Here is a 144,179-nt window from a genome sequence, read left to right as displayed (position 1 = left end):
ATGAAAATGAGAACTTACATCAAGGTTCAACATAAGTAAATGTTTTAAAAATTGCAACCATTCATATAATAGGTTATTACACAGTTGTTAGAAATAAGATGTAGAAGAATAGTTAATAACAAAATGTGTTTATGATGTGACTAATATGACAAAATTAGGTATTACAGAAAATCAATTTGTAATATATTAACTTTTAAGTTCTTGGTAGTTAATTGGTTTTTACTTCTCCTGTTTCCACATTTCAGCAAAATTAAATAAAATAATGAGAAAAAAGATAGAATTCTGGAAATTGTCCTTGAATTCACTATTTATTGAGCAAGTCTTTTATGTCTTTCATTTTATTTTCTTACAATAAATGATAAACAAGCCAATAAATAAGAATGGCAAAATTCCCTTGCTCCATCTCTTACTTGATATGCCTTTTTAAAAAAATAGCTTATTATTATTTATGTGACAGCATTAAAGTATTGCTCTATCACTGTTATCATGAACTATGTAAAGAATCTTGAATGATCCTGAGTTCATGACTTCATCTTGATTGGCAGACCTCAGTTTCCATATACAAAAATAGAGATTAAAAATAAATTGGTGCTTGTTACTACGTTAATACTGCATGTATAAGTAGGAAACTGAGTATGAGTATAGTTGAGAAAGGAAGGCTAGGGTCATGTATGTCACCAGAAGAAAAGCCAGAGGATAAAAACAAGGACTGTATAACTTAGTGAAACTTAGAATAGATGATAATGGTTGTTTACTGTACAAATATAAGAAAGTTCTTGCATGAACTAGAACAAATGCACCTCACTATTACAAGGTGTTAATAATAGGGTGGTATACAGCAAAATACAATTAATGCAAACTAAGAGCTGTAGTTAACAGTAGCATTATCATATTCTTTCATTAATTGTAAAAAGGCAATATACAAAAGCTAAATGTCAATAATAGGGGGATAAATGCAGTATGGGATTTTTTGTTTGTTTGTTTTTCAAAAGGAATGGGAGTGTTCTCATATTGACTGTGGTGGTGAATGCATAACTGTGATTATACCAAACGTTATTGATTTTACACTTAGAATGGATTGTATAGTGTGGGAATAAAACTGTTTAAATAAAAAATAAAATAAAATAAAATAAAATAAAATAAGGTACTTGAAAGACTAAATAAAATTGTTTCTAGGAGTCTCTGAAAATTTGATATTAGATTTCTCTGTCTTTTCCTTAGAAAATATTCTTCTCAATAGCAACAAAAGAATGAATAACTTTAGCAAAACTGTTGTTATCCACTTAAGAGGCCAAAAATGTTTTCTAAGTGGTTTCCTCATCAAATAAGCAATTAAAAAATAAGTAATAATTTCTGTGATAATACTAGGAGTATAACTGCATTTACTTATTAGTTGTTATTTTATATCCTAATGTATTCATACATATCTAGAAATAATTATATAAATTAAAATTAGAGTTATAGCAAATTGCTAATTACTTACAGGAAAATAACCCTCTCTTTGGAATGGGAGACCAATGCTGCCATGTATAGTGGTACAGATTGGGCACTGCACAAACAGGAATACTGTATGCAGCAGATTTGTGGACAGAATACAGATAAAGAATGAGTACATAGAATGGCATGGATAAAGAAGAACATTAAAGATATAGTTGGCAATAAAATAAAGCATTTACACTTTTGTTTAATCATCTAGGTATTGCAGACATAAAAGTCTAGGGTTATGCTACTTACTCATGTCTTACTATTCCATTTCATTTTTGGCTGCTATATGTGAGCTGTAAATTTAACACTTGAAAATAGATTGAAAATATACAACAAAATTTTTAAATGCTGTGGTATTAGAGATCATCAATTTTCCTCCTTGAATATACATATGAAATCCTTCTTATGACTTTCTGACTGGTAGTCTTCTTGCTAACCCATATTTTTTTTCTTTCAGCATTACATTTTGAAAATATGTATGTGTGTGTGTGTGTAAAGGCATGTATATCTGTGTTTGTGTAAAGTGTGTAACCTGGAGATTTGAAATAAGTTATATTGGGGGTATTACGTAAAACAAAATGTGCAGAACACATAGATAATATAAGGCCTGAGACAGTTTAATTGGAAAAAGTTTAAGAATCAGCTAGAACAGTGTCCTTTTCTCAGGAATGATCTTCTAATGAGATTTCTCTAATATGATCCTATGTTTTCCTGGTAGGATAGGTTATCACTTAATAACCAAGAATACCGGCACTAACATTTTAGGTGAACACTGAAGAGGTGCCTTTTTTTTTCCAGCTGTGTAACTGAATTAAATTCTTAACAAGCTCAGTTGTTCTTTCTGAAAATTGCTGTTGCCATTGCTTTTTACTTTACATATACAGTAGAGAACATGGGGATATCTACAAACAAATGCCTCGGAGAGGGTATAATTTAAAAAACCAAAGAAAACTCCACATATTACAATATGAGTACAATATCAAGTAAACCTGGGTTCTTTTCCACTGAGTACACATAAAAGAGTTGCTGCTTCATCACATTCCAAAAGAAAAAGAGAAAGTCAAACAGTTGTTCAATATTACTAATTACATATGTTAGTTACATGGACTGTGTAGTTTATTGTTGAGTATCTTTTAAAAATATATTATTATTATAAGGATAAAAGCAGCAGTCCTATAAAGTGATGGCACAGCAAGACAGAGAAAATGTATTTATATATACATGACTACCACTCCCATGGAGAAGAATATCCAGCAGACTGCAAAATTTTCAGTTTCAACCTCTATAGTATGAAAATTATTTTTCAGAAGGAAATAAAATTATTTTAAAGCAACTAATTTATGAAAACATTACTAAAAATTACAAATAAACACAAATTTGTTAATAATTTAGTTTACATGTTTCCACAAAAAATTCAGAGGAACTGATTGAGATATTCTGATATAATTACAATAATGAAATCAAAGAACTAAATAATATCCACCTTTTATATAAATGAATTATTATTGAATATAAAGTTTCTTTTATCACTTTTTTAAGTAAAAGAACCATGCAATTTTCTTCATAAACAAAATAAGACTCATTTAGGATAAAGCTTCCCTAAGACTGGGGAAACAGCTATTTTGAAAAGTGATTTCGGATTTTATCTCAAAACAAGAAGCAGCAAGAGTCCAATTCAAGATTACAAAATAATTACTGAGGCGGGGCAAGATGGCTGCATAGAGAGGAGTGGAAGCTAAGTAGTCCCAATAGAACAACTACAAAAAACCAGAAACAACTAGTAAATAATCCAGAATAACTGCGGGGGGACAAATGAGACCATTCACTCATCATACACCAACCTGAATTGGGAGGAATGCCAGAGAACACAGCATAAAATCTGTAAGTAAAACCTGTGGAACCAAGTCATGAGACCCCCTCCCCCATAGCCCGAGCTGCAAAGCCTCGTGGTACCAGAGAGAAGCTCTCTCCCAGTAAGCGAATACAGCTCAGCTGAGCTCCAACTGGGGTTTTAAGTAGTGAGTGTGAACTGCTCACTACAGGTACGCATCCCCAAAAAACACAGAGGCTTTGGGTGATGACTGACCTTGGAGAGCCGGAGGGTTGCCTTCGATTGGGTCTGAAGGGGACTATCTGTTTCTTTTTTGGCTCAGTGGAGAAAGCCCCAGTCATATTCAGTTTCCAGGGCTGTGACTTGGGGAAGGGTGGAGACAGCACAAGCAGAGAGCGAGACCATTGAAATGCTAATGACCTCCACCTGGGGGCTCTGTCTTCTCTAGGAGGAAAGGGGTGGGTCCCTTTCCATTCAGAACCAGACCCCAGAGCCTGGGGGAACATACCTCCTCATACCAGTCAAGAATTATAGGCTAACAGGCATCACCTGCTGGGCAGAAAAGCACAGTGACCTGAGGCATCAAAGGGTGGAGCAATTTTCTAAGACAACCCTCAGGGAAACCAATACTGACTATTTCTTCCCTCTGGGACCTGAGCTTGTTCTGGTCTGGGAAAACCTGATTTGGATAACCAAGGAAACCATGCCTAGACAACAGAAAATTACAACCTACACTAAGAAAAACAAAGTTATGGCCCAGTCAAAGGAACAAACACACACTTCAACTGAGATACAGGAATTTAAACTAATGCTAAATCAAATCAAAAAGTTTAGAGAAGATATTGCAAAAGAGATAGAGGCTGTAAAGGAAACACTGGGCATATATAGGGCAGAAATCAAAAGTTCAAAAAAACAGCTAGTAGAATCTATGGAAATGAAAGGCACAACACAAGAGATGAAAGACACAATAGGAACATACAACAGCAGATCTCAAGAGGCAGAAGAAAACACTCAGGAACTGGAGAACAAAACACCTGAAAGCCTACACGCAAAGGAGCAGATGGAGAAAAGAATGAAAAAATAAGAAGCAACATCTCCGGGAACTCAAGGATGAAACAAAGTACAATAATGTACGTATCATTGGTGTCCCAGAAGGAGAAGAGAAGGGAAAGGGGACAGAAGCAATAACAGAGGAAATAATTAATGAAAATTTCCCATCTCTTATGAAAGACATAAAATTACAGATCCAAGAAGCGCAGCGTACTCCAAACAGAAGAGATATCGATAGGCCTACGCCAAGACACTTAATAATCAGATTATCAAATGTCAAAGACAAAGAGAGAATCCTGAAAGCAGCAAGAGAAAAGCGATCCATTACATACAAAGGAAGCTTAATAAGACTATGTGCGGATCTCTCAGCAGAAACCATGGAGGCAAGAAGGAAGTGGTGTGATATATTTAAGATACTGAAAGAGAAAAACCGCCAACCAAGAATCCTATATCCAGCAAAGCTGTCCTTCAGATATGAGGGAGAGCTCAAAATATTTTCTGACAAACAGACAATGAGAGACTTTGTGAACAATACACCCGCCCTAAAGGAAATACTAAAGGGAGCACTACAGAGTGATAGAAGACAGGAGTGCGTGGTTTGGAATACAATTTTGGGAGATGGTGGCACAACAATGTAAGTACACTGAACAAAGATAACTATGAATATGGTTGAGAGAGGAAGGTGGGGAGCATGTGACACACCACAAGAAAGGAAGAAAGATAAAGACTGGGGCTGTGTAACTTGGTGAAATCTAGAGTATTCAACAATTGTGATAAAATGTACAAATATGTTGTTTTATGAGGGAAAACAAGCAAATGTCAACCTTGCAAGGTGTTAAAAATGGGGAGGCATTGGGGGAGGGATGCAATAAGCATAAACTAGAGACTGTAACTAATAGAATCATTGTATCATGCTTCCTTTAATGTAACAAAGGTGATATACCAAGGTAAATGCAGATAAGAGGGGGGATAGGGGAGGCATGTTAGACACTTGACATTGGTGGTATTGTCTGATTCTTTAGTCTACTTTGATTTAAGGTTATTTTTCCTTTTGCTGCTTCCTAGCTGTCATTTTTTTTCCTCTTTCTTTTGCCTCTCTACCTTCTTCAACTCTCCCTCCTGCCTTGTGGAAGAAATGTAGATGCTCTTACATAGATAGTGGTGAAGGTGGTGAAGACATAAATGTATGACCATGCAGAGAACCATCGATTATTTAATTGGGATGGAATGTATGGTGAGTGAACAAAACCATATTAAAAAAAAAAAATGGGTTGATGACAAAACCTCAAGGGCAATATACTGAGTGAAATAAGCCAGACACATAAGGACAATTATGGCAGGATCTCACTGATAGGAATTAATTATAATATGTAAACTCATAGACATGAAATATAAGGTACCAAGATATAGGACGAGGTTTAAGAATGGGGAGTGGTTGCTTAGTATCAGCAGAATGTTCAACTAGGATGAACTTAAATGTTTGGAAATGAACAGGGATGTTGGTAGCAAGATGTGAGAATAACTAACAGTGCTGAATGGTGTGTGAATGAGGTGGAAAGGGGAAGCTCGGAGTGATATATGTCACCAGAAGGAAAGTTGGAGGTCAAAAGATGGGAATGTATAAAACTGAATCCTATGGTGGGCAATGTCCATGATCAACGGTACAAATACTAGAAATCGCTTCCATGAACCGGAACAAATGTATGACAATACAATTAGAAGTTAATAATAGAGGGGCATATAGGGAAGAACTATATACCTGTTACAAACTATATACTACAGTTAGTAGTATTTCAACATTTTTCATAAACAGTAACAAATGTACTTACCAACACTATTAGTCAACAATTGAGGGGGGTTGGTTAGGGATAGGGGAGGATTAGAGTTTCCTTTTCTTTTTTTCTTTTTTCATCTTTCACTTTATTTCTTGTCTGGAGTAATGAAAAGTTTCTAAAAATTGAACAAAAATTAAGTGTGATGGATGCACAGCTGTATGAGGGTACCCAGGGGCAAGTGATTTTACACTTTGGATCTTTGGATAATTGTATGGTATCTGAACAATCTCAATAAAAATGAAAAAAAAAATAAAAATAAAAAAAAGTAATTACCGAATGACTGGGTTTTCCTATTACGAAATATGTTCCAGGTTTCCAATACCAAACTCTTCTATGTGAAACTCAATTCCTCCCAGTAGTATTTACTGAGTTGTGAAAATCTGTTGATAAAAGCAACATAGTGTTAAGTGGAAGAAATGCAAATTTAACGCAAATGATTAATATCATAACTTCCTGTTTGCTATATTAAAACATTTGTTCTTTTGTTAGAGGGAATTGGGTTCCATTGAAAAGTTTTAAACAGAGGAATGGAATGCTTAGAAATGTGCTTTAGTATAGAACAGAAGTCCACAAGCTTTCCAGTAAACCAGATAGTAAATACTTTAGGCTTTGCTTACCATACCATCTCTGCTAAAACTATCCAGCTCTAACACTTTATCTCAAAAGCAGCCATAGACAATATGTAAGGGCATGGCTGTTCTCCAGTAAATCTTTATTTATAAAGCTGTGGCTTGCTAACTGCTAATTTAGGAAAATCATGCTGTTTTCAATGAAGACAATGGCTGCAAGTGGGGACAGAAACCAAACAACTGTAGCTTGGAGTAATTCCAGAGAAAGATGAGGGCTTCAGTACTTGGAAATGAAAAAGAATATTCTAAAGTTTTTTAGGATGTAAAATACAAAGCACCCAGTGATGGATTAAGATGAGAGATTTAAGGGAGAGGAGAAATGTGTGATGATTCCTAATTGCTGGTGTAGACAAACAGTTGCATGGTGAACATGCTGTTCCATGAAAGGAAGAACATATTCAGGAGTATAAGAAGAAAGAGAAGTTAATTTTACACATGTTAAGCCTGGGATACCTTCCAGGGAAAGCTTTCCAATAAGGAGTGTTTAAAGGTGCCTCTTTCTAGGGAAAAAAGGTCTATTTGGGGCTTTATAAATATGAGTCTTTAGGACCTAAAGGCTATTTGAAGTCATAGAAGTAAATAAAATTACTTAGTGATAATATATAGTGTGGGATAATAATGGAGCTGTCCTGGTTTGCTAAAGTTGCCAGAATGAAATATACAGGAAATAGATCAGCTTTTATAAAGAGGATTTATTAGGTTATAAATTTACAGTTTTAAGGCCCTACAAGTGTCCAGACTAAGGCATCAATAAGAGGATACCTTCACTGAAAAACTGCCGATGGCATCTGGAACACCTTTGTCAGCTGGGAAGGCACATGACTGGTATCTCTCGTTCCTTTGCTCCTGGGTTGCATTGCTTTCAGCTTCTGATTCCAGCGGCTTTCTAAGTGTCTGGGGGTTCTCATTTAGCTTCTTCAGGGCAAACTCTGGACGTCATCTATTAGCTTAGGATCTTCAAATGTCTTTCTGTCTGCATTTCTGAGAGTCTGGGTCTGTTTTGGCCCTGAGCTCTCTCTCTCTCTCAATCTGCGCTGTCTTAAGGATTTCATTAAACTAATTAAGACCCACCTTGAATGGGCAGGGTCACATCTCCATGGAAACAGCATAATCAAAAGAGCCCACCCACAACAGATCTGCCTCCACAACAATGAATTATAACAACACAGTCTTTTATGGGGTGCATAACAGATTCAAACCAGCACAGGACTTAGGAAAAACATCCTAGAAATATCTATATTAAAGGTACAGGCATAGAAAATTGAATATGTAAAGGAAATTTAGGGGGAATAGCTGAAGAAATAAGGCCAGGGAAATAATGGTGCATTTAAGGTTAAAGAGAAAGCTTCCAGCTTCCACCCCAGGATGCAGAGGGCTGGAAGAAGCATTGTTCCACTTTCAAACACAATAAAAAAGCTCAAATAACTTCTAATTCATGTATTTTTTCAAACGCATTGGAGAGCAAATACCACAGATGGATCCAGCGACCTAAATTCTGATGAAATGTGGGACATAGGATCCCCGCAAGGAGAGAGATGACAGCAGGCACTTACCTCAGCTGGATCTGGGTTAAAAGAGTTCAGCTTGAAAAGTTGGCAAATAAGTGAACAGTGAGTACAGCTGTCAGGATAGTGTGAAACCCCTGGGAAGCACAGAAATTAGGGGGTTTTGCAGCTCTTTCTCCATGAACTTATAGAAAATATTGAAAAGAGTCCTATGAAGTGCACATTGTGGGTCAGAAACACCTTCTTTTCAATTAAAAAAAATTGAAGAGTATGAAAATGCAAGAATCACGGTCTGAAGAACCAAAACATTCATCAGAACTACACTCCCATTTCACAGATATTGGATCTGTCAGGGTTTTAAAATAGCTATGATTAATGTGTATAAAAGGTCTCAACAAAGGGAAGTCAACATGCAAAAACAGATGGGTAATTTCAGCTTTGAAATGGAAACTGAGAACACAGTTACCGGGATGTAGCATGCCTTAGACAGACACCTATATATACAACATAGACAAGGAAAGAGTCAATGAACTAGAATTTCAGTGGAAATTATACCAACTCAAAACACAAAAAGAAAAATAATTTTTACAAACTACAGAATATTCTGTAAGACAATATCCAATATTCTAAAACTGCATGTAATTGGAATTCCAGAAGAAAGTAAGGATGGAAAAAATAATTGCAGAAAGTTTTCCAAAAATAATGAGAGAGACCAAACAATAGAGATAAGAAGCTCAGATAACACCTAAGAGAATTTTTAAAAAACTAAAAATAAAAAACACTAGTCCTATCATATTCAGACAGCTGGTAACAAAATACAAATGATAAAATCTTTAAGGAAGCCTGAAGAAGAAAAAGTACTACATAGAGAGGAGGCAAGATAAGAATTATAACAGATTTCTCATCACAAATTATGCAAGCAAAAAGATAGTGGAGTGATATCGGTAAAGTCCTGAAAGAAAAAATGTCAGCCCACTTTTTCTTACCCAGTGAAAATATACATCAAAAGTAAAGGTGAAATGGAGTCTTTCTCACACAAACAAAATATGAGGAATTCATGGCAAGCAGATACAGTCTTTAAGAAATATTAAAGACAGTTCTTCAAATAGACAGAATAGGGTATTAGACCAAACCTTAAATCAACAAAAAGAAATAAAGGGTTGTGGATATGAAATAAAGATAAAATTAAATTCATTTTTAATTGCTGTAAACATTACATACTATTTAAAGTAAAAATAGAAGCAACCTAGTGTGTAGTTACACCAATTTTTAAAAAGGGTATAAATAATACATCTACAGAGGAGATAAAATGTAATCATGCAATATACTCAGTTAACAGAGGAGGAGCCAGAACTGGAGGGAAAAAGAAACAAAAAGCTGCTGTAATAAATAGAAAACAGCCAGCAAATGGGTAGATGTTAATCCACCAAATCACCTTCAATGTGAGTTTTTAACATATCAGTTAAAGGAGATTGTTAAATTGAATAAAGTAGCAAGAATCAAATATATGCTTTCTATAAGAAACTCACTTTAAGTATGAAGAAAAATCACATTTCTGACATAAGGAGTATTCATATTTTATAAAAACCATTTAAAACAAATCAATAAGTGAACAAACAAAACTGTTAAAAAGTGAGCAAAAATGTTAAGTAACTGAACTTTTACACATTGCTGGTGGGAATAAAAAAATGCTAGACCCATTTTGGATATCAGTTTGCCATTTTTTAAATCCATTCATTGTATTCTTACCATAAAACTAAACAATCTATTTGCTATCCTAATACTAGCAAATATCTCTATTTGACATGCAAATATCTGCATGTCAATTTTCATAGTTACTTTATTCATAGTCACCAAAATTTGGAAACAAACTCAAATGTCCTTCACCTGGTAAACTAATAAAAATCATGATGTATTCATAAAGTAGAATACTACTTAGCAACTAAAAGAAACAAATCATTGATTCATGGAAAAACATTTTTGATCATTAAGTCTAATTTTCTAAGTGAAAGAAACCATTCCCCAAAAGCTGCACATATGTCATGATTCCATTCATGTCACATTCAAAAAATAAATAAGATTTTTGGTTGCTGTGGTTTGAGGGTAGGATATGGGATTATCCATAAAGCTGTGGCATGGAGAAAACTTTTGTTGTGATGGAATTGTTCTGTATGTAATAGGGGACAAATGATGCTACGTGCTTGTCAAAAATCATAAAACTGTACACAACAAAAAGTGAATTTTGCTTTATGTAAATTAGGTAAATTGATCATTATGTGGAAGGAAAAGATGGGATGCAGACTGTGACAAATTAATTTAACTATAACACAAATGTATCATGTAACCACACTAAAAAGAGTGGGGAAGCAAGGAAGTGACCTAATAACTTTGAATAGCAGTATTTGACTGGATTCTGTAAGACTAAATACACAAAGAACTATACATAAATACTGTAATCTATTTAGTAAGTTTGTTTCTTACATGGCATGGCTCAATAATTCTGAAACTACTTTATTTGCATATGAGGTTTGTACATATAAGCAAATATTTTGTAGATAATAAGAGCTTGGTCATACTGTATAGAAGTGAAATATAACAATATAGGTTCTTGGTTTTTGATGTTTATATATAGTTTAAATATGTACATAGATGGATAGCTAAATAGATGGTATACAGATAAATAAATATATACCTATGTGTGCATACACAATTTACCATACATACATATATTTCCTATATCTATCAACTGAAAGAAACCAAAGGAGCAATGGTTCGGGAGCAATCAGCACATCCAGCACCTAGATCTTGGCTTCTAAATTCTCTGATAAGATGAAGTGGGCACCTTGAGATGTGATTGAGTCCAGGGCTGGGGAAGGTAAAATACAAAGAGGACTATGAAGCATCTTGTGGTGTCAGAAAACAATGTACTCATACTTCTTTGTTTTTATAGTCACTATTATAAATAACTTTTTTAAAAAAGAGAGTATGTTGTTGAGTATGAGTCAACAGCTCAAAGGGTAAAATTTTAAGGACTAAAGTAACCCAGTGGATTTTTTAATGAACTTTGATATCTTCTTGCCAGTATACATTATTCATCAAAATCTCTGGCTCACTAGAATGCAGAATGAGAGATTATTATTCTCCACAGGTTTAATGTGATACCCCATTGCACCCCAGAATATTTTGGGCAGAAAATTAAAAAAAAAAAAAGTATCTGTAAAGTCTCCTTGAGGGACTGAGGGAAAGTGTGGAAATATTAAACTTCATCACCTGGGGAATTCCTGATATTCTTGCAAGAATTAGGACTCCTAATTCAATAAATCAAGCCCTCGATCTTGAGGTTTGACCTTGAAATATATTTCTGAAAGGAGAAGCTAAGCCTACTTATAATTAGGCCTAAGAGACACCCCCAGAAAACCTCTTTTGTTGATCAAATGTGAACTTTCTCTCTCTAAGCCCAACTCTGCAAATAAATTCATCACCCTCCCCCTGACATAGGACAGGAACCCTGATAGGAATGAGGCTCCCTGGCCACATGGGACACCGATTCTGGGAATGAGCCTGACCCTAGCATCGAGGGGTTGAAAATGCCTTTTTGACCAAAAGGGGAGAAAGAAAGGCAACAAAATAAGGTTTCAGTGGCTAAGAGAATTCAAATAGAGTCAAGAGGCTGCACTGGAGGTTACTCCTATGCAAACTTCAGCTAGAAAGATAGATAGCTAGATAGGTAGATAGATAGATAGATGGATAGATAGATAAAACAATTATTTTTTGAGCTTCTACCAAATCCCCATATCTATTCTACATGATCACGTAGGAATAAACCAGCCAGGGAAAATCCTTTGCATCATAGAATTTACATTCTAGAAGGGGGAGAGAGAACTTAACATTAAACAAATAAATAGATAAAATATTTTATGGAGAGTGATTAAAGCTTTGATGGAAATACATTAGGGTGATATTATGGAGCAATTAAAGGCTAGGAGATGGTCAGGAAAAACCCCTCTAAAGAGGTGATGTTTGAACTTAGACCCAAATGAAGAGGAAAAAGCCATTAAAGACCTAGAGGAAGAGGGCTACAGGCAAAAAATAACTGAAAACATGCAGTTGCATTGTAGGAACAACCGTGACATATTCAAATAAAAGCAAAAAAGAATAATATAAAAATTAAGAGCACTGAATGGAAATTCTCCAGGAATACCATGGGAAATAAGGAAAATTTAAGTGATCAAGCCCTCGGATTTAAAGTAACCAGAGCATTACCAAGAACAGTTATAGCAAATCCTCCGTAAGTTTCCTGATTTGTTGAAGCTTCATATCATATTTCATAACTTACAAATTTTCTATCTTTCTATATCAAACGTAAATACTGCAGATTTAAAATTATATAATAAATAAAATATTAAAGGCCAATCCAAACAATATGTTAGATAAACTTTTTGAACAAACTTAGGAATAAAGCAGAATGTTTGGCAGCAAATTGTTTCATGTCATGTGCAGGCATTATTTAACAAGTCTACCCAAGGATAATTTAGGGGAATCTACATTGTTCCATGCACTGTTTCTGTTGATTAAAGCTTGAGATTTGACGAATTTGCAAAATTATTCCCAGTAGAGAAGATGGCACTAAAAGTTATAGTTCTTTTTCCTGAAGGATATTAACCAGTTTTATATGTAACATAGCATTCTTTTATTACTGCTCATAAATACCTAGCTCCTTGAATGCTCTTACAACAAGTCTTATTCTCTTTCTGGTCTCCTCATGAATTAGTAGGTTGAATGAAATTATTGATGCATGTTCATTCTCTATTTGTATAAGTCATATGTTTAACTTCTTGAAAATTATATTTTAACAGAAGTATGAACAGTTTTTCCAATCAATATATTAATGCAATACACAAAATGTAAAGATCCTGTAATAGTTTTTTGTTCAGAATTTTGGTTTTCCTTCCTGCCAAGAATTGCTGTATAAAAATATGTTTAGGCTTGCCTGTGTCAAATTGTGATATATTGCTTAGAATAATGTAAACCCTCTTGCAAGGCCAAGATTATGTGTGTGACATATTTGTATGAGTATATAATTTTAAAGAAGAAAAACCACTTGATTTTTAAGTATTTCTTTCATTCTAGTTTATTTGCTATTTGTTATATCTTGCTCATAAATCTATTTTTATGAATATTTTCTTACAAATAAAAGCATTCTTTTCCTTTTTTGAGTAAAGAACTCAGGATACAACACTGCCTCTCAAAAAATGTATTCCTTTATGAGAAAGCATAACATAAACAAATTTACTCATGTGTACTATACAGCAAATTTGGAAGTTTGGGTATATAAATTGAGAGACACTCCAATGGGTGAATTTCATTAACATGGCTTTTATATTTTCTTTAAGACCTGCATGTAAGAAGAAATAGGATAGATCAATCATCAGCCACATCTCAGTACCTATCAATTATACATAATTTTTTAATGTGTGAATATAATCTAAGACCTTTGCACATCCCTATAGCACCTTTCCAGAATTTGTTTTGAGTTATATAGGGCTGAATAGAAAAGAGAACAACTGGTTAGAACAAGGTTCATAATTGTATTTGGAAAAGGATTTATGTAAATATATGAAGACAGGGATATTCAATTTCATGTGAAACATACACATTTGAAAAGCAATTCAAATATAAATTTTGAAACAAGCAAAGATCAGAGTAAACAACGTGAAGTAAAATGTACAATATATCTGAAAGGAAATTTAGGCATATATTTGGAAAGATAGGTGAGTCTAAATATTTTTTTAGACTAACGTATGGGAAAATAAAATTGAAAACAGCCGAATTTTTACATTTTAGAATATGTGGCACATGGTTCAGTTGATTTGGAAAGGAATGATTTTCCTCACAAGGAATTAATTAGAAAACATTGGAATTGGGCAGTAATTATAATAGATGGAGAATAAACATGCAAAAAAAAAGTGAATTAAATAATTTTGCAAAAAATTTAGGAAATATAAGGGAGGAAAACTTGATGTAACTTCCGACACCTCTATACACTTCTACCATACAGATGGGACATATGTTTAGGAACTATGTTGAAACACATGTGAAATGCAACATTCTGATCATACGTCACCATGGGTAGACTAATACCATAATTCTGGGTGTTTGGGCTGGTTAGGGGAGAAAGACATTTTTTTTTTTTACCCACTACCCCAATTACGTTGCAGCTCTGAGACTATAGATGGAAGCAGGATTCAGGAGGAGAAATTAATGGCCTCCAGCCAGGTAATTAAAAAAAAAAAGTAATAATAAACATTTCAAAGGAGAATTAAAGATAGAAAAAGAAAGTTGTTTGTACCTAGTTTATATGAAACAAATTTTAAATCACCATTATCTCCTTGTATGCAAATAGGAGTCTTAAAAATTTTCCAGTAAGTCAAGGAAAGTGGTAGGTAAATGAGTGCAACAATGATTATGCAAATTTAAGCTGTATAAATTGTCATTGTGTTGCAGGATGACTTCGCTGAGTTCTCCAGTCCATCATCATGGTTGAAATGAATTGTGTGCTTTTTGACACCAGGAATTAAGAAAGGAAAGATAGTAGTTGATGTATACATGGATATATTTGAAAAGATAAATATGGAGCTAACCAAGCCTACCTCTCTCCATTTCCTTGTTTATTCTGTAAGACAGAAGCCTTTTCCTCTTCTGGTCACAGAGAGAAAGAGGTGGCTTTGGGCCAACAGACCATTAATAGCTTTACGGAATATTGACTTAGATGTGTGAGTAGCTTCCCTGCTTTTCCAATTCTAGAGAGAGCTAGAAGAGAAGGTAGGATCTCATGTTATCCTAACAGGGTGAATAAAACTCCAACAAAAAGAGCTCCGTTCTGTGACCCAGACTTAGATCCTTTATACTGCTGCTACATCTGACATATGTACAGACATAAGCCCACTCAGGCACATCGGAGTTTATTCAATTTCTTACCCATCTTTCTAGAATCATGAAGGCATTTGAGAGGGGAGGGTGGCTTCTTACTTATAGATTGATTTTAAAAAAAAATCAAAACAAAATAAAAACACACTAAGGAGAATTACATCTATTATTGCATCTATAATTTCTGTTATCTATGGACACATTTTAAATAAAATACATCATATGGCTGGGTCACATTAATTAACGAAATGCTATCTTTTCTTTCAGCATATGTTTTAAGCACAAAAAGTACTCATTATTAAACTCTAAACATTACTTGGGTATGGATTCTCTCTTTTTCTAAGGGAAGAAAAATAATCTCTAGGAAACCATTCTAACAAACAGCCTAAACATGCTTTACATTTTTAAAATCCAAGAACACAAGGTTGCTAATCAACAAAATAACTTGGAGAAGTTTTCCCAATAAAAATACATTTGCTGCTTATTTAATGTGTTTAAAAATCATTTTAAAGGCTTTCAAGCATATTTACCAAATCCAATCTTTCCATTTCCCTTTTATTTTGCAAAACCTAACTGCCCACACTCAAGGAAAGACTATAATATGAAATTCTTATTGAAGATTATAGGAAGAATTCATTATCTGAAAATTATAACATACAAAATTGTTATAAAAATACAAGTTAACAAAATGTTCTGCTTTATCCTGAATGTAATAGAATTTTATATGCAATTCAGGTATAAAAATAATTTCTAAAATATCACGTCTAAGATAGTTACGTATTTAATTACATGAGGGGCCTTGCCACAGTTATATTTCCTCTAAGCTTTACTGTTGTATATAGACTAATGTGGAACTGTAGCAATCAAAATGGTTTCCTCTCTTGTTTTCAACCACTGTGCTTTTTAGTTCAAATAACAGAACTGGTGCCTGACAGCTTGAAATTGTGTGGTCTCTTTTTAACTGGATTAATTGATTCATGCTAATAGAAGGAAGTTGCCCCCTGATACAAATAAATTCTTCCTAGTTTCACATAGGACTGACTACATTGTAGCTACCAAAAATTGACAACTTTGCCCACTGCCATATTTTTTAATAGTAGCCATGGGGTCTTGGGGTCAAGAGAGAGAGACCTCGTGACTGGCAGAATCCTATAATATTTTATGATTCTCAAATCATTCAGTATTCATGATGCCATGCTCAGTTTATATCCTGGCTCCAAGAAGAACTTCATAAAAAATTTATGGGCTATAATATTACAACATTTCCTATTTTTTTTTCCAAATAACAACAGGGGCTCTAGGAATCATTTCTGCTACAATATTATCTTTGGGTTTTGTTCTCATTCTTTCATATCGCAAGACTTACAGCAACATCAATATGTTCAGCATTAATCATACAAATATCCTCACTGATATTTTATGTATCAGCGAAGATTCTGAGTTCCCTTAAGAGAAACTTGAAAATAAGAGGGTTTTCAAATTCAGTGAATTGTGTAAAAATAAACAACCAAAAGTAAGAACAATAGGAAAAAACTTTGGGCAAAAGTATCTCCATTCAAAAGTATTATTTCTTGAAGAGGTATCAGATTTAGAGCAGGAAATGAGAAAAGTGGGAGATTATAATTTGTTTGAATAGCAAGCCTGTACCTGGTTAGTATTCATGTTGATGTAAATATCCTTCAACAGCTACCAGGTGGGAAAGTTAGGCTGGAATATAAAACCATTTTCTAGCTCTGCTTCTGCTTCTCTTCACCTCCTTCCATTCTCACCTAATGCATTTGCCTAAAGCCTTTCTGTTTTGAATCTTTCTTCTGTAACTCCACTGTGCTGCCCCTTGTCTATGACCAGTTTGCTAACCCAATAAGCTAATGTCTTTCTCAGGAATCACAGAACACCAGATCCTACTCCAGTATCATACTTTAGGCTGTCCTCCCCAATGCTAGCTATGTTGGATTCTTCAATTCTCTGCTTTCACTACTTTTATAAACTATGTTCAGACTTACAGAACAATTTTGGGATTTCATCTACTCAGAATCTAGCCATTTCAAACTTCTTTTTCAATAGTGGGGTGCAGCCCACCACGAGATATTCTCTTCTCAGATTTTCCGTAACTCTAAGAAGACATGAAAGCTGAACTCCTAGAAAAGGGAAGAGCTGGTTGTTAAGACAGGTGGATGAGACAACAAATAATGGGGCAAAGAAAGTGTTATGGAAATGTCTAAGTGACAATTCCTTTAATTAGCAAATAAGGGGCCCACATATGCTCCCTTTGGTTTCTGCATAAGCAAAACCTCTGTACAATTAGAAGTTTGCTAGGAAAGCAACAAAAAGCAATTTACTCCACAAAAATTGCCTTTTATGAATATTGATATTTTGGATCAAGGTACCAAAATTGTCATTTCTTTCATCTACTTTTAATGAAAGTGAGTAAAGAACTACAGTGAGAGAGACTTTAAAAATAAAACATATTGCGAATAACAAATGCAATGTTTATGCACCTGAATTGTAGTCACTGTGTATGATGGTAGCTTGTATACATTAATCTAAATGTAACTTTTTATGTCACAATAACTATTAAAGTCACCTTATTTCATTAAATTCAAATAGTTTTGTATTTTAATTTTGGTTGTAAATACTTCTTGTTTCAATATTCAGCATCTTTCTGCTGTCAGTATTCATTAAATAATGAAATGACAAGTTTTACAGATACAAACTCACCTTCATCCAATGTGTGCTGATAAGGCAAAAAAAAAAAAAAAATGAAAGGATGCCAGAAATAGTGCAGATGTGTCTTGACTAGTATGTTAATGTGTTAGTGCTTCCAAATGTTACTTCATCATAAAGAGGAAAATGGTACTAGCCGTTTCAAGAGGTTGAAACAAAATATGCCACGTACAGCTGGCTGAAGGGAGAAAGTGACTGAAGAATTATGATTAGGAGAGTTTATACTCAAATACAAATTGCCTGCAATAGAGAGAGATTGCATTATTTCTAGTATTTGATTTTAGGCTGGGATACTTTAGGAATGAACATTAAAGATTGTTTTAAATTTTCTTCAGAATGTCATCACAGTAACAAAACCATCTAACGTTTATCATCAACTGCTAGTTTCTGTTAGCAATTGAATGCTACACATTATTCTTTCTACAAGACCAAAATATTAGAAGGCAAAGCCAAAAGCAGAATAGTTTATTCTCCGAGAGGAAGGCAAGAGAAAGCTTTACCATATCCAAATTGAACTGACTGTTCTCCTGATGTATCTTTCTGTAGCTGTGATCTTAATGATCACATTTCAAAACTAGATATGACAGAAGAAATCTTGACTTTTTTCATTTATAATTGATACTTACTGATTTAACAAGTACACTTTACACTATCTCCTAAATAATTATTGAAAGGAGCTTCCATTTTTTTATTGCTACTACCTTTGTTCAGGTCTATTTCTTATGTTTTTTTCTCATTTTGTTAACACCTAGTCACACCACATTTGTCTGTTTCACATAATCTCCCCTCTTTATCTCATGTTGTCTCACAATCACACACACGCTTATTAAAATTTGAATAAATGATAAGTAGTCAAACATTGTTTTCCAGGTACAAACCACTTCCTCACACCTTCCTAAATATTTAACTTTAATTTTAATTTATTTTATAAATGCAGATATTACTTTCATAGAATAAAGTTTATCACAGTTAGGTTTACCATTCGATGAGGTTCACAAAAGTATAAAGCTTTTTAATCACAGCCACAATAAAAATATAGGACATTTTCATCACCCCAACACTTCTGGCAACTAGTGATATGATTTCAGGCCCAAAAGATTTTTCCTTTTCCAAAATAATATGTAAATTGAATCATTTCATTCTCTCAGCATGAATCTTTTGACATTTAACCATGTTGTTCCTTGGTATAGTGTGTCATCCTTTTTTGTTTTAAGTATATTTTAGTGTATGAATATACCACAAATTATTCATCCATACACTAGCTGATGTAATCGTGTGTCGTTTCCACTTCTGGACAATTATGAATAGCATTTGCTATAAACACTTTTGTACATGTTGTTTCGAGGACAAGCATTTGATTTCTATTAGGTACTTAAAAGTGGGGTTACTGGGTCACATTATGAGTAAATGCTTAACATAAGAACCTGCCAAACTGTTTTACAAAGTAGCTGTATCATCTTGCATTCTCACCAGTAACTCATGAGAGTTCCAGTTGCTCTACATTTTCATCACCAGCATTTTGTGATACCTTTTTATTATAAATATTTTTATAGCCACTTTAGAAGGTGTATAGCAGAATCTCATTATGATCTTATTTGCATTTCAGTGATGTCTAATAATGTTGAACATCTTTTCATGCTCTTATTTTTCCATCCATATCTCTTCTTTCGTAAATTGTTTTCCAAATAATTTGCCATTGTTTTGATAGGTTGTTTGTCTTATTACTGTGTTTTAAGAATGCTTTATATGTTTTAGACAGAAAACTTTTATCAGATATTTGTTTTTCCATTTTTTTCCTCCCAGCCAGTAGTTTACCTTTTTAATTTATTTAAAAATATCATTTGAACAGTGGTTTTTAAATTTTATAAATTAAAATTTATCAATTCTTTTTGTTTTATAATTTGTGCTTGTGCTTTTTGTTTTGTAAGAATCTTTGCCTAACCCAAGTAAATTAAGACATTCCATGCTTTTTTTTTTTTTTTACAGTTCTATGCTTTACATTTATGTCTAGAGTTGATTTTTGTATGGATATTCAAACAAGCCAGGTGCATTTTCTAAGGCTATTCTTTTTCCCTTGCAGTACCTTGGCCCCTTTGTTGAAAATAAATTGACCATATTTGCATAGGTCTGTTTCTAGATTCCATGGTATTTCAACTGATTTATATGTCTATCATTATGTTAAGATGGCTTTGACTAGCGTGACTTAATTATAATTTTGAAATTAGATAACGAGGGTATTACAACTTAAAGAAATTGGAGGACACGAGCTGATTCTGGAAATAGGGATGTAAAGAATAAACAAAGGTGTCCATGATTGGGTCCTGCAAAATAAAGATACTGACCTGCTAGACTGTATTCTCCAAAAGGGCTTGGGATCTCTCTGTGTTGTTCACCACTGAGTGTTCATTATGTAGCAAGATGTCTTATATAAAGTATTTTCTCTCCTCAAATTTTTATCTGAAATAGTAAAAAACAAAACAAAACAAAAAAAAAAAAAAAACACACAACTTGGAAACTGTTTTGAACTGTTCCGAAGTTTCTCAATACCTTCATATTTTAGCATTTTGAAAGAGATTTTCTAAGATAATGATTAAGTCAAGTATGCTACCTAATCACAAAACGCAGATCCCAAGCCAGTTCTGCCCTTTGCTAGCTTGTGACCATAGAAATTTTGCAAACCTCTTCATGCTTACTATTTTTAGTCCAAAAAAAGAAGGGAATAGATACAACTACTTCGTTAATTTGGTTTAAGGATTAGATGGCTTAATATCTGTGAAAATTGAGAAGACTGAGTGTCACATGGTAAATATTTTATAAATAATAGCAAGTATCATCAATATCACTATCACCTTTACCACAACTTTAACATCAGCAAGTCCTCATTTAAGGAAAGACTGCTTCTGTTTATTGTGATATATGAGGTTTAGGGTGAGGAGGAGAGATGCAGAATAATAGTAATGAGTAGAGATAGTGTTTTATTTTTGTTTAGATAACCAATAATTTTATATTGATACACTTTTAAATGGTCACATTTGGATATATTGGGTTAAATTGACTGTATTATTAAAACTGATTTCACTTATTTCTTTTCAGTCCTTTCAATGTAGCTGTGGAACATTTTAAATTACAGTTGTAGCCCACATTATATATTTTTTGGATAGCAATGGTACTCAGAATATATTCTCCACAAGGGCAACAACTCAAGGCCAGTTTCAGAAGCATGCAAACTATGCAATTAGAAGAGTCTTTCTTGTTACTGTCTTAAAATTCTTAATACTTTTGTAAAACAGGTCCTGCATTTTCATTTTGTTCTGAGCTCTGCAAATTATGTAACTGTTTTTTCAGAGACCTTATCTGTTTGTTTGTTTGTTTACTATTTTTTAATTGATATGAAATTCACACAGCATAAAATTAAACCATTTAAAGTGTACAATTCACTGGCATTTAGTACATTCAAAATGTTGTGCAACGACTACCTCTATCAAGTCCCAAAATATTTTGACCACTGCAAAAGAAATCCCTATACCTATTAAGCAGCCAATTCCCATTCCCTCATTTTCCCAGCCTCTGGTAAACACCAATCTACTTTCTGTAGCTTATTCATTTACCTATTCTGCATATTTCATATAAATGGAATCATACAATATGCAACCTTTTGTGTTTTGCTTGTTTCACTTAGCATAATGCTTTTTATCTCCTTGCCTATTTTTTTCAGCAAGACAAACACTATATTTTAACAGTAAAGATGCTTATTACCCAATGAGTTAAGAGATTGGTTTACTTTAGATACTTTTTCTTTCAGGGATAAGACACAACACTTCTATACTAGAGAAAACCAAAGACCTAGAATAGTTTTCTTACATATTCTTTATAATTTTCTAAATATAGGATCATGTTATCTAAAAACTGAGAAAATTTATGCAAGGAAAAATAAATTAAAGAAGTCCAAATTGGACAAAGAAGTGAATGTGTGGTGGAATTCACCAATGAAACCACCTGGTCCTAGATATTTCTTTGTTGGGAGCTTACTGATAATTGACCCAACATTTTTACTTGCTATAGGTCTGTTCAGAGTTAACATTTATTCTTAAGTCATTTTGGGAGTTTGAGATTTTCTAGGGATTTATCCGTATCATTTAGGTTATTTCATTTGTTGGCATACAGTTTTTTCATAGCATTCTCTTACAATCATTTTCATTTTTTTAAGATTAGTAGTAATGTTCCCAGTTCCACTTCAGATTTTGGTAATTTAAGATGTTTCTCTTTTTTTCCTAGTGAATTTAGCTAAAAGCTCATCCATTTTCTCAGTCTTTTTAAATAACCAAGTTTTTTTATTGGTTCTTTATTTTTGTATTCTCTATTTTCTTCACTTCTTATCTAACCTTTATTTTCCCTTCCTTCTGCTGTTTCAGGTTCAGTTTGTTCTTATTTTCTAGTTCTTCAAGGTGTAAAATTAGGTTATTGTCTGGAGAACTTTTTTTTTTTTTTAATGTAGGCATTTATAACTATAATGTGCCACTGAGCACTGCTATTACTGCATCCTATAAGTTTTGATATATTGTGTTTTCATTCACCTGAAAGGGTCTTCTAATTTTCCTTTTGATTTCTTCTTTAATTGGTTGTTTAAGAATGTGTTGTTTTAGAGGGTTGTTCAAGTCTTCTATTTACTAGTTGATCTGTCAAGTTCTTCTATCCATTATTGAAAGAGGAGTATTGAGGTGTCCAACTATTATGAGTGAATTGTCTATTTCTTCCTTCATTTCTAAAGAAAAGAAATCAAAAGTGTTCCCCTATTCTGCAGATTCTCACTGTGTTGGGAGATTCCTCTAATACTTAATTAAGTTGCCTGCAACTCTGCTCTAGCTATCGCTTTTTGCTTCTGTTGAGCTTAAAAATCCATTTAAGGTCAAAATCTAGTTTTCTTCAGTCTTTTATGAACATGTGTCCTGTCCTGTTTTATGAACATGATTGACTTTCTAAATCCCCCAGTATACATGGGAGTTTTCAATGCTGTATTTCCCCCAAAGAATCTCTCCCCTCAGCTTTGCCTCCAGGCTTTTTGTGTGTCTATTGTTTGCCTCAACTGTAACCTTTTGCTCCATGTGGCAGCAGGTTGTTCATATGCCTTTCAGTGTTTTCAAGGAATGCCATCCAGATAGCCGCTTTTCTGCTCTAAGAGAGTTTCTGAGTTTGGGAAAAACAAAGGCAACCAACTTGTGTCAGTCTTCTAAGCAGTCACCAGACAGGTCCAAACATACAAACACAATTCTTTGAGAACAGATCTCCTCTGCTCCCTCTTAAACCAGGAACCAGGGTTATATGCTGGGAATGAGAACATCTTCAAACCTCCATCAGATTGGAGGGGCAGGTGGGGCAAGCAAAAGCACAATAGCAAAGCTCTCCTACTGTTTTTAGTTGCTTTTTTCTTGATTCCGAGTTTACTTGGTTGCTGCAAACCACTGACTATTTTCTGGAGTTACAACAAAGTTGACTGTGACAGTTTTTGCTCCTTTTTTCATTGTTTCTGTGGAGGAGCAGAGTCTTGGAGCTACCTACTCTGCCATTTGTATTGATATCATAGTGATAGCGCTTTAGTGCATAAGCATTTTCTTTTCTTGTGTTGAGCTGCTGCCTATTTTCTGGTCTCTTTGTTTAAAGAATATTAGGTCTTCAATATACTTTGTTTCCCTTTCTCTTCAAAAGCGCTACCACCCTGTTTAACACTTGTATTTTCCTACCACAAAGAAGACAGTGAAGTAGAGGTAGACTCCCCCACCCCCATCTTTTGCATCCCCGAATTAGAAGCAAATGAAACCCACTTCCTTTAGTGATTTTTGGGTTAATTGGAAAAGGAAAACTAATGGGTCTAGACCAAACATGAGTAAGTTACAAAACTAAGACCTATTAAAAATTTTATTAAGTCATGGTGCTAATTTATAACCCTGTTTTCCCTATTGATAGAATAAATAAAAAATATTGAAAAATTTTGTAAGTCACATGTTTTCTTATGTAGGAATTCACTATATTCCCTATACCATAGCCAGTATTGCCCTTTTCACAGACACATATCACCTTCCCGTCAGATAGCCTATGATTCTCTTTTCTTTTTACAAAATGTAGACCAAAAAGCTGTGCAAAATACTGGGTCCAATGCTTAAATGCGGCAGTCTACATGTCTGAAGTATTCCAGATTAAGGATGCATGTCCTAGTGGTGACTGTTACTCATAGTTAACTGATACCTTTCTATAAGCCTTACAAAGGCAAATCAACACACTCTCAGGCACCAACAGCCTAGATTAAAAGACATCTGGCAAAAGTAATGAGAATAGGAGCAGCTCTGGGAGAAGAGGACAGAGTTCTGACTTTACAGTGTACCTAGTTGATATTTCTTCTATCTAACTCTTTGTCAAACTATTGGAGGATAAAATTTATTCAGTCTTATACAAAATGTCTTTTTAACAGAATACTTATTTTACAGAAAAGGAAATCAGTTGAAGTGTTATTGCCCTGCTCTTATCTAGATCATTCTACAAATACCTCTCAAATGCATTTATGTTCTTAAAGGCCCAGGGCATCCTCTCTGGCAACTGCTGATGAATTTTCAAGTCAGACAAAAATAAGAGGTGAAGGAGTTTTCAGGTATATGGTTTTGTTTTGAACGTCTCATAGTATTTGAACAAAAAGATGTGTACAGAGGAGGGAAATGGATAGGAACAGGCAAATAAATGTCAGGAAATTAACATAAATCAGATTAAAGGCAACATATGGAGGAAGCTGCTAATGATACTTTTAAGCTTAAAGAGCATTTTTGCATAGAAAATGATATCTATAATATATTTTATATAATATTTTGTTCATAATTTATTTTTGAGAAAACTGAGTGTTTATATTTTACAGTTAAGCATTAATCATTTATTTATTTCCAAATATAAATACACAAATTTTTCATGTGAAATATAATTTCACAGATAAATATATTTTTAATATATTTTCTTAAAGTACTCATTGCTAAATTTTATCATTTCCATAGCAAAGTTGGGAGCCAATAATGTATATTTTCCTTTTCTTCTAAATAGAGGCAAGCAAGCTTTTGGGCTTATTTCCTTTTCTTTCAAGTTGATGGGCATCTTTATACGAAAAAATGGATCTTAGTTACCAGTGAACCTGGTTCCCACCTGCATTACATTTAATACATTTTCCAACTTTTAGATCAGTAATTCAGAAAGAGAAAATCATATTTTTAGCATAGCTCTAAGGATTATTTGGAAATATTTACCTAATACCCACCTATTCACAAAGTACATTAAAAGAGAATGCTTTAAGTCTTAGAACAGAAGTGCTGAATAATGATTGCTAAAATCAAATAAAGCTATGCATGATCATTCTTCTCTTTTATCCTCAAAGAACACCTGAAAAGTAATGTATTAGCTATTGGAGCTCAGTTGCTCTTCTACCTAATGTTAAGTGAGAGCTACATTTTAATTTCTTTTCTTCAACCTCTTGTACTTTTTACCAATAATTTGAGTGCTGCTTTTAAAACAAAAGAGGGTGCATGAGTTAGTCATAATGGAAAAAATAATGTATTGAATATTTTCAGCATTTTTAGGCAGTACACACTTGAAGTTGGCATTAAAATCCTACATTAAGAAACTTTAAACTGTTTCAGAATATTTATGATGGGCCTACAATATAAGTTTAAAAGTACTCACAAAAAACATGTCTTTTAGTTCACATAACTAAAAGAATCTGCATTCTGCATAAATAGACAGTCTCTCTTTCATTGTTACTCTCTTACCTTATTACATCCTTGGCTTAGGTTTTCTTTTGTTTAAGAATTATTTTGAGATACTGGGAAGTATATAATTCAGAGTAAATTCAGATATGAGGGTCAAAGAGGGCATTAATTACAGTGACAACATTTCTTTATTTATTTAAGTTGAAGTAAATAATTTGAGTACACAAAAATTTAAAATGTAAAAATGTATAGAAATATAAATATAAACACCAAAATCTATAGAACTCATTTTTCATGTTACCTTCAGAAAATGTATATAAATCATATTGCCATGAGGAAAATTAAATAAAACCAAGTAATATTTTTGTATAATCAGGAAAAGCGTCTATATATTTTGTCTAGTAAAAATGATACCTAAGCACAGATCATGTAATATAGCAATCTAATGCATTATTATATATATATATAACAGAAATTATATCTGATTAAACATGCATAAAAACACCTCCTTAAATTTTTATTAATTGGATGAAACTGTGTTGTAAAAATCATAGTTGTAAACAATCTATAAATTTTCAGATCAAATATCTAATAAATAATGCAAGTGGCATAAAATGTGTGACATACCTAAAATACTATGATTTAAAATTGGATAGAAAATTATTTATCATACTCATTTCTAAAGTAGATGGTCTGTGCTTTTGACCATATTTTATCATGAATGAAATTGTGTTCCTCTATCATTGAAGACATTTTTGTAAGAAGAAAACAAAAAGTGCCCTCAGTGTATGTGATAATCAAATACTGCCATCTCCATTTGAAATGTTAAATTATTTCTAAAATATGGAGAAAGTTATTCTAAAAAAACTTTTATATTCATTATCTCATTTAATTTTCTAATTTTCCCATTCTCCTGTTACTGGACCAAGGTGGTGGAGTCTTTGCCCGATGCGCTCAAATGACCAATGCCTGAGACATGGGGTTTCAAAAAGAGAGAGAGTTTTATTGCTAGACATGAAGCGGGAGAGCAGATGGCCTGTTGATCCAAAATCTGTCTCCCTGAATTGCAGTTATTCTGATAGCTTTATAGTATCAAAAGTTAGACAGGTTTTACAATAATGAGCACAATGGCCCCAGATGATGTCTTTAGAGATGATCTAATTATTGAGCATGTGCAGATTGATTGCGTGCTTACTCACAGAATGTATGTAAGAAAATGGTGGCCTTAATATAATGATGGGTGTGATTTTTAGTATCATAATGAGGGATAGGTCATTTACAGGTTAAAGTCTAAGCTACTGTGCATGTCAGGCAGGCCCCAGCTTCAGTTATCAAGATAACTTTGGACTTGGGGTGTGTTAGTTCTGGGCTGACCCCAAGCCCTTCAGTAACAGACATTAGGGGTATCTTTAGTGATCTTAAGACTTTAAGTAAAAAAATTGGATAAATGGGTACAAGTAAAGGTTAATCACAAAGTTTTACAATCACAAGGGCACAAGGTAAAGGCTATACAATCATTATTAGAGATAAAAACAGCTGAAGTTACAGTTCAGAGATTTCGGTTATTTCTCTCTGTCCACTCTAATATACCATAAAGTAAAAAGGAATTTCTATATAATGATTCGGTAATCATAATCATCCCTTAAATCCTAACTTTTCAGTTACACTCCCTTCTCTCTCTCTCTTTTGCACTCTCTCTCCCCAACTCCTTCTCCCTCTTTTGCAGAAAACACATGATGTTTACAAAAATTCCGTATATGCCATGTAGTTACAAACTGGCAAAGAAACTGCTGAATCTAGTACCCTGTATCTCTCCTGGAACAGAAGGCTATCATCTGAATGAATATCCACATTCCCCTAAGTGAACTTTCAAACCTGTATACCAAGGCCTCAGCATTGTTTTTTCCTGTCACCAACAGAATCTGAACTCTGAGGTTATACACTCTCACCTGGGATATTATTGTATACAATTCTGTAGCTCTCTTCATCCCATCCAACATTCTAACCTCTCCAACTTCTCAAATCTTTCTGCTCAACCCTCTGGAACTCATAGTGTGATACCAGCAAACCACCCTCACATTTTACTTTGAAGTCTCCCTTTGCTTTTTTCATTGAATGGAACCTAAGTCTCTATATCTTTCATTAGTTTATTTGTTGTCCTTACAAGGATAGGCTTTTGCATGGCTTGGTTTTCTTCCTCATTCATGCGTAGCCTGTACAGCATACATTTGTGCGTACGATGGTTATTATCTATCTTATTCATTATTTCTGCCTCCAAATTATTTCCTATAACTCTTCCTTCAAAAACTCTTTACTGTAGACATCTAGGAGATCTTTAGCTTAATTCCATCCATTCCAAAGTTTTCAGAATCAAGGCTCGGTATCTTTCCCCATGATTACTCATATTCATCATTAGTGACAAATTGAACACCCATGCAAACAGTCCATCAATACACTTGTCTCTCAGTTATTTGACCTATTCATTTTAATCATTTCCTCCATCCTACCTTATCCCTTAATGTTCATAATTATATCCTAGAACCTGACATCATCCATAACTTCACCAACTCCATCAATTTAAGTTCAAGCATCTTCCTCCCATCAGATTTATGTCCTTTGTTCCAGTTTACTTTATATAGCAAATTTTATCAAATATTTATATCAAATATTTTACCCATTTGAGTCTTCCTTTTACTAAAAATAATTTTTTCTAATATCTCCCAATTTTTATAGATTTAGCAATTCTCCCTTCCCTAACAATTTATTTAAATATTGTGTTTCCCATATTCACTCAATACTGAATACAGTTGCCCTTTGCTATTCTATTTATAATATCCTTTATTAGTTAAAAATATTTCACTTATTTGGTTGCTTCTTCAATGCCTGCCGATGTTACTAGAATGCAAGATCTCTGAAGACAGGAAATTTTTCTCTCCTTTCTCATTGTATACTCAGGGTTTAGCAAAGCGTAAGCAATAAGTAAATATTTGTTTAATAAATAAGTGAACAAATGAACCAATTTTACTTTAGACTCTACATATTAAAGTATTGATATGTATTATATATTATATTTTAGTTTTTCTTTTAGTCAAACTATGCATTACTGTTAAATTGTGGGGTTATAGCATTATGAATACTTATTTTGGAAAAAATAGAGAAAATCTTTACAATTTACTGTGTTCTTACACTTGATATTATAATGATGATTTTCTTAATTATGATTTAGAAAAATAGAATGTATTTAAGCTTAAACATATTAGAAATACAAAATCTAATATGATGAATACACACTATTTGAACTTGTTTTATATTCTGTTTTCTTTCTTTATTAGAGAAGTTACGGGTTTACAAAACAATCATGCATAAAATACAGATATCCCCCATATACCACCCACCACCAACAGCTTCATTGTTATGGAACATTTGGTACATTTGATGATAGCACTATTTTATAATTATCCAATTAATTAAAGTCCATGTTCCCTGTTTGTGTAGTATACAGTTCCATGGATTTTCAAAAATATATTTATTCTGTTACCAAATATACAATCTAACATTTCCCTTTTTAAATTATATTCAGATATAAATTCCAGTTTGTTAATTATGTGCACAATGTTGTGTTACCCTCACCACCATCCATTACCAAAACATTTCTATCATTCCGGATAGGAACCCTTTACATTTTAAGCCTTAATTCCCTATTCTGTGGCCCCACCACACTCCCTGGTAAATTATATTCTAAAATCAGACTCTATGAATTTTCTTTTTCTAATTGTTTCAAATCTGTAAGATGATACAATATCCTTTTGTGCCTGGTTTATTTCACTCAACACGATGTCTTCAAGCTTCATCCATGCTATCATATGTTTCAGGACTTCATTCCTTTTCTGGCTGAATAGTATTCCATTATACACACACACACACACACACACACACATATACACACGCATGCATATACATATATATATGCATCCATTCATTGGTTAGTCAACACATGGGTTGCTTCCATCTTTTGCCAGTTGCGAAAAAATGTCACTATGAAGATCAGTATGAAAATATTTGTTCAATCCTTGCTTTCAATACTTTTGGGTATATACAAAGTAGTGAGATTGCTGGGTCTTATGGCAGTTCTATGCTTTCTGACAAACTGCTGAACTATCTTCCACAGTGACTACAGCATCTTCCATTGCCACCAGAAATGGACAAGTGTTCCTATTTACCTGCATCCTCTCCAAACTTGGTAGTTTCCATTTTTTTATAGCAGTCATTGTATGGGTGTGAAATAGTATCTCATTGTGGTTTTGATTTGCATTTCCTGATGGATAATGATGTTGGGCCTCTCTTTCTGTCCATTTGTGTATCTTCTTTGGAGAGGTCTATTCTAGGCTTTTGTCCTTTTTTAAAATTGAGTTGTTTGTCTTATTGTTGTTAAACTGAAAGATTTCTTTATGTATTCTGGATATTAGACTTTCATCTGATATTTTCCAAATTTTTTTCTCCCCCATTTTATAGGTTGTCATTTTACTTTCATGATGAAGACATTCTAGGCACAAAAACTTTTAATTTTGGTGAGGTCTCATTTATCTATTTTTCCATTTGTTGCTTGTGCTGTAGGTGTAATGTCTAAGAAACCATTGCCTAATAAAAGATTCTAAAGATGCTTCCCTACATTTTCTTTGTGGAGTTTGATAATTCTACCTCTTATATTTAGTTATTTTTATCCATTTTTCATTGATTTTTGTATGTGGTGTGAGATAAGGTACTATTTATTTATTTATGTATTTATTTATTGCAAAAGGAGATCCAGTTTATGGATTACCCTTTGTTGAATTGACTGTTCTTTCCCAATTGAGTGATCTTTGCCCCTTGTCAAAAATCAGTTGGCCATAAATGTAAGGATTGATTTCTGAGCTATGAGTTCAATTACACTGGTCTATCTGTCTGTCCTTGTGCCAATACCATGTTGTTTTGATTACTGTGGGAAATGGCGAGCCCTCCAAATGCATTCCTTCTCTTTCAAGATGGCTTTAGCTATTTGGGACCCCTTAGTTTTCCACATACATTTGATGATTGGCTTTTCCCTTTTTGCAAAGAAGGTTGTTGGAACTTTGATTGGGATTGCATTGAATCTGCAAATTGCTTTTGCTTGTCTCATGGTTTAAGCTGTATGAAACCAAACGATCATGTTCTTAAAGCTAATCCATTCCTGTGGGTGTAGACCTATTATGGTTGGGTCATCTTGATTAGGTTATTTCAGTTGAGGCCTGCCCCAGATGAATCTTAATCCTCTTATTGGAGTCCTTTATAAGAGTATGAAAGACAGAAAGAAAATAAAGAAAAAAGCCTCAGAGAAACTAAGAGGGAAAAGCCAGAGAGACAGAAGCTGAGAGAGAAACACAAAGAGGCTAACAAAGAAAGCCACAGATGGAGCCAGAAGCTGAAAGCAAGGAAACTTGGGAGAGAAGGACCAGCAGATGCTGCCATGTGCCTTCCCATGTGACAGAGAAGTCCTGGATTACAAGCAGACTATCTTTCAGAGAGAAAGCATCACCTGTTGATGCCTTGATTTGGGCATTTTTACAACCTAAGAACTGTAAACTTGTACGTTAATAAATCCCCATTGTAAAAGCCAACACATTTCTGGTATATTGCATTTTGTTAGCTTTAGTAAACTAAAACAACTAGCTTGACATCTTAATAATTTCAGTCCTGTAATCCATGAACACAGAATGTCCTTCCATTTATTTAGGTCTTCTTTGATTTCTTTTAGCAATGTTTTGTAGTTTTCTGTATATAAGACCTTTATATCCTTGGTTAGATTTACTCCAGGTATTTGATTCTTTTAGCAACTATTGAGAATGGAATTTTTTCTTGATTTCTTCTTTCAACTGTTCATTGCTTTTGGATAAAGATGTTACTGATTTTGGGTGTTGATCTTAAACCCCACCATCTTGCTGAATCCATTTATTAGCTCTTGGAGCTTTGTTGTGGATTTTTCAGTATTTCATGTATATAGGATCATATCATCTGCAAGTAAGGACAATTTTACTTCTTCCTTTCTGTTCTAGTTTGCTAATTCTGCCAGGATGCAAAACACCAGAAATGGACTGGCTTTTATAACAGGGGGTTTATTTGGTTACAAAGTTACAGCCTTAAGGCCATGAAGTGTCCACCAACAGTAGGGTACCTTCACTGGAGAAAGGCCATTGGCATCTGTAAAACCTCCATTAGCTGGGAAGTCACATGGCTGGCGTCTGCTCTGGAGTCCTGGTTTCAAAATGGCTTTCTCCCAGGACATTTCTCTCTAGGCTGCAGTTCCTCAAAATGTCACTCTTAGTTGCTTTTGGGGTGTTTGTCCTCTCTTCTCCAGAGCAGAAGTCTGCTTTTAACAGACATCTTCAAACTGTCTCTGATCTGCAGCTCCTCTCTCAGATCCTGTGCTTTCTTCAAAGTGTCCATCTTGGCTGTAGCAAGCTTGCTCCTTATGTCTGAGCTTATATAGTGCTCTAGTAAACTAATCAAGGCCCATGATGAATGACCGGGGCCACACCTCCATGGAAATTATCCAGAGTTATCACCCACAGTTGGGTGGGGTGCATTTCCATGGAAACAACCTAATCCAAATGTTCCAACTTAATCCCCACTGATATGTCTGTCTCCAAAAAATTGCATCAAAGAACATGGCTTTTTCTAGGGGACATAATATATACAAACCAGTACACTTTCCAATGTGGATGACCTTTTATTTCTTTTTTGTTCCTAATTGTTCTGGAAGGATTTCCTGTATAATGTTGAATAACAGTGGTGACAGTGGGCACCTCCTCTTGTCCCTAATCTTAGAAGAAAAGCTTTCAGTCATTCATCATTAAGTAGAATGATAGCTGTGGCTTTTCATATATGTCCTTTATTATATGTCCTTCTATTCCTACTGTTCTAAGAGTTTTTACCATGAAGCAGTGCTGGATTTTGTCAAATGCCTTTTCTGCATCAACTAAAATGATCTTTTTTTTTTCCTTCATTCTGTTAATGTGGGTGTTACATTAATTGATTTTCTTATATTGAATCAACCTTGCATAACCGGGATAACTCCCACTTGATTTTGCTGAATAAGTCTTTTAATATGCTGTTGGATTTGCTGTGTTAGTATTTTGTTGAGGATTTTTGCATCTATATTCATAAGTATTCTGTAGTTTTATTTTTCTTGCATATCGTTCTCTGGTTTGCTATAAGGGTGATGTTGACCTTGTAAAGTGAATTAGGGAGTGTTTTCTCCTCTTTGTTTTTCTGGAAGAGTTTGAACAGAATTGGAGTTGAGTCTTTTGGGAATGTTTGGTAGAATTCCCCTGTGAAGCTATCTGGTTCTGGGCTTTTCTTTGTTAGGAAGTTTTCAATTACTGATTCAATCTCATTACCATGGATTGGTTTGTTGAGCTCTTCTATTTTCTCTTGAGTCAATGTAGATAGTTTGTGCATTGATAAGAATTTGTTCATTTCATCTAGTTTATCTAATGTATTGGTGTGCATTGATCATAGTATCTTCCTGTAGTCCTTTTTATTTAGCAGGTTCAGTAATAATGTCTCACCTCTCTTTTCATTTATGATGTTATTTATTTGTATTTTCTCTCTTTTGTACTTTGTTAGTCTGGTTAAAAGGTTTGTCGGTTTTATTGATTTTTTCAAAGAACCAGCTTTTGGTTTTGTTGATTCTGTTTTTTTTTCCTATTTCATTTACTTCCACTCTTTGTTATTTCCTTCCTTCTACTCATTTCAGCTTTAGTTTGCTCTTTCTTTTTCTAATTCTTCAAGTGTTGAGGTTAGGTCTCTCATTTGAATTCTTTCTTCATTAATGTAAGCATTTAGAACTATAAATTTTGCTTTCAGCACTGCAATTGCTTCATCTCATAAGTTTTGGTGTGTTGAATTTTCACTTTCATTTGCCTCAAGATATTTCCTACTTTCACTTCTGATTTCCTCCTTAACCCATTGATTGTTTAAGAGTATGTTGCTTAATTTCCATATATTTATGAATTATCCCCTTCTCCCTCTGTTATTGATTTCTTTTTAATTCCATTGCGGTTGGAGAATATACATCATATGATTTCAATAATTTTTTAATTTATTATGACTTGTTTTGATCCAACATATGGTCTATCCTGGAGAAAGTTTCATGTGCAATCAAGAGAAGTGTGTATTCTGTTTTTGTTGAATGCAGTGTTCTATATATATCTGTTAGGTGTAGTTGGTTTAGTGCATAATTCAAGTCCTGTACTTCCTTATTGATCTTCTGATTTGATGTTCTATCCCTTACTGAGAGTGGTGAATTAAACTCTTCTACTATTGATATAGAACTGTCAAGTTTTCCCTTCAGATCTTTCAGTATTTACTCCATCTATTTTGGAGCTCTGCTGTTAGATACATACATATTTATAATCTTTACATCATCTTGTTGGATTGCTCCCTCCTTCAGTATATAATGACCATCTTTGTCCCTCATAATGTTCTTGACTTAAAGTCTACTACATCTGCACTCTTCCAAAATGGTGGCCACTAAGGATGCTTATGACTTTGGAGAAGTGGCCACAGGGAATGGGTGGTGGCTCTACCTGGGGAATCCTGAAGCCAAGCTGCTGGAAGATGGAGATTCCTTCATGAAACAACCTAGGAATGATACTGCAGATAGAGTACTAAAGAAGCTAGATAAACAGTACCATAAGTATAAGTTTATGGAACTCAAACTTGCTTAAAAGAAAAGGTGGCTAAGAGGTCAGATTCCTGAAATTAAACAGACTCTAGAAATTCTGAAATACATACAGAAGGAAAAAGAATCCACCAATTCATTTGAGACCAGATTCTTACTGGCAGATAACCTATACTGCAAAGCTTCAATTCCTCCTACTGATAAGGTGTGTCAGTGGTTGTAATGCTTGAATATGATATTGGTGAAACACAGGCATTGTTGGAATAGAATTTATCAACTGTCATAAAGAATCTTGATTCTCTTGAGATATATTTTGATGTTCTTTGAGATCAATTTACTGAAACTGTAGTCAGTATGGCTGGGATTTATAAGTGGCACATGAAAAGAAGAAACTAAGATGATTCCACCAAAAACAAAGCATAGTGTTGGCAATTAAAAACGTGGTTCAGTTTTGCAAACATATATCTCAAAATTTATCCTTAAAGATTGACAGAACTTAAAGATTTCCAAACATATACCTCAAAATTTATCCTTAAAGATTGGCACAACTTAAAGATTTCCAAACATATAACTCAAAATTTATCCTTAAAGATTGACATAACTGACTTTTAACAGCAAGAATAACATTTTATTTATTTATAAAAACAAAATTACTTTAAAATCACTTATGAAATAAGAATGTTTAAATTTATTTTCACATTTCCTAAAAACTTAAATGCTGCTCTCATCGTTTTTTTTTTTTTTTTTCCTGTGCTAAGAAAACTCTTAGCTGATATGGCCAAGAACTGTGAGTTATGCTGTGGAAGCTGAATGCTGGACATGTTAGCACAGTTTACTTTTTCTTTATTGGCTAATGTTGCTGTCATTCAATGTGGTTAGGTCAGTTTAGAGGTAGGAAAGATGGACAACTTGAATAGTTGCATTCTCTTTAGTACATGTGGGGCTTTATGGTCCTTTGTTGAAGTGAATTTGTATTACAGAAATTGGGGTTTCATGAATTACTGGTTAACCAATAACTGTTTATTGCAATATCGTGGACTTTTCAGGAAATAGTAATTTGCCAAAACAGTAAGAGGGCTATTGAGACTATAATTTTTCTATTCCCAAATGAGTTCTGTGTCTTTGCAATGCCAGTATAAGGGTGATCTCAGCCAGCATGAACCCACTCAAAACTCTTGACTCAGGCGATTTTGAATTTCTTAACAGTTATTCAAAGCAGCTTAATAGGAATATTAAGATATATGTAAATCTTCAGTGGAAAAAGTTATGAGCTTTTTTATTCATGATAAAATCTCATGAGATTAGTAAGAAATCCCTGAGGAAAGCCATTGGTAGTGGCTAGGATTGGGTGACACAGATTCTTATAAAAACACAAATATATTATTTCATCTCCAGGTTGTCAAAAATTTACTTGTACAGTGTTTTGTAATTTTTGTAATTGTATTTCATGATATTAAAACAATGAAGTTAAAAAAATCTATTTTATCTGATATTAGTATAGCGACCACAGCTCTTTTTTGGTTACTACTTGCATGTAATGTATTTTTTTCCATCCTTTCACCTTCAGCCTACTTTTATCTTTGACTTTAAGGTGAGTCTCTTAAACAGCATATAGTTGAGTCGTGCTTTTTTTTTTTTTCCATTTTTATTCAGATTGTTCAGATACCATACAATTATCCAAAGAGCCAAAGTGTACAATCACTTGCCCCTGGGTACCCTCATACAGCTGTGCATCCATCACCACACTTAATTTTTGTTCAATTTTTAGAGACTTTTCATTACTCCAGACAAGAAATAAAGTGAAAAATGAAAAAAGAAAAAAAAGAAAAGGAAACTCTAATCCTCCCTATCCCTAACCAACCCCCCTCAATTGTTGACTCATAGTATTGGTATAGTACATTTGTAACTGTTTATGAAAAAATGTTGAAATACTACTAACTGTAGTATATAGTTTGCAATAGGTATATATTTCTTCCCTATATGCCCCTCTATTATTAACTTCTAATTGTATTGTCATACATTCGTTCTGGTTCATGGAAGCGATTTTTATTATTTGTACAGTTGATCATGGACATTGCCCACCATAGGATTCAGTTTTATACATTCCCATCTTTTGACCTCCAACTTTCCTTCTGGTGACATATATGACTCTGAGCTTCCCATTTCCACCTCATTCATGCACCATTCAGCACTGTTAGTTATTCTCACATCTTGCTACCGACAACCCTGTTCATTTCCAAACATTTAAGTTCATCCTAGTTGAACATTCTGCTCATACTAAGCAACCGCTCCCCATTCTTAAGCCTCATCCTATATCTTGGTACCTTATATTTCATGTCTATGAGTTTACATATTATAATTCCTATCAGTGAGACCCTGCAATAATTGTCCTTATGTGTCTGGCTTATTTCACTCAGTATATTGCCCTCGAGGTTTTGTCATCAACACATTTTTTTTTTTAATATGGTTTTGTTCACTCACCAAACATTCCATCCTAAGTAAATAATTGATGGTTCTCTGTATGGTCATATATTTATGTATTCACCACCTTCATCACTGTCTATATAAGGGCATCTACATTTCTTCCACAAGGCAGGAGGGAGAGTCAAAGAAGGTGGAGAGGCAAAAGAAAGAGGAAAAAATATGACAGCTAGGAAGCAGTAAAAGGAAAAATAATCTTAAATCAAAGTAGAATAAAGAATCAGACAATATCACCAATGTCAACTGTCTAACATGCCTCCCCTATCCCCCCCACTTATCTGCGTTTATCTTGTTATATCACCTTTGATACATTAAAAGAAGCATGATACAATGATTCTATTAGTTACAGTCTCTAGTTTATGTTGATTGCATCCCTCCCCCAATGCTCCCCCATCTTTAACACCTTGCAAGGTTGACATTTGCTTGTTCTCCCACGTAAAAGAACATATTTGTACATTTTATCACAATTGTTGAATGCTCTAGATTTCACCAAGTTACACAGTCCCAGTCTTTATCTTTCTTCCTTTCTTGTGGTGTGTCACATGCTCCCCACCTTCCTCTCTCAACCATATTCATAGTTACCTTTGTTCAGTGTACTTACATTGTTGTGCTACCATCTCCAAAAATTGTGTTCCAAACCATGCACTCCTGTCTTCTATCACTCTGTGATAGAACTTTCAATTTCTGCCTTATATATGCCCAATGTTTCCTTTACAGCCTCTATCTCTTTTGCAATATCTTCTCTAAACTTTTTGAATTGATTTAGCATTAGTTGTTTAAATACCTGTATCTCAGTTGTAACGTGCGTTTATTACTTTGACTGGGCCATAACTTTGTTTTTCTTAGTGTAGGTTGTAATTTTCTGTTGTCTAGACATGGTTTCCTTGGTTATCCAAATCAGGTTTTCCCAGACAAGAACAGGCTCAGGTCCCAGAGGGAAGAAATATTCAGTATCTGGTTTCCCTGAGGGTATGTCTTAGTAAATTGCTCCACCCTGTGAAGTCACTGTGCTTTTCTGCCCAGCAGGGGATGCCTGTTAGCCTATAATTCTTGACTAGTGTGAGGAGGTATGGCCGTGTTCCCCCAGGCTCTGGGGTCTGGTTCTGAATGGAAAGGGACCCACCCCTTTCCTCTTAGAGAAGACAGACCCCCTAGGGGGAGGTCATTAGCATTTCAATGGTCTCTCTCTCTGCTTGTGGTATCTCCACCCTTCCCAGAGTCACAGCCCTGGAAACTGAAAATGACTGGGGCTTTCTCCACTGAGCCAAAAAAGAAACAGATAGTCCCCTTCAGACCTAGTCCAAGGTGACCCTCTGGCTCTCCAAGGTCAGTCATCACCCAAAGCCTCTGTCTGTTTTTGGGGATGCGTACCTGTAGTGAGCAGTTCACACTCACTACTTAAAACCCCAGTTGGAGCTCAGCTGAGCTATATTCACTTGCTGGGAGAGAGCTTCTCTCTGGCACCACAAGGCTCCGCAGCTCGGGCTATGGGGGAGGGGGTCTCGTGACTTGGTTCCGCAGGTTTTACTTACAGATTTTATGCTGTGTTCTCTGGCATTCCTCCCAATTCAGGTTGGTGTATGATGAGTAGATGGTCTCGTTTGTCTCCCCGCAGTTATTCTGGATTATTTACTAGTTGTTTCTGGTTTTTTGTAGTTGTTCCAGGGGGACTACTTAGTTTCCACTTCTCTCTATGCCACCATCTTGCCAGGGAATCGAGTCATGCTTTTTAATCCATCCTGCTGTTCTCGGCCTTTTGACTGGAGAGTTTACTCCATTTACATTTAAAGTCACTATATTAATACAAGACTCTCTTCTGCTATTTTTCTATATAGCCCTTGTAAATCTTATACCTTCCTCCCTCACTTCCATTAATTCCTGTTTTAATATTTATTTAATTTTCCATTTTTTACCTTATTAAGTGCCTTCTCATTTATACCTGGATACATTTTCATCTATTTTCCTTGTAGTTACCATGGTGTTAAAATTTAACATCCTCAATATATAAAATCAAATTTGGTTTGATACTAACTTAACTTCAATAGCATGCATATCTGCATTTTCTATACTGCCCTTCCCATCCACTCTTTTTTGTACTTTACCACTTATAACTTTGTGCATTGTATATTAAAACGCATAGATTTGTCGCTTCCTTTTGTGCATTTTATCACCTGGAGGAAGTATGGAGTGAAGTTACATAACAAACAGTAGACAAAAAAGATACCATCATTTAGAATTACCCAAATAGTTACCTCTAGTGTAGGTCTTTATTTCTTTATTCCAGTATGAAACACTGTCTAGTGTCTTTTCCTTTCAGTTTGAAAAGTTCCCTTTAGCATTACTTGTAGGGCACATCTAGTGGTGATGAACTCCCTTAGCTTTTGATTATCTGAGTATGCCTTAATCTCCCCCTCATTTGTGAAACAAAGTCTTGCCAGATATAAAATTCTCAGCTGACAGTTATTTCTTTCAGCACTTCAGTAAATTAATCCACTGCCTTCTTCCCTCCTTGGTTTCTTATGAGAAATCAGCAATCAATCTAATTGGGAATCATTCATACATAAGACATTGCTTTTCTCTTACAGCTTTCAGAACTCTTTCCTTGTCCTTTTTAATCAACAGTGTGATCAATATATGTATTTTTCTTCATGTTTATCCTGTCTGGTGTCCTCTGGGCTTCTTGAATATGCATATTCATATCTTTTTTTAAATTTGAGAAGTTCTCTGCCATTATTTATTTGAATATTCCTTCTGCCACTTCCTTTCTTCTCCTATGTCTCCTATAGTGTGTATATAGGTGCACTTGTGGTGTCTCAGAGGTGCCTTAGCATATTTTTGCTTTTAATATTCCTTTATTCTTTCTGCTCCTCAGCTTGACTCATTTCAAGGGTTTTCAAGTTCACTGATTGTTTCTTCTACCAGCTTCAATCTGCTCATGAAACCCTCCTGGACATTTTTCATTTTGATTATTGTGGTCTTTAATGGCAGTATTTCTGTTCGGTGCTATTTTAAATTTTCTGTCTCTTTACTAAGACAATCATTGTTTATTCATTGTTTAACTGATATCCTTTAGTTCTTCTTCTGTATTTTCCTTCATCTCCTTGAGCATTTTTAAGAAATTTTTAAAAGGCTTTGTTTGGTTTGTCTACATTCTATTCTTCTTTGTTTTGTTTTGTTTTGTTTTGGTATTTTTATTCCCTTCCTTTGGATGGCCATCATTTCTTGTTATTTATTTTTCATGTTTGCTTGTACTCTTTGGTTTCATACATTTCAATATTTTAAAATGTTAACTCTGGGATTTATTCCCTGAGGTGTAAATTTCTTGATTTTTTAACCAGCTGATGATAAGGTAAAGATTGCTTTAGCCTTGCCATTAAGAAGGTCTGTCCAATGTGAGTGCAATGTGCAGGGTTTGCCCTGTCTTTCTGGTCCTCTGTCTTGTCCTGGACTTCTGCTTGTTAGTTGTTTTGGAGTTCCCCTGTTTACAGGAATTTGGTTGTCCCTTCTGTTTCCTTGGAGACAGAACACCTCCTTCTCCCAGGTGTTTGAAGTTGTCAAACCTTGGCCCCAGACTTTCTGCCTCTGTAGGTTTTTATCTTCCTTTCAATATGTCAAACTGCTTTTGCCTGGCAGGCAAATTCTGGGCTGAGGGCACACCAGGGAGGACTTTGCCAAGTCAGTCTTTCCCAGCTAAAACAAAGCAGGGTATCCATGAATGGGGCAGAGACTGGCTTCAAATTTTCCTAGGGAGGGACACAGGAAAGGCACCAAGAGCTTCTCCGGTGGTTCCACACAGCTGAGCTTTCCTGGCCTGTCCAGAAAATGTCATATTAAATTTAATTGTGCAAATGCAAATTAAGTGCCCTGAAAATTAAATAAAAATTAATCTTGTCAGGTGAAATAAAAGATTAATAAACATACTTTGAAGAATCTATTTTCATCTTCCTTCTTATTATACATTTATGTATATTTTATATATAGTACATATCTTTATATATGTGCGAAACCATGTCAGGTGAACTTATTGGATAATTCAAGTGATTTTTCAAGGCATTTTCTTAAATTGTAAGTGAATTTCACTTAATGCACTAGGATTCCTGTAGAATTTAACCCTATATAACCTCTATTTATTTATTTATTTATTTATTTATTTTTGTATTTGTGACAATCACAAAACCAAAGATTAGCCAAATCTGAAAGGCTACTATGCATTTGCCTAAACAAATCCAAATTTCCTTAAAATAAATTTTGTTTATTTTAGATGAAATATAAATGCCTGCATGAGAAATTTGGAAAAATAATGTTGTACCAATGCAAGGTATTCTAAACTGGTAACACACTGACTTACATATATATTAATATTGTACCTTAATCAAACTCCTGTATCAGCGTTATGTCTATAGAGAACATTAATTCCAATTTACATTCCTATTAAGTTGTACAAAATCAATGAAAATAAATGTATAGATGACACTATCCATGGGGTCATCATCCATAGCTCCCGTCCTCTTGCCACATTTTTTGGGTCTGTCCCTTCTCTCTTTATTGTCACATCCTTTGTCCTCTACCCCATTCTGCAATGCTTTATTTGCTTTCTGCAGCCAGAAAACAGCTCATATTTCCTCTAATTTTATATTCAGATCAAGTTATTGGTCTATTCCTTTCTCTAGTTCTAATACATGTTCTATGACATATCACATTTCATAACCAGGAAATTAATTTAATTAAGAAAAAAATGTTTAATTTCTAAATAATTTTTGCCAACATCCTATACTTATTTAGTAATCCTCTTCCATTATTCCAAAACTATAGCAATAGATTGTCATGTTAAATGGTAGGAGTAGAAAATATAATAGTAGTAACAATTATAATAAAGTTCATTGAAAGTTCTTGAGAAACTGGATCAATTACATGTATGTTATTCTAATTAATTTACTTAATCCTCACGAACATTATTGTTTAAAATGTAATTCCAATTCCACAGAAAAAAAATCAGTCACAGAGAGAGTTTAGCTCCATACCTCTATGCTTAATGTTTATGTTGTACTTGCCTCTTTTGATATAGTTTTAGTGGTGAATTGGTGGTGAGAGTTGGAAGATGGTAAAATATGATAATATCCACAAAGGGGATGAGAAACAAGAGAAGAGTAAAAACTTTCTAGAGAAAAAGAGACATTCTGCAAACAGGGAATTCAGTGCAATATGTACATATGAAATTTTCCAAATTTAATGTTTCTCTTAATATTTGACTTAAACATTTGTTATCTATTTATAAAATATTTGAAATGACTATATGTTTCATAATTCAAATTGCATCAGCTTTCTAAAAATGCACAATATATTAGTTTTTAAATAAAATGTACATTTAGTAGAATTACATTAACCAAAAAATAATCTCCATTAACACATTAATTATTTTATAGGAATTAGACTATGAAAAAATACCCTATCAGAAGTGATTTCATTTCCTGTCCAGGTGTCTTTTCTTCAGCCAGGAACCAAAAACAGATTTCCATTCCATGCTGGTAGTTTCCAGTCCTATAACACTTGCAGCTTCCCTACTGGCAGCTTCTCTCTTTCCTCCCTATGTAAACATACTCAGGTACACAAACACACACACACAGTTAAAGCACAAGGTGCAGTTTATTAGGGGCTCTTTGTCTCTCTCCATCCTGAAACAATTCCAGCCTCACTCAAGTTTTCAGTTACTTCAATTACTGAATCATGTCAAACTTGTCTTTGTACTCTATGGAATGCCTTTATAGAAACAGCACCACTTTGGGTTTGAAAGAAGCAAAAACCTTATGACTGTCTCTTCAGAAATATGGTAAGACTTTGTAACATTGTATTATAACAGATCTGTTGGAATGAAAGAATCAATTAGCAAATAATCGAATTAATGTTATGCACGGAATAAAAACAGATAGTACATTTTACTTTGTTCTACAACTTATTAGATCATCTAATTTTAGCTTTACACAGAACCAATTCTCCTAGGCTAGTTATAGCCAATATACCACATTACAGTCTTCTTTCAAAAATATGTCTAGGATTTTTCTTTCTAATATGACCTCAACTGAGATCTACATGTGAAATATTCTGATCCCAAAGAAGCCTGTACTGTGAATCTCTTGGGAGGTAGAGATTTCCATATTAAAATGTTCAGATATGTTCATAGATATCCTGTCAGCGTGATCTGTCATCTGTTGTCTATTGTTGCTAGTTAGTACCTTAGAACCACTCAATATCTGGACATTGCTCGACTGAAGAAACATCTCAGATGAGCCTAACAAACACAGATATTCTCAAATATTCTCTTCTCATTTTTTTTAACTTGGTAAATAGCAGCACTACACTCCCAAAGAATATCAATTGTTTTAGTGATGGCATTTATTTTGTTTGATCAGTTAAAATCAAGTATTTGATTATTTACTATGGTGGACTTTGCCCTCCACTCCTCCAACACATGCAAAATGTTATATTTTTGTTTGTTGGCTATTTCATAGCTTATGAAGTAAAATTGCCCAGAACTTCAATTTTCTTGTTCAATATATATATTGGTTTAATGTTTGCTTGCTATGAAATTAAGCACAACCAGAGAAAAGATAATGTTCTTAAGAAGCCTTCAGACTGAGGCATTATAATTTTAAATAAAGTGACTTTTTAATTTGCAAATGTTCATAAAATATTATTTTACACATTATGCACCTTCAGATGCACAAAGGATCAAAAAAACAAACTTTGTTTGCATTGTTCACTCCCAAAAGAACTAAATGAATCATAAATGTAGTTAATACTGAAGCTTTTCCTATCCAAACAGATTTTTAAAGAACTCAGAACATATGTGAAATCCTACCTCCCAATTTTCCTGCTGTATATTTAAAATGTCTGTAAATTGAAACAATTATCTATGAAATGTTTTCATCAATATTACAGAATGGTATTTTATTTAAGGTAATAGTTATTGAGGTAAAAAAAGTTAATGTTAATGTACATTAATAGGATAAAGAGTTTACAGTCCATTAATTTAAATTTTAAAAGTACCACATATGATAAATAACAAATTGTAGCTATATCAAGATGCTTTACAAGCTTAAAGAATTAAAATTTAAATGGGAAGAAACAATACAAACCTCAACATTAATTTCTGTATCCATAAATTAAAAATAAAAGATGAATACAGTGAAATATTCATCTTGAATGAGGTATATTATTTGATTTTCACAAAATAAGTTTGCTCTCTTTAAAAATATTATTGATTATACATTTTTATAATTCAGCATTATTATTTATTTACTATGTATATTTCTACAATTCAGGGTGCTTTTGAAAATTATTTTTTCTTTGCTTTCTCTTTCAGAACCATAAGAAATATATGTGAAAAACAATTCAATGCTAATGTAGTAATAAGGTTACAAATCCAGACATATATGTCAGAACAGAAAAGTTACAGTTCTCATGGTAACATTTTATCATCAGCATTATACAGCCTGTACAATAAAATTCATATTTAGAAACTTAACTGGTAATTTAAAACACTACATGTTATATATATTAAATGAGGATAAATTAACATCCCTAGGAGAACCTTAACTTATCTAATATTGTATTAGTATGTTTTAAATTGATAGCATTTTACTGTTAGAAGGTTCCAACACACTGCTGTAGTCACCCTATGCTTGAATTATTTTACCTTTTTTCTCTGTGCATGGATTCACTATAAAACCGAGCACAAAGGGTTGGAAATGTGTTGAGATGATTGGTTTTATACATTATAATATTAGCATCAGCATTTTTCCTAGGATAATGCTCTACTATTACCATATTTTATGATAATACGCTAATGCTACATCTGATAGAATAACAAATTAATGGGAAGCCATTCCATTACACTGTCCAGATGCAAAGCTTCCATTCTTGAATTCTAAGTAAAATATTTATGAGTGTATTTAAATAATAATGAGATGGAATCTACACAGTGCCATCGCTTAAGAATTATGCCACATATGTAATACTAGAGGGACTCCTCATAATAAGTGACATAGGTTTCCAGCTGAGAACCAACTTCCGTGTATCACAGCTCCATCCTCGTTATTCAACTGTAAGAACATAGTAAAATAGACCCTTCTAGCTTCTGCATTATAAAAGCATTTATCACATAAATCCTTGTGATATGCCAACTTACATGCAAATGTATACAGATAAACATATTTGCCATTAATATTTTAAATAATCAGGTGACTTCTACAAACATGATGATATTAGAATTAATTTGCAATGCCATTTCTAACATGCAGGTAGTATGCTCCCAAACTCTCTTCCACATAAATCTGAAAATGTAAACTAAAATAAATTTATAGAAAAATATGAGCTGCTTTGATTTTGAAATGTTTTCATTTTTAGGTTCTAAATATATTTTGAGGTGGATGAAGATGTAGATAATAAATGTCACATTTTATTTTCCAAAGGAATTAGGATAGAAGCTCTCAGCTATCTTATTTTCTGGACAACTCCAGATGAATTAGACATAAATATGCCTACAAATTTTGAGTCCTCTTTTTTTATTCTCTATACTAAATGATAAGGGGCATAAAAGATTATAGTATTCACTTTTCTGGTACAGTGCATAACTATATGAATGAAGAAAGCCATCAGGTAAGATACTTCTTTTATATATCTCAGCTCCATTTACTGGAAATACTCAAATATGCAAGAGCATTTATGAAATATCATTGCTGTCTTTGTATCATAGTCATGATCCTGAGTGAGGACAGAAACACACAAGAATCAGTCCAATACTTAGCTTACATTTTATTTGGAAATTAAATTGGATAATCTACTGACACAAACTTAAGCACATAGGCAAAAATAAATAAATAAATAAATAAATAAATAAACCCTGGCCCCTATACATGGGAAAAAAAAAAATTGAAGTCAGGAATGTAAACATCCCAATATCTATGAGATCTCAGTATATAAACATCTGAAAAGATGATTTACATCTTATGGAAAACAATTAGCTTTAATAAAGTATTCACGGGTAATCAGTAAATAAGTTTGTATGAAATTATTTGTCACAAAGGTAATCAAGTGTTTTCAAGACACTTGATACACTGCCATGTAAATTGTGAAGTTATATAATAGATTGACCCTGAAAATTCTCTTAAAAACCTAATAAAGGTGTTTAAGTATAATTCTTGTATATCACTGAACTTCTTGGAAAATAAAGCACTAATGCAACCATTGCAAATATTAGTGTACAAGAGGTTTCAATGGCAATGACACACAAACTCATTTTAGGTGTTAAATTAAGTTCTTAATACTAATGTAACAAAATACCACACGTAGTGGTTCAAAACAATACACATTTATTCTCTTATAGTTCAAGATGTCAGAAAGCTAAAATGGAAGGGTAGCACTGTGTTCCTTATGGAAGCTCTAGGGGACAATCTGTTTCCTTGACTTTTTCACCTTCTAGAGACTGCTTGGCTTCCTTGGCCTCCTCCATCTCCAAAGCCAGCAGTGTTGCTTCTTCAAATCTCTCTCTCTTTCTCTCTGACATTTTTCATCTTCACACCTCCTACTTTCCCTCTGCTTCCATTCTCACATTGCCTTTTTTAAATCTGATCCTGTCTCCCTCTTTCATAGATTCTTGTGATAACATTAGGCCCACCTGGATAATCTAGGATATTTTTCCCCTCCCAAGATCCTTAATTTAATCACATCTACAAAGTCCCCTCTGCAAAATGTATCAGTCAAGTTTATCTACAGAAACAGAACCAAAACACAGAAATATGAATATTATCAAATAATGATAGGTTTGTTTTAGGGAGTTAAACTAACATGATTGTGAGCAAGTCTGAAACCAATAGGGCAGACCTGCAGGCTGAAAATTCAGGCACATTTTATACAGTGGACTTGATGCAAAATTTCTTATTCTCAGGAAAACTTTGGTTTTGAGGACTTCAACTGATTTTGATGAGGCTCACCCACAATTTTGGATGGGTGAGCCTCATCACTCACTGGAAATGTTTACCATGTTTATAAAACATCTTCATAGAAACACCTAGATTAGTGTTTTATTAAGTAACTGAGTACTGAAGCCTTGTCAAGTTGACAGATAAGGCCAACCATCACCCCTTGTAAGGTAACATATTTATATATTTTTGCATTAAAATGTTAACATTTGGTATCACAAAATCAACAAAAGCAAACAAAAAAAATTTGCAGGTCATGGGAAAATTTGTTAATGTTGGGTATCTATTTTTTGGGAGTCTTTATCCTGGTCATAATATTCTTATTTCTGAATTAGAAATTCTCAATTAAAAATTTAGAAATTAGGTGCATTGATATAGTCCATCAATCTTGGTAAAAATTATGTAAAGTTAAGTAGGTCTAGAAAGATTGGTTAACAGAGGAAATCATGACAATATTTTTAATACACTTTAAGCACAAAATTAATATTCTTTTTGGAATACGGTAATGTTGATTATTTCCTAATAATACTAATTGATGATTTTTGAAACAAAAAGACAAAATGTTTCTCACATGGATATAAAATGTACATGTGTTTAAAACTTGAATTAACTCATTATTAATGAGGGAACTAGTCATGTTACATGTAATTCAAAGGAGAAATAAAAGAGCCTCACATTTATATGAAGTAAAGGAATGTTCAAATAAATTACAAATGTGCATAGAACTGACTTTTGTACAGGTGGGAAAGGGAAGTCACATGAGATTCTAACAGAGAGAGTTCATTCAATGTATATCTTCAATTATGGAAGGTCACCCGAACTTTGAGTGTGCAGAGTTTATGTGGGATTTCATTATGCAGGCATGGCTGGTACAATAAATGCCCATGTGGTTGATCTCAAACTCCAAATATTCCCAGAGAGTGGGTAGGTTGGGTTGATATGCTGTGTGGTTTTTCAAGCCAAATTGTGGAACAAGTTGCTGTATGGTCCAACATGGGAACACAGGTTCAGGGCAACAGAGGCTCCCAACAAATGGCAGCTTTATTGCTTGCTCAGCAGAAAGGGCCCAAAAGAGCAGGAGAAAAGACACCAACTTGGCCGAACCCTGAAGAGGCCAACTGCCTGGGTCAGCATCTGTAGATGGCAGCCCCACACTCCTGTCTTTGCACCAGACATAAGGGACACATACACTGACTGAGCGCTGAGTTTTTATACGCTCCACGGGGAAGGGCTCTGCTAATGAGCAATATTTGTTTCCTGGCAACTAGCTCAATCTAGTTAAGATTTAACATCTCTCCCAGCTGCCTGTGGTTTCCTGCAAAATAAAATCATACAAAACACCTACATGCAAATAAGCACGAATGGAAACATGCCATATACCAGTATGTAAACAAAAAGAGTGGAAACATAACAGACAGCTGCATAATACCAAGCAAAAGGGTAAAAAGAGGGGGATAGGTGAGAGCTAGGAGGTGGCCACTGACTGTGTCCTTGACTTCCCCAGCACTAATCCCTTAAACAAATGTTGGTCTATCTGGTGTGGCCAGCCCCTTCACCCTCACCTCCACTCCACCTAACACTACCTTGTGTCTAGCCCTTCCCCGTCATCTAGACAACATAAATTATTCAGGTGTGCTTAGGGGCCAACCACAAATAACAAAAAATACTCTCTTTATGGGAAATTCCAAGGATGTGGAGGTTTCCTTCCAAGAAACAAGGACAAAAACCTGACGAGATTTTTGATTATTATACATATTGTTAACAGTCATCTATAATTTACCAAGTTGTAAAATGACTTAAAGCCAATGAAAAGTGAAAATTGGATTATCTGGATTGGTGTACTGCGAACAATGCATAGATTTCAATTGGAGACATCAAATAATCCTTTTTTTTTTTTTTTTTTTTGTTTATTCCAAATTTCCTTATAAATCTAAATCTCATTTTCCTCTTTTGTAGATTCATGCATACTACAACTACATAGGAGTGTTCATTTTTTCTTTCCTCCCAGCACCATTAGTATCAGCTTAAAAACATTACCAGTTTTAGGAAAACAACAATATGCTGACACAGACTTTACAACCTTAGACACTCTCTGTTAGAAAGAAAATTTGCTTTATAAAAAAATTAAGAAGTTTGACAATTGCTTATTTATATCTACCTTTATTTCTTGGACATGTTAAAAGAATTGGCAAGGACCTGGAGGTAACTTGTCAGTACAGGTCTAAAGCAAAGGCCGATTTATCTGCACATGACTGAAGTAAAAGCTAACTTGCCTGTACATGTTACAATTGCCCACACAGGCCTAAGACAAGTTATCTGTGAAATGAGTTATCAAGGACTCTGCAACTATGATGTACATCTATTAGGAGCTTCTAACATTATTTGAACTTGAGCCTAGATTTCCCTGAAACCAGGCCCTTGTTGGAAGGTGGGAGTGGTAGCAAATGAGTTTCGTCAGTGGCCTCTCAGCGTTTTCCATCCTCTTATAAAGTTTGCTATTCTTACTTTTTGTACTTAACAAATCATATTTTTTCCTTGTGTAACACAATCATATTGACTGTATAACCCACCTATTTCTCAGGTAAAAAGTGAGAGCTTTGGTCTTGGCATTAAGCATTCTGCAATTTGCAAACTGTCTCTTTATGATAAATAAACAGTATCTCTTTTTCTAAATTCTTAAAATTTGTCCTTTATTTGACAGTCATACAAAATAGTTTAAGGAAGCAAAACTTTCTAATGAAAAAACGTTCTAATGAATCATTCTTTTCCCTTCTTCCTAGAGGAAGGAAAATTTTTCTGGGTCTCTTTGAAGAATGAATAAGGGTTGGGAATATGCCTGCATTAGTCATTGCTGAACCCAAGCACTGAGACAGAGCCTGATGTTGTAGTTACTCAATAAATATTTGTTGAAAGAGGGGAAATTGGGACAATAGAATTTAATTTTAAGGAACTGATATCAATTTTACTTCAAATTGTTCAAAATCAATCCTGTATCCTTTGAGATGGAATAGTAACATTGTATTTGGACTCTAGTTTGAGTTATACAATATTAGACAGTGTATTAATTTTCTATTGCTGCATAACAAGTTACTGGGAATTTAGCAGCTTAACCAACAGCTACTTATTAGCTCACAGTTCTTAAGTCAAAAGTTTGGAAGTGGTTAAGTTCACTGCTCAGATTCTCACAAGGCTGAAATCAATGTGTGAGCCTGTTGGGTTCTCATCTTCGGGTCAAGATCCTGTACTAAGCTTATGGAAATTGTAGCAATGATTAAATTCTTCACTGACTGTCGGCCGGGGATCACCCTTAGGTTCCCACAGCCCTTTTCGGCTCTTCGTCAGGTTGCCACCTTCATCATCAAGCCAGCTATGGACAGTTTCTGGTGTATCAAACCTCTCGTGTTCATCTCTCTTTGGCCGGGAAGCATCCAGGACTTGACTAATTAGCTATGGTTCACTGAGGATAATGTCCTCTTCTTAAAATCAACTGTGTCAGATAAGGTAACCGAATCATGGGCGTGACTATTGCAGCATATTCATAGTCCCCCCCACACTAAGGGGAGGTGGTCATACAGGGTGTGTTCACCGCAGGGCAGGAATCTCAAGGGACATCTTAGAATTCTGCCAACAGCAGGTGGCTCAATATATTTCCAAAATCCAAATATTTATTTAAAGTTTTGATAGCCATTAATATTCATTATTGTTTAAGATATTTTCATACAATCATTTACAAATAGAGTAGGAATTTTAGCAGTCAACACTCATTTCTGACATTCAAGGAAAAATACACACCTTTAGAAGTAGTGACCAGAAAATACAATGTCTCAATGTATTCTCAAGTTCAATTTTCAAAACTTTCAATTTGAGTGTATGGAAATATTTTGACAGATTTTTGTACATTGTTCACACACCTGTCACTTAATGATTTTTATAATTATGCTATCTTATCTTTTTCCAGTGTGTGTCTGATTCAAGCACATTCCCTTATCTTTTTTGCCAACTTGCTCAGGTGTAAATGAGAATACTGAACTGGATGATCTCATAATCATATGAAGATACTGATAACCAAATAAGATGGTCTCTTTTTTACGGGTAAAAAGAGGGTTACAATGTTTGTACTGTGGATTGCAGTTTGTTTTTGTTTAAGTTCCTTTTGTAGGGATGCATATAATATAAGGACACATACCAGGAAAGAATTTTCTGACTGATAGCCATATGCTTGCACATTTTGATACTACTCCATTTTCCTTTTAATATCAAATAAATATCAGAACGTACATTGATAGCTAGAAAGTAGCCAAAGTATTTCTGCAAAATCCACAGGCATAGAGTTACAGAGGAAGATAAGGCTGTAGGAAGTGAGTGTGTAGGCAGGGAGCCACTCAGAATAGGGACAATTTGGAGGACTGGGTTTATATGGCAGCATTTCATAGACATAAGAAAATATATGGCTTTGGAATGACTTTGAAAGGAGCATATATGAACATGTACTTTGAATACAAAATAATTAATACTTAGGAGCCCTCTTTCTGCTCCTCAAATAAGATAGTCTTGATACACAAACCATAAGAATCTTATAGTGCTCTTCAAATACTTGTGTGTGAAATGGCACAGTTCATACCTTCACAGAATATTCAAGTTGCTACATTTCCTGATACCTTCCCCTTCTATTTTCAAGGGCACAATTATTTGTTCTAATTAAATTGTAAATTTCATTAGGAACAGAATGGAGAATTCTTAAGTAATGCATCACCTATTGACAAACTATGTTAAGCAGTATACTTTCTAAAGCCATGATTGCAAAATTATATCATTGATATCTAGGAACAAGTAGAACCTCCTCTCATTAGGATGTATGGGAATTATAAATGTAAATGTTAATTTGTCTCCAAACTGACTTTAAAATTTGTAAATGAAACACAGTGTTGTTTGGGGGAATTGACAGCGTAATATTGTCATTTACATATTTTTAAGCATAGGGAATATAAAGATATCTTGACAGTCTGATATGCTGCAATGTAAGAAAGGGAAACTGATGGAAAACAGGAGGGAATGGTCTGTCATCCATACTCTTATTGGACCACTGTATAAAATCATATCTATTTTCGCCAACTGCCAATTCTGTGTTTCTAATGCTTGGAAAAAAGTCACATTATATTATCTTTAAATATTAGCCATCCCGTGTTATTGAGGCCTTTAAATACTTCCTTTTCATGGGTCACATAGGCACTTTTGGTTAACATTTCCTATTTTGATATGGCCTTATTCTGGCATTTATCATGGTTTAGAAATTGTGTAGGTGTCAAAACAATGAATTTCTGGAGGCTATTTTTTTTCCTACTCTCTTTTAAGAGCCTGGGTGTTGTTAACATCAACAGAAAAAAAAGAATTACAGTGAAGCATAAAGTAGAAATGCAGTTTTTTGTTCTTTATAGGTAGCTGGCAGTAGTTCTCTTAATTTACTGTTGTAATAAAACAGAAATGACAATGCTTTTCCTAAAAGGGGAAAACATATTTTCTAATAGTGGATAGGCCAAAGTGGTAATATTTTAAATCACAAATCCCACTTAAACAGCATGATCCCAGATAAATGTATCAGAGTATTTTACTATGTGAATTATTGTCTAAGCTCTCAGTAGCCTACTGTAGTGAGAGCAGATGGTTTGAGTTTATATCTTTTGTGCTTCTTAGTTATTGATGTAGATTAAATGAGAAGATAATTGGAAGGGTTTTGCACATAATTGATAAAAAATGCTGTTTAGGATATTCTCTGATTGGTCAAATTTATAAGACATCTGGGACAACAATCTCCTGGATTGCATATGGGAAAGAGATAACTTTCAATCATCAGTATGCTAGTAGGAAATAATGCTTTATAATTTTTCTTTGCATTTAAGAAAAATAAAAATAGACTTGCTCTTGTGAAAATTGCTTGATTCAGAACTGAGAAATCTAATTTTAAAAAAATATATCTTGTTTCTTCATTTCTCCCTACACAGGACGGTAGGGAAATTGGTAGTAATGTAAATCCAATTTAAAGGGCAAAAAAAGGAGAGCAGGATAGTTTAAGGCCATTTTTGTGGCACCTTGATATTCCTCCATAAACCTTTTTTTTCCAATACAGGATACTGTAGTAATTTCACATATATCATCATCTATGTGGAGGTTTGGAAAACATTGGTAGAAATTGAATAATGATAATCATCATAACAGCAACCAGATTTGACAATGGAGCATCTACTGAAATAGGTGAAATGTGTAGTTGATTTTGTCTTCTTTTCTTGGTGCCCACTATTCCTCTCAATTATTCAACCTGATGTCTTCCCGTTTCAAATAATACACTGTTATCCTAGCTTACAAATTTCAAAATTCTGCATAATATCCTTCTTGGTATTTTGCTCTCTCTTCTTTTCCTCCCTATTTACAAATACCCCTTAATATATAGAACCATAAAATAGAGAGGATGTTGAACACAGGCAGATATTTGATAGACTTTAAACACACAGATTTCAGAAAGTTCACAAACACATATATCGATAAATAGAAAAATAAGTGGATATCCTAATCCCAAGGACACAATTTCTTAAAAGGAATACGCTCAATAATTTTGAGAGGCCAGAAAGTAAACTTCAGAAACAATAATAAAAGTCAATATATGTTCACTAAACAAGGCATGCCAGACTGATTTAACTTACATATTATCATGATTACTATGATACGGTAAGTAAATTTTAGCCAAAATATTTAAATGCCTTATATTATCCTCATAGATAATATTGGAAAAATATGGCATGAATTTGTTCCACTTAGGTATATGTATAGCTTTACATCAGCTCTACTCAATATATGATGGAAATTAGGGGCAAACCACAGAGTTTTGCCATGGAAGTTGTATTACCAAAATTTATATTAATTAATTGTATTCTTATCACATGTATTGTTCTGCCTCTTCCTAAACATATTTCATTATTTTACCTTTTCTCCTGTTTTCCATCTCTGTTTTCCCTAATTTCTTCCCCTTGGTTAAGTCTTCCTTAAACTAAATAAGCTAACTACATTAAAAAAAAAAAAATCATACTATCCACAGGTAGCATCCTGTATCTCCTTCCTTTATGTTTCAAAGTTGTTGATGTGGATTGAATTGTGTACTATAGTTTGAATATGGTCTTGGTCTTCATCTGTATTCTGGTGGATTTGGACCCATTGTAAATAAGACCTATTTAAGATGTTACTGCACTTAATATGTGGCCCCACTGAATCCGGTTGGGTTTTAATCCAGATTACTGGAGTCCTTTATAAACAGAGTGAAAGTCAGCTTGACAAAAAAAAAAAGCCACGGGGAATAGCCAAAGCTAGAAGTCAACAGCATCCAGAAAAGAAAGGAAAAGATACAACCATGTGCATTGCCATGTGATAGAAATGCCAAGGATCAAAGACTGCTGGCAGCCAGCCCCAAATACCAGTCTTTGGAAAGAAGCATTGACTTGCCGATAACTTGACTTTGGACTTCAGGTCTGGAAACCATGAGCCAATAAGTTTCCATTGGTTAAGCCAAGCTATTGACTGGTATTTTTTTCAGCAGCTAGGAAACTAAAATAGTTGTCTTTAAAATATTATTCACCTCCTCTCTCTACTTTTTAAAACATTTTTATCATTCACAACTCTTTAACGCCTTGCAGTCTGCCTCCAGCCATATCTTTTCACTGACACCTGAAGTAGCCATTGGCTTGTTACCCTATTGACAATTCAACCTGTTTTAGGAATTGAATGATTGTCTCCCACAAAAGGCATGCTCCTGTCCTGTGAGTGTGAATGTTATTAGTGAAGGTGTGCCCAAACTAAATGAGGGTGGGCCTTGATCCAGCATGGCTTAAGTCATAAGCAAAGGAAATTGGACATGGAAGGAGAAGCCACAGGGAAGCAGCCAGAAGCTGGAAGTCAATGGAACCCAGAAGAGAAAGGAGATGATGTCATCATGGGCATTGCCATGTGACAGAAAAGCCAAGGAGCCTAAAAGATAGCAGGCCAGCTATAAGATATTGATCTAGGGATGAAGCAAGCCTTCTGACTTCTCGAAGTATGAGCCAAAATAAATTCCTGTTGTTAAGCCAACCCATTGTATGCTATTTACTTAAGCAGCTAGGAATCTAATATGATCCATATGTACAGATATAAATGGGCCTACCTAGTGAATACTTGATGTTTATAATATAACAGTTGTTTAATATTTTGAATATCACTCCTGCCTCTTAGTCATTCCTATCTAATGCCTAAACTTACTCCTAATCTTCTTGGTCATGTCAGTATCACTTGATATTGTAGCCAGCCTCCTCTTTCTTGGAAGTGTCCTTCTTTAATGATTATGTGGTAATTGTATTCTTTTATTTTCCTTCTATCTTTCCTAAGACAAAGTCAGTTAACCTTGCAAGAAAGAACCCCAAATCTCAGAAGTGGAACATGATAAAAGTTTATTTCTCAGGCTCTAGTCATGAAGTCATAACGTTTACCAAACTAACCTCCCATCATAAACAACTATGAAAATGCACAAAATATGTGACTTAATTCTTTTAAAGGAAGTGAAAAAAGATAGCACATGTCTGTGTCTTCTGAGAGAAAGAAAATTCACAAAGTGGCTCCTATTGTAACCATCTTTCTGTCTGGAAAAATTTATTGACTGTAGTTTGAAGAGCTGGAGACTGAGCAGAGCATGGTGATCTCGTTGGACTGAGGTGGCAGCATTGCCCATCAGGGGCAGGTGAAACAGCTGGAATCTGTGGGATGGCACATCAGATAAGAAGGAACTATGCAAGGGGGAGGTGTAGTACACAAGTTCATGTTGAACCCCTGTGAGTTCTTGACCATGGCCTGAGCAAAGCAGTGAAGGGGCAATGGAGTTCCAGCCTCCCAGGGTAGAGAAACTTGGCTAACACCTTGTTCATGCTGCTGACATTTAGATGAAACCCCAGAAAAATTAATATTTTCAGAGTAATCAGAGTAAAAATGAAATCTTAGAGTGTGAGTTACTCTTGGGAAATGTCTTGGGCTCTCCTAAGACCTGTACCAGCAAGCCATAAAAGTAAGCCTAAACAAGTTCAAGATGATCAGCCAGTAATAGAATTAATTGTCTGATAAACTATGAATCTGCACAGAGAAAGACAGACTCCAGAAGCTCTAAAATGTAATATCCTTAAGTCTAACATTCAGTCAAAAATCATTAAGCATACAAAGAAATAGGAAATGTTGTGCAAAACCTAGCATAAAGGAGCCAGCAGAAACAAAACCAAATGGTCCAGATGATGTTTTTAACAGAAAAGAACTTTTCCACACAGGTATAATATGTGTAATTAAAATAACGGTAATATAAAAATGTATTTCTCATTTTCATGAGTGCTTCTCATGGGACAGTTCTCCGGAGCAACCATTTTCAAGGAAGGTATTCAAGGATCCACGTCCTTTCATTTCTTTGCTTCAGCACCTTTGCCAGAAACTAGAAAAATTTAGGCATGGAAGATTATGTGTGCAAGTCACATACCAATTTCCTTTTCCCTCTATAAAACTTTCTATTTCCCAGGAATCAGTAACATGACCAATTGTAACTGTAAGATGGGTGAAAATAATGTTTTCTAGTATAGTGTTTGCGAAGAATAGAGGTAGGCTTGGTGAGCATCTGGCTAATTCCTGCCACACACTCCAACTTCTCCTCTGGTTCTTTCTCCTTTCATTAAATCCAAAATGAAAGTACTCCTATGTTATGTTCTAAACCCTCCTCTCTTCTCTCTTTACACAGTTTCTTGCAAAAACCATCCCTTCCTATGCCTTTAAATAGTACATATATGTAGATAATTCATTTTTTTTAAACTTTCACCCTGGATAATTTTGAAGAGTCCCCGGAGAACAGATAATATAATGCACTCATTACATAGGTCAAAAACAATCATGCACTCCACAACTCTTTTGCAGATAACTTAAAATTTATATGCGTAAATGGGTAAGATTCCTTATAAATCTGAAATCCCACTTGGTTTTATATCTACTTTTGAGCTCCGTCTGGTATTTTCTCAATCTCCAGCTGTATGTGCCCCCTTTTCACCAGTCTGTCTCTGTAGCAAATTAAGCTCCATGTGTCCAGAACTGAACTCAGCTCCCCACAAACCTGTTTCCTGCTTTTTGCTCCATAAACAGGATAATGTTATGCAAATTCCTCTATTTCCAACTCAAAAACGTGGCATTGTTTGCACTCCCCTTTTCTTCTCCATTGCTGGGCTGAAATTAGCATCACTATGATGCCAAGTTAAACATGGCATCTTAATAGTTCTCTTTAATTTTTACTTCTGCACACTTGAGAGCATTGATGCTTATGAGCCACTTTTAAAAATTTAGAATCCTGGATTTCTTTATGAAATACAAGTTGCTTAAATATATACTGGAAAAAATAAAGTCACTGTAAAGTATATATTATAGTTTGATATGAGGTTTTTAGTTGATTACAAATCAGTTATAAATGAAGGATACTGTGTGATTGCTAGTTCAAAATATAGTGCCATTCTCAAATAAGGTAATAGTCATATTGAACCCTGTATTACTTACACATAATTAAAGGGAAAATTGACAGTCTTCAGTAGGACCATAAAAGGGTTACCAGAAGGCTGAAGAGCTGGAAATAAAGTAATACAAGGAACACTAGAAGTAGCCCTAGTTATTTAGTATGGAAAGTGGTAGACTTAGACATCTGTGATAGTTCTTTTCAAATACCTAAGAGCTGTGCTTTGACCAAGAGAACATGTTTATTTCTCTCCAAAAGGAGAACTAAAATCCAGAGGTAAGAAATATCAGGAAGTTATTTTTTTATTTCTACTCTAAGAAAGAATTTTCTAGCAGAGCCATTCATGAATGAAATATCAATTTTACAGAGATTCTCTATCCATCATTGAATGTATCCAATGTATGGAGATTGAATTAGAGTATTTATTTCATAAAGTCTCCTCTTTAATTAAAGTTATATAATTATATGCATCTGTATCAATTTATTACAAGGTAAATATGTAAAGAAACTCTTGAAAGTAAATAAATTAGCATTTTGCACCAGTGATGAGAAGGGCCCTAAAACCCTACACTTCTAAGAACTTGTTTAGAATGCAAATCTAGCTGCAATGGAGGAGTGAAGATGGGATAGAACAGTTAGTTTATAACAGAGAGTTGCAGGACAATGATCTATATATTTTAATTCTCAGTAGAACACTGAATAATAGTGGGCAACTAATGTCTAGGGTCTTAAGAAAGTAGTTCAATTGCAATTCAATTCCAGGGCTGTTTGAAAGAAAACAGATCTATAAAGGGACAATGTTTACCTTATTTGCAGCAGATAGAGTCCAGAATTCTTTATGGGGGAGGGTGGAAACATTTGAATGGTGTGGATCTTTATTTGAAAAACACAAATTATTTTCTATATGTTTTCTGGATGAGTTTTACAATACGGAGGCTTACTATATCAATTGTATGTAAGAGTGTAGCTTTTTCCACAAAACTGATTTGTAAGGCTGGATAAAATATTATTAGTCAATATTAAAATATCCATTTTAAGTACCTTTCTTCTGCTTAGATACATTAGATACATTGCAAAAAAAATCCTAGGATTTTCTATATTGGCTGAATCAAGTAACTAAAAACAAATATATGTTTTGGGGAATTTCTTTTTAAACATCTGTTGAAATTCATTCCTTAAATATTTGAGGAATATATCCAAATTACATATAAACCTAATATTAGATATAACTAGATTAATGTAATGACTGCTGAAAATTTATTTATTACTATTATGTATAATATATGAATTAAATATCTATATGCAAATTAACCTCTATTTGTTCATGGTATGTTATACAATTTGGATATGTGTGTGTGTGTGTGTCAATTCATTAGTGACACTGTCATTTATAAAGCATTTTCAATACCTAAATTATATATATTCCTGCATGAGTATAAGATATTTTGCCTTATACCAGAGTATAAATGAGTGATAGTATAATTTGTATTCTCAGAATAGTGCTTGAACAGTTCTTAGAAATGGAAAATATTATCTAATTAACATCAATTTAATAAAAACATTCAAATTTCTGAATATCACATTACAGTAGTGGTAATATCCATAAATTTATATACTTGCAATTTTCTGTATCATTTTATTTTTCTCACCTTATATTTGATCAGCAGCATTCTTATGATTTCTATATAATTTTCAAAACTGTATCACAAATCATATATATGCATTTTTATGTGTGAAACTATATATTTGTATGTGTTTGTATATATCCACATATATGTATGCTTACACACTCATATAAAAAATAATTTAGATAAAATTCTCCTGGGGTGCCGTAGTAATTTAGAGATTAAGAAATATTTAAACATATATCAGTTCACCTTAGTATTGGAAATAATATAGTCAAGTCCACCTTTTGTGCCCTGTTTCCACTAACAAACATACTATCAAAAGTTAAGCAAAACTGTATATTCTACCTACCCTCTCTGACAATGTACAGAACTTCCAAAATCCTTACTGATTTCACAAATATTTTTCCAACAGTTACTCTTTCCTACTCAGCTACTAGCTACTATATTAAATTGCCCTCTGAGATATTTATACTAACAACAGACTCATACTCTGGCCAACTTTCCACACCCCTATTCTTTTCTGAGCCCCATGTAAGTTTGTCAAAAGATTTTGATACTTCCTCCTGTTTCTCTTCCAGCTTCCACTTAAATCCAAAACCTTTAGCTCTGCAAAGTCCCTGCTTTCTGAGTTCCATTTCCCAAGCTTTTCTTACATGTACTTTCAGATGCTGAGTGTGACAGGGATGGATAGTCACTAGCACTGCTGCAGGGTGTAGGGGCAAAGGTTGAGGGAACATCTCTCAGAGATAAATATGAAAGCACTCCTGAAATTAAAGGCATATATAGAGTCAAAAGTTTGGTAAAGGGATTGAGATTCATAAAGTAGTGAATGAGGTACAACCTGGTCTCTCCCTGCAATCTTTTGCCTCTCTGAAGAAGTCAATACATTTATTAAGTGTCAGTTTAATTATTGTATTTGTCCACAACAAGGGCTATTCTGACTACCTACACTGGGATAGGTTTGGCTGCTATCTGCTACTTAAACTATTACTTTTTCATAATACAAGACTATCCATATACAATTTATTGTAATTACTTGTATGGTAGTTTATTGTTTTAGTTTCCTGACTGCTAAAACAAATAACATGCAGTGGGTTGGCTTAAAAACAGGAAATTTATTGGTTTAGTTTTGAGGCTAGGAGAAGTCCAAAACTAAGGCATCAGCAAAACAATGCTTTCTTCCTGAAGACTTGCCATTTGTGGGCTGGCTGCTGGAGAGCCTTGGTCCTTGGCTTTTCTGTCACATGATAACACACTAGGCAGACTCTACTGTTTTCTCTCTGCCTGACTTTTACTTTGCTTATAAAGGTCTCCAGTAATCTAGAATAAAACCCTACCCAATTCAGTGGTGGGTTCACACCTTAACTGAAGTAACATCTTAAATAAAACTTATCTACAATGAGTCCACACCACCAGGATGTGGAACAAGACCAAAAACATGTCCAGATTGGGGTACACACTTCAATCCACAATTATGAATCCCATTTGAATAGGAATAATACATCATGTACAGCTATACCTCTAGTCCTTAACTTAATGAGTGAAAAATCACAGAGCTTCAGTGAATATTTGTTGAACAAATGAATAAATACAATGAGTAAAGAGCAGAGTCTCTAGCAAATATTAAAACTTGAAATCCTATGCAAGGAAACAAACAGACAAGAAGGTAAAATCAGGAGACATAAATTGAAAGAGGTGGTTGGAGTGGAATCATGGTGAATGCCCCTGTCTGGCACTCTAGTTCCAGATTGGCTTTTATATAGGGTTTACTGCATGACTTGTAGTAAAGCTATGTATAAAGGGCCAGAATGTGATGCCTGTTGACCATTCAAGGAATAGTCATTGAGTATCTGGGCATTGTGCTAGGTGCTAGGATACAGCGTGGAACAGATAGAGAGACCTCAGCAAGGAGAACCACAATAGTCAAGATAAGAAATAAACACCATAAGTAGAAATTGTGATGTGGTCAAACAAGATTATAGTGTTTGTGAATCTAAGTGTCTGAAGTAGTGTGCAGCACATAATAGACCCTCAATAAATAGGTTTTCAATGACAAAATAAGAAAAATGGGACAAAGATTGTCCAAAGAAGTAGCATTTGAACATATGGAAGCTATAACAGTAGAAAAATAAGAATTCAGAGAAAGCAAGTTTGAAGATAACTGACACAGGAAAGAGCTTAGTATATTTGACGTACAGAAAAAGACTGGTATGGCAACTTTGAGGTAGGGAGGAATAAAAAATGCTTGGAGACTTAGGTAGGAGTCAATCATATAGTGTTTGTGGACCATTGTAAAGTTTTTGGCAAAAGAGAAGACACTGATAGATTTTTAACATAGATATAAAAAAGAATATCGGTAGCTATTCTAAAATAACTGGTAGCTATTTTAAAAAACAAATTATTGAGTGGAGAAGATTGAAAAGTATAAAATATCAGACAGGAGATTATGTTTTATGAAAATTATACCATTACAGTTTGCTTATGTAGAAGATTTGAAGATGAGGTAAGGAAAGACATAAAAACAATGGCCTCTAGATCACTGGCTAAGCAAATGTGAGGGTTAGGTTATTAGGGGAGCATACATTATTGTGTGCATGTGTGTGTGTGTGAGTGTGTATGAGTATTAGCATATGCATTTGTATGAAAAGGTTGGGATACCTATGAGATATCCAAGTGTGACTAGCATTACAGGTACTGTTTCAGTTAATATTTAATGATTTCTAAGGCTTTAACATCATCATCTAATACGAAAGTTCTTCCATTCTTAAACTCTTAAATGTATAGCATTGAGATTGCTTGGATGCTAATTCCTGGTAAAGTTTTTCAAAACTGATATACAGGACATTTAATTCTGAAGGCCTTGGATACCTGAAACATTCTTTATGTCTAAATTAGAACTGGAAAGGAACATCCATGAGAAGAATATTATTGAGTAATATTGTTCTCCTTACAGAACTCAGCTCCTTTATTCTTTGTTTTTATATTTAAGACATTGTATTTAAATACGTATTTAAGTGACAAAGGTAATATGCACATATTATAACAAATTCAATTGTGGAATGTAGTAGAGAGAAAAATGTCTGTGTCTCTCCTTCCTGCTCCCCTCTCCCCAGAAGTATTTACTGTCAACAGTCTGTCTCTCCTTCCAGGCTTTTGTTCTATTCTGGACATTTCACATAAATGAATTCATATGACATACGATCCTTTATGATGGGCTACTTTCACTGAGCATGATACGGTTAAGGTTAATGCATATGTATATATATAAAATACTTGGATGGATGGATGGATGGATAGATAGATAATAAATCTATCTTGTAATAGATTTTATATATTGGTGTGATTTTTGTGGGAAAGTGTGCAAAGGTGTGATTTTTGTGTAAGACCCTCCACTGGAGATAAGGAGTCAGAAAACAGATTCACAAAAGTAGGTTCCTTTATTCATTTACTTATATGGCAACTCCCAAGCCTAAGAATGAATAAACCTGGTATGGTGGTTTGGTGCTGCATGTACCCCAGAAAACATGTTCTTAAATCTAATCCATTTCTGTGGGTATAAACCCACTGTAAAGTAGGATCTTTTTGTGAGGCTATTTCAGTTAAGGTGTGATGCACCTCATTCAGAATCGGTCTCATTCTTATAACTGGAGTCCTTCATGAGAGAGAGTGAAATCTAGTCAAAGAGAGAGAAAGCAATGGAAGCAAGATGCTGAAAGTAAGGAAACTTGGGAGAGAAGGGAAAGACCAGCAGGTGCTGTCATGTGCTTTGCCTTGTGGCAGAGGACCCAAGGATTGCTGTCAGCCGGTCTTGGAGAAGAAAGTATCCCTTGATGATGCCTTGATGTTGACATTCTCTCAGTCTCAACTTTATGCTAATAAATTAGAATTTTTAAAAAGCCAATCCACTTTGTGATATCTGCTTTGGGCAGCCTAGCAAACTAAAATACCCGGGTTCTTTTTCCTACTTTGCCACTTTATATGGCAATTTTGTGCCTATCTTCCTAGAGTTGAATTTTCATTACATTTACTCAACTAGCTGTGACCTTGCACACAAATACTTGAAACCATCTCAGTCTTGACTTTCTGGCCTTGTGTCATGTCTGTCAAGCAAGGAACAACACAGGAGTCTCTAATTTCCATTCTGGCAGAGGTTCTGAGCTTCTCTCCTTTATTTATTTATTTTTTTTCTTAAAAGTTTTAATGAGATATAATTCACATACAATACCATTTTCCCATTTATGGTGTACAATTTAATGGTTTTTAGTATATTAACATATATGTGAAACCACAACCAGAGTCCATATTTGATCATTGCATCACCTCATAAAGAAAGCCTATATCCTTTAAATATTGCCACCTGTCTCCCTTCCCATTTAGCCCCAAGAAACCATTCATCTACACTCTCTATACTGAGATTTGCCTATTCTGGACATTTCATATAAATGAGCTCATGTGATATATGATCTTTTTTGATTGGCTATTTTCACTTAGCATGATATTGTCAAGGTTCATCCATGTGGTATTATGTATAGGTACCTCATTCCTCTTTATGGTCAAATAATATTCCATTGTATATAAGTATACCATATTATGTTTATCCATTCACACTCGATAGACATTGGGCTGTTTCCACCTTTTGGCTATTCTGAATAATGCTGCTATAAACATTGATGTTCAAGTTGTTGTATGGATATATGACTTCGTTTCTCTTAGGTAAATATCTAAGATTGGAGTTTTGAGGTATTTCAGTTTCTTAGGTTGCTCAAGCAAATACCATGAAATACGTTGGGTTAAAAAATGGGAATTTATTTGCTCATGGATTTAAGGCTAAAAGAAGGTCCAAATCAAGGCATCATCAAGGTGATGCTTTCTTCCCACAGACTGTTCTGGGTGTTCTGGGGCTGGCTTCTGGTGATCCTTGGTCATTGACACTTCTGTCACATGGCAAGGCACATGAAAGTGTCTGCTGGATTCTCTTTCCTTTCAGGTTTCATTTATTTCAACTTCTTGCTTCCATGGCTTTTCTCTCACTCTGAAATTCCTTCCACTTACAAAGGACTCCAGTAATAGGATTAAGTCCTATCCCTAATTAGGCTGGGCCACACCTTACCTGAAGTAACCTCATTAAAAGGTCCTACTTAAAAGAGGACTAAATTTAAGGAAATGTTTTTCTGGAGTACATACAGCTCCAAACCACCACACTGGGAGAATTGGTAATTCTATGCTTAACTGTTTGAAGACTTTCAAGGCCATTTTCCAAAGTGGCTGTGCCATTTCAAATTTCAACAGGTCTTGAATTCTCCACATCCTAGCCAACATTTTTTATTATGTGACTTTTTAAAATTATAGCCATTCTAGTTTTTGTGTTATCCAATTGTGATTTTGATTCGCATTTGCCCAATGACTAATTATGCCAATTATCTTTTCAAGTGTTTTTGGCCATCTGTATGTCTTTGGAGAAATGTCTATTCAGATAATTTGCCCATTTTTAATTGGGTTATTTCTCTTTTATTATTAAGTTGTAAGAGCTATCTATATATCCTTTATATAAGTCCCTTGTCAGATATAAGAGCTGCACATATCTTCTCCCATTCCATGGATTGTCTTTTTACTCTCTTGAGTTTTAAAATTTTAGCTCTTATATCTAGGACTTTGATCCATTTTGAGTTAAGTTTTGTATATGGAGTGAAGTAAGAGTCCAACTTCAGTCTTTTACATGTAACTATTCACTTGTCTCAGCATCATATGTTGAAAAGACTATTCTTTCCCCATTCAGTGGTCTCAGCATGCTTATTGAACATTAGTGTTCCATAAATGTGTGGGTTTCTTTCCTGACTGACAATTCTATTCCATTAATATATGTGTCTGTTCTTGTGTCACATTATCTTCATTACTGTTGTTGGTAGTAAGTTTTGGAATTGTGAGGTATGATTCCTTCTTGCTCTTCTTTTTCAAGTTAATTTTGGCTCTTCTGGTTTCCTTGTATCCAGTGTGAATTTTGGAATCAGTTTGTCAATTTCTACATTTACCAACTGGGACACTAGTAGACATTGTGCTAAATCTGTAGATCAATTTTGAGAATATTGCCAGCTTAACAATATTACGTCTTGATCCACTGATATGGATTTTTTCCTTCTATTTATATCTTCTTTAACTTCTTTCCAGGATATTTTGTAGTTCTCAGACTATAGATTTGAACCTCTCATTAAATTTATTCCCAAATGTTTTATGATTTTGATGTGGTAATAAATGAGTTGTTTTCTTAATTACATTGTCTGATTGTTGCAAGTGTATAATAATAAAATTGATTTTTTTCTGTGGATTGATCTGGTATCCTGCAACCAGGCTGAACTCATTTATTAGTTCTAGTAGTTTTTTGGGGTGATTTATTAATATTTTTCCTCATCCAAGATAATGTCATGTTCAAATAGAGATAACTTTACTTCTTCCTTTACAATCTGGATAACTTTTATTACCTTTTCTTGCCAATTTCCCTGTATATAACCTGTACTACAATGTTGAAGAGAATTGAAAAGAGCTGACAAATGTATTTGTTCCTGATCTTAGGGGAAAACATCAAGGATTTTGCTGTGATTTTTTTTTTTTTTGTAGATACCCTTTATCAAGCTGATGATGTTCCCTTCTATTCCATTTTCTAGAATGTTTTTTTTCATAAAATTGTGCTAGAATTTATCAAAGGTTTTTTTCGTTTTGTTTTGTTTTGTTTTCCTGTGTCTATTGACATAATCATGTAGTTTTTATTTTTTATTCCATTAACATGGCATATTACATTAATTGATTTTTGGATCTTAAACTAACCTTGCATCTCTGGGATGAATCTCAAACGTATCACAGTGTACAATTCTTTTTATATGTTGCTGGATTTGGTTTGCTAGTATTTTGTTTTGAATTTGGGCATCCATATCCATAAGATTTTGGCCTGAATTTTTTTTGTGATGTCTTTTTGGTTATGGTATTAGGATAATACTGACATTATACTTGAGAAGTTTTCTTTCCTTGCGGTAGTTTGAATCATATTCCCCACCAAGACATGCTCAGAATGTAAATCTTGGTCCTATGGGCATGAACTCTTTGTGAATGGAAACTTCAAGCCTTAACCCAATACTGTGGATAGGAATTCATTAGTAAATAGCATCTCCAAAGATCTTATTAAGCTGAGACCAAACTGAATCAGATGGGCCTTAAAAGAGTATGGCTAAAATTCTTCTAATCAAAGAAAATTTGGACATGGAAATACAAGCCACAGGAGGTTTAGAAAGAGATAAGTCACAATATGACAGAGTCTGAGATTAATGGCCAGCACAGAAAGCCACTAACCAAGTGCTCCAGTCTTTGGAGAAGGCTTAGCCTGCCTATGCCTTGGTCTTGGATTTTAGCCTCCAAACTGTTAACCAATAAATTCCTATTGCTTAAACCAACCAGTATGTGCTGTTCTCTTATAGCAGACCTGGCAATTTAAGATACTTCTCTTCTATGTTTGTGAACAGTTTATGAAGAACAGGTATTAATTCTTTTTAAATGTTTGATGGAACTCACCAGTGAAGCCATCTGGGCCTGGGCTTTTATTTGTGTATAGTTTGTTGATTACCACTTCAATCTCTTTACATGTTATAGGTCTATTCAGAATCCATTTATCTCCATTAACTAAATTATTGCTATACAACTGTTCATAGTTGTGATGGTTTGGAGGTTTTATGGACTCAGAAAAGAATGTGTTCTTAAAGCTAATCAATTCCTGTGTGTATAGACTTCTTGCTGGGGGGAGGGGAGGCTTTTGTTTAGGTTATTTCAGTTGAGATGTGCCCCATGTGGGTCTTAATCCTCTTACTGGAGTCCTTTGTAAGAGGCATGAAAGACAAAGAGAAAGAGAGAGAAGCTGAGAGAGAAAGCCACAGAAACAGGGAGAAAGCCACAGAAGCCAGGAGCTGGAAGCAACGAAAGCTGGAAGAGAAGGGAGAGACCAGCAGACACCATGGGCCTTGTCATATGGCAGAGAAGCACAATAACTTCTGATGATGCCTTGATTTGGACATTTTCATGTCCTCAGAACTATAGGCTTGTAAGCTAATAAAACCCCATTTTCAAAAGCCATTCCATTTCTTATATATTGCATTTAATCAGCTTTAGTAAACTAAAACAGATTTTTTGTACCAGAGAGTGGGGTGCTGAGATTGCAAATGCCAAAAATCCTGAAACAGCCTTATAAATGGGCAAGGAAAAGATTCTGAAAGAATTGTGAAGTGTTTGGTAGAAAAGGCCTAGATTGCTTTGAAAGACAGTTAGCAGAAATATGGATGCTATTTCTTCCAATGAAGACAGAAATGATGAAATGTGTCCTTGCAAACTGGAAAAAAGTCAATCCTTGTTTTTAAGTGGCAGAGAATTTGGCAAAATTGAGTCCTGATGTCAAATGGAAAGCAGAATAAGAAAGTGACAACTTGGATATTTAGCTGAAGAGATTTCCAAGTAAATGTGGAAAGTGTGGTCTGGCTTCTCCTTGCAGCTTATAGTAAAATGCAAGAGGAAAAGGGATAAGCTGAGGATTGAACTCTTGGGCACAAAGAAACTAGAAATTGATGGTTTGGAAAATTCTGAACTTCTGGAAAATTATTCCCCAGAAAATAGTGTTCTATGTGAGGATTCAACTGAACATGGAAACAGTCAGTCATTTCAGTGCAAGTAGGATTGGAGATGCAGTTATAGAGAAAGGATTTGTAGAAAGTCCTACTGTCTAATGTTTTGGTCTCCAGTACATTAGAGGCAAAACAGACAAGATTTTTTGTGAGATCTGTATGAAAGGAACCATTGCCATCCAGGACTGAAAAGGACAGAAAAGAGACAGTGAAGGAAGGAATGACTTCAAAGTCAGAACCATGGAAGCTGAGGTTTGGAGCAAAGACATCTTCTAAGACTAAGAGAGCAAAGCTACCCAGGTAGATGGGAAGGATGAGTATGCCTCGGAGCCTTCAGATGGCTGGCCTACTGCCCTGTTGTTCAAGAAGAGCGTTACCACTCAGGGGCTCTCAGATGCTTGGGGAATTGCAGAGAGCTTGGCTTCCCCATTGTTCAGGAAGAGTGGTGCCTTGCCAGTTTTCAGAGATGGTGGAGAATATTCTTGAGGGGTTGGGGAGAATCTAGCTGCCACCCCACTTTTCTGAGGGGGTTGAGCCTGTGCCCTGGAGAGTCCAGCTGCCACCCTGATGCTTGAGGAGGAGGTCCTAGATTTCGGCCATCACTCCAATGCTTGGAGATGTTGGAGTCTTAACCCCAGTGTTTTGGGAGAGCATGGCCACTGCCAAGCCCTTGGAAAAGGTGGGGCTGCCACTCTATCAATCCCTGAGAACAAAAAGCCATTCTATAGATGATTCTCAGACCTTAAAAATCTAACAGAGTGTTCTCTGCAGGCTTCCAGAACTGTTTGGGACCCATGACCTCTGTTTCCTTCCAATTTCTCCCAATGGAAAAGTAAATGCTCTTCTATGATTGTTCTTCCTTTTTATATTGGAAGCAGTTAACTCGTTCTAAATTTCACAGGTCCTCGGCCAGAAGGGAATTGAGTACCAGTACAGATCACACCTATGACTGATTTTTGATGAGACTTTGTACTTAATATTGTTATTGAAATAATTTAAGGCTTGAACCTAGAGGGTGGAAGCAACAAAATGCAGAAGAGAAGGAAGAGACCTGCAGAAGCCATGTGCCTTACCATTTGACAGGAGTCCAGGTAACATCTGGTGATGCCTTGATTTGAACATTTTCATGGCATCAGATCTGTAAGCTTGTAAGCTAACAAAACCCCATTGCTAAAAGCAAATTCATATCTGGTATATTACATTTCAGCAGCTTTAGTGAACAAAAACAATAGCATTCCTTTATAATCCTTCTCATATTTGGAAGGCCAGTAGGTCCCCTCTCTCACATTTCTTATTATATTAATTTGAAACTTTTATTTTTGTCCTGGTTAATCTAATTAAAAGTTTGCCAGTTTTGTTGATCTTTCCAAAGAAAGTTTTCAGTTCCATTGATCTCGATTGTTTTCCTGTTCTCTAGCTCATCAATTTCTGCTTTAATCTTTATTATATTCTTCTCTCTGCTTGCTGTAGGATTAGTGATACTCAAATCTTCTATTTCATTATCTTCAGTCGAGTTGGTCCATCCATTATTGAAAGGGGGACATTGAAGCCACCAACTATTATTATTGAATTGTCTATTTCTCTCTTCATTTCTGTCACTTTAGTTTTCATATATTTTGGGACTCTCCTTGCAGATGCATTTATGTTTATAATTTTCATATATTCCTGCTGGGTTAATGGCTTTGTTAGTATAAATTTCCTCCTTTATGTCTAGTATTTTTTTTAATTTTAAGGTCAATTTTGTGTACTATTAGTATAGCCATCCAGCTATCTTGTGTTTGTTGGTTGTGTGATATATCTTTTTCTATCTTTTTATCATCAAACTACTTGTATCTTTGAACCAAAAGTTTGTTACTTATAAATAGCATATAGTTAGATCTTGTTTCCTTTACTCATGTTGGCAATCTCTCTCTCCTGATTGAATAGTTTAAGTCATTCAAATTTAACGTAATTAGTATAGTTGGATTTGCACCTGCAATTTTACCTTTTCTTTCTGTGTGTTTCATATGTTGTTGGTTCCTGTATTCATCTTCACTGCTTTCTTTTGCATTAAGTGAATAGTTTCTAATCTACCATTTTTATTTCATTAATGTATTTTACTGTGTTTTTGAGAATTTGTCTTAGTAGTTGCACTATATCCTAATTCCTCTGAATCAGCTTTAGATTTATACTAACTTATTTCAAGTGAGATACAGAAATATTGCTTCAATATTTAATGAAGTCACTTTCTATAGGAAGAAATTTGGAGCTCTCTGTTTCATGGCCCACTTCTCCCCTGGGAAAAATCTCTGAGCCACAGGTCTGGAGATAAAATTGGCTGCAGCTGGACAGTGAGTCACATATCTCTGAGTATCACCCCTGGGTTTGGATCTGAGCACTCAGTGGAGGTGGGGCAGTGGCCTCACCTTTGTGACTTGTTTCTCCTAGTGTGGAATTTCAGGCTTAAAAGACGGGGAGGGTATGGATGATTGGGGACCTAGTATTCTCAGTTGTGTCACATTCAATGTAGAGTCTCTGTCCAATAAGTGTAGGCTGGACAGAAGAAAGAAACCCTTACATGTTGGCTGCACATGCCTAGAACTTAGACTCAGCAGCAGATAGCTTGGGACAGGATAAGAAATGGTGATCCCCTGCCTGTCTGGGTAGATAATCCCCTGACAAGAAACTAGAAGAAAGAATCACTCTGTTTTGGATTGTACTGTTTAGACTGGAGCTATCATTCCGAGCTAGGGGCAGGGTGAGAGTGAGAGGATCTTACTGAAATACCACAGACTCTCACACAGTTGCCAAGTTCTAGTAGATATTATTGAATAAATGTTTCTTCATTTTATGTTTGCCCTTAGAACCATTTCCAGAGAATTTAAATATTTGTTTTTTAATAATTTTACGTGTTTCAATGTAAGCTGATCCATGGGTATCCTCATACTATCATCCTAGAAGTGGAGCTTCCCACGTTTTCTTTGTTTTCTTGCATATAAAATAGGTAGGACAAGTATAATGCTAGCCTTTCTTTCATATGACTTTTTTTTTTTTAAGCTTTGGTTATAGACACTTTTCCTTTTCATTATGATTCAATTTTCCCAAAATTATGGCTAAGTATAGTTTTGCTTTCATTGTCTTTCTTAAAATTAGGGAGACCTTTTAATTTGCTGTATGGACTTCCACTCAGATGTTCTGTATTTTTTCAATCTTTGGGTATTGCTTCTTTTTCAGATATACCACATATTCAAATATTGAGCCCATTTCCTGGCTTCCATATCAATTATATCCCCTCCCAGCAATGATTAAATTAAATCTCTGTGTCATTTTTATCTGATAAGAGAAATGAATATGTCCTTAATAGCAAAAAAAAAAATTTCCCCAGTGTAAGTTCTACTCTTTGCTACCTCCAATGTAGATTCAGATTTACTGCTGCATTTACAGCTTCCTTGCACTCCTATCTTGTTCATCCATTTCCCATTTTATGTCACCTTGCCCTCTCCTTATTGCTCTTTACTTCAATTTTGTGAAGTCGATGTCTTCTTGCATTCTACTGAGGATGAAGTATTTTTCCAACTTTTGCCACAAGTCTATAGTAGGTGACTTTCACAGATATGATCTGAATTTTATGGATGGTCTTCACTTTTGCTGTATTTTCTTTTATTTTCTGTTTCATAATCTTTTTGTTTGCTTCCGTTTAATTTGCTCATTCGCTAATTAGATTTAGCACCTGTTAGAATGCCACTTAATTCACTGTTATGATGTTCCCTTATATGATGGTTGGATTCCCTTCTCAGGCCTCCACATAGAATTTGATTCATTATGCATAATTTTATATCTGAGAACACAGGAAATTTTTAAAATAAAGGTTACGTTTTTACCCTACATTTCCTTGTTGAGTAAATTAGTAATATGGCATAATTTTAGGGTGATTTATTTTTCCAATATCACTGCTTGTTCTCCTATCCAAATGATTTTTTTTTTTTAAATGCACCATCCAAATGTATAAACTAGGTTGCTGTGAACTGAAGTTGAGTTAACTTCAGTTGGGATATCTTAATTTCTCTAGATATCTTCAAATCTATCAATTGGTAAATCCTGAACACACACACTTGTAAGATCACTCACTCTTAAGATTAAGATTTGACAGGCACACTGGTAGTCAACCTATCTTCTACTCCTATCATTAGAACAGGGAAACTCAGATACCTACCATTATAAGCTCCCATTAGAGTTTCAACACTACAATTTATCTTGAATGTTGCAGCAAAAATCACCAATGTAAACACACATGCACTCACACACACACACACACACACATTTCCCTTTATCGCTGTTCATGTCAGTTACCACAAAATCTCAGATTCCCAGTATACTTCTCCACTCAATCCTCCTATGGCTCTCTACATTGCCTATTCAGTGCTACTCAAAGTGTGTCCTTGAACAATTTATTACTAGTGAAGAAGATAAGTACAGAAATTAAGAATAAGCACTCAGAAATGGGTTTAGTAATTTAATAGTGTAAATTTATTTCTGTTGAACAAATCTGCCTGCTATCCCTCATTACTGTATAACCCACAAAAGACAGGGCCATTCCCCTCCTTTCTGGACAATTGTAGTGTCCATCTCATTGCCACTCTCCTTGATACTAAATTTTCTGATGTTTAGTTTAATTCAACATGCATGTGTTTAATCCTTCATGCATCATAGCTTCTCAGTTCTCTGCCCTCTTCTCTCATGACCTTGTTCACCCTAATTTAAACATTTTTCTTATGTAGCTATATACTGAACATTTTTTTTTTCTCCAATAACTGCTACCCATCTAAAATCTCATACTCATTCATTCCTCAATATGAGTTTTACCTTCTATCCTTCCAGCTTCCTCCATCTGGTGTCTCAAATGTAACTATACTTCCATCCCACTTGGACATCCAATTGATGAGCTCCACCACCTTTCCACTCTCCTTCACTACCTTTAAGAAAGGTATCACTCCTATCTTTATGAAACTTAAATTCTATGGTCAGGTATTATAATCATTCCCTTGTTCATCTCGTGCTTCCTTGTACTCTTTTGGCAGAATCAGAACTCTGATTAACAGCAATGTCCTTCCTGTTTTTCACTGCACATTTCAGTCAAATATGGTTTAATTAAGCAACAACAACAGGAGCATACAATTAGTTTGACTTGTCCAACTTAAAATTCATGCCCATAAAACCTCAAAAGAGATTAAAGCTACCCAATAATCTTAATATGAACCCTTACTCCATTTCCTCTTCACTCTCTTAGGTGAATATTTCATATTTTCTTCTTTATATGTAAACTTCCAATACCTCCTCCACTGTCTTCATTTCCAAATAACGGCCTTGAAGGTTTCTACTGTAATGACATGATTGAAGCCATCAGAATCTACAAGTTTTTACTAAAAGATCTACCCTTTAATCAGTGTCTGTATCCACTCTTTTAACCTTCCTTCCTGTTAATATAGATGAATTGTCCACAGCTTTTCTGAAGTCAGTCCTTTCACTTGTGGATCAGATCCCATTCCCTCTTCCTATTCAAGGACATCACCTCAGAAATTCTCTCTACTTCCTCCTACATCATCAATATTCAGTTTTTCCCTGGATCATTCACATAGGCATATATACGCACCACCTTCCCTCTTTTTATTTTCTTTATTAGAGAATTTGTGGGTTTACAGAACAATCATTCATAAAATACAGGATCCCTATATATCAACCTGTTATTAATGCCTTGCATTGGTGTAAAACATTTGTTAGCATTGATGAAAGCACACTTTTATATTGTATTATTAAATACAGCCCATGGTTTAATTTCCACTTCAATAATTTTCTTTTCCATGAGAGGAAGCTGAGGAATCCCCTGTCATAAAGCCCAGATAGGTTACTCTTAATCCAGCTTTATCTGATAGAAAGTTAGAGCAGTCCAAGATTTTAATTATTTTAATTTTTTTCCACCTTTTTTAGTTATTTTCACTTCATGATTATTATCATGGGAATTTGGAGGAAGATATATCAGAAACTGATAGCCAGATGCTGCAAGAGGCCTAAACAAACATTTTTTTAGATAGCTGCAATCAATTGACAGTTTCTCATGTTCTGCTTTTCTTTCACAATTACAGTTAAAAATTAAAAATCTAGTGAGCCAAAAGTGGACAGTTTTAACCAGGCCTGCAGCTATTAGGAGACATTTGAAAGAATCACAAAGGAAGTAATTGCAGTATAAAGGGCATTGGAAGATTTGAAGAGACACTTTCTGTAGAACTTTGATCAGGAGTTTTTATTTTCCCTCAAATGTCAGAAAAATTGATAACACTCCTCCCAGTGCAGCAATTCAGAGGAAGAAAAGGGAATTTGAAAGCAGCCATTTTACCTATTAGAGATCTTCATCTCTTGATGTTCGTATATTCACAGGCTTCTAAGCACCAAAACGTAAAAACAGAAACACTAACACTGGAGTAATTGGGCCCATGTACTCTACTTTTTAAAGGTTTAACTAGAAAAAAGAGCAGACAGAGACAGATGCTTCTCCGCAATTAGTATCAATCAGTCCTGACATAGAAAGTGACCCTTCCAACGTCAAAGTAGTTTGGGTCGATCAGCAGGATCTTTTACTGAGGTGGGACACAGAAAAAGAATCAGAAAATAGTATAGAAAAACATTGTATTGAAAGAGGATCCAGGAAAGACCAGGACAAAAATGTTTCTCATGGCTACATCTAGTTGAATATCTTAATCTTTTCTTTAGGAAGAAAATTTGATAACTAACACACAAAATATACTATAGTTTGTAGTTTGATTTGGAAGCACATAGAAGTTAAATAATTATTATTTGAACATAGTTGATTCTAGACTGTGGTCCCAGCCCTCTTAAAGAATGGGTGTAGTTGTTATTGTTGATGGTATTAAAATATTAAAGTATTAAATGCATTCCATGTTTAATTAAAGGCATTAAAGTATTCCTTGCTGTTACAAAGGGGAGAAACCCGTGCCAAGTGATCTTAGCTGACAGCAATCTTGAAACCTTAATACCCTAAATATGTAGAAAAGAAATCCTTACTAAGTGGTGCCTGCATATGGTTAATTTCTGTTTATAGAACATATCACATTCTATATCTTAATTTAACATTATCTCAACATTATAATTAAATATGTTATCCTATTTACTGACCCAGTGCTGATACAATTCATTTCATTGAGGTAATACACCGAATATACTCAAACTTCTGATTGAGCTCTGTCCAAAATAGCATTTCCTCGAATGACTATATGCAAATTTTATTTTACATTGAAAAATATAAACACATTAAAGGTGAAAATTACGTTTAAAACAGCCATCAATAGATTGCTACTCTTAAGAATAATGTGGTTTATCTCCTAGTTCTTTTGTGCCTTATATTTGTTTACAAAATTTCAATCATATTATATATGAATAAAGTGTTCTTTTCACATTTTTTATTCCACCCTGGGTTTTGCATATCATAAAATGCTTTTAATACATGATTTAGGACTCCATGCTATCATATTTAAAAAGACATATCAAAATTTATGTAAGCATTTTCATATTTTGGTATAATAGACATATTGCCTATTTTTAAATTAAAACTAATGTGCCTAAATATGTTATATACTCACATATATAACACATATGAATATTTTTAAATATCTTGTTAGTTGCATCTAAATTTCTTTCAGGAAAGGACTTTTAATTTCCATATTCTATTTATTAGAGTAGGTATCTTCACAATATTTGGAATTATAATATTAACTTGCTTTCCAATTTGATCGGAGATCATGGAATCACTTTCTTTGCTTTGGATATTTTTTATTTCTTAATAGGTTAATTTTTAAAATCTATCTATTGATCTGTTGTTTTCTTATTTGGTGGATGATCTGTAATTATCTTTTTTTCATTTTTTCATTGGAGTACCATTTATTTTATGATTTATTTACAGGTTCTGTTTTGTGTTCAGGTGATAAAATTTTAGCTCATAATATTTGCAAGTCATTTCTTATTCTGTATTTCTGATGTCCAGACCCATATCTCTGATGTACAGAAATTTTCTGTGTCTATTTAGTTTTCTTTGTTTTCCTTTCCATAATTTTTTGGTTCTTCTTATAACAATTCCCCCAATCTGAAAACTAGTAATTATTTAATAATAGTTTTATTTTAGTTGTTTATTGATTATATTATTTGCATTTAACTCTTTAACATATTTGGGAATTAGTTTAGTTTAGGCTTTGAGATGAAGTGTTCATTTTAGTTATTCCCTTAGATTCTGGCTTGTGATTTATCTACTCTACAGAACACTGATTTGAATTTCTCAAATTTGTATTTTATTTCTTCAATCTGCATATGCTTCCAATCAGCTATTTTAATTATTTTATAAACTTTTCTTAATGAAAAATTTCAAATATACATAAAAGTAAATGGATCAATATAGTAAATTCCAATTACACAATAGACTGCTATGATAATTATCATGTTCTGTTGCTCTTGTTTCACCTATTTCCCCCCAAATTTTGTTTTCTGTTTTTAACAGATGGAATATTTTCCCATTAACTGTGGAAAAAAAAAACAAAAACAAAAACAAAAAAACTCCCAGGCCTACAGAAAGAGTACAAAGAATACCTGTGTACCTTCCATAATCCACCCACCATTTTGCACTATATATTGCATTATATTAGATATTTAGTTGTTGATACCTTTGCATTTCATTCATAAACACTTCATCATGGAGTGATGGACATTCTTCTATAAAACCAAAATGATGTTTTCCCTCCCAAGAAATAAAACACTGAAACAATAATATAATCTAACATAGAGTCAATAGACACATTTCCCAAATGTACTCCTCATGTTGTTTTTAAATCTCGTATTATTTCAGGGATGCAGTCACGTTGCTATACTCACATTACTATTTACAATATTTATGCTTTTAGTAACCATTTTATTTTTGAGGAGTATATACTATCTGCCTTTAAAAATATTTAAAAAAATCTTAATTTCTCTGATTGTTTTCACTTGAATAGATACAGGGAAAATATATTTGGCAAGATAACTATACAGGTGATGCTGTAAATGGCCCATTACATCACTTCCATAATGGCTGTATGTCTTACTGGTTAAACTAAGGGCATTCAGTTTGATTAAGGCTGTTTACCCACTTATTCTGGAAGTATCTTACACTGTATTTGCTTGTGTAATTAATAAGTAATCTGTGGGGTGACATTTTGTGGTCATGTTATATTTTTTGATTGTCCAATTTTCCCAAATTTGGCTAGTGGAGGCACTTCAAGCTGACCATGGTTTCTTTTTGACCCAACTCAACTTGTCTTCTGTCACTTAATGTCAGTTCCAAAAGATGTCCCAGCTTCATCATGTATTTTCACTGCCTCATATCTGAGTTCAACACTTCATTCAAGGAGCCTGTATTCGTTTCCTAAGTCTGCCTTAAAAAATTACACAAACCAGGAGGCTTAAAACAACAGAATTTTATTCTCTCACAGTTTGGAATCAAGGGGTCTGCAGGGCCATGCTATTTCTGAAGACTCTAAAGGAGGATACTTCCCTGCTTCTCCCTAGCTTCTGGAGATTCCTGGGAATCCTTGTCATTCCTGGGCCGGTACCTGTGTTACTCCAACTTCTGCCTCTGTCATCACATGACTGTCTTCCTTCTGTGTGTGTGTGTCCACATAGTGTTCCTATAAAAAAGTCATCGGATTTAGGACCCAGCCTAACAGAGTGCGACCTTGTCTTAACCTGTTTCATCCACAAAGACCTTATTTACAAATAGGGTCATATTCTGAGATTCCAGGTCAACATGAATTTGGGGGATCACTGTTCAATCCAGTACAGAGCCCTAGCTCCTTTTAATGAGCTTGGTATTTAGACACCAAGTTCCAGGAATGTATGTGCTCTCCGATATGAATGTGTTATTGCCTCTAGGCAACTTCAGCAGAAAGAGCTAAGAAAGACAACTTTTAAAGGATCGAGGCTTCATACTGATTTCTCCCATTCAAATATAGCATCACAGCATTCTTCCTCTTCTTGTCATTCTCTGTATTTAACTTTCTCCTGCCAAGGTGAAAATGCTGGTTGTCAATAAACTTTGTTTCCTCATTTGTTCTTATGAGATACATAACAATTCTAGAATCATTATGCTGATGGCACTACCAACAAAAATCTTTCTAAGTTAATAATTACCTGGCAGATTTTTATTTATTTATTTATTTTTCTTAACTTACTAAGAGTGTGCAACAAAATCCTATGCTTACAAGTTACCAGGATTAATTCATTTGTGTGAGTGGGTATGTGTGTGTGACATTGCTATACTTTCATATATAATAACTTTAATTTGTAACTTTTTCAATTCGATTTTAAGGTTTGCTTTTTTATTCTTGTTGATTCAATTTAGTTTTTCATGCATTTGATATATTGTATGCATAGTCATACATCCATCACCTAATATCCACACAGAGTGAAATTTACTGTATAAAAATATTTTGAAAAATCAACAAAGATGTTGGAGGGATCCCAGGTTAAAATGCAGACTGACAAATGGCTCTAACTGCATTACAAACATATGACCTCAATTTAGAAGGTGAGAGAAAGTGAACTGACCTAAGTAACTTTGAAATATCAAGTTTGATTGGATGCTATAAAGCCAAAGACCAAAAGAAAAGCTAAAAAACACTGTTGTAGTTGGAAATTTTTTTTCACATGGGTAGAAATTACCAATTCTGAAACTACTTTATACATATCCCAGGGCTGAACAAATAAGTAAATGCATTGTAGATAATGGAAGCTAGATTTCTCAGTGTCAAGAAAGAAGTTGCAAACACAAGAGAAAGGCTAGAGGAGACAAAGTAGCGCAGGATTATTCAGAGAGAACAGTAGGAATTCATGTGTGGTTTTGGATGGGGAGAGGACAGGAATATTTTCCTATCTATAGATTACGCAGAATTATTCTGCAGGAAAGATTTTCCATTCTCCCTGATGAATTAATTAATTTCAGTACAGTCATAGATTTTTATTTTATTCTTCAGGTTATAATAAAATACTCTCATTATTTATTATTTATTTTGTTGCTTAAATTGTCCCAACTTTTGGACTTTGGAACTTCTTCATGTTGGCTTCTCTGCCCCTTTTATATGCTCTGATCCTGGGTGGGGGCAAGAAGAAGATTTGGAGATGGGCCCAGCTTTGCTCCTCTAGTGGAACCCTCTCCAGGGGAAGCATGAAACCAGGGAGGAGATTCCTCTGTAACATAAACTTATTTCAGGAATAGTACAAGAGCAAAAAAAATAAATAGCATCTCTCCAAATTATTTTGAATCTAAATCAATTCTAGTTGTTCTTTTTAATTGGCAAAAATTAGAGCAAGTATGTGTAACATTTTTTTTCTGTAGCATTTATTATAACTTGATCAAAGTACAACAGGCAAATAAAATCTGTTGATAATGGAAATCTACCAGGACAAAAACGATGAACATCTGCTCTGATATAAAAATTTTGAATTTTAATGAAAATAATTTTACTTCTTAAATAATTCATGTAAAGAAACACTATTAGAATGTATTCCTTGGTAAAATTCCAAATTCCACAAAAGCAGTTTTATTTCATTTTAAACAAAGTGGAATCAGAACTTGTAAGTATAACAATGCCTAAAAAATGCTGTTGCTGGTGATGTTACTACATATATCCATGAAACAAAATTGACAATGACAATTGTATTCCTCTCCACACAATTGGAGTTTGAAACATATCTAGGAACAATACATGCTAATTGCAGTCTATAATGCTTTTATTAAAGCAAAGACCTATGAAAAACATCCCTAATTATTCTCCTTGGGTAAAATATCTGCTAAATTTGCTATCTAAAAATAAGTAGTATGTTATTTATAATTGTGTTTCAAAGAATGCATTTAATGGTTTGACATTTAAATTTGTAATTGATTAATAAATATGCAGTGTGCAGTTCACTTTTAATGAACAGCCTTGGAACCATCATTCTAGTCAAGAAAAGGAACATCATCATCTCCCAGATGCCCTTAGAATAATCCTTCCCAATTTTACCTTTAACCCATAGGTGACCACAATGATGATGTTTATGGTAATGATACCCTTAGTTTTTAAAAGTATTACAATCAAAGAATTTGGAAATTGTTATTCCATATAGTATAGATTTGGTTACATTTTAGTATACCTACATGAAATCATTGAATATGATATGCCTTCTGTTTTATTTGACCCAGCATTATGCTGTATATAGTTATTCATATTTTGGCAGGTAGCTGCATATTTTTCCTTTGCAAAATAATATTCAATCACATACAAATATGGAATACAGTAGAGTAGAATAGAATAGAAATGACTGAGTTATTGAGTTTTTTCCAGCTAATAGGAAATATGAGCAATGGTAATAAGTTTTTATGTCTATTCTGAAGCTCAAAATCAGGTATTTCTTTATATTATTGTTATATTTCCAATATTAGTTGATATTGGCAGATTTTCTTATTTTTTTATCAAGCTGTCAGATAGATAGTAGCTATCACACTGTGGTTTTAATGTACATTTTATGATTGCTAATAAGGTTGAATACTCTTCCTTATGTTTATTGGTAATTTAGATTTCGTCTTAGCAAAGTGCCTATTCAAGTGTTTTGCCCAATTTTCCTTTAGGTTACCTTCATCAAAATGACTTGTAGGAGGATTTTAAAAAAGACATTCTGAATATAAATCCTTTGTCAGGTGTGTATGCGTTGAAATGCCTTTGCTTTAGCATTTTATTTTTCTTGATGGTGTATTTGATGACTGGACATTATTAATTTTAATGTGGTCAATCATTTCCTTTTTATTATTGGTTTGTGGTCTTAATTTAAACATCCTTCCATTTGTGTTGTGGTCATGATATTTCCTTTATTTTTCCCCAGTACAAGTTTGGTCTAAATCACCTAATTTGTCATTACCAAAAGGGAAATCATGCAAGTCCCTCAATGGTTTGACCCGATGTCTACATGTATCAAGTTGCCAGTAAAATAATTATTTTCAATATAATCACATTAGTCATTTTTCCCAGGATATTGTTTCAAATAAAAATTTATTCCCACTGAGCTGCCAGCAGTAATAAAGCTGTACACATTAGTGGCTTATTGATCTATTTATTTTATTCTACTTATACACTGAAGAAAGTCTAGAAAAATGATGATAATAAAACATCTAAATGTTTGTTAAATTTTTATAATTGTTTCTCTTGCTTCTAGTTCATATGTCTTTCAATAAAAGTCAGGTATGAATAGCAAAGGGAATGCTTATCTTCTTATATACAATGACATATGCACATATCTAATAAATACGTTATTTTTAATAGTTAACAATTTCTGAAAAGAATGAAGACTGGAGGGCAAGACATTTATATTCCACTTCCAGTATTAATTTTAACTCATAACAAGGCATTCTTTTCAAATGCCACAAACAGTATTGCATTTTGTTTTGAAGAATAATTAATAAAATGTTATTAAAATTGTGTTGCATAACAATTTCCAAAATATTGGATCTTTATCTGCCTATGGCATGTAATTTTTGTTAGACTCAATAGGTATCAGAGTATACCTGAACACTCAGAAAACTACAAAGGGTTGTACAAATAAAAGCATAATTGTTAGATTGTACAAGCAAATCTGACTAGAGGTAATCAGAATCAAACTTTATATTGTTTCCCACTATCTGCTTAAAATACAGCCAGTGGGGAAAGCTGCTTCCCTCCCATTGTATAAAAATCCTGGTAGGTCCAGTAATCTTTCAGTTCACTCTAAGTAGGAAAGTTTTTTCTTCATTTTAATTGTTCAATTACTCAACACTTTAATATTCATTAAAGGTGAAGAATCTACGTTTCTTCACTTTTCTGCAAAGTCTGAGCTGTGGTTGAATTGCTGTTTCTCTTTCCCTCTTCTCCCAATTGCTTATTCTGTCCCTGCTAGGGCAAGAGTGTGGGAAAGGCAGAGAGGACATATCTTCCTTCTTTGGTACCATCCCTGTGCCTCATGTAGCTTTAAAGTGGCCTCTTTCTCTCCAGGGATGTTTTTACAGTTTTGGGGCGCTCCTGCTGGGCTGCTTGCATTGTGATTTGATTTGCAGGAGCACGTGCTCTTTTGCTGGCTCCTACTCATCTCCACTAGCTTCTGTTTTCCTGTCTTTCTGATCCATGCAGAATCTTTCTCTGTTGAGTTCCCTTGCCCTCAGCAAGCATCCTCTTGGGCAGGATCCCTTCCCTCTTGAGTTCTGCATCTGGTCCCTGGTTTACCAGCTTTGACTGGCAGAGGGAAAGGACTGTGGCTTCTTGTAAGAGGTGGTTTACTTTGAAGCCAATGAAATTTAACCTTCTAGTCTACATACTTTCATGGAACCCTGTGAAGCCTAGGATTTGCTGGCAAATATGGAGTGTTCTAGGTGGGGGAGGAGAAGCTAAGTTGCAATTGGGTTGCATTTCTTCTTAGGTGTATCTGATAAATTCCCCAAAGGGATCTCAGAAGTAAGTGAGCTGAATATCCAGATCTTCAGTGATTTATCCATTTTTTTAAATCCTTATAAATATTCACTTTTGTACCTCATTTTGTTTTGTATTTTTTCCCTTAAAATAGACCCTTCAAATTATTCAAATTATATTAGTTTCAGGCCCCAGAAACCAGAATCAACCCCTGGTTACCTCCTAGATGCAGCTATCTCCTACCACAGGAAGTTTCCAGCTTTCTCAGGCATGTATCAGTCTACTTTGTCCCCAAAGAGTAAGTTCTATAAGTTATCACACCAAAAACCCTCATTTCACATGAAATGAAGCTATGCTAGGGGAGGAACTTGATGCAAAACATGGCATCAGTTCTGTCCATTCAAATCTCTCTTACTATTCTGTCTTGGAACACTTTCATATCTTCCCTGTGGTTTGGCAGATATATAAGATCTTTTGGAGAATTTAGTTTGAAAATTCTGGGGAATGTTCTAAACATGTTAACAGAACTTTTGTAAAGATAGAAATAATCTATTCTGTACTTTTCCAAAATGATACCATCAGTAGCATGTGGCTATCGAACATTTCAAATGTGGCTGCTGAAACTGAAGAGCTGAATTTTAAATTTTATTTAAATGTAGTTAATTTAAATGCAGATGGTCCTATGTGGCTATTGACTACCCTATTGGTTAGGGCAGGCCTAGAAAATTACTTTCTAATATCACATCAGTTATATCTTGGGCCCTCAGATAAAACTTTAATTTAGTAACCTGTCATATAAGAATTTTATTATTACTTTTGTTGTTGCAATGTTACTGTTTTTCATGAGGACACTGGCAATCATTTTAAGTTTCAGGCCATGATTCTAAAGGAGATGAAATGATCAATAGCATAATAGTTATATTGAATAGTGCTTAATCCTTATTTAATATTAGAGTGACTATCTTGACAGCACAGTTTGTTAAAAACAAACTGCCATCCTTTAAAAAGAATGGACAAAATAATAAGTCTGCATTTACAGGGAAAACATGATTTACCTGTAAGGAAGTTTGATAAGACAGGCTGTATTTATCTAAAAGGACCTTATGAATTATTAGACCAAAATATTTCTGTCTACTTTAAACTGCTTCTAAAACCTGAAATATTTAATTGAGAAAGCTAATGATTTTATTCTGAACATATTTCCATCATTTACTTGATTATTAGGATATTTATTTAATTTCCTAATATCATTAAATAAAAATTATACAGTTTGCAGCCAGAGGATATTATTAGGTGGATTTGTTATGCATTAAATAAAGACGCCTTAAGAGTGCTTTTTAATTTACTGACTTTAACCTTAGAAGATGTACCTGATAATCTACTTCATACTCTCCTTACCTCCCTTTTTTTGGCAAGGAAATATTGGGAAAGATTGTCATCTATCCATTGCTATTTGTGTCTTTCATTGTCTTTGACTAGGCTACTTTACAACTCTCAAGAGATAGAAGTTAACCTGTGGAAAAACTAATAGTAATGCAAATATTCTGTCCATGGAGATGCAAATTTAATTCAGTGGAGGTTCAATTGACTTCCCTCTCTCACTGTAGAAGACAATTTCACATATACTAAGCAAACATTTCAGCTTTCCTCCTAATCCATAAATATGTCTGCTCTTTTGATTGTCTTTTAAACCACTTATAACACATTTCTGATTCCACATAAATACATATTCATTTTATATGTTATGAATGTAATGGTTTTATCGTTGTGGGAGACCTGGGCCCAGGGCCTTCCCCAAGAGCCTTGAAGACGGTGCACATGGCAACTTGTGTGACCGAGGTCAGTTAAGGTTGCACCTACCCTCCTTGTAAAATCAGGCTTCCAGCATCCTTCCTGAACTCCCTGAGTTACTATTATCTACAAGATAACCCATAACCTCCCCCCTTTCCTGTTGACTACAGTTGATCCTTCCCTCTATCACAAGCCTCCTGCTCCTGTCCTTACGCTCTCATACCCATTGGAATGTCTGTCTCAAGCTCCTATAACTGGCTTGATCAGCTCCCCCAAAATGTGGAGTATCTACACACTGAGCTCTGAACTCACCAGCATTCAGAGCAGCTCCTGACTTCTTCCAGAGTATGGTAACTGACTTCCATTTCCTTCTAAGTAAGCCCTGAGTAAGGTCTCATGTCTCAAACCTTGCCAAGTGCCTTCTTTAGTCCTTCAGCTGCAAAAGTCCCCTTGGTCTCTGACAGTTCTCTTTTGCAATTTATTCTTCAATTAAATATACTTATCTGTCAGACAAATGTGGAACAAGTTGCTGTACAGTGCATCAAGGGAACACAGGCTCGGGCAAAACAGAAACTCAAAAAATGACCATTTTATTACTGATATAGCACAAAGGATCCAAAAGGGCAGGGGGAGAAGTCCCATATGGCTGGTACCCTGGGGAAGCCAACTGCTTGGGTCAGGGTCGGTGGACAGCAGCTCCGCATATCCTGCTTCGGGCTGGAGGTGGGGAACCCTGTGCTGCAGGAATACTGGATTTGTATGCATCCCCAGAGGGAGGGGCCTGCACTGAGCAAAAAGCATGTATCAAGCAACCTTCCTGCAGAGTTCCCTTCCTGATAAGCAGCTAGGGCTGCTTGTTTCTAGTTTTGAGTTCAAAGTATAGTTAGGCCACTCCATTTCTGGGTAGCTTGTTTTACATAGCTGAGATCTATTATCTCCTCAGACTGCAAAAAAATGGAAGCTTATCATCATATTTGCATGCAAACAAGAAAAAGGGGGAAAGGAGGAGGGTGAGCTATGCTGGGAGATGGACACAGAGCATGTGTGTGATTTCTGCAATAGCAAAGTTGTAGATCTGATGATTCTATTTGTTAATGGACCATTTTGGGGAGAAAGTAACATACATCAGTTAAGAAGTCTTACAAGAGCAGAACAGGAATGGAACCCAGGCTTTACCATATGTGATAATCAGCTCCTACATTTAAAAAATATATGCATTAAATCTAAATTCCTCTAATCTGGATATTTTCTCCATATTGGTTCTATTTCCTACTTTCTCACACCCAGCTGCTTCTATACTTTCTTCTAACTGCTAGATGGGCCAAAATGATTGTCAAATAATCTCAGGATTCAACAGTCCACAACCTGTAGTTACCACGAGCCACTAGAACTGAATTTAATATAACAGTGGGGAGTGTAAGGATTTGAAAATTTAAAAAAGGAAAAGAAAATAAATCAATTGCATAAGCACAAGCTGAAAAGGATGTGACTTTGGATACTCTGTCTTATATCCCTCCCTGTATTTTCTTATTTATGTGGTCTCTTTCATACACATGTTTTTAAAAAAGAGTTTTCTAAATACACTTCATTTGTTGCTCTTTCCTTAGGATTCTCCACTGAGGCTTCTACTCCAATCCTAGTTCGATATACATCAAATGTCTTGACTGTTTTCCCTATATCATGCCTGCCTATTGATTCTTAGGATTAAAAGTTTTTAGTGCCTCCCACTGACTTTGGGATAAATGGATATATTCAAAATAATTTCATATGTCTTAATATACCTTATTAATTTGGATCCCTCTTATTTTTTCCAGACACATCTCTCTATACTCCCTCAAATTGCTAAGCTGCTACATTGAATTTAAGTTCTTCAAATGACTCATCATCACTCTGAATAAGTGATTTTATCTGTTCAATATGTTTTTCACTAGTCTCTTTCCCTAAATATGAATGTACAGAGTAAATACACTAAGTTTAATTTATACATTGGTAAATAGATACATAAATGTCTTTACTGAGTATGTATCTGAAAGCTATGGGTTCAGAATCACCTATGTAATTAGGGTATTAAAGCCAGAACTTCCTACAAGTATCAATTGCCCGTGATTCTGTCTTTATTTCAAGAATACATATATTCAGTGAATAAATACCTAAAATTTGAGAGAATCTGAGGCAAATTCTATGTTCTCTGAAATATATTGTAGCTATGATTTGAATTGCACTTTTAAGAAAAAAAATCTCCAAGTTTTTAGCTGGCTAGCACCTCTCATGGGCCGTGTGTGTATGTGTGTGTGCGTGTGTGCGCGCATGTGTGTGTGAAAGAGAAGGGCCTAATAAATGTCCTCCAGATAGTATAATTGGCAGAGGGATTTGCAGCCTTTTTTCCTTAGCATTAAAGCCCTGGATATCCCCGTGGCTATGCATGAGGAAGGTATCCCTGTGGCTATGTATGAAGTTTAAAAGCTTTATTCTTGTTTTGTAAAAGTTTCTTTTAGCATAGCAACATTCAGAGATGAATCTAAAAGCAAGATAACTTTTAAGCTTGGAGTTCTGCTATGAAGATTACTTTCTTTGGTAAAAAGAGTCCCAGATAGTGTCTGAGTGTCTGAAAACTGGTCTCCATGGGCACATTTTATGATTTGAGCATCCCTTTATTCTTTTCCTTAGAAAGACTGTTTAGAAGCCTAAATTACTAACTTTAGAGAAAAAGAAAAATAACTCACCAACTTTGGGAAGTAGAAAAAGTAGCTAATATTGGTTGCTTCCCATCTACAACTAAGCTGTCAGAATAACAGCCACACCACTGATGACCAAAAACATATAATTTTCTAAATTCCAAATTCAGGCATACAACAAGATTAGCAAATTTCACCACATCAAGTTCATCATGTTACTATAATAATTTTTGAGGCTTTTTTCCTTTACTGAATTTGATACCTTTTATATACCACTTCACATGTCTTGTTCTCTCTCACTCTCTTATTTCAGCAAATACGTGTGTTTCAGCCGCCTTTAGGCAGTGCCTTGCTCCATGCTGTGACACCTCTCAGTTGATGTGAGACGTCATGGAAACCCACTCTGTCCCCATGCATACACGACTCAGAGATGGGGGTGAGTTAATTCTGCCTGGGTAAGCACTGACCATTGGGGAATGTGACCTAGGGAATGAAGGGTCTATACTTTCTCCTCTGCCTACAAAGAAGAATTTTGAAATAGAATGTATGTTCCTTTTTAGATCATTCCACAGGATTAATCAACCATTTGCCCATAAGGAGAGCCAACTCAATAAGACATCACTGTTTTGACTCTCTCTCTCTTTTCCCCTTTATCTCTCCTGTCTTTTAATCTTTCTCTCCAATGTCCTATCCCAGTCCCTCCCCATGGAAACAAGTGAAGAACACCCATTGACAACAGCAAAGGGTATTTACTTAGGGCTTACTATGTAGCAAGGGAGTTGGCCTTATCTTTTTTTTTTTTTTAACTCAATTTTGATGATATCATACAATCATCCCTGGTGTAAAATCAATTGTTCACAGTAGCGTTATATAGTTGTGCATTCATCACCACAATCAATTTCTGAATATTTTCATTACCACATACAAAAAAAGAATAAGATAAAAGTTAGAGTGAAAAAGAACACCTAAAATATCCCATACCCACATCTCTCCCTATTATTCATTTACTTTTTGTCCTCATTTTTCTATTCATCTGTCTGTGCACTGTATGAAGATAGTGGGCACCACAAAGTTTTCACAATCACATGGTCACACAGTGTAGGCTATGTAGTTATACAACTGTCTTCAAGAATAAAGGCTACTGGATTGTAGTTCAACAGTTTCAGGTATTTCCTTCTAGCTATTCTAGTACACTAAAAACTCAAAAAGGATATATCTATCAGTGACTGTTTGTCAGAGAATATTTTGAATTCTCCCTCATATTTGAAGGGCAGTTTTGCCAGATATAGGATTCTTGGTTGGCAGTTTTTCTGTTTCAGCATCTTAAATATATAACCCTACTTCCTTATTGCCTCCACGGTTTCTGCTGGGAAATCTGCACATAGTCTTATTAAGCTTCCTTTGTATGTGATTGATCGTTTTTCTCTTGCTGCTTTCAGAATTTTTTCTTCGCCTTTGACATTTGATAACCTGATTATCAAGTGCCTTGGCATATGTCTATTCAGATCTATTCTATTTGGGGTATGCTGTGCTTCTTGGATCTGTAATTTTATGTATTTATGCACTTTATGATGTTATTCAATTCCTCGAGACACTGCTCATATTTTTCCTTTCTTTTCCCTATCTGTGTTTTTGTGTGTAGGATTTCAGATGTTCTGTCCTCCAGTTCATGAATCTTTACTTCTGCCTCTTCAAATCTGCTGTTGTATGTCTCCATTGTGTTTTTCATCTCTTGTATTGTGCCTTTCATTCCCATAAGTTCTGCACATTGTTTTTTCAAGCTTTTAAATTCTTCCTCATGTTCACCCAATGTCTTCTTCATATCCTTCATCTCTTTTGCCATATATTCCCTCAGCTCACTGATTTGATTTTTGGGTTGATTTAGGAGATTTGTTTGATTAATAATTAGTTGTTTCAATTCCTATATCTCAGTTGAAGTGTAGGTTTGTTCCTTTAACTGGACCATATCTTCAGTTATCCTAATGTGACTCATAATTTTTTGTTGTCTAGGCATCTGTTTTCCTTGATTACCCCGATCAGATTCTCCCAGACCAGACAGGCCCAGGTCTTACGAAGAGGGTGTAATCAGTATCAAGTTTCCCTGAGGAGAAGGTTGTCAGACATTTCTGTGAGGCCTCTAGACTCAGTGCTTTTCTATCCTGTCCAGCAGGTGGCACCTGTCAGCCCACAGCCCATTTGAGCTGGGCCCCACCCCCCTTTTCTTAGGGAAGATACACCTTTTAGGGTGTTATCCGCTAAATTTGAATTCCTCCTTTGTCTCTCTGACTCTGTTAACTCCACTCTTGCCTGGGTCAGTGCTGACAGTTGAATATCTCTAAGGTTTTCTCTAATGCGCTGCTTAGGGTGAAAGAAAAAAAGGGAAAAGAGCAAAAGCCCCTTTTCAGGGCTAGTTCCCAGTCCCTCTGTTTCACCGGTTGACCAGTGTTGATACCCAGTCCTCTGCACCCCTTTTCTTGGGACACAGCCATTGTCCAGTATTCTGAGGTCAGCTATCTACAGAAGCCTCTGTTTTTATTTATTTGTGTGTATATATTTTTTTAGCCCTGCCTCCTCTCTGACAGGAGGAACCTCAGATTCCTTTCCTGTTTGATCTGGGTTTATCTGTGCTGGTAGAGTTATTCAGTAGTACAATTTTTTTTTTTAATTAAAACCACAATTGGCACTTGGCTGAATTACTTTCCGTATTCCAGGTAACCAGCTTCTTTTTTCCAGAGGGAAGCATTTCAGCTCTGTGTGCTGTGCCAGTGGGGAAGGGGCACCAGTTCCACAGTTTGGGGAGCTTTACTTACAGTCTTATGCTGCAATCTCAGCTGTTCAACCCATCCCAGTCTAGTGTACAATGTGTGTCCAGTCACAGATGTCCCTCAACAATTGTTCCAGACTAAATACTAGTTGTTCCTGGCTATTTAGTAGTTGCTCTAGAGGAGTAACTAAATTCCACCCCTCTCTATGCCACCATCTTGCCCTGCCTTGGCCATATTTCTTGAATTTGGCAGAGAATGAAAGGCATGGAAGAAATGGAGAAGCTTTATAGTGAAAATAAAGGAAAGACTTCAAGTATGCCTTGATTGGAGGCTATTGGCATGAGAAGATGGAGGTGGGAAAACTAAAAGAGGGACATCTTGTGTGATTGGTTAGAGGAGCATACTTGGCTTTCTCTGCTTCGTCCTAAATTTGAAGCAGGGGCAAAAATTAGTGAGGAAATTAGTTATGGATCATGTCCCACTCTTTTGGGTTGATTGCGATTGAGATTATAGTTTGGCTTCCTGGACCATAGATAGTGGCCAGCATTCTGGACTGATGGCTGCAGGTAGTGGGTTAGCATTTTCTAGTCTGATAGCAATAGATGGTGGATCAGTCTCCTGGACATTGTCTATTTGTATATTGAGCCTCTCATCCCAGAATACAGTTACATAAGTATTTGTTTCAGGTTTTCGTTTCTTGATAACAATACAAAAATGATCACTAATAAATGTTTATCCAGTAAATCATTAAATATTTTCATTTTTGCTCCTTAAATTGCAAACATACATTCCTCTCCTATTCCCATTGACACTACATGTATCAGAGCCTTGTTTCATCTTATTTATTTAACACATTTATCATACTTAATTAAGTAATTAATTAAGTATCCACTGAGATATCCTCATTACTGAGTTAATGATCTACTGTATTTGAATTCATCTTCCCCTTCTACCATGGCATATATCTTGAATGGGCAGATATGTACTGAGTGTTACGTATGTCATGTGTTGAACACTGCTCTGACAATAGCCGCATTTTCCCTTTACACACTACACAAATCCTTTACATTTCATTAAAGGTTATAAAATGCAAATGCTTCCATAGATCCCTTTATCTACTTTACTCTGATTAACATCTTAGACATTTAGCATGATATATAAGACCTTACACAAGCCAGTCAATGGCTACTTCTCTAGCTTAATCTCCTCACATCCATATCCTCTTCCTCAGTATGCAAAATTTTATTCGCATGAAAAAAATCTTGAGAGATAATCAGGTTTACTTCATAAAGGGTCTTTTATCCATACTAAGGAACTAAGTGTTAACCAGGAGAAATAAACATATATAATTCAGCATTTGCTTACATCTCTGTACATATGGCCATAGGAATGCCAGCACTTTTCTAATGTATTTGTCGTCTTCAAAACAAATTTGGGTGTCACTTCTGTTGAGAAAAAATGCTTTGATAATCACACCTGGTATGCATTTAATCTTGACCTTCTCTGTTTTATTCTATGCTTGCTCCTTCATCTGTTATTAAAAAAAAATCCCTTTCTTTCAGATATCAAAAACTGTGGAATTAAATTAGGGAAGTTTTCTGGAAAATATTTCTTTATACTTATCTTTTTTGCCACATTGCTATGCCAGGTAATCTTTACAGTTTATTCAAAATTGATAAGCAGAAATTAATTGTACTACTGTCTGGGATACTTCAGGTATACCTTTCTGTATTTGGAAGGAGGTATTTGAAATAAATGACATTTATTAATCCCCTCATTTGTCCACATACAACCATAAAGTTTGAGAAACAATGTCATTTAAAGAAGAGTCTATTTCAGTTGATTACAGTTAGCAACTCCCTTTACATTTTCTATGTAAGCAGAATGAGAGACCTATCATTCATGAAACACCGAGAATGTAATATGGACTGCACTAAAATGATAACATAAGTGGTATAAGCCATAAAAGATTTTGTATTTCCGAGAAAGGATGTCTCAATTTTTCTTGTGGTGTTTGGGAAGGTGTATAGTTGAGTGTTGGCGTGGGCTGATTTAATGATATTGCAGAATTAAGCTAAATATCCAAGAGCAGTGTCCAATGCATGGCATATGTGTAATATTACACACACATCTGTCCATAAAAGATATATGCAATGATAGAAGGAGAAGAGGAATTCAAATAGAGTAGATTGACAGATCAATCATGAAGGCAGTTCGTGGATAATTAATGAGGTATTTAACTATGATAGATCTATTATATAAATAACAAGATGAAATATTTTAGATGGTATAACACCTATTTTATTAGCTAAATTAAGAATTGATAAGTTTCTCTGCTATTAATATATCATATTCATTTTCAATATTTTTTTTGAGATTCTGGAAAATGGAATGAACAATATGATTACCCTAAAACTCGTATACACATCAAAATAGTAAAATGAAATTATCTTTTTATTTTACTGATTTGATTACATTCCAAAATAAAGCTCAAATGCTACAACTTTAATTTGAATTAATGTATAACTTGATAAAGTAGCTTGTTATTAGCCTAAAATATGAATTGCTTTTTTCTATTTCAAAATAAGAACCAAGAAAAATAAATACTTAAAATAAATAAAAAATAAAAAATTTACAATAAAATCTTAATGAAATGCATGGAAAAAATTGAACATATGCAAAGAAATTGCATGCAATTGGATGAAAACACAATAAAAATACATACATTTAATGAAATACAAACTAAAATCTCAAAGAAGGTTGAAATAGATAATTTTTAAAATACATATAAAAATAAATGTATAGGAATTTCCAAAAATTTTCAGAAATGTATTTGGATACTGTACAGGGGGATTGCCAAACCAGATATAAGGATCTATTCTGAATACACTGTGATAGACATTGCTAGATGGTTGTGCAACAGTTTACCCCAATCCTCCTGATTAACTTTCACTTTCAAGGTTAAAAAAGTCGGACATTTTCTAGCCACTGCATCGTTAGGGGTGGCCATGTGAACTACATCTCGCCAAAGAGATGTAAGGGCAAGTTTCATTGAGATCCTAGGGAAGACATTTCCTCCTTGATTAAGCATATTACCAATAATAAAGCTCTTTCATATTCCTTTCTTCTCCCCACTCTATTCTCCCTTTGGATAAAGATAAAGTGAGCACTTGAAGTGTAAATCTACCTTCATCACCTTTCAACCATGAGGTGATAAGCCTAATGACAAAAGTTCAATATACTAAAGCTAGTAAAGCAGAAAGAAGCAATAAATCAGCATCTTGAATAATATTAGGGTATCTAAATCATTTCATGACCTCAAGACCTGTGTTTAAAGAATACATTTCCATATGGTTTTAGCTTGTACTAGTTGAATATTCTATTACTTCATTTAACCTTGTTTAACTCAACAAATATTCAAGGAGTTTCAATGGAGTTACAGAAATGTTTCATGTGGATTTATTAACTGTGGATTGTATTAACTGATACAAAGTTGATAAAATAGAAAAAAAATATTGTTGCTTTCATGGAGCTTAACCTGTTGCAGCCAGAAAAATCATAATTTATCCTTCATGCAGATTCTGTTGCAAAATTATATGGGATGATTTTCTACTCCTGGCAGATGGAATAACTGTAATCAAATTTGTTCTTCTGCCTTAAACAATGAAAAAATACACAAAAATATGTGAAACAACATTATTGAATATTAAAGGGGGTTTATCAGTGACAAGGGAGAACAAATGATTGTCCCAGCTTACAGCCTGCTAAGAGTTTCTAAGGCATAATGCAGGGAGAGGAAACACATGTGGAGCCTAGTGGTACCCATCAGTTGAAGAGAAGAAGCTGGAGGTCCAGGGAGGCCTAGGAACCCAGAGTGTACTGGATAAGAACAGAGACAGAATTCCAGATATTTACAATGTCACCCACATGTGTCCAGCTGAATATTGATCAGCACATGCATATGGAAAAACTACCTAGGCTGGAGATAGAACCAACAGAAAGAAGTAGTGGGAAAATTCCTGTATGCTCACACTGAATGGGAATACTTCATATTCCTTTCTGACAGAGTGGAAAATCTCAAAATTCATGGGATATCACTCAAACTACACAGAAGGAAATTACTCTAGTAGATAAAATTTTCACCTAATAAACCTTAAAAGGAAGCCTTAATGGATCAAACTATCTGTAAGGAATTTAACTGTGTCTCAGAACAGTGCTCAAGAATATTCATGGAAACAAAACAAAACAAAACAAAAAACAAACAGCACCTAAATAGGCAAAGTTTGCAATCTAAAATTACCAGGCATACAAGAAAAACAATAAGAAAATACAATGTGAATAAAATCCAAACAGTCAAAACCAATAGCAAAATGACACAAAGATAGTGTTTTAGGCAATGACATTAAAAGAGTTATTATAACTACAATTCATATGGATAAGGAGTAAAAGATCAAACATATTAAGTAGAAATAGAGGGATATATAAAAGACCCAGCCATTAATCTAAACATGAAAAATATAAGTTCCAACATGAAAAATAGACACTGCAGAAAGAAAGACTAGTTAACTTGAAGACATAGCAGTAGAAACTAAACTAAACAAACACAGACTCATAAATCTATGAACAATTGAGTTTTGGTAAGGTTGCCAAGTCCATTCATTAGAGAAATAATAGTTTGTTCAGTAAGTGGTACTAGAACAACTAGATTTCTGAATGAAAAAATAAAGAAGCTGGATTCCTACCTCACACTGTATTCAAAAGTAAACTCAGAATGGATCAAAGCCCAAATGAAAGAACTAAAAATTTAAAACTCTTAGAAGAATACATAGGGGTAAATCTTCATGACATTAGATTTGGCAATAGATTCTTAGTTATATCTGACACCAAATGCATGAGCAACAATAACAAAAAAATAGATAAATTGAATTTCATCAAATTAAAAACTTTTGTGCTTCAAAGGACATTATCAAGAAAATGAAACTACATCTTACAGAATGGGGGAGAATATCTGGACACCATATATCTGATAAGGGTTTAGTATCTGGAATATATAAAGAACTCCCATAACTCAACAACAAAAAGGCACACAACCCAATTACAAAAGGGCCAAAGGTGTTGAGTGGGCATTTCTAAATGACCAATAAGTAGATTGAAAGATACTCAAAATCATTATCCATTAGGTAAGTGAAAATCAAAACGACAATGATATACTACTTCACACACATTAAGATGGTCTTTCAGTTTGCTAAAGCCACCACAATGCAATATACCAGGAATGGGTTGGCTTTTACAATGGCTATTTATTTACTTACAATTTATAGTTTTTAGGCCATGAAAATGTCCAAATTAAAGCATCAACAGGATGATACCTGGACTCTGAAGAAAGGCTGCCAGCATCTGGGACACTCTGTCACAAGGGAAGGCATATGGCTGGCATCTGCTGGTCCTTTACTCCTGGGTTTCGTTGCCTTCAGTTCTGGTTTCAGTGGCTTACTCCGTGGATCCTTTCTTAGCTCCTCCAGGGCTTTTCTCCCTCAACTCTAAGTGTTTCTCCCTAAGTTCTCCTGGCTTTTTCTGTCCTTTTACCTTTTCATAAAGGACTCCACTAAAGGATTAAGACCCATCTTGCAGGGGGTGGGTCACATCTCAACTGCAAAAACTTAACCAAAAGGTCCCACCCACAATAGGTCTGCACCCACAGGAATGGATTAAAAGAACATGTCCTTTTCTGGGGAACATAGCAGCTTCAAACCAGCACAGATGGCTATTATTTAAAAAAAAAAAAAAAAAAAAGGAAAATAACAAGGCTTTAAAAGGATGTAGAGAAATGAGAACACATGTACATTTCCGGCGAGAAGGTAAAATGGTGCAGGCACTGTGGAAAACTGTTTGGCGGTTGCTCAAATTGTTATGCATAGAACTATCATATTACCCAGCAATTCTACTCCTAAGTATATTTGAAAATGGGGAATCAAACACATAATGGTACACTGATGTACACAGCAGCATTATTCACAATAGCCAAAAAATGGAAATAACCCGTGTCCAACAAAGGTGAATGGATACATAAAATGTGGCATATATGAAAAATGAGGCATTATTTAGCCATAAATGGAATGAAATTGTGATAGATGTTACAATATGAGTGAACCTTGAAAACATTATGCTAAGTAAAACGTCAGACACAAAGAAAAAATATTATGTGATTCCACTTATATGCAATCTCCAGAATAGGCAAATTCAGAGACAAAATGTAGATTAGAGATTTATAGAATGGGGAATGGGGAGTCATTGCTTAACAGGTGCAAAGTTTCTGTTTAAGGCGATGAAAAATTTTTGGAAATAGTGGTGATTGTTGCACAATATGGTGAATGTAATTAGTGTCACTGAAATTTACACTTAAAAATGATTAAATGGGAAATTTCCTTATGTCTCTTTCACCACAATAAAAATTTAAAAATGAAACAGAGAGAAAAAAGGCAAAATATATAACCAGAGCATGAATCAATTATGCGATAACTTCAAGTAGCCTACCGTAAGTGTAACTGGTATCCCTAAAGGAGTGACGGGAGGAAGAAATAATTTTTCCAGAAATAATGACTAAAATTTTTGAAGAGTTTGATGTAATCTATAAACCTTCAGTTCTAAGAATATCAACAAACCCTAAACTCAAGAAACGTTAAGAAAATTACATTATGGTACCTCATATTGAATTATATATAACAGCTAATAAAGAGAAAATCTTAAAACAGTCAGAAACAAAGAGGAACAAAAATAAGAATGACAGTAGAGTTCTCATAATAAAAATATGCAAGCCAGTACACAATGGGGTCACATCTTTAAAATACCAAAAAAAAAAAAAAGTCATGCAATTCACCTATACCCAAGTAAAAAAAAATGTCTTTCAGAAATGAAAGACATAGACATTTTAAGACATACAAAAATCTGAAAGAGTTCATAATGGAATATATATCTAACAGTGAAATAGTATGTGGAAAACATAAAGAACTCTTACAACTCAATTGTAAGAAAGCTAATGTTCATTTATAAAAAGAGCCAAAGACTTGCACAGACTACCAGCCAAGGTATATGGATGGCAAATAACACATGCAAAGATGACATCATTATTTTTAAGGAAATGCAAATGAAAATCATAACCATTACTCACCCATTTAGCTGCCTAAAATAAAAAATAAAAAAATAAAAAATAATTACATTCCGCATTGTAAAATGTGCAACAGGATACACTACTGATGCAGACAGAAAACATTACAACCACTTTGGAAAACACTCTAGCAGTTTCTCCAAAAGGTATACTTAATTTAGCTGCAGCCACTCTACTGCTAGGTATTTATGAAAACATATGTTCAAATGAAGACTTGCACATGGATGTTCATAGCAGATTGTGTCAGTATGAATACATTGTGTCCCCCAAACACCATTATCTTTGATGTAATCTTGTGTGGGCAGATGTTATCAGTGTTGATTAGATTGTGATTCTTTGAGTGTTTCTTTGGAACGTGCCCCACTCAGCTGTGGGTGATGACTCTGACTGGATAATTTCCATTGAGGTGTTGCTCTGCCCATTTGGGGTGGGTCTAAGTTGATCAGTGGAGCCATATAAATGAGCTGAAGGGCAGAGGGAACTCAGTGCAGCTGTGAGTGATGTTTTGAAGAGGAGCTACAGCTAAGAGGGACACTCTGAGGAATGCCCAGAAGCTAAGAGAGGAACTACAGTTTGAAGACGGTCATTGAAAGCTGACTCTTGCTCCAGAGAAGCTGAGAGAGGACAAATATCCCAAGTGCAACTAAGAGTGACATTTTGAGGAACTGCAGCCTAGAGAGGAACGTCCTGGGAGAAAGCCATTTTGAAACCAGAACTTTGGAGCAGACGCCAGCCACGTGCCTTCCCAGCTAACAGAGGTTTTCTGGACACCCTTGGCCATCCTCCATTACCCGATAGCTGATGTGTTACCTTGGACATAAATAAGACTGTAACTGTATAACCAAATAAACCCCCTTTTATAAAAGCCAATCCATTTTTGGTGTTTTGCATTCCGTCAGCATTAATAAACTAGAACACATATTTATTTGTTAAAGGCAAAATCTGGTGAAGACAAAAACAACATATTTTCTCTATTAAGTAACTAGGTAAACAATCCATGGCATGTCCATACACTGAAATACTAGTGAGCAATAAAAAAAGAATGAACTATCGATACACTTAACAACCTGGATGAATCTCAAAATAATTATGCTGAGTGAAAGAATTCAGACAAAAAAACAGTACATAATGACATTTCTAGAAAATGGAAACTAATCTACAGTGACTGAAATCAGATTAGTGGTACTTTGAATGTAGGGGTATTGTGAGAAGAAAGGAGGGATTGCAGAAGATCATGAGAAAAAGTTTGGTTTTGATGGATATATTCATTATCTCAATTGTAGGGATGGCACCATGGATACATACATATACCAAGATTAATAAAATCATATATTTTAGATACTGCAAATTATTGTATATCAAAAATATTTAAATAACTTTGTAAAAAATGGCATCAAGTCCCAAATACTTACAGGCTCCTCGGAAGATGGTGTGTATCTACTCCCTAATTGTCCTCAGGAGACTCAAAATCTGTTAACAATCAAAATATTAAAATAATAATAGCTAAAAACTATTTTTACTATGTGTTTTTACTATGTGAAAGACTTGGTTCTTCATAAATTATCTTTGTCTGAACACTCCTGGTTTAGGGCACAGTCTTTGACTCCAACTTCAGAAAAATTATATGTATATGTATGTGTGTGTGTGTGTGTGTGTGTGTGTATGCACATACATACGCATATACATCCACCATCTATCATCTATCTTTCTATACATTACAAAAGTACAGAAAGTAATCATTGGTACTGATTTGAAAATCTATAAAATAAATTGAATGCCCAAATTTAATAGTTGACAAATTTGGATTTTCTTTCCAATGCTTAAAAAGAATACTCTATTTAATAAATGGTACTTGGTACAACTGGCAAGCTATTGGGAAGATATGAACATTAGTTTCAATTTCATACCAGATACATATGTAATTTCTACGTGAATTATGGATTAAATAATAAACATTAATAAAACTTAAAAAGTGAAAAAATTGGCTACATAGCAAAATGGAGTGAGGGTGAAGAATACAACTGATTTGTTTGAGGTTTTCATCTAACAAAACAGTCACCATATACACAATTTAGTCAAACCATTTTAACTACTAAGCACTTAATTTTCTTGTCCAATTATGCTAGTGAAAACAAGTAAAGTTTGAAACATAAAAGCATCCAAACATTTCTGACACTAATGAAGTTTTCTGGAAAATTCATGTACACAAAAACTTTTTAATTTGATTTTTTTCCCAATGTGACATTTAATTTTGAAGTAAAAAAATTTATAAACATGCAATTAAGTTCACTTGAAAAACTCACTCTTAAGGTTACCAGATTTGATATTGTGTTTAACTTTAACTTTTATGTTTTGTTAATACTGTCCTGTTACCATTCCTTAACATAGAACAAATGAAATTTTCAAAGAACACATTTATTTGGGTTTCCAAGTACAAGCCAAATGGAATCTGCCAATTTGTTTTGTAAACAGGGCATACTCACATCTTACACACATTCCACATTCCTGTTCCTTTTAAGACATTTTACAGATGGTAAACTACCCACATATAGACTAGTGAGAAAAATCTAGAGTTTTTTCTATTATTTATTTTTCTGGGTCTTACAATATGCATTTCTGTATCATTGTCTTTATTCTAATTTGCATGAAAGAAATAGTATTTAATCTAATTTGATAATGCAGATAATATTTACATATACATATACATTAAGCATTAGCCAAGTGGCATCTAATAGAACGCAGAAATGGAAAATATAATAGGAGTGTTTTATAGAAATAAAATACTTGCTAAAATAATTGATGGAATTTAATAAATCTTCACTACTTACAGCAGTCATTCAGCTTAAATGAGATTGGTATTCAACACCATAGATATGGCTAGCATCTCTGAAAGTTGGTACCAGCTCTGCTCATCTAAAAACCAACAGATGATACACAAATACAAAATTGAAACTTCCTTTCTTGCTATCAAAATTTACTTAGATGCAATTGCATAAATGTATACTATCTATATTTTGTTAATACAATAATTTTTTCTGTTGTTTCATTATTTACTTTAGAATTGAACTTTATTGGAAATGACATTTAATGAAAACATTGCCTTAAAATAAATCTTTTCTGTCTATTGAACATAAGCACTAGTTGATTTCTTGTTCAGATTACTTCCACATACATAAACAGTGAGAACATAATGGAAGGAACTGCCTTACCTTCCCACTTACAAGCATAGAACATTTATAAATCATAAACTGCAATTTTTACAAATGCCTTGTTATGCTACATGTACAAAGAAAGTAAATGACTGAGAAATGAAAGAGAACCATTTTATGTTATTTTCTGGTGCTATAGTGAGTATACTGATTTACTACACTGGCCTGCCCAGATGTTTGATTAGTCTGACTGGATAAGCCTGCTATTATAGCACTGCACAGGAACAGTGTTATTCCAGGTATAATTGAGTCTATTTGTTTTATTAGAAACATAATGTGGTAGAAGTGAGACTCCCAGGAGTGTAAGTCTCCTTGGCAATGTGGGACACAACTCCCAGGAATGAGTCTGGACCCGGCATCGTGGGATTGAGAAAGCATTCCAGACCAAAAGGGGAAAGAGAAATCAAACAAAATAAAGTTTCAGTGGCTGAGAGACCGCAAATGGAGTCGAGAGGTCATTCTGGAGGTTATTCTTATCCCTTTTTAATTTTTAGTGTACTAGAATAGCTAGAAGGAAATACCTGAAACTGTTGAACTGCAATCCAGTATCCTTGATTCTTGAAGATGATTGTATATCTATATGGTTTATACAGTGTGACTGTGAAAACCCTGTGTGATTGTGAAAACCTATCCCTTTATTTGTATGGACAAATGAGTAGAAAAAAGGAGGACAAAATGTAAATGAATAATAGGGGGGTAAAAAGGAGTATGAGATGTTTTGGGTGTTCTTTTTTACTTTTATTTTTATTTTTATTCATATTCTTATGTTTTAGAATAATGAAAATGTTCAAAAATTGATTGTGGTGATGAATGCACAACTATGTGATGATACTGTGAACAACTGATTGTACTCTTTGGATGATTGTATGGTATGTGAATATATCTCAACAAAATTGCATTAAAATTTAAAAAAAAAACAGAAATATAATGTGGCAGAAGTGACATGGGAAGGCATCTTTGTCTTACTTTTAGGGTTAATCACATAATACAATTTAAAATGTTCTAAAATCGTGGCAATGATTTTATTTCACTGAATTTTCAAAGGAAGCTTAGAAATACGATAATATATGTTATGCAGTAAATACACGATACAATATACAGAGTAAGCACAATTTTAATACTTAGATTACAAATTGTCATAGGAGGCTATCAAGAGGGCAGCAGAGTTTTTGGCTCTTCCCAGATCTCCTCATAAAAACAAACAGGACAGCTGTGACAGCAAAAGAAAAACACTTATAGACTATATCTTCCACTGGACTAGATGACAAAGAATTCACACAGACCCCAGAAAGTGAGTGGGCAGAGTCAAAATCCCCAGGAAGAAGGTGGTACATAGTACCCACAGGGTTTTAGGTGGAATTTTCTGGGTATCCAGTTTAATACTTAGGGTTCCATACTTGAGCATGAAAGTAATGCAGATAAGAGAAAGAGGAGTTTGAAAGTTCAATGAACACAGAAGCACCAAGATTATCAAAAAGGATTTCTTTTAAAAGGAAAAAAAAATCCCAGTTTGCATAGAATCCACAGCAACAGATGTGAGAAAAATAGATGAAACTGGGAAAAGGCTCCACAGTCATCAATTTGTGGGTACAATAAACAAACAATTTTGAAAACCAGGACCCTCAAGGGTTTCCCTAAAGGATCATCAAGTTCTAGCCTACTGTAAGTTCTCAAGGACTTTAGAAATATCAAATGAAAAAACCCTCATCCAGAAGGAGGAAGCAAAGTTTAGGGGGACGGAAGGCTTAACAGCTCATAGTCTATCTAAGTTTAGCAGAGTAGGAACATGGAGTAAAGGTGAAAGACACTTTAGATAGTAGTGGAAGGCACCCAGTGGAGAGAGACTCAGAATCGTGATGATGGCTACACAGAGGGGCCATAATTGTAAAATTCATAGTTACAGAAGAGGAGGTTGACCTCAATCAAGGAAGGTAGGAAAGCTGTCTTAGCATTGCCCCATTGGATACACAGAATCTTCCATCTAAAAGAACAAGAAAACAGCACATTGAACTGTATGGAACAGAAAAGGACAAAGATTTTGTAAGAAGAAAGAAAAGACATAAATTGAATTATTACCTGAACAGCAATAAAAACACTCCAGAGGCTTCTGTAACTTAAATTTAAAAAAGGTTAAAAACACCTAGCACCCAGATATTCATTTCTAAATATTATTCTCCACTAATTAGAACCCAGACTCTTTGGAAAAATGGCTGTTTCTATGGTTAGAACTGAAAATGGCACCAGAATGGGCTCCAAGAATGATGGAGACTCATCAAAAATAGATAGAAACCAGCTTGAAGTACCACCAGTGAGATAAATGAGATCATAGTCCATTTAAAAAAATAAGAATCAATGAGTCAATACTAATATAAATAAATAATTCAATAAAATTATTTGAATGCAGAGAGAAAATTTCTTCCATGTAATAGAACTTTAGCTAACGAATGCAGTAGGAACAATAGAATTAGAAAACTACCATTTGGCAATCATCATAACAATAATTGATTCAGGGAAATGTCATTGATGTCTTGGAAAATTAGTGGGTGAATGTCAGATGAGAACCTAATATTTATATTATCTCAAAGTTCTCCACAGGGTACTTATTAATTGCAAAGAGAATCTTATTACCAAGCAGATCCCACCTCAACCATCGTAACATTGCCAGTAGTGAGATGTATCAAATTGGTTCACCCATTCACGTGAAATCCTGAGCAGGTCACTAGGTCACTTTTGTTGCATTCCTCCTTCAACTGTATAATCTGAATCTGATCATGAGGAAACATCAGACAAACACAAATTTAGGAGCATTTACAAAGTAACAGGCTTGTATCTGAAAAATACACCTGTCATAGAGGACAAATGAAAACTGAGGAATTGTTTCAGATGAAAGTATACTGGGGAAGTATGAAAAGTATGTAACACATGTAATCCTGGATTAAATTATGGACCACAGACAAGGAAAGATGCTGTGAAGCAAATTATTAAGTCAATTTATGAAAACCGAATAAAGACAGTAAAATGGGTAGAATTATTTTATCCATGTTAACACTCGCTGATAATTTTATAGTGATTATATGACACTGTCCTAATTGTTTAAGAGCCATTAAGACTGTACCTCCTTATGAGAGATGGCAGGGTTCTGAAAGTACATGTGAGGCCAGAAATATTGCTGTGGCCATTTTTTGAAAATATAATCTGCCATAAGTGTCAAATATGAATTTACTTTCATTTTTTAAAATCTGGATTATTTCACCACCATTTATTGAAAAGTCCACTGTCTCCATTGATCTCCAAAGACAGATCTGTCATATATTAGGTTCCATATATATCTGAGCCTGTTTCTGAGTTCATTTTAATGCCATCAGTGTATTTGTTTATCCCTGCATGAATGACGCTGTGTCATATTTGAAGGGCAGGCATCCACACCCTGTCCCCATACCCCTACCCTCTGGTACTTACACTTGTTTCCTGGGAGTGCCTTGACTCTTCTTTCTCCTTTGCTTTTATATAGATAGATAGCTGTATTGATACTGGTATTTAAATATTAATATGAATAGATAGATACACAGATAAATGATAGATATAGAAAGATATATGTTTTAATAAGTATATCCATTCTCATGTGGGGAATTATTGAGGGCTTTACTGAAATCATATTTAACGTATAGAAACATTTGGGGAGAATTAGCATCCCTAAATGAGTCACACTCTTTATATAGATAGTGTGTCTATGTTTTAATGTCTTTCAATGAATTTTTAAAATTTTCTCTATAAATGTCTTATGCTTTTTGAAGATTTGAAATAATATAGCTTTTATTGAAATGTGTTGTTAAAGTGACTTCTCAGAAACAGTAATCAAAAGCCTTCTGAAAGGAAAGAGCATCCAAAGCATTTGAAGTTTCTTTATTTGAATTCCTTAAATAAGAGATATTTTACAGGAAAAAATTAAAAACCAACAAGGTCCTACTAGGAATTTAGCTCAGTTATTATTGCTCTATAGCTTTTAAATTTTCAGCCTTACATTTGTAAAGAATATTGCCTCTTGGCAGTTTAAGAACATTGAAGAATTTGGGGAATTTTTATAAAAAGAGTGACATCTCCATTTTTCTTGGGCTTGCAGAATGAAACTTTAAGAAATAGAATATGCTGAGCAATAATTTTGCTATTATGTAGGAATAGACTTGAAAACATGGGCAAGTGTAATAGAAACCAACAAAAATGCAACTAAGGACTCTACGTTATCTCCACATAGAAGTTGACTAGTTTCCTTAGGAGATATTCAACACTTCCAAATGGCCCTAGGTTTATTGACCATAGTAAAATATGTTTGCTAATAAATGACTTGTTTGCATCAATGTGAGTAAAACTAGCTAAAGGGAAAAGAATGTTCACAAATCAATTCTCTGGTTCAGAGAGTACCTGAAATAGCTACCACTGAAAAAAATCACCACTGAATTTTTAAGAGACCAGTTACTTATTTTAGTTTTCAGAGTTAAGTGTCTGCTAAATTGAAGTTTGCATTTCGAATAGGAAGGAAGGAAAAGGGATATTATCATATGCCTATAAGAAAACAGAACATTACATTCAAGATGATCTGAATCAGATCTAAATCAACACTATCTCAAGCAAAATAACCGAAATCTAGTTTTCCTCATTGGTTTTGCTCAGCCCCACCCTCCATCTCTCATCCCACCAAAATTAACAATTGACTCATGTTTATCAAGTCTTTAATCAGTAGAACAGTCTACATGGCAAAGTAATCTAATTTTGTCTGAGCTAGATTCAGAAATGGCAAGTTTCATGTCCTGAGAGTTTGAGCCTGTTATTGTCTTGCTCTTGGTAGTCATTTCAGCCTCCTAAGGGGAGCATGCACCCATGACCCATGAGTCTATTCCCTGCAATGTCTGTGTAATTCATGGTTCAGAACTATGCAGTACCTGAGAGTCTTGTGTAGTGCTTAACAACATGTTTCTGGAGGCAGATTGTCTGGATCTGAGTCTAGCTGTACCAATTACTGATTTTACTGGTTATTCTTTTAAACAAGTTAGTTCACCTGCCGAGTACCAAAGTTTCCTAGTATCTAGCTCAGGCTGTTAATGTAAGAATTAAATGATTTACTGTATGGGTCATGGCTGGTCAACAGTAATTGGCATATATATTTTTATATATATATATATATGCCGTTACTATTTCCTGACCTCTGAATACTCTTTCAATAAACCTCTATTCCACTGTAATTTCACTGAGTTGGATCCATAGTACAACCTTAAGGCATAGATACACAGTAACTTTGAAGGTCGATTTAAATTCCGCATTTTCTCTCGTTTAGGGTTACTTTAAAACAATCAAACATAATCTCCCTTTTACCTTCCCTTCAAATCCAAGACATCTTCATGTAGGGTCTGGACCCCAAATCAAAAATGACTAGATAAAAGAGTTTGTCAACCAGCTCAACATCTAGATAGGAAAAAGAAATAGAAATGTATGAGAGATTGTGAGGAATATTAGGGTTTTTTTCTTAACTTTAGTAAATGCTGTAGTCATTAGTAGGATTAGAACTATCTTCAGCAATAAAAAATGCTTTTTGTGTAAAAATATTCTCTTTTTATCCTAATAAGCCAACACACAACACACATGCATGCTACTACTTAATACACAGAAAATTATTTGCGATTCGATTTGGTTTATGTTTGTAGTTACGTATTTATTTATTCTGGCTACAAAACAGAAACAATGTATGAGCTTGTTTGTGACCTATTTTAATGAGTTTAAGATGCAAATTTCTATGATTTAATCCATTCCAAAGGTGAGAAAGATAAAAATGACATGTCTGCACTTACTTAGGAAGATCAATCACTTGCTGTAAAAACGGACTGACTAGAACGATTTTAAATGTATCCTGAGTTTGGGCTGTATCAAGGAGCTTTCTGAATGCAAATATCACTAGAACTCTAAGCGTTGCTGTCACTGATGACCAGGGAACTGTTCACGCTCTTAAGTTGCTGCTTTGGCCATGGAACTATACTCAGTATTAACATACGAGATAAAATCTGGAAATGATTTTATAAGCAGCCCACTGGCATATTCCTTAACTTGCCTGAGTTCTGCTGCTAGCCAGCAAGTTTATAGACAGGTCACAGTAATTGTCCTTCTGAGGAGGCCAAGACTGCTTTCTCTCTCATTCAACCACGTGGAAAGGGGTTATTTTAAAGATTTACTCTTGTTTAAATATATAAAAAAAAAAAATTAGGAAATAAAATTAATCAGTGCCTTAATTATGTAAAGCATTTATGCGTCTAATATTCATACCATTGTAACCTGTTTTAGTTTAAATTTGGAGCATTTTCTTCTTGATATCAGTAAATGTAACATTTTCTCTAAGGCCCATGCTTTGTCTTCATCATGATGCATTGCCTCTTTCTGTATATAGTACAACTGCCACTTCCAACTGGATATTTTCTCTTTAAACTTGACACATTTGGCAAGAAATGCTTCATGAACCATATTTCAGGCACACATTTTTTGAAAAAACAAAAGTTGTATGACCTTCTCTTTTGACCTAAAAAAAGATGATAGAATCAGAAATTGTTAATTATAACTGAATGGCTTTCAATGATTTTCATTTTGAAATGTTTTGAAGGACTTCTAAAAATAACAAAGGTGTAAATAAAAGGTGAGACCAAAAAAGTAGTTCAAAGCTTATTTATTCAAGCAGATATGAGTCTGAGTCTCAATCTGAATCCAAACACCTTCACGTAAGATATACATCTCTTCGATATCTATTTGGTATAGGATCTAAATTTTCTAAACGGTACAACTCTACAGTCGATTTGTTCAAACACCACAATTGCATGGAACTTTGAATAGGAGGTGAGATACGGTAGGTTAGTATAGGCTGGAGTGAAATAGTGACAAATCCCAGAGTAATTTGGGCAGATAATAAAAAATATATTTACAGCCTCCCCCTCCCCAGCCCCGAGGATCTGGGGGAAGGTGCAGATGTGTTGGACATCCTCATCTGGACTGGTATTGATGTTGTCACAAACATTGGGACTGGCGGTTTGATGTGCTGAGCCCTCGATCATGGGACTTGCCCTTATGAAGCTCATTATCGCAAAGGAGAGTCTAAACTTGCATGCAATTGTGCCTAAGAGTCTCCCCCTTAGTACCTCTTTGTTGCTCAGATGTGGCCCTCTCTCTCTCTAACTGAGCCATCTCGACAGGTGAACTCGCTGCCCTCCCCCCTACGTGGGACCCGACTCCCAGGGGTGTAAGTCTCCTTGGCAATGCAGAATATAACTCCCGGGGATGAATGTGGACCCAGCATCGTGGGACTGAGAGTATCTTCTTGACCAAAAGGGGGATGCGAAATGAGACGAGATAGTTTCAGTGGCTGAGAGATTTCAAATGGAGTCGAGAGGTCACTCTGGTGGACATCCTTATGCACTATATAGATAACACCTCTTAGGTTTTAATGTATTGGAATAGCTAGAAGTAAATACCTGAAACTACCAAACTCCAACCCAGTAGTCTGGACTCCTGAAGACAATTATATAACAATGTAGATTACAAGGAGTGACAGTGTGATTGTGAAGACCTTGTGGATCACACCCCCTTTATCTAGTGTATGGATGAGTAGAAAAATGGGGATAAAAACTAAAGGACAAATGGGGTGGGATTGGGGGATGATTTGGGTGTTGTTTTTTCACTTTTATTTTTTATTCTTGTTTTGGTTCTTTCTGATGTAAGGAAAATGTTCAGAGATAGATAGTGGTGATGAACATATAACTATGTTATCATCCTGTGGACAGTGGATTGTATACCATGGATGATTGTACGGTGTGTGAATGTATTTCAATAAAACTGAATTTAATTAAAAAAAAAAAGATATACACCTCTTCAACCTCACCTTGCTTCACAAATGCTCATAAATGATATGGGGACACAAGTTTATGGAATTTAACATCTTAACGTTATGCAGGTACTCTGATGGCTGGTATAAATATTTATAATTCATATGATTCTTTTCTAACTTTAATGATGTAAAACCAAGAATCTATCAAAGGTGAAAAGATTAGGGAAGTATCTTAGGCATTTTGACCTCATTACATATGTAGCACCACAAAACAAAAACGCAGTGGAAAGAGTACATAACTGGAAGGAAAAAAACATAGTTTCTAGTGCTGGATTTGTTAAAAACAACAAAACAAACAAAAATCATTGCTGTTAGATTTTGTACAATATACTTAGACTTCAGTTTACTCACTTATCTAATAAGAAGGTTAGAATATTTTACATCTCAGGCTACTTATAGTTCAAATTCCTATGAATATATAATAAACTTCCCTGTGCTGCTCCCTTTCCCATATGAAAATCCCTCCCAAATGTTGCTCATGAAATTTTTCTTTTGAGGTAAAAAATAATTAAGTATTTAATTTTTAATTATTTCAGAGTTTTTGTAAAATTTTGAGTAATTTTCATTAACCTGTATCACTATCCTTCTCTGGCTGGCTGTCTTTTTATTAGAGAAGTTGTGGGTTTGCATAACAATTGTGCATAACATACAGGATTCCTATATACCACCCCATTATTAAAATTTTGCATTGGTGTGGTATGTTTGTTACAGCTGATGAAAAAATACTTTTATAGTTGTACTACTAATTGTCCGTGGTTTAACTTATGATTCATGGTTTTTGTTGTACAGTCCTATGGATTTTAAGAAGTTTTTATTCTAGAAACATATACAACCTAAAATTTCCTCTTCTAATTACATTCAGATACATGTTGAGTGGAAAAAAAAAAAAAAAAAACACAGACACAAAAAGACAAAATATTGTGTTATCTCACGGATATGAAATAATTAGAGGAAATAAACTCATAGAGTCAGAATCTAGATTATAAGTTACCAGCAGATAGGGTGGAGATAGGGAACAGGGAGTAAAGGCTTAAAATGTATGGAGTTCCTATTTAGAATGATTGAAATACTTTAGTAATGGACTGTGGTGATAGTAGCACAGCATTCTGAATGCAATCTGCAGCACTTAAATACACATCTGTCTGTCTTCTAAGCAAGAATTTATTAAGTTTGTTGTTTCCACCATTCATCATGGTTCTGCTATAATAGTAATGACATTATTGTGTTCAGTAGAATTAACTTTCTAATTTTATGGTTTTCTAAAGTGTGAGGTTTCTAAAAACTAATCACTCCTGCCTACTTTCTAGCATCAACAAGCAAACAAGTTTCGTGTTAACTGACAATACAATTGAAAACTTATGTTGAATTTAAAATACATTGCTATGTATAAAAGAGATTTCAATGAAACTGATGTGTTTTAAATAAAGCTTACACAATGCTTATCAGTTATTTTAAGGAATAAATCATATCTGAATTTTAATGTGTGCTTGACACCCAAGCAGACATTATGGGTTCCTTAGTCACTCATTCAATCATTCATTTAACAAACATTTAACAATCATTTATAGGCCCGAAGTTAAGTGGTGGACATAAGAGGATAAATAAGTCAGTGTCTCTGATGGTGTCCGCTCCTCCAGAGCATTACTCCTGCAAAATTAGTATCTCATGTACTAGATTTTTGCTTCTATCTAAAAAACAGACACAGTGAAGGAAATGTCCACTTTTAGTTCCTAATTTATAGGTATTAGGAACATTACCGAACTAACGGCATTCAGAATGTATTCCAGGCATAGTTGTGTGTCTGTCCCGTATGCACTAAGCATATTATAATCACTGGTGACAGCTTTTAAAAAATAACCACTGTCACACTCATTCTGCCCACTCCAACCCCCAATTCTCCGAGTTAGTTTAAAAGTATGGATGAGCCTCCATTCCCCACCCAGGCTTTCAGTGCTCGGAGAAACTTCATTTTCACATGAGGTGTACTTCTCGCCCCCATGCACTCTTTCTCCATTTTGAATCAAAGCTGAATTAAAAAAAAAAAAAAAAAAGATACTACTCTTCTATTCCCCTTTATCTTTGAGAATTTACTTCCAGGATTATGTACTTGAATTGAGGGGAAACTGTACTACATCACATGGATGCCCTGAGTTTAACTAACTTTTGATTTTGTAACCCTAGAAGAGTGCCTTAGTAGACACATAAATATATGTTGAATTAATAAAACTTGAAAATACATACTGCAAAATTTATTTTATGGATTTTCTTGAAACTTGGGTGATTTTGAATGCATCGGTTTTGTTCATATATATATTATAATCTAAATGCATTTACATTTCCCTATTATTTTATGCTTCTTTATAAAAATGAGTCTCAATGGGCAATTTTATTCAAGTCTCATTATCAAAATTATTTTGCATGTCATTTATGTTTTCAAAATATCTCTGTACTTTCTTTGGCCCCCATATGGAAATAATTTAATTTATAATCATAATAATTAAACACTATTAGAACTTATACTTATGTGTTATTTTTATTTGTATTAAATATTTATTTTTATTGAAATGTTGTACTATCTATGTTTTGGATTAAAAAATAAATTTTGTCATTCTCTAAATTCCAAGTGTTAAAAAAAGAAATGTGTTAAAAAAGAAACTTAGGATCTATGAGGAAAACAACAATTGTAATGCATTAGTTTAGGGATCACTTCAGCATAACACATTTTAGCAAAAATCAACTATCTATAAATGCTTATTTGGGAAAGGTGTACTTGTTGAGCAAATAGTATAGGCCAGAATATTTTTCAGACCCTTAGAATTTTGAGATTCAACCATTACCTTATGAACAATGAATAGCTTTTAAATCATCAGTGCAGTGGATGGCTCCCTGTGAGAAACACTGTTTGGGGAGAGTTTATGAGCTTTTATCTTTCCATTGCTCTTGATTTTGCTTTCACTATGTCCTATTGATCTTACTGGAATCCAATTTTCTTCTAGAATCACCTAACGTATTATCTTACTTCTGAATTACTGAGCATGTCAAACTGATAATTTATTTCAACCTATCCTCATACAATGGAGAAATAAAGCAAATATGGAATTTTTGCATATTTTTCATAGTAGTGAGCAGGGCAGAAATTTAATAATGTTTCTATGGACTTTTGTTCCTATTCAAAATACTGGGATTGTGAAGAAGTAGATTTCTAGTACCTATTGCTTAACCTTTTACTGAATATGAGAACATGATTTATTTAGAAGCAGCACTGGAATGACTAGATGATTCTCACACATATAATTATAGAAAATAATTTTTAGTAGTGCAAGCCTACCATTAACTTGGTTGTTAAAATGTTTACATATTCTTAATAGCATGGATACTTAAACAAGTTAATACAGTTTTTTCATCATAAACATCTCAAATTAAATATAAAAAATAGCATGAAATGTTAGGCTGAACAAATTGTCAAATAGATAATGCTATACAATGAAGCACTAATGAAAAACAACAGTATAGAATTCATCTGGCTTGCATTGTTTGGTTAAAATATTTGCTTGCTAAGTTTAAAAATGAATTAGCTGCTAATATCAGAACAATCAGAATGCATTAAAGAAACATCTAGTTTTTTGCTTCAATTAAAACTTCAAATGATCTAGGATCCCCTGGCCCACATTTTAACGTGGTAAAATTCACAGGAGCAGAGAAGCACAGTCTTCTTAACACTGAAATTTGGTAGATTTTTCCCTGATTCTTAAGCACTATGTTTTCCTCAAATCTGTCCCACTGTCCTCATTTTCAGTTCCTGCCTGGTCCTTACAGACAATGTATTTCAACCACCAAATGTGAGTATGATTAATCGCTTAATTGGAGAGTAAGCTAGAGATTTTGTAGATATTGAATGAGTACCATGAGTTCTTGGGTAAGTTAATTAGTACTTTCTAACAATTCCAACTTCATGTAATTATCTTTTAATTACCTGAAATAGTACAGTGAGAAATATGATTAACTAACATGTTCTTTGTATTTCATGTATTTTTATAAGTTTTACCTTAATAAATAATTTTACTTCAATTCCTCCAAGTATTTTTAAGATTTGAGTTTTATCTCATTTATATTTCATGACCAGCACTCTGCTCCAAATGGTATGAGGAGAGAGACAGTGTTGCGGCAGCCCATGGAGAATGGAAAAATAAAGGCTTGGGTAGCTCATGATTAGAGGTAAGAACTGTGAGAATTCTCTGTACATACAGACGTAAATTGGTCTCAAAAAGGAAGTCAACCCTTGGAGGATGGTGTTGGTTGTCAGGATGGCAGTGCAGTGCTTGGCTGTCCCTCAGCGGGAAGCCATGGAGGACAGATCCCCTGTATTACCAGGAAATTGTCATTAAAACAAAAATTACCTTCTGCTGGGCACTGCTTTTCAATGCCCTGAACATCTTCAGGCAGGGCTTCTCAAATGCTACTTTGTTTAAAAATCACCTGACGATCTTGCTAAAATGCAGATTCTGAGCAGTTCTTAGGTAATGTCCACCTAGCTGGTCCTCAGACCACACTTCTAGTTACAAGTCCTAAGGGTCATTAACATATATGATGCACTGTTTATAAATATAAGAGCTAAGAAACTAACTCTGTTATGTACATAAATGCAAACTATTTTCAGCATGGTTATTACATACTCTAAATTTTCCAAGAATGTAAATAACTTGGTGACTTGAAGAAAGATTTTGTACTTTGTTCAGACTTTAGTAAAGATTATATCATTATGGATGAAAAACAGCTGCTTGTGGTTTTTGAGCTTTCAATAAAACATACCTGTATAAGTCTGGATTGTAGCTGTCATAACCATAGTAATTCTTTATATAAATTAAAGAATTCAACTATTTCATTATTTCTAATAGTGTTGTTGTGTGTATGAATATACATATTAAAATTCTCATGTTATTATACATCAATTTCCTTTTATACCTCTTATGTACTACAGTTACATTATTATACTGATGTTTTTGAAACTGTGTTGGTTCAACACATTATTTATGAATTTTATTTCACGATAGCTAAGAGGGTTTAAAAAAGTCTTTTCATTAAAGCGGGTCATTGAGTTTAACACGGCTGAACCCTAATGGCCCATGCTTCAGGATTGGCTAGGAATGCCGGAGGCTTTTGTTGTTCTGTGTTGTTTTTGTTTTTTCTTTATAATTCCTTAAAGAACTGGGTTTAAAATACAACAACTTGTTGCTTGTGATGTTAGAGCATATAATGAAAAGAGAAATTTTGCCACATAACTAAAGTGTCCCTCTAAACATCCTCAACAGTTAATGTGGAAGTACTGTGACTTAGTGTCCTTTATTCAAAGGACCAGCAGCATCTGCAGGGCCTGGGAGTTTGTTAGAAACGCAGAATCTCAGGCCCCACCCCCAATCTACGGAGTCAAACTACATTTAGCAAGGGCTTCAGGTGGTTTAAATGCACTTTAAAGTTTGAAAGACATTGTCTTACTCCATCCCTTGAATATCGATCCTCAAACCACCTACCTGCTACCACAGGCCTGAAGCCTTTTACCCACTTAGTCCCCAAGATTCTTCAAGGCTTATGGAAGTTACAGCAGAGCACCTTATGCATCTTGGCATGTAGACCATTATCTCCCAAATGTGAGGAAAGTGCTATAGCACGGTTTATATTCTCTTTATTGGGGCAGGTTAGAGATCATTGTTTCTTTAAGGGAAGAAAATAGGGAGGGGAATGGCAGAGAAGGTGTCAGAGGCAAGCCTAAAATTTCATCTCAGAATGCCCAGAACGCACTGATGGACACTGGGAGTTGAGATCCTCCCACCCAACAGGGACCCTTACCTCTGCCAGCAGTAGCCCTGCTTCTCCAAGCAGCAGCAGCAGATTAGAGGCAGAATCATATTTTTTGCTATTCTCTTGCAAGGGATTTTCTTCACAATTGAGCAGTTTTTAATTTATTTATTTGAAAATTTGACATGCAGGTTTTGAATAAATTGTTTCTCTCTCTATCACCCCTCCCATCTCCCTAAAGGCGGCTAGGAACCCTGTATCAGCATTTCTAAATAAACCTAATTGGCATAACCCATACTCACAAATTGTCTTGAATTAAACTAACAATTGTCCCCTCATCCCACACTTGTCCTTCAAAGTCAATCTTGGTTAATACTTAGAACAAAGAAATTTTTCATCATCATAAATAATGGAAACTCTCACCCTACATTTATACTCAATAAAATAAAATACAATGAATAAACCAAAAGGAGCTAGCACAGTGAGTCTAAGAGACTTATCCCTGTTCATTTTATTATAAAAGTGATGTGGGGATGAGCCTGCCATCACAGTGAGTTTAAGGTAATTTTCAGGCCTGGTCCTTGTGGAGAAGATGGGAGAATATGATCTCTAGCAGGGGCACCTGCCTAAAGAGTTAAGTGTAGGGAATGAAGGATGAAAGCTGCCTGCAAAGTATGGGGTTATAGGCAGTTATTACCAAGGTAATTGGGTTATCAACTGGAACAGAGACAAAGATTCCTGATCAAATATTCTTCCCATAATATTTGGTTGCCCTTTAATGTCAACCTGTAATCTCTTGATTATTCTCAATAGGAAATGGTTAGGAATGTGGAAAAGTTATTAATAGACAAGAAAAAAATATTCCTTCATTTTCTATTTCCTAATTTCATTTGAGAAAAGCATTACACCATTTCTGGTTTTTTTTGTTTGTTTTTCTTTTGTTTTATTTCTGTTTTTGTTTTATTTGCTACCTTAAATCTCTCCTGTTTAAAACCCTTTGAAATAAAGAGGTTTCAACCATACCTCTAATTTTTTGACTTATATTTCACTCAAAATCTACATGCATTGGCAGTTCACAGCTGCTAGTAAAGCATGGCTCACACCCGCTACTTGCTGAATGTAATGCATACGTTGTGGTTATGACTACACATCTGGTAGTCAAATTTGTTCAGACTGGGCCAAGTGACACTCTGGTCATCAAGAATTATGCTAGCAAATAGCTAAAACACAGAGGACTAAATTGCCTGACTACAACTGTCAAAGAAATTTCAGAATCATTCATATGAACAAATATAAAGTGGAAAGCATATGACCTCTCCAAGCATTGTAAGTTCATACTGCTGAAAAATATGAGGCATTTTACAGGCTCACAGCAAACTTACATGTACCAGAATTTTCCCCTTACCCACTTCATTCAATATTCCTTTCCACCTCCTCATTTCTTAGCTCATCTGACACTCAGACACTCTCAAGCTGGCCCCATGCCTGCCAGTGATAACCCACTCAAACACCACTTCCTTAAAGATATATATTTTAGAATCTGCTTTATTCTAATGAGTGGATACTTGTTTCTGGTTAGATTAGTGTCATATATGTCATAAATACTCAAATACTCAGTAGACAATCCAGCTGTGTTCAAAATAAGACACTGATATAACCTTAATGTAGAACATAAATACTTTCTCAGAACAATCAGATTCTCCCATTCATCCACCAGGTTCTTTCCTATGTGAATTAGCCTGTTTGTCCTTGTAATACCTTTTTACCCTTTTGTAGACAAGGCCAATAATTCATGAGACAGCTCGGAATAGAAAATAGTACTTCATATTCCCAGCAGAATATTCTTGCCACTAGATTATATTGACTCCTTATACACGTTAGCCATTTCACTTGCACACTGGAACAGATCAGTATTTTTGATTGAGTTTGACATTTTGAAATTTAACTACAATAGCTTACCCTATAAACAGGAAGTGACTGTAAAACAGATGTTCTTATTTAGAAAAGATGTTACCAAAAGAGCAAATCACTAAATTCGTCCTTGCTGTAATTGTGTCATTTAAACCAAGAGGAAAAAAAAGTCTGAGTCCTAAGACTGAAGAAACCTTGATAAGAAAATTATGCCATCATTCAATGTTCTAAGATATCACCTGAAGAAAGAATATGATTTAAGGTCAACAGCTTTCCCCTGTGATATGAATACCAATTTCCACATTCTGGTATATAATTACCAAGCAAAAATCTCCTAATATGGGAGGAAGTAAAAATTTAGGGATGGTTTTAAATGAATTAAGAAAAAGACTCATTCTCAAAACTCTAGAAACCAATGTTTTCAAATTGTGTAGTGAAAATTAACCAAGTGCATTCATTAACTATGAGCTTTTACCTAAGACAGTTAAGCAGATTTTTGTTTGTTTTAAAAGCATAAGATCAGCATTAAGATAAAATCAAAGATATATCAGTTCATCATGAACGTACATGTTCAATGGAATTTAAGAACTATTGAAAAATTGCTCATACGGCATTCAGGAGGACAAAACGAACACTTTCCAACACTATATCTTGAGATAATACTTACTGACATGTGATGCTTTCTACAATAATCTACCCTTATCCACAGTCTCTCAGAAGGGATGGGAACAGGGTGCCATATTTGTACCTAATGACTCCTTTGCCTGGCTACAGCTGATCTGACCATTGTAGCCAATTGACCAAAATTGGGGCTAGACCTTTGGAATTAGGGCATTGACAGATTTAGACAGTTAACTATGTGGACCCAAGTAGATTTTTTTATTTCTAGGTTCAGGGGCTAAGTGTGTCTTTTGAAAAAGCTGTAATGACACATGACAGACTGGAGTTAAGTTCAGATAGAGCTAATCAGTTGAGAAAGGAAAATGAAACAACCACTTAAGGAGATTTTGTGATGAGAGATTCTATAGCACTGATGGATATAATAATATACCTGGTACTCATCTTGCAAGATTAAGTCCCAATATGGTCTGGCTGTTCTTAATTTCTTGTATATGATGTGGCATCTACTAATTCATCCTTACAAAAAAAAAAAAATCAAAAACTAACCTATTATTTAAACTAAATTGATTGGGATATCTCCTTTTGAGATGACTATAATATTCCAAACTTAACTAGAGTCAACCAAATTCAGCTATGCATTCTTGAAAATGTATTTCTAAAACTGACTTTAATTTTTCACTTTGCACTTGCCTTAGAGAATTTAACCTAAGCATTTTAGACTTTTGATTAAATGATCTTCTCAGGATATATAGACCAATGATAGTCCAGTTCAGAAACCTCATCTTAGGCATTCCCTGCTTTCTTGTCATTAAAGTCCTGGAGACATGCATGGACCTTCCGAGGGAGCCACCCTAGGAATCTTGTAGATTTGGCCACATGTCAGTGTTCAGCATTATAAGCAGGAGAGAAGCGTCATGTTTTTGAATAAACTGGTTCTGGGCTGCCATCACTCACTGATTTTCTCATCATTTGGAAAGGAAGTTGTCTCATGGTGGTCCATGCTAATGATTTATTCAAATTTGCTGAGTACAGACTCTGATTCCCTGGTGGATTTGGCTACATATTTTATTTACTTTGAGCTAGCATATCATGCTGTATTTCTCTGATGTGTGACTCCTTGAAATTGGGGTGATGAAACACACTTCAACTATTAGCTTCTAAGGTCCTCTAGAAACATTAAAATCCTTTTATTCATGTACCTCAGAAATTCAGAAAGCATAGGAAAATGGAATATCGGGGGCCTCCTCTCATATCTAGATGTACAATATCATACTTGGCTGTCCTCACAGTGAAATGGACATTTTACAACATATTTCCTTTTTGAGAATTCTCCTGTTTTCTCAGATAACCCCTAAAACTCACAAATATGATCTCATAATATTTTATTGATTACACTCGCAGTGCCAGAATGAAGCCTTTGACCCCAAGGAGCTTAGTTCTTGTATTCTTCCTGTAAGTTTAATTTATTTCTGGAGAAAATATCAGAGTGGCTGTTAAGCATCAGCTAAGTCGCTGAAAATATAAAACATTACAAAACAAAATTGGACTGTACTCTCAAATATAGAATTTTACAAAACAAAATGTAAGTTTCGGCTTTTATATAGGTGTGTATACATAAACAACCCCGGTGGTCAACCACCCCTTCAGTGGAAATTACCAAAAGAGGGGAGGATTTTTGTTTTTTAGAAATACTATATTGAAAATAAGAGAAAGAACAAAGATACTGGTAGAAAAACAGAAACAATATCAGCTGCCATTCATGTCTGGATATTCTTTATAAGAATAAATTTGAATGAGAGATTTAGTTGTCCTTCTAACTTTTTATCCATTTTCATAAATTTCAATAACAATCATTCCATGACCACGATGCCCAGAACAGTAGTCATTGAACAAGATAACAGCAGCGTTACATAACCATCTTACTTGGTTTCTGCCCCTATTCTGTGGAAATAAATTGTCTGAACATGTCATGTAATAACATCTCACTTGTTGGTCTCTCCACCCTCTATAGACACTCAAGATTATTAGGGAAAGCTTAAGGCCAATAGTTCAATTAATTTTACCTCCTAGAAGAGGAAATGGATAAAATAGAAATAAGTTTGTTTTGCATCTTTGTATTTTTTCCAACCGTCAGTGATGCCCATGTACTGTGATCATACTAATGGACTTAAGAAGGGATCACAAGACACTCTATGCTTCTATTTCTTTTCTTTACACATGCACGGTTTAATGTATGCGTAAATGTATATACATAAATGTTGTATACATTGCCTGTATTTAAAAGCACTCAAGAAGTTTGTGTATAGATAAGTATTATAAAAAAGAAAGATAAGTATTATTAAAATTAGGTAAAATAGCTTGTTTTGGTAAACATGTAATTTATAAGCAGGGTTATTAGTATCTTTTTCACAAATAGGTTTCTGCATTCAAGTTAAATAGGTTATATCTGTAAAATGTTATCGGTACACCCAAATGAAGAGAAACATATCCTCTGTCAAAGAATGTCAAGGAAAGTGTCATCCGAATTACAAAATAATGTAAATGTTTTCTATTAAGATTATAGTGATATGATAAATTGTAAGATTTTAAAATAACATTATAGATTATTTTGATTTTAAAGAAGCTTTACCCTCAGGGTCTTCTGATTGCAAACAATTTTTAAATGATTCTCAAGAATAAAACTTTTCCAGTAAAGTAAAAATAGTGGGGAATATGTGTAACAGACAATGTCAGAATAAATCATACATGGGTATCTTCCAAACTTTCGAAAGCATATTGCCAAGGTTACTGTCCGAGAATATGATTCAAGATTGGTGATTATTTTGGGAGCCTAGTCATTCTCTTCTTTTTAGTGATATTATGAAAGTTCTAGAATTGGCTGAGAGAATTATAACCAGGCTTTAGTGTGTAGTGCTTAATTCAAACAACATTGTACCAGTTGCCAATGTGGTGTATTTCTGCTGTTTTTTGTAAAGGCAGAAACAAGGAACTGAATCACTTCAGGAAGAGAAAAGCCTGAAGAGCTTTCCTTTTAATTTATCACCAAGAGATTTGTAATTCCTCTGTTACTATACACAGTTTGAGAAAGAAATTGTCAGTGCGTAGCAACCTGGGCCAAGTGCCAAATGTGGTCAGGGTAAGTAGATTTAATGATCCCTGTCTGCTGGCAAGTTCCAAATCCTTAAGAGCCCATGTGCACTGACTTCCATGTTTTACCCTGCCTCCCCTTTATTTACTTTTGGAAGAAGAAGCAGATGATATGCTAATTTCCCAGTTTCCTCCTCTGGATTCTCTGCATTTGCTCTATTCCCTAGGAGGCCTCCCGAAGGATGCTGGCAGTCATTTATGTATATCCTCACCCTGTAGATGTTCTTTTTTGGCGAGGCCTAATTTTCTATCTGTACTTCCCTCACAGAAAACCCTTTCAAATTCCCTTCTGACTGCCTCCAGATGGATCTTTTTAAACTTCCTTCCTTTTTATTCCACAAATCCTATCAAAGAACAGCAGGCCCCAAAGATGGTTCTATAATATGGAGACTGGCTCAAAATACAGATGCCTTCTTTGAAGTCATGGGGGTTCCTAATTCCCAAATCAGCTCTATTGTTTTCCCAAAGGTGGGTTAGGATTCATAGGCTACTTGGTGGCATTTATTTCTCAGACAAAAAATTAAGCCAAGTTTTCTAAGCCTCGGGTCAGGTGTGCAATTCAGGAAACACACCAAGACATTGTACATGCACATCAGCAACAATGATAGCAGCAAAAACTACATTCAGAAAAGTTTGCCTGATAGATGTACATAAACATGCATTTATGAATATGCATATTTCCCTAACCATGTTCATGCTGCCAAGGAGTACCCACCCAAAATGTAAATTTAACAGGATGTTTAAAATTTAGGACTACTGTAGTCCCTTCATTTTGGTTTTAGGCTCTGATTTATGAAATCTATTTTTGGAGGGAAATCATCCTCTATAATGATGGCAAATTCACATATTTGCCATTCTACAAAGTGCTTCATCTTCAAAAGCCATATTAAAAATAACATGGTATATTAAATATAGGAAATATAAATATTAATATTATAATCAAAATCTAAAAGGCATTCCAGGAATTCAATAGAGATGGGGATTTTTTTTCTCACTACAAGAATGACTTGGCCTTAAACTTTTTCCTAAATCAAATCAAATGCCTCTTCTAATATTTGCATAGTCTGATTAAACTGATTCTCCAGACTTCATACTTATTCAACAGGAGAATCCAGAACCCATCTTTTCCCTTTTACCAATAAAACCTTTCCTTTATTTCCTTTCAATATGCACCACACTAAATTCTCATTCTTTTTTTCTAAATGAAAGGATTATAGACCTATGATAGCTCTAATTTACTCTTGGGACATACTTTGATCTCACACTACAATTTTCTCTTTTTCACCCTTTACAAAGTCTTACAATAGACTGTGAACTATAGTTGAAGAAAATGAAGAATGGCATGAGATTTGCCCTGAGAATCAGGCAGAGCTTTTGATGTCTCAGCTACTGTAATCATGAACTTCAACAAAATATAAAAATTGGATCTCGGTGTATATAAGAGAGACTTTATCTACACTTTGCTTTCCCACTAGTTATAACCCTAAGTAGCCTACTAAATATTATCTAGATTGAAATGATTTTAAGCATTTTGATTAAAAATTAACTATTAGGCACACACTAATTTTAAGAGTAGCTAAAATTTTAGGCACTATTTGACAAAATAATGTAACAACATTTTTAGGACTGTTCCTACAAAATTTGTTAACCTTGACTGAATTCTCCAAAGTTTAGGTTATTGATTATGTGTAGTTGGGAAGCAGAAATCTATTTGCCACACATGTGCTAGAATCACAAATTTTATTTTTGTTTTGTGATTCTAAAAAAGTGCATGTCATGAGAGTTTTAAGTTTTCTGACAGAAAGAATAGACATTTCCTGACTCCTCCCTCACATACAGATACTCACATTTTCTCTATCACTTATCTAATTTCTCTCTTTCTCTCCGCACCCCCCGTCTGTCACAAACATATATTCCCTCACACACACACACTATGGAAGCTGTAACTTTTAGGCACCTGGAATAATACTTCTCTTGCTATTTGAAGTTAGTCTTGTCTATACAGATTCCTTTGATGCAATGAAAAGTGATGAAACATAATGTGGTCAATCTAAGTAAAAACAGCTAATTGTTAGTGTGTATTTGACAAATTTCTTTCTCCTGAATTTCCAAATGGTAATGCTTTTATCAGCTTGAGCTTCAAAGCAACTATCATAATTTCTGCAACATTTTAGGATAGATATAGGGGGGTGACATTTAGTAGGATGTAATGGTTTCTATAGCAACCTGGTAATTATAGTTATAAAAAACTCCATCCATTCATTTACTTTGGAAATTGAATATTAGTTGCATTTTGAGCTAAGTTTTAAATTTAAGAGGCTGTAGAAGTGAAATTTGCTTTTGAAGGCTAATACCAGCTTTAGCTTCACCTCTGTCTCACATTACTTGTATCTATCTGCCATCTTAAGGGAATTCCATGGCCAATTAAGTGAAATATTTCCAGAGCAAAAATCTGTAAAGATAGATTTATGAGTCACCCACAAAAAGTCCATCACATTGAAAATTTTTAGTAATTGAAATCAGTGAGGAGTTTGGGGATGAGCAAAGAACAAATGATCTGAAAAAGGATAGAGATAGAGTCACCAACCATTCTGGTTTTCCAGTACTAAAGATGCAGGACTTTCAGTGCTAAAACCTGAAAAGTCCTGAGAAAAGTGGGAAAGATACTCACCTAAATGAAAGGCTAAGTGTTAGAGCTTTGGTTCCTAAAGTTTAGCATGCTTCAGAATCACCTAGAGGCCTTATTAAAATACAGATTTCTGAGTGTGGTAGGCAGAACTCTAAAACAGTCCCCACATTTCCTGGCTTCTGGTATACGTACACTTTCTTCCATGTATTCAATCAGTTGCTACTTCAGGTGCTGCTCTGAAGGGATTTTGCAGATGTAGTTAAGATGCCCAAGGAAATTACAGTAAGGAGAGAATCTGGGTATGCCTAGCCTTATCAATGAGAGCTTTGAATCTGGGCTAGAGGTCAGAAAGAGAGGAAATTAGAAATTAGGAGCAAGGGAAGCATATAATGCACCATTGTTGACTTAAAGATGGAGAAGCCACTGTGCAAGGAATGGGACAGCTACTTGTTGCTGAGAGTGGTCCCCAACTCACAGTTAGCAAGGGAATGCAGATCTCAGCCCTGCCATTGCAAGGCACTGAATTCATTCAAAAACCCGAGTGAGCTTGGAAGTAGATTTCTCTCTAAAGCCTCCAGATGAGCGCTCAACTCTGCCAACACCTTGATATCGGCTTTGTGATATCCTGAGCAGAAAGCCCTGTATAACATGATTGATTCTTACTCACAGATCTGTGTGGTAACATATGGGTGTTGTTTTATGTCACAAGTTTTTAGTGGTTTTGTTGTGCAGAAATAAAAATCTAATACACTGGCCTCATCCTCAGGGTTTCTGATTCAGTAAGTCTGGAGTGAGGTCCAAGAATGTGAACTTGTAACAAATTTCCAGGTGATCCTTTTGCTGTTTTGTCTCTGTCTACAATTTGAAAACAAATGTGTTAGGGTAAGAGATGGACTTCGGGTTCATTTAATAGCAAGCAACAGAGAGATGAAGAACTTGATGGGTAGTTGAATTCCACCCTATCAAAATTCTTGCTGAGCCCACTCAGTTGGCAATGTGTCCAAGAATGAATGAACTGAAAATTAAGTGTGTAAGGTTTTTTCAGGCCTTGGTATTCCTGTTGGAGACACAAAGTTGTCAAATCAGAACTAAAACAACATTGCTTCCTGTTTCTACTTTGTTACTATCATCACCATCATCATCAAGAAAACACTTTTGCTATGAGAGTGATATCCATTGCCCTCTAGATCCATTATATTCTATTTGACACCTGGTAGCATATGCAGTAGTGGAGAGAGTGAGAGAAACAACAATTTCTGGAATGCTTAGATAGTTGTGAATCTCAATTATGAGTGAAACTTTATTTTTATTTAAATCATGGAAATATCGAAAAATGTAACAAAACTGAGAGAACAGCATAATGAACCCCATGTACTCACATAAACCAGCTTTAGCAATTACCAAGTAGCCAACCTTATTTCCTCCAATGCTCCTACGGACTTCCCTCCTGCTATAGTGATTATTTTGAAGCTAATCTCAGGCATCATTTTATTTTAACCTTAATTATTTCAGTATCTATTACTAATAGATTTTTTTAATGTAACAGAAATATTATTAAAGCATCTAATAAAAATAAAAATAATTCCTAGTATCTTCAAATAGGCTGTGATTTTTCAAAAAGTCATGTCTAGGCATATGTGTTTGAGTTAGAATTGGTCCCTTTTAATTCCCTGCTTTCCCAGGGAAGACCCATTGTTTAGGGACAATTTGGTCTCTAGCTTGGAAAAATCTAAAGGAATCCATCAGATTCAAAACATTTAAAGATGTTAAAACATAATTTGAAAAGGAATTTAAATGTTCAAAAAGCTTTACCTGATGTTAAACCAATGACAAAGGTACTGTGGGAGATTTTTACAACCCCCTCTCGCAGTTTTTCTTGTGCTCATTGAACCTATATGCATACATAACAGGTGAATATTTTTGTTGATTATAATCCCAGTTACTGTTTCATCACTGTGGCTCTACTTAACCAGAAGGTCTTGTATTTACTGGAGCAACTGACAAGTTTGAGTAAACAAGTTTGAGATGGAAAGCTGAGAAGTAAAATGCTCCACACAATCAACAAAGAATTTAGACTGCATATGAAAAATTGTGGAGGAAGTGTGAGAGACAAGATTGGCGGGGAGAGATGATTTGGCACCAAAGAGCTGGACAGCAGCCTAACTATATTCTAGCACGTCACCCTTCAATGAGGTTCAAATATTCAGTTTTTTCTGAAGTCTGAGATAAGAATGATGTGACTTAATTTCTTCAGGAAATCTGTTAAGGGGCTGAATATCTGATTTTTGATATTAAAAAACAACAAAACCCAAAAACATATTTTAAAAAATAGGCACAACATGTGAAGGTACAAAAAATGTAGTCATAGGAAAGCATTGACATCCAATATTACATTTTGTCCTATATTATTTTCTGGTCTTCTTTTAAAACTTGGGTTTATTTGGAATGATAACAATCTATTACTTTTCCATTTTCAATATGAAACAAGTAAGTGATGTTATTGTTTTCATGTCATTTTGATGCCAGACATGAGCATATATTTGAAGATCTGAGCAGTCTCACTGCCCCCAAAATTTCTGAGCATCATGTCCTACGGATGCTTTCAAAAAGTTATTGGCTAAAACTGCATGGCAGAGTATTTGAATAGAGTAGTACCTCTTAAGATCTCTGTGAAGAAAAGTTGTGGGTAAATGTCATATTTTAAAACTTACTCTTTCTGTGTCACCTAAAATCTGCATTTATTGAAAATTATGTGATGCTGCTGATGGTAATGGGAGAAACTTAAGTCAGCAGGAAACTGCTTAAATATTTAATATAGAGAGTGTTTAGTTATTATAAATGCCAGTAAAACCATAAGTCTTTGGGAAGGTCTTGAAACTTTGCAAAATCTTCTCCCATATAATTGAGACCTTCCAGAGACAAATATACACTCCAAGAATTTTATAAGCCTGATTGGCCTTTGTTTGAGGGTATGACTCTAGTAACCCCAGGAAGGCTAACTTTGCTGAGAATGGCATCTTGATAGAGACAAACAAATTAATCCAGTTGTGTGAATGTATATATACACACACATAAATACATATATACATATATATATATATAAATAAAACACTTGCATACATGTCAGTCCACATAAGCCATTTTATTATCTGATCCCAGCTTTTCTCTAGCTTCATCACTCAATATACTTCCTCATGTACTCTATGTTCAAGTCATATTTGACTACCATTTGTTTTTTTTTTTAACAGAATCATATTTACTCTCATGAGTCTTTGCATATTATATTTCCTTTGCATGAAATCTTCTTCCCTCTTTTTCCTTTATTTTGTTCTTTCTGACTCAAGATTTAGCTCAAACTTACCTCCTCCAGGATCTCTTTCTCATTCTATTCCTTCTCTCCCTATCACCCTTACAGCAACTAAAAAATGTCCCAGCTTAATATCAAGAAGTGTTTTAATATTTGCCTTCCAATAAGTATTATTTGTTTTGCAGGCAGAAACAGTATCTCATTTAGCCCTGCAAATTCAAATAATCAGAACATAATAATTATTCAAAACATAAATGAAAGCATGGTTGAGTCAATGACTATATTGATATTAATCTAATTTGTTCATAAATTACTAATTCCTCAGTCACAGAGACTGGATAGTTGGTCATAAAATGCATTGTCCTTCTCTCTTGAACGTTAACCTATATTGCCTGTATAACCTGTATTAGTCTATATTTCCTAGTAAAAATTGCTGAATCTGTTAATGTGATTTATTTCAATTTGATTTATGTGAGTAAAAGTCAAGTATATCACTGTAAAGCCTAGTCTACAAAATATTTCCCATGTGTTCTGTTCCTCTCTTTCTCCTTCTTCATCAACCAGCTAGAACTTAAATCCCAAGATGATTTAAAACTATGACATTTTTTAATCTAACAGTCTATTTTTGAATATGTGGAGACCCCTTGAATTTTGCCTTAGCTATATAGAAACTTGTCACAGCAGTTAGAGTCAACTTAATTAATGCAAGTGTTGTTATTACAAATGGGATACTGAATTCAAAATCTTTAAATATGTTGTATTGATTTAGTGTCAGGAAATGAGCTATGAGGATACTGATAAAAGAGAATGGAAGAATGCAGATCTCTGTTGTACAGTGGGGAAAAATGTTTACATTGTCATCTGACAACTCTAAAGGCAGACCACATGCCTACTAAGATCCAAGTACCAGAAGACCTTGGAAAATAGAAATTAATAATGGATATCGGTGGGTATTAGCTGCATTTAACAAGGTATTAGAAAAATGAGATGACTTCAAGTAATAATTTAAATAATTGCCTTATTTGCATGGTACAATGAAAGGGAATAGATATAGTGCAGACATTTGAGGCACAGTAGATTAGTTTCTAGACTCCAAACAATACAAATAAAATTTTTAAATATTTTGAACCCTTCTTTACTCAGTTATGAAATATAGATGTAACTAATTCTATTGGGTAACGTCTATTAAATTGAACAAGAAAATCATGGAGACCCAGAAGCAGCTAAGTAAGAAATATTGAGAACTATGAAAGGTACGTGGAACTGACTGAAAGCTAATATATTAGGAAAATATTTCCTTTTTGAGGGAATTTTATTGTCAAAGATGCTGTAATCCCAAATGAAATAAAGAAGGATTTTGACTATTTAAGCCTTAAAAGAAACTTCTGGTCTCAAGTTTTTACCAGTAGGAAGTTGGCTGCAAAAGTGGTAGCCGCCAAGGAATTCATCCTCTCCAAAGTCCACCTCTATTATGGTCATCGCTGTCCATGCACAAGTAAAATCCTTGCTGCGGGTGGAGTCAGGGCAATAGGCAGCACTGTTCAAAGGTTTTCTTCAGAGATAGTAGGTCCATGGTCTAGTCAAAGTTTCCTATTACTCCCAGAGTTTGTGGGGTGAGCTGTAGGGAGCTGCATGTGTTCTGCCTACTCTACGCCTGCCCAGCAAAATTTCGTATGGTCCATTGACAGCTGAGTAGCTCCCATTTGTCTATTTTGTGAATGGGAGCTCTCATTCCTGTTAGCTTGCCTTCCCAATCATATATTTGTTTTCCAGGGGCAAGTTTCAGATAAATTATCTTTTAATTTATAGATCTCCAGAGCTCAAAGGGACAGATCTGGATTTGAGCTAGATGTTGTGACTGGTGGACTTTGGGACTGTCACCCTTGAGAAGGAATTGAGTGTAATCTGTGTTAGAGAAAAGAAGAAACAGTTCTTTGGTGAACAGAAGGGCAGACTGACAGAGAATGGCTGGTGGTTTACCAAGCACTTTTCCTTTTTTTTTAAGACATGCAACTGCTCTAGTTTGCTTATGCTGTGGGAATGCAAAACACCAGAGATGTATTGGCTTTTATAAAAGGGGGTTTATTTGGTTACACAGTTACAGTCTTATGGCCATAAAGTGTTCAAGGTAAAACATCAGCAATTGGGTACCTTCACTGGAGGATGGCCAATCGTGTCCGGAAAACCTCTGTTAGCTGGGAAGGCATGTAGCTGGCGTCTGCTCCAGTGTTCTGGTTTCAATATGGCTTTCTCCCAGGATGTTCCTTGCTAGGCTGCAGTTTCTCAAAAATGTCACTCTTAGTTGCACTTGGGTTGTTTGTCCTCTCTTAGCTTCTCTGGGGCAAGAGTCTGCTTTCAACGTCCGTCTTCAAACTGTCTCTCATCCACAGCTCCTGTGCTTTCTTCAAAGTGTCCCTCTTGGCTGTAGCTTCTCTTCAATATGTCACTCTCAGTTGCACTGAGTTCCTTCTGTTTGTCAGCTCATTTATATGGCTCCAGTGATTTAATTTAGACCCACCCTGAATGGGTGGGGTAGCACCTCCATGGAAATTATCAAATCAGAGTCATCACCCACAGTTGGGTGGGGTGCATCTCCATGGATACATTCCAAGAATCACAACCTAATCAACACTGATATGTCTGCCCAAACAAGATTACATCAGAGATAATGGCGTTTGAGGTGACATAGTACATTGAACTGGCACAGTAACTGTATTTCATTTTTTTCCCTCTTTTCTCATATGCCCATGTGACTAAATTCTGGCCAATGAATTATGGGTGGAAATAGTATATGCCACTTTCAGTTATAATTCCTTCTCCTACACATACAAAATAACAGAACATAAAATATTAAATTATAATATAAAATACGATCTCTGTTCAATGAGATTATTTTCTGGTCTGTTAACTGGACGTTAGCTCCCATATTTACCTTGGAAGTCAGTATAGCAACTAGCATTATTTTAACTATCAGATTTTCAATTAAAACCTAAATTTAAAGTGCTACTTTTATAGAAAACTTTAACAAAAAAACATAATCCCCCAAATGCCATTTAGTGTCCTTCTGAAAAATATTTTACTTTTATACACTTCAGTCCTATTTATACTATGTTTACATCTATTTCTCCAACTGCACAATGTTTCTGTCTTTATTGCTGATCTGACCCGGGATTGTATTATTGCTGCCCTATCCTTCTAGCGGCCTACATCAATGTATTTACCCTAGGGCAACCTTTCTATAACTGCTTTTTTGGTCAAAAAAAATATGCATATATATCTAATTTTCCTGCTTTGAAAATGATAACCCTGATTAACTCATTTTGGTTTCTTATATTCCTGGTGAATCACCAAAAAGGTGGTTTAAAGCAATCTATATATCTAAACAAACTTCATTATGATTTCCAAAAAATTTAAATATAGAATATTTTATTTGATATGCACAAAAAAACTATATTAGAGGCAGGCAGCTGCTTATAGTTCCATTTCACTAATAAATAAAAACCTGGGAGTTGTTATATCTTAGGTCCTCCAGCTGGTGTGTGACTGACTCTAATCTCCAGATTCCGACATCAGGGCACTGAAGTGCCATCACCAAAGTGCCATCAATTTTTATTCTAGCACAACAAATCATTGGTGGCTAAAAATTTTTAGTCCTGAAGTCAGGGAAGGAATAGTACACTCTCTGCATTTTTTAGCACTTAGCATAATTTCCCATACATCACAGGCCCCCATTTAAAAAAAAAAAAAAAAAAAAAATTTGGTAATGGCTTCAAGGCCTCATCTCTCTATCATTGATTGATCATTGACTGATTGGTTTTTCTGTAAGGAGTTATTCTTGACCTTCCTGACCATTCTCAGTCTCTTTTCAGTTTGGAGTTTATTTATTTGTGCATACAGTTATTATTGATTGAAATTTGCTATCTGTATTATGAGTTCCTTGGAAAAAAGCATTAAAGAAGTGGGGGTTAAACTTCAATATGGCTCGTAGAGTTGTGTATCTGTAATGTTTGAAGAAAACCTCAAAGAATAAGGTGAAACATTTTCCTATACTGCTTACTTAAGGCAATTATCTGTAAGCAAGCCAAAATCAGCCCTATCAGGCACTGTGGGAAGGCAGGGGCTTTCTTACCATTTGTGGCTGGTTCTTCTCATTTCATCACTTGCTGATTATTTGTTGTTGATTATGTCTTGTAAATACTTAAATATATTTTACCTATGTATCCTATGTCTGGGTTTATGTTTTGGGGGAGAGGGGTAATACTGCCAGCCTCACAGATCTGATAGAAGGATTAAATGAGAAATAATACAAGTGAAAAGGATTTTATATATAATAGAATGACCTAATATATTGTTGTTGAATACTTTTCATATATAGACAAAAAGGGTATTTTTAGATAAATTTTCAGAATCATTAAAAGGAGAAACAGAAAACAATGAAGAGTCGTTACATCATAAGTGGAAGAAGTGAGACTGGAGGAAGGAAAGTCACCTTGGAGGAGATTGGGTTATTAGCAGTATCCCTGCTCACGACCATTCAGGCTACATTTGAACAACTTGATGCTATGAATGCTTGACTTAATTAGCCATGCCTTAAGCTCTAGGGTGGTTGGAGTGTGAACTGCTCTCTTTAATGGCAGGTTAGTACTCTGTGGGATCTCAAAAAACTGAACTATATCAAATTTCTCTAGCAAAGTCAGAACTTGGAAGCTTTTAGCATACCTGAAATAAGTAGTTGTAGAAGAAACTTGAAGCAACAGATACATCTTTATGCCACAGAGAGATATTACAAGATGCTCAACACAGAAATGCACAAAGTACTGTCTGGCAGAATAAATGTTTCCAGAGTGTGGGACAGTTTGCCCTTCTCTTCAAATACTCCTGATACACAGGCTAGAGATAAATCTGCTGTCCTCAGATTCCCCTAGCTCATTTCTTTAGTCAAATTATGCAGAATCATCTGGAATGATCTGATTTGGTTCTCACCACAACTGAGTGATTCAGATATAATTATACTCCTTCTTCAGAAAGGTCCAAGTTTTAAGTAGCTTTCTCCCCAAAATGGCAAAGCTAGTAGCAGCTGAAAATGAATTTCACTGGCGTTCTGTGTGACTCCCAAAGCTACTGGTGAACTTTTTCTCAACACCATATGTTCTAGTTCGCTAATGCTGCCATTATGCAAAATACCAGAAATGGATTGGCTTTTATAAAGGGGGTTTATTTGGTTACAAAATTATAGTCCTAAGGCCATAAAAGTCCAAACAATAGGCTACGTTCACTGAAGAACACCGATGGCGTCCCGAAAACCTCTGTTAGCTGAGAGGGCACAGGCACGTGGCTGGTGTCTGCTCAAGGGTTCTGGTTTCAAAATGGCATCCTCCCAGGACATTCCTCTCTAGGCATCTGGGGGTGTCCTCTTAGTTTCTCCCAGGCAAAGTCTGGGCTAGCAAAAGTCTGCTTTCAACAGCTGTCCCCATAATGTCTATCTCAGCAGCTTTCCAAAATGTCACTATCAGCTGCTCCGAGGTCCTTCTGTTTGTGAGCTCTTTTATAGGACTCCCATGATTAAATCAAGACCCACCTTGTATGGGCAGGGTCCATGTCTTCATGGAAACAATCTAATCAAAGGTATTACCCACAATTTGGTGGGTCATATCTCCATGTAAACATCCAATCAAGAGGTCACACCCTAATCAAAAAGATTAATTAATCTGCCCCCACAAGATTGCATCAAAGAATATGTTTTTTTTTTCTGGAGAACATAATACATAGAAAGTGGCACACTATATGTAAACATTTTATGAAGGAGGAAAAAAAAATTAGAGGGATTAGCTGACTTCTCCAAGTTATCATAGCATGCCATGGCCTTGGGTCATGGACCTTTCTCTTCAAGTTTTTACCTCTGATGTTCTTTCTACCACACTGCTCTCTTTACCTAATGGGGCCAGTTGTTATCAGAATTTTACATTAGCATCCATGAGAATTGGTGACTTTCACGGTGATGTTTAGCTTATTATTCAGCATTGGGAAATGCAGGATCCAAGAAATAGCAGTGCCTTTAAAAATATTCTGAATAACCTCAATGAATGAGGTTTGTGCTTGAAATTTGAAAAAAAAAAAAATTCTAGTGTTATCCATTTCATTCAATATAGAAAATACAGGAAACCTCATAAATTTGATCTTTTTAATTTGGATTTGCATATAATTGAGCATTCATTTCAAAATATTCTAATGATTTTTTCATGTTAACAAGCCATATATTCTTTCTTTGTGCCATTTAAAATAGTACCATGAAAATATTTCTAGCTTTATCTTATGGCCAAGTGCCATAACATGGGCCCATTCCTGAGTGGCCATATGGCAGTGGTCCTGCCATCTGCTTACCCTGATATTCTTTTCCTGGCAAACTTTGGACCCATATGGGTTCTTTGTGTCTCATCTGTGTACATCATTAAAGAGGCACAATCAATATCTGCACTCTATCCTAGGAAGAAATTTTAATAATTACTCTGAACATGAAGACCATTTTCCCTTCTATTTACCTTCTTTTTCCTCTAGGTTTTACACACCTGCCTTCTAATAGGAGAGGCATGATTTGATTTCAGGAATATGTTAAAGCTGTCACAGCAGGCTGTCAGGTTGGAGGCATTGTAATAATCTTAAAGGACTGAAGGCCTGTGCTTTGTGGATTTGAAACTTTATCACTCAGGAGATAAAATGATCCATCTTTTTACATGTTGACAGGAATACAGTGTGGTTTCAATGTGGAAAGTCACATAGTCAGACAATAAAGTAACAATCTATGAATGGGTGTCATATATTTCTAGTGACAATCATTTTCAATAATGCCTAAAATATTTGATATGGACTGTTTGGAGTAAAATAATTGTCTATTTTTAGTGTCACACATTCTCATGCTTTAGTGAAAATATGATAATAACCATTTGTCAGTAATGCTCTTTAATATATTTTCTTTGAACTAAATAATTATTTTTATAGTATTGAAATATTTGAATACATACATACATGCCTTTCTGCTTTTTTCCTTAAATGTATTTCAATTCAGATTGGAATCTTTTTAAAGCAGGTATTTTTTTCAAACATAAAATTACCTTCTTCATCTAAAATAATAAATATGAAAAAAATCAGTACTATGCTGAGACTAATTAAGTAGATGAATGTAACTTACTCAGGAAACTGACTTTTCATAAAAGAAATAACCAACCCATTGCCTTGCTATGCAAAGATCTGTATTAGCAAGAAATCGGTGAACTGTAGGTCCAGTGAATGATTCAATATGAGCTAGACCAAAGAAATTGAACATAGAAGCATGTGTCTGTAGCTCAGCAAAGAAGAAACTCATAAAATATTTTAAAGATTCTAGAGGTCTGCTGCAGACCTCCAAAATCCTAAAGTCACAAAAGGCTGCAGGTCACATAGAAGAATCCTCCTGCCTCAGATTGCTCCTACTCAACAGGGGCTACAAAGACCACTGAAATGCAGTGTGCCCCTGTGAGAAACTAAGGTCAGAGAACCTCCAGCTAACCCCCTCCCAGTTTAATGGATCCTTTGCACTGTTCCATAGTAATGAAAAGTAAAAGCTACCTAAAATAAGATTGGAGTGAAATTCCTGCTAATCTGTGAACCCTGACTAGCTCTCTGTGGTCTGGCCTAGCTCAATGACCCAAAAAGATTTAAATACCTGCCCACGATTGCTCCTTACTGAGAAAGTGGCTGGAATGCTTTCTTACACATCACTATGCTTTTACCAACCTAATCACAATAGAATGATCAGCACGGTTTGAAGCATGTGGACATCTGCAGAGAAACCACTGATAGTTACCGTCTCAGAAGGCAACCATGACCAGTGGGCATTTTGGGAGTTCCATAGCTGCCTAATAAATTCAGGATGCTAAAGATGGTGTTTCCATGTCACAGTTGAATATCAAAATCTCTATTTTCTTCACGTAAAAATTGCCCTTAGTTTTCTAGTTTCAATCACTTAGGTGGCCATCCTTAAGAAACTGTGGAGCCAACCGGCTTGCTAAAAATCGTTTACAAAATGAAAATAGACTTATTTCCCTTGGCTACCCCATCTGTCTTCTGCCATAATAAATAAACCTTCTCTTTATTGTTTCTTCTCCTCCGCTGCTGGTATAGGGCTTTGCTCTCTGTTTCTGTCTCCCTAAGTTCTCTTTAGCACAGTCAGGTTCTAAATATTACATGGATATTTAGGAAAATAAATTAGGTAAATCAATGCTTCTTTACAGCTGGGCTTCAGTGACCAGTGCAATTCATTTGATATTTTAAAGAAAATATACTTTTGGTTTAGATTTAGGCCTACACAGAGGCAGTAGGACAAAAATCTTTCATTATTCAATTAAAGCAACAAAACAGTGTTCCAGGGAAAAGTTCCTCACATATCTACACTTGTTTTCCTTTTCCATCATCAACTCTCACCCCAAACGCACACCCACACAAACACATATGTACACACCCACAAATTCAATGAAATGGACACAAATCAAACTCTCAGCTAAAACTTAAAACACCTGAAGATTATGAATTCATAGTACAATCAACATCCCAATAGATGACATCTATCATGGTTAACCTGTCAAATTGCTAGTAGCCGTTATGCTCACTGGGAGAGTGGTAATTACTCTACATAGAATCTAATCCTTTTGTAGCAGAAAACTATTATTTTTGATTGTCGTCATCCATTCTTTATTCTCTTTGCGACACTCCTTGATTTTCCTTTGGTTCAATAGGGAACGTATCCACTTAAAGGCCCAGTTAGGTCAAGTTATCCAGGTCTATTTCATAAGAAACAGCATCACTCCAACAAAAATGATTAGTGCTACTGTGGGGTCAAGCCAAGTCTCTCAGAATATTTAAACATCAAATGGTACTATTGGCCCCAAATCATTTTCTTTGCACCATGGTTATGGAGCTGATAGACTATTATCTGGAGTTGCTGGTTGTCTTCTTTGCCATTGATTGTGGAGAGTCTGCAAATACAAAGAAAGCACAACAGAGAGACATTCCTGAACATTTGAATCAAGTCATATCTTAAAATCAGCTCTATTTAAGGGTTTTTCTAGTCAGCATGCCAATATATTCCCTTTTTAATTTTGACAGCTGAATTGGGTTTCTGGCTAATACCATTTTTACTATAATTAACTAAAGGAAAACACAATTCAAAAGCCTAATTTCAACAACAAAATTATACATTTTCATTTTAAATGAGATTTAGTTTTAAATGACCCTAACTACTTATGTGCTTTTATATGCTGGCTTCTGTGTGAATAGTTATATTTGGAGATATCAAAAGGATAATCTGCAAGGCACTGCCTAGTGACATCTCCTACCAGAGAATATCAAAATAAAGAAAATTAATTTGGGTTTATTTTTAGCAATTGTTTCAGAGCATGTAATGATGCTCCAAGTAGGGATTTTAAGCTCTAGTTGTGAATTTTAGACAGCATCATATTTCTATCCATACATGTATTGGAATTATGTTAGGATTGACATTTTTGAGCTGCCAAATCTGAAAATCGTCATAAAATATTTCTACCCCATTTGTATTTACGTATGTTTGTTGTTTTATGGAATAATTTCATTGCTGACTATGAATTCACATATAGAAGTTATTGAGTATCAGTAGTTGATTGCCTTTATTGCTGACTATATCCTACTTTATGGATATACCACAGTTTGTTTATCTATTCACATTTTGAGAGAACTTTAGGTTATTTCCAGTTTTTTTTGTTTTGTTTTTTGTTTGTTTGTTTTTTACTAAGTAAAGCTTGTGAACATTCATGTAAAAGTTTTTGCATGAACATATGCTGTCTTTTCTCCTGGGTATTTACTGAGATGAGGAATAACTGGATCCTGTAGTAGGTATTATGTTTAACTTTTTAAATAAACTGAAAAAAATGCTTTAAAATTTGGTTTTGTTATTTTATACTCTTACTGGCAATGTATGCAAATTACAATTCCTCCACATCCTTACCAACACTTAGCATGTTCAGTTGTTTTTAATTTTAACCATGTCATATATAGTGATACATTATTAGGGTTTTATCTTGCGTTTCCCTAATGATTAATGAAATTAAACATTTTTGTGTGTGCTTTTTACCAATTTTCTTGTTGAAGGTTCTGTTCAAATATTTTGCCCATTTTAAAAAATTGGGTGCTGGTTTTCTTATTGTTGAATTTTGAGGGTACTTTATAAATTCTCAATAAAAGTCCTTTATAAGATACATGAGTTACAAATACTTTCTACAGTTTGTGACTTGCCTCTTCACAAGACAATTCACTTAACCATGTCTTTAGAAGAGCAACATATTTTAATTGTGATGTGGTCCAATTTATCAGTCTGTTCTTTCATGGATTGTGCTTTTGTTACTGCATATTAGAATAATTATGCTGATTGAAAGAAGCCAATGAAAAATGAGTATATACCTTAGAATCCCATTTATTTAAAACTCTAGAACATTTAAACTATTTTACAGGGACAAAGTGGTTGAGTGATTACTTGGGGGGTAGAATTACAAATGGTGCAAGAACACTTTGGGGTAATGAATATGATGAGTATCTTGATTGTGGAGATGGTTTGTCAGTATCTAGAGATGTCAAAACTCAATAACTGATAACTTTAAATATGTGCAGCATATACAGTTTTTATTAGAAAAGTCGTAGGTTTACAGAAAAATCATGAATAATACAGAGTTCTCATATTCCCATATATATATATGCAGTTTTCTCTACTATTAACACTTTGCATTATTGTATTACTGTTGTTCCAAATGGGTCTTATAACTACACCCAATACTTAAATTTCCAGCAAAACTTCTGATGTAGATGTGATTTTTTCCTTATCATTGCATCTGAAGAACAGAGATGAAACAACTTATCACAAAACCTGAAGTTTCTCTCTTTTTTTCTCTCTCTCAACATCAAAATGAGTCCTAAGAACCCAAATGTCTTTCTACAACCTGGAACCTGACAGAAACCCTCAAAATATCTGAGAGTAATTGGAGTCTTGAAGCTAGATGCAGAACAGCACATGCTCAAGGTCTTTCCATCCAAATTCCTTCAATCATTTTCCTAAAGGTATAGTCCAGAGAAAGTATACTGATGCTCTCATAATGATGAAAATGCACTGTTTTCTTATAGAACTTTATTTTCTATCACATACTTGATACGTGACTGTGCCAATTCCTGAAAATGTTGGGTTTCTTTATCACCCTTGTGTGATGAGGCACATATGTTGCTATGCATATCTTCTTCCATAAAAATAATTTCTTCTTTGCTTATAATCCTTTAAATTGAGGACCAGTCTATATGATGACATTAATTCATCTAATCCTAATAACAATCCCATGAGGTAAATGTAGCATGGATAAGTAATTTCATCTTGGTATTAAAGATGTAGAACTGAGTTTCTCCTTTATTAATTATAATGCTAATGATTTATTTCATTTCATCAAATAGAAGAAATCACTAGGGCTATGAAAAATATAGACGGGTTTGTACATAGGTAAACTTTTGAGGAACTATTGGTGACTTTAATATCATGTCTAGCTAGATAAAATAGCAAAGTTCCTATAAAGGAAAATGATACAATGTGGCAAAATACCATATTGGCACATTTTAAAAACAAAACTGCCACTGCTTCTGGCCTGCTTTATAACTAGATTTGGTTGCCTTTTAGAATGCAATTTTAAAATCATTATGTTAATGATAGTAATGATAATGATGATAGCTTTCAAATACTGACGACTTAGTGCAAGAGTATGGGAATAGGCTTCCTGTGCATTATCACATTTTATCCTCAGGAAAACCACTTTCTTTAGGCATTATAATCTCCATTTTATAGTCAAAGAAATGGAAGAGCAAGATATGTCACATAACTTGCTTGAAATTACAGCATTAGCAACAGTAGAGTTGGAAAATGAGTCAAGGTTTTAGAGAGACCAGAAATCCACTATTAACATCTGTTCTGTATGTACTACTTTTGAAATTATTTTTGCTATGACAATGACACAAATATTATCTGACTAAAATAATTTTAAATATTAATAATCCTAAATTTGAGAAATACATTTTATTAAAATATTTTTATTATATATAATAGTATTAGAATTTATGTTAATTTTAAAATATCAGAGCCCTGTTTTAGGAGTCATGCTAATTATTCTAAATAAATTGATATGCAAATATATTTTCACATCACATCCATAATTATAATTCATTTAATTTTTAAATTCTATCATCATACTCTATTTCACTTTCTTACCTGAAAAAAATCATTTTTTATGGTGACTTAATGATAATTCTTAAAATATCAACACTATTCATATAGTGGGACATGATTAAACAAACACAATTTAATTTTCATGATAATACAATTATCTAATACTTTGTGTGCAATTATTTTATAAGAGTATTAATTTACTGAAAGTGAATCACTATGCTACATTCATCTATGATAACTCATTTCATTGGCTTATCTAATCATCCCTAGTTTATTCTTTCCTCAAATCTCAGAATCACAGGAAATTAAATTTTAGATATTTTGATTGGAGATTAAAAATATGGGGTCTATGTGAAGAATTTATCATTCATTTTATATACTGATAAGTGAAAAGTCAAAATTAATATTTTCTGAAGACAAAAATAAGAGGATTTCATCATTCATCCATGTATTTCTTCCATGAAATAGTCAACCCTCTAAATAGTTTCTATGAACAATATAAATCATGACTTTTATTCATCTTTGTATCAATCTTTGCAAAGGTAAAAAAATAAAAAAAAGTTATAAATCAGAGTCAGTAAAGTTGCTCCGAAAAGAAAACTTTTTATTTGATCTAAATGCCACTAGTTTCCCAGGATCACTAATGTTCTGTTTCTTATATTAATTTTATTTACATTTCATAATTTGAAAAGGTAATGTATACAAGCAGGGAAGAGTGATATTTGGGTGGCTAGTTAGCTATTTTATCAGAAACAACAACATAAACAAAACTCATCTATAAGCTAACACTGGTGATCAATCTAGGGCTTATTTTCCATAATGCCTATTCAAGGAGCTCTTATGATCCAGGGATATTTCAGATATTTCACAAGGCCTTCACCAAGTAAGCAATCAAAGAAGCCATTCAGGTAATTTATTTACTCCTATTCAAAAATACTTATCTTCTAACCAAATATAAGCAAGTCTCATGACAGAAGGGAATGTACAGCACTTTAAAAATAATGCTTAAATAAAGGGGAAAAGCTGATAATTATTCCATGTATCCTGTAACAAGGATATTGCATGAATATTTCTATAATAGTTCCAGAACAATAAAATAAAGCACAGATGTCTCATCCTCATCATAAAGACTCCAGACTAGAATTTAGAAGAATTGGTATGCACTGTATTTATGCTATTTGATTTCTTTCTGGAATTTTTAAAAATTTGAATTAATAAATATATATTTAAGGCTCTAGAGAAAGGGAAAACTATTTATTAAAATTGAAAAGAAACATCAAGGAATTTCCCTATATTGCCATATAGTAAATTAACAGAAAACTCAAAATACATTCTTTTTAAGGATGAATTCCTCAATTTGCGCTTCAATGATTTTTAACTGATCCATAAATTTAACTTTACATAGAAATATACTTATTTTAGCAAAAATGAATATAATAACAAATCAGATATAAGCTTTTATTCAGAACCAACTTTATAGATTGAAATTCTTTTTGGCATATGCTATGCTACATGTGCAGTCCAATTGTAGGCACTTAGTGGTGAGATTATTGGTTTGAGATTTAGAAAGGGATCCATAAATAGCAGTTTGACTGGTTTTCTTCTGTTGAGGTGCCCACACTTAACACAGCTAAGACTGTTGAAGGTGTTCATCAATTTTCCGGCCACCAATGTATAGAATGAACTTCCATAGTGTACTGTAAATATGCTGTATCTTGTCTGTTCATGATGCTTTCATCTATGTGTTAATTAATTCACACTTTTTGGGGGAGAATTAATGCTTCTATAGTGAATGTGGTTCTGATGCAGCTACTGTTCAACATGGATGAATATTGTATCCATGCTCAGTCAGTTAAGTCTTGGGTCCCATGGATATATAAATCCAGCCATTGAGGTTACTTTGAATTGAGTCATCGGATGGTAAATTTGGTGAGAGTTTTTTTGTTTGTTTGTTTGTTTTAACCCTTGCTAAGATACCTGGAGTTGCTTTAGCCCTTTCATTGACAGGGTCTTGAGTTTTGCTATTTCATCATTACCATGAGCAAATCAGAATCCCTCACTTGAATGCTTTTTCTTGCTCAATTTATTTAGGATCAGGTTTTCTATTGTTTCAACCAAATAAGTGATGCATTTTATCAATAGAGAAAAAAATATCCTGATTCTGATAACTCACACTTCCTTTTCTTTTCCCTAGAATTTCCTTATACAGATAGTTTAGAAAATCGATGCCTTCAAAATTTAATTTCACTTGGCTGAGTGAATGTGACCTTAATCCAAGAGTTAGAGAACCTGCTAGGACTGCTTGGAGATGGTAATTCTGGGCTTCTAGTAAGCTGGTAAAAGAGAATCTAGCAAAATTAAATCTGTAAAATCTGGTTGCCACAGAGCTTGTATTTGCATTTAAAAATGCCAGATGGAAGTGATGACTGGGGGAAGAAGCTGTAATCAAACCCTCTGAAAAATTGCTGAAGATTTCTTTCAAGCTTACTCTGGAGATATTTTAAACAACTTCTTCTCTTTACTAAAGGTCATGTCTAGGTTTATTTTTAATGAGTTGGATAATACCATTTGCAATTTGATGACTTGTAGGCAGAATGGTCTATTGATCATGTAACCAATCTACTCCACAAGCCAGCCTGCCTTTCTCTGGTGCCTCCCACAGGATTTCCTCAACTCCCCTGCAGCACTCTTGCTCTCTTCTCACCATTAGTTCAGTGGTGTGTGTTCATGAGTATTTGGAGGCTGACCATTACTTGGATTTGCCTGTGACAGTCTTGATTCATGTTACTGTCATGTTATAAGTATTAGTAGTGCTATTATTAAAAGTGTCCTGGTGTGGATGGGAAATTATATGCTTATCTTCACTACGGGACAGGTAACAACCATGTCAAGGTAAAGAGGTTAATTGACTTATTTGTTATTTAAAGTGAATTTCTTAGTTACTGGGAAGAATGAAGACCATAGCACCAAATTACTCTATTAAAAATTACTCAAACTCTAAGCAAAGATCCCCAGGCAAAGAAAAGTAAAGCACAAAGTTTATCATTAAAATGCTTAGAGTCAGATGAATGCTTAAATTTGTGAAAACATTTTCTTTGCAGAGGTATAAAATGAATAATATTCACATGAGCAAATAAGAGGCATTTTCCTTATAGCTTTGAAGAGAAAACAGCTTTTATTTTGTGTATGTCACAGAAAATTGACATAACCATTAATAGATTCTGGGGAAAAAACCTGAACTCTGATCTCTTTATGCTTGATGACCATTCAATGATGTGAAGTGGCAGTAATAAACACTCTTGCTGCCCAATTTACAAAAAAAAAAAATATAATGTGGGCATACACACCCATTATATGTGCATGCATATGCATAATTTCTTAGCTACTGAAATTGAACAAAAATAGGTATTTTCCCACCATTATTTTTAGAGTTACACTTTTAATTAATGGGATGATTATGGATGATTTTAAACTTCTTTCTACTTAGCAAGTCTTATGTATAAATAATTCTAGATAGAGTTCCTTGTTCTCATTTGAAAGAAGACATATGGAAGTATATTATCTATATTTGCATAGTCATATACCCTTGAATCAAGCAGTTCTGGTTTTTACATTTTAGCATCACATCTTTCATTAACTATGTCAATATGCCTCTGGAGTTTTATGGTGAATAGTTACAGGAGTGCAATGTCATCTGTCTTGCTCATGCAAAAAAAAAAAAAAAATAATTTAAAATGTAATCACCATAAAGAAGCCAAACTTGATTTATTTAATTGTTTCAAAATAAAATGTTAAGCAAACATATTTATTTTCTCCTTTTATTAGCTACTGGGAAAGTTTGCAAAACTTGAAAAAAATACATAATCTTGAATTTTTAAAATATGTGCTTTGAATTTTCAAAATGTTCCAATATTATTGGACATTTAAAGCTAATTTTTAACATAGATAAATGTTTGGTTTCCACCAACTTTCTATATAACCAGAGATCAATGATTATTTTCTAAAATTATATACACTTTGACCTTATTTTTCCTGATAAATTACCAAAAGTTAGAAGAAAAAGAAAATGCATCAGAAAAGAAGAGTAAATATAGAAATCCTAGGTAGAAACAAACAAAAAGAAAGCAAAGGATGGGACCATAAGTTCCATAATAGATGAAAAGTTTCTGTACCACTGAAATTTCAGCATGATGTAAAACCCTGGGATGGAGATAAATTGGGCAAATTACACCCCTTCTAATCATGAAGACTGCTGCAATTTATTCTTACTGGTTTAAACAATTATTCTGTATATGGAGTTTTCTTCACTATCCATTTTCTGTAACATTATCCTTGGACTTTACATGTTTTCCAACATGGTATCAAATACAGCATTACTTCTGAATAAGAAACATATTTTACATTGACTGATCTTACCATACTTTCCATGGCCAAGAAACAGTCTTATAGAAGTATGGAATGTCCTATGAAGAGATAGGTAAGGCAACAGCTGGAATAAAACACTATGAAACATTGATGTGTTCTTCTGTAGGATGTGTTCTAGGTTCTGAACTAATGACAAATAAATGATTTTAGGTTATCCTTAAGTAGAATAAATCTAGACATGATAGAGTGAAAGTAGAGTACCCATCACCACCACCACACACACAGACTACTATCCTTGAAAAACTATGAGAAATGTTTTCTTCCTATCCCTACAATCTAGTCTCTACCATGACATCGTCGAACTGCAAGTGACCTGACCATTTTTGTTTTCTCAAAGCACTTAATGAGGCAAAAAAGTGGTTACAGCATTGTCTCATGTAGTGATTTTACAAATCAAGAGGAATATGGCTGCAACTCCTCTGTGTAGACAGGAGAAGTCATTTGAGAAAATAGTGAATATTTCCATGGTCAGAGATGTTAGAAAACTAAAGCAAATTATACCTCCAGGGCCACTAGCCTACAGATCTTTTAGATTAAAAGTATGGTTCATCCTAAGAGTTAAAACAACAACTACTACTACAACAACTACAACAACACAATCAACTGAAGGTCCTGTTGTGTTGTAAATGGAACATGAGTGAGGTAGTTATCAATAACTCCTTGTAACCAACTTCATAATTGAGAACAGTGATCACCAACTGTACTATTTTCCTTGATCTGATGTTCATTTGTTTATTTGTTAATTTTTTTTGTTTTTCCTTCCTTTTCCTGCTTTCTCATTTTCTTACTAATTAATGTATGTTGTGTTGATGATATTTAACTTTAAACTTTAAACTATACTTAGAAAATGTTACTAGTATCATGGCTTAAGTGGAAGCATGATGGGTATCACCCAGACTTGCTGGTGACAGATATTGTGTACACATTGGGTAAGCAAGGGGTGGCTGTAGTGTATATTTGTCAGTTGTCGTTGCCTACAATGCAGCCTTCCCAAAATAAAATACAAGAAATTTACATTCTCAGTATTCCTTGTAGCTAAAGTATAAGCAAGTGTCCTAAGTTCTTCTGAGTAAGTGCACTTTCAGAAGTCTTTGAATTGGCTATGAACACCTAGAATAAAGATGCTTTAGCGGGATCTCAACTTCTACTTGCATTTGAAGAAGCTGAGTTTCCTGATTTCAATTTTGCCAACAGTCCCATTGAAAGTTTGCTGTGTTTTACCTACTTTCCTTTAATGAATTCCTTTTAAAATTAAAATAGACAGAGTGCATCATTATTTCCAAGAACCCTGAACAATATTGGAGAAGGTAGGACTATGGCTTAATGGTAAATTTCTTCCTGAAATTATCTTCTCCCCCACCTCCACTGAAAATAGATGCGGCTATAGGAGAGCAGTTTTCATGCAATAAAGTGTTTAGCAGAGATTCAGACACCTCATAGTAGATAATAAATGTTCTTTACAAGACAAATGAATGAATTTATTTTTTGTAGTGCAGGCTTGCAAATCTATTCATGTGGCCATTTACCTCTGAAGAGAAAGGTAGCCTTTTTAATGTCCTTAACATAACGCAGTCTTCCTTATGAACCTTCCATTTCCTGGTTCATTCATTTTTGTCACTTGGCAATTATTTATTGAGTACTATAGTATGCAGGCATTTTAGATGTGGCAGTTAAAAAAGCAGAAATATTCTCTGCATTCAAGAAGCTTCTATCATGGAGGAAGGACAATAAATGAGATAATTACTATAGAAATAAACAGTGTGTTAGACAGAGATAAGTTCTAAAATAATAAAGTTGCAGAAAGTAAGTGTTGAGAAAGAAAACACTTAGATTGTCTGAAGAAAGCCTTAAAATTGTCCTTTAAATTCCAGTGTAAAGAAGGAAGGAAATGAGCCATTTGTGTATTAGGAGAAAAGCATTTCCAGAAGGAAGGAAGAACAAGAAAAAAGTCCCTGTGATGGAAACATGCCTAGCAGATTTTTTAAAAAACGTGATTAGATACATGAAGCCAGAGCAAATTAAAGAAGAGGAGTAAAGTCAAGGAAGTAACAGATAATCCACATCTTGTGAAGTTTATTGTGGGAATTTTGGCTTTTACTCTGAATGATATGAGAAACTGTTGGAGGGTTTTGAACAGTAAAGTGCCCTCACATGATTTATATTTAACAGAATTCCTCTGCCTTCTGTGTTGAAATATATTGTAAGGAGGCAAACGGTGGAGATAAGAACAGTTAGGAGGCTAGTGCAATACTTGTGAGACATGATGGCGGTTTAGACCAGGTTGGAGGTGGAGGAGGTAGTGAGAAAGAGGCAGATACCCTAGTTATTAGAGTTTGCTCTGCCTATACTGCCTTCAGTTACTCCCTGAATACTGCTGTCTT

At 34.5% G+C, this 144,179-nt stretch overlaps 1 pseudogene; it reads left to right on the top strand.

Moving 5' to 3' along the window:
* The first annotated feature begins 34,259 nt into the window (after positions 1-34,259).
* Positions 34,260-34,843, top strand: LOC119528925 (annotated as a pseudogene).
* The last annotated feature ends 109,336 nt before the right edge of the window (positions 34,844-144,179 follow it).

The sequence above is a fragment of the Choloepus didactylus genome, chromosome 3 (assembly GCF_015220235.1).
Source record: "Choloepus didactylus isolate mChoDid1 chromosome 3, mChoDid1.pri, whole genome shotgun sequence".
NCBI lineage: Eukaryota > Metazoa > Chordata > Mammalia > Pilosa > Megalonychidae > Choloepus > Choloepus didactylus.
This window is presented reverse-complemented; position numbering and strand designations above follow the sequence as displayed.